Here is a 144,179-nt window from a genome sequence, read left to right on the forward strand (position 1 = left end):
AAATGTGAAAAGATCAAAGAAGGTGATGACAGCGAATAAAATTGAGTTATTAGGCAATTTCTAATGGTGAAAGTGTGGCAAAACAAAATCGATGAGTCAACGGTCAAAAAATCGGAAGAAAAAGTCCGCCGTAGTGAAAACGCGCTAATTGCTTCAAAAATTTGCTCGGTAACTCATGATGTTAAGTTAGGGAAAATGGAAAAGGCTTTTTTAAGTTCACCCATTCGTGAAAAGGCGAAACTCCTTTATCAACACTAGCGAAACTGGTGATAGCACTGGCGGGATAAGTTTTTTAGCTAACAAAGGTGCTGGTTAAACATTTGTTTGAAATTTCTAATAAATATTACGTTTAATATTAAATTGTTTCTTATTTTCATTTCGATGCCATATGCTTGCATTTCATTATGTACATAGTCATATTATGAAGGTACATATAATACATACATAGACAAAATTTTAGACTAGTTTTTCTTATATATTTCATACTTTTGAACGGAACCCCTTTATTACTATGGGAGCTATAACTCAGTATTCGCGGCATTTCTCAGGAGTAGTTATTTCCATTATACATGGGCACACCTTTTAAACTAGTCTTAGAAAAGTAAGGCGCCTCCGTAGCCAGGTGGGAAGGAGCAGCAGTGCGTGGCACACGCTTCTTGATTAGACCGGGGTTCGAGCCCGTCACCACCAAATACGGAGGATGCGGAAAGGTCATTCAGGGAATAACCACCGCATATCCCGCAGCAATATGGCCTTAGTTGCTAATGCTCCTAAAAACCAAATAACAACAACAACATTAGAAAAGTATAAATAGGCCCATTCACTAGGAACTTATTACTAGGGAACTAAAACACTTATTAAACCAGCGATATCGCTGCTGCAATGTACAAGAGGACCTGAAAAATACTGTATAAACTCCCTTTCATGATTCTCTGTACTAGGAAAATGATATACTTGGAGCATGTAAGTTATTTGCTTGAACTCTGGATCCCAGAATTTCAGCAGCATATTTTGGAAGACCTAAGTTCCTTACTAAACGTTCAGTTCGAATTGTGTGAATTGCTGTGGCGTTAAATTATTTTCTGATGGAGGTTTTACAGGCAGATCAGGTCCATGTGGAACCGGTCTTATGACTGAAAGATCTGGTTATTTCATGTCTTTATTTTTTGAATTGTAACCTTTAACGCCACACACAAAAGTAACATCTGGCATGGCTTACTGGCTCGTGCCACACCATAGGAATAGCAAATTGCAAGCACATCTTTTTTCCTTGACTGCATTTTCTAAGATGTTCGACACATTTATGGCATACTTTATGCTTAATACGACTGTTTTTTACAAAATCGGTAATATTTTGCCTCTGCTTTACAGGGACAAAACATGTCGGGACTTTATACTTTCTGGTTGCCGTACTAAAGAAAACAGTGTGAGCTCACGGCGGTTTTTACAGGGGTATTGTGACTGCATAAGGGTTGTGCCACTTATATAGGCTCTGTGGTTGAGTGGACTGTTCAAACAAGTGCATGCTCAGACAAGTTTAACCCGGAACTACACACAGGAGCCTCCCAGACTCCACTCAGAAAATAAAATTCTGGGAATCAGATGGGGTGGGGGCCGTCTGTCTTCCTGGTCAAGGTTGGCTACCTTGCAATGTGTGTAGTTACAGGTTAAACATGCACAATCTGTTTACGAATATGGTATAAAACTTGTAAACCATTGCAAAATATATAGAAACTAAACTGACTTCAGTTTAGTAATCAGTAAAAAACAGTAAACATGCGTAAATAACAGCTACATACTTTTACTCAAACCCCAGATACACTAAACCAGTGTTATCAGTAATTTTTTATGCATTAAGAATCTGCTGATAAAGGAACCACTAGGTGGCAGTCAGGAAATTCCACACCATGCAGGTGTGAAGTTCCTCTTTCTCCTCATAAATCCCATTTTTACTGTGTCAGGTCTCCAAAATAAGTCCCTGGGATTTTAATTTCACCACGAAATTAGCCTTTTGACCAATAGAAGCATTGGAAACTCTAAAAGGGGAATATGTACATGCAGGTCAGAGAACGGACGGACGGTGAGAATTGACAGAACGAAAAGGAGGACAGGGAAGGGAGAAAGATGAAGAGTCTTGTCCTGAGTGAAGCACTTTTTCTTAAGGCTATATCATAAAAAAACGTCTTGAGAATCTTATTGCTGGCTCCTGTTCCTAGAAGTCTATTCCTGAATATTGCAAAGTTTATTCTGGTAAGTCTCACCATATACAGTGAAACTTCTCCTAACGGACATTTTCAAATTCCCCAACTCACCTCCATTGGTTTTAACGTGTTTGCAGCTTCTGTCTAGCGGATATTCTCTGTAACGGACGCGGACAGGCAATCTGCACTGTTTCGTTTAGATTAGCACTTAATTTGATCTCCCCATAACGGACTGCGGGAGAGCTCACGGTCCTTTTCTAGGAACTTTTCTTCCATGTATTGCCTCAATCGTGTGCTTATTTTTTATTTCCGATTCTCTGAATTTTATCAAGGTTTACGTCGCTGTTCTAAACCCTTTTTCAAGAATTTTAAGGCACGTGTAAAACTTCTGATGAATTCAGTGTGTGCAGATGGGGGGGGGGGCGGGGGGGGATTTTGTCGGCCTTTCGTCTTTTCAGTTTCATTTTTCAGTGTCGTGTGAAGTGCACAATGTCTTCTCGTAAACATTTAACTTTAAAAGATAAAGTCCAACTCATTAATGCGTATGATCGGCACAAAAATTGTGTTAGCAATCTCGCTGCAAAATTCAAAATCAGGAAGACGCAGGTAAGCGACATCCTAAAGAAAAAAAATGAACTGCTCAAACAATTTTGGCAACACAGAAATGATCAGGTTCAAAAACCATTTCCGAAAACTGTTGGACTTCAAATTGACAATGTTATTTGAACAGTGGTTTTGTCGCGAACGTGCTAAAAAATTCCCATTAATGGGCTTATTATTAGGGAAAAGGCTTTGGAGGTTGCGAAATCTATGGGAGTAAATGAGTTCAAAGCTTCTGTGGGATGGCTAGCAAAACTCGGCATAAAATTTCTTGGAAAACCGTAAGTGGTGAAGGTGGATCTGTTGATACTGGGGGTTGTAACAGAGTGGACCGTCAAATTGGAAGATTTATGTCGTGATTTTGAAGCTAAGGATATTTACAACTGTGACGAAACGGTTGTTTTTTTAAAGCTCTTCCTGAAAAAACGAGTCTAAAAAACGAAAAGTGCCAGGGCGGAAAAATTTCTAAGGAACGCTTGACTGTACAATTGTGTACAAATATGCTGGGAGACTTTGAACAACCACTTGTTATGGGAAAACCACAAAAATCCTCGTTGTTTCAAGGGCATAAAGTTGAATCTTTTGAATGTTGACTGGAAGTCTAATAAAAAAGCGTGGATGATAGGAGATATCATGAGTGAATGGATAAGTCACTTTAACCAAAACATGATTCGTCAAAACAGAAAAATTATTCTTCTCATGGATAATGCTGCATCTCACCCGCACATTGAATTGTTCAACATTCAAATCGTTTTTCTGCCACCAAACACATCTGCAGAGCGTCAGCCCTTGGATCAAGGGATAATAAAAAATTTTAAACTTCACTACAGAAAACGTGTTTTAAGACATCTCATTGCAAACATGAACGATGTAAAATGTGCGAGTGACCTTGCAAAGAAAATCAGCATCCTAGATGCGATTCAATGGATTTCCTCTTCAGTAAACGTAATTAGAAAACAAACTGTCGTGAACTGTTTTGTAAAGTCTGGCTTCTCAAACGCAAAAATTGAAGTTGTGAACAGCAATGTGGAGCACCAAGAAGAACAAGAACTTCAACATCTATTGATAATGTACGATACTTCAGCTACAAGTGACCCTGGCTAAAATATCAACGACATTATCATCGATATTTTTCAAGAAGTTCCTCATGAGGATAAAGAAATGGAAGGAGGTCATTCTGTCGAAGAACAATAACGACGAACCACCGATGAAAATAGAAGAAGCGCTCATACGAATCAATCGTTTAAAAATGTTTTTCGCCGCTGAAGAAGATACTGAAGGACTTTCGATGGTTTCTTCACTCCAAACAAATGTTGAAAACAAAATTATCAGCCGGAAGACGGTGCAGAAGAAAATAAGTGATTACTGTATGTATTTTTCTTAAGATAAAGTCATAATATGCATAGCACAATTGTATGTATATTATTTACAAAAATATTGTGCAAAATCTGTATTTAATTTAATTTTACATTAAAAGTTTAACGATTTTTCTTTCTTTCTTTTTTTTTTTTTTTTCCTCTCAGACTTCTTGTTAGCGGGCACTTCTCTCTAACGGACACATTTTCGTTCCCCATGGCTGTCCATTAAAGGGACGTTTCACTGTATTTACAACACGATAGTTAATAGAATGAAATGTCAGATTTTAATACATAACTTTATTTAATAGACTCCACTGAGAAACAACTCTCCTCATAGGAACACTCACTAAGGTAGTGTCTATCTTACAACACTTAGAAATTAGAATTTAAGATTAGCAAGATCCATGTGTATTAATGGAATACCATAAGTTGACTGTTAAACCTGTATAGTATCACTTATACATACACCTAGATACTTGAACTGGAGGATGATTGTTGGCTTCAGAGAGTACGGGCAGCAGTACCAACTGAAGATCACATGAACACAGACAAGTTTGTACACATGTATCATTGCCTGGCAACCCAAAGGTCGCAGGTTCGATTCCCGCCTCGGGCTTGGATCAAAATACTGCAAAAACCTTGGGAGGTGCATTATGGCCACAGAAGCCTATGCGCCAATAACTACAAAAAAAAAAACACATGTATCATGCTTATATCGTTTTATCCTTTTGTTAAGAGATAGAGCTCTTATATAATTACACATTTACACATGCATGAGTTTTATAGTCAAAGAGCCATAGTTCCGTGGCATTCTGAGGTCTAACTTATGGGAGGATTTCAGAGTGAATAAACACAACGCCGACTTTGATGTTGGGAATCTATTCTCCATGTTTCAGAATAGATCTTGAGAACACGAGACTGTTGTCCTAATAAATAACCACTAGTCGATCATATATAAAACAGGCGTTTTCTGGAACATCAATATTAATGAATAAACTTGCCAGGAAACCTTATTGTACACATTGCATTTTGAATAATATTAAGAGTCGATTGTCTTAGTGTCCATTAAAGAATGATGTCCAGTAAGACTTTCCATACCAACTAAGAAATATTGTTCAAGGTTTAGCCCTAAATGGATGTCAGATGAACTAATTAGACATTTGACAGAGAAGAAAAATGTATGAGTTACATATAAAATACAGGGCACAGAATGTACAGGGGCTAAGAGGGAGGGGCAGAACAATTTCCATAAATATCTTATTACTGTAAATCGCATATTCTGAACAAGTGACAGCAAGCTGGAGAAATCAGTAGTAAAACTTTAGATATGGTCAAAGCAGGACTCCAGTTATCGTTCAGTATGTCCAAACAAATGACACCTTGACTGTTGATATTACAATGGTAAATACGAGTACGGAATGTCACCTTTGATTGCTTGAAAGGATATTCAGGAGAAAAATGTATATCCAAGAAGAACACTCCACCTTCATATACTGAACCTGGAGGTCCTAAGATTGTCGATACCCATTCATATAAATTATCGCGAAAGGAAAGAAGGATTCTTGGAGCAGGGTTTGCCTCACTTTGAAGGAACGAACACTATTAAATTACTATTAATCTCATCTTTTGGGGAAACACTTGTGCAAATGCTTTGAGGCATTACTGCTTTCTTCAAAGTTGTAAATGATCACTCAAATCCTCAGAATGCCGTCCAATATCATCCGTTGTTTTGCTGAATGGAAAAAAAAAAAAAGTTTCCTGGAGAAAAATACCGAGCTATCCTTGCCTGAGACCAACTAACTCAACCACTTTGTGAAAGGGTCCATAAAAATTATTCCCGTCATCGACGGGATTCGAACTCTGGTGTTTTCTAGCTGATTTTGGGGAGAACGGTTGTCATAGCAACTGTGCTGCCTACAAGGGCCTGATGTGTATTCTGGAGTATACAGAGTGTCTCAAAAATATTAGTACAAACATTCAGGAGAGGTAGGTAAGATCTAAAGGAATGTGAATCGCATAGGAACCCATAACCAGAAACGTCACCGTAAGTCGGTACACTGCGCTGTTCATCCGTTCGCGAGAGGGAAAATTTCTGGTTTACTCATTCAAGCAGTAGTCGCCGCATGAAGAGCATGCATCGATATACGAACTGTGAGCTGGCAGATATGCACCTAGCGTACACACTGTTTGTTTGTTATTTGGTTTTTAGGAGCATTAGCAACAAATTGCTCCGGGGATATGCGGTGATCATTCCCTGACCTTTCCGCACCCTCCGTATTTGGTTGGAATAGGCTCGAACTCCGGTCTAATCAAGAAGCGTTTGCTACGCACTGCTGCTCCTGCTCACCTGTCTACGGAGGCGCCGCACCTACTGTATGGATTAGCAGAGGACAATGGACGAGCTGCTCAAGGAATTTATGGAGAACGCTTCCCAGACAGACAGACATGTACCGGACCACCGTTTGTTTGCACGTGTGCATCAAAATTTGTGCGATTGAGTCATTTAGAGGTAACGGGTGTAGTGTGGGCAGACCACGTTCGACACAAACTCCCGCCATGGAAGAAAGTGTGTTCAATGCTGCCCAGAATAATCCTACTACCAGCACACGTGCCGTTGCCTCAGCCTTAGGAGTGTCTCGTTGCAGTGTACAGCGTATCTGGCATGACGATTCCTTACACCCCTTTCATCTCGAAAGGGTTCAGTTACTGCTCCCCAAGATCATCCTGCACGTCTGGTTTTTACGCAGTGGTTTCTCCAAGAAAGTTTTCAAGACTTGAATTTTCCAGCCTATGTTTTGCTCACGGACGATGCTTATTTCACTCGGGAAGGCTTATTCAATCAGCACAATGCTCATGTGTGGGCTCACGACAACCCACACGGTGTGCGCCCCCATGCGGCACAATATCTCTTCGCAATAAATGTGTGGGCAAGTATGGTCGGTGACTGCTTAATCAGCCCATACTTGTTACCATCCCGCATGAACTCCGCTAAATATCGGATCTTTCTTGAACAAGTTCTACCAGGGTTACTTGACGATGTTCCAGCAAATGTGAGACCCAACATTTGGTTTTAGCATGACGGAGTGCCTGCCCATTATGAAAGGTGTGTTCGTGAATATTTGAACAGGCGTTTTGGTTGCCTGGCCTCCATGCTCACCTGATTTATCGAGCCTTGATTTCTTTCTGTGGGGGGCCCTCAAATCTATCGTGTATGAATTGCTTGTGGAGACGGAAACAGATCTCGTGGCAAGACTCGTCTGCGCTGCTGATACTGTCAAAGAAACTCCAGATGTGTTCGACCGTGTCTGCCAATCCATGCTGCGTCGGTGTCACGCATGCATCGCATCTCATGGTGGAACCTTCGAGCATCTGTTGTAACATCATGAAATGCATCCATCTCATACTCCATTGTCAATAGTGTCAAATAAATGTTTGCCACTAATTACTGTCTTGTATCAATTCTGCTTCTTGTGCCTCTGCTACTACTTTCCCGTGACGTTTCCGGTTATGGGTTCCTATGCAATTCACATTCCTTTAGATTTTACCTACCTCCCCCTAAACATTTGTACCAATATTTTTGAGACACCCTGTATACATGAACATGTCCAGGAAGGAACACCGGGGGGGGGGGGAATCGCTGCAAAGTCATACTCTTTTCTGAAACTAAATAAATTAACCAGCGAACTTGCAAATGACTTATACATATTGTGCCACGATCAAGGTGTGAGATTGATGGGCCGTTGCGAAGAATTTAGGAGATATCAATAAATGTAAAAGCACTCATGGCTGTCAAAAAAAAAAAAAAAAAAAAAAAAAAGGCGCTTTATATTTCTGTAAAAATTTTAACCTTCCTAGCGACCCTGAGATAAATCTATAGTACCAGTGGTATATTCGGGCCGGAACGCACCGCAACAACATTCCCGTACTTTTTTCTAAATGTCATAATAGAAAATAATTAAATTTTATACACCTAATATTATGAAATAATGGCATAATCAAAGGGGAGGGAGAAATATCTATTTTATCCATTGCTACTAAAAATATATAATAAAAAAAGTTCAGACTACTTCATATCTGCCCGTATTGTAACTCCCACATCCTTTTCCTCCTGCACTGTTTTTAATTCAACCCCAGTGTATAATTTATTTTGGGGTTGATTTAACTCCAGGGGCTTACATCTGGTGAGTATGGGCTTGGCACACCCAGAATCCTGAGTGCAACATAAGCCTCAGGCTTCCTTGCACTATATGGCTAGTAATAATAATAATAAGTAAGTGTAAGTGTAAATGTGTTTAGGGTCAAGCGGCACCAGGGGTTTCCCCCATCTCCGCGTAGTTTACATTGTGGTGTGTTACAGTACGCTGTAAATGCCAGAGATTTAAAAGTGTGTGGATCTTGGATCGTTTAGTGTCATGTACCGTTGATGTTACCGTCCTGAATAAGGTAAATGTTGGAAGTGATCACAGAATGGTAAGATGTACACTTGATATAGATGTAGGAAAGGAAAGGAAAAAACTGACTCGAGTAAATAATACAAAGGTCTTTGAGATAACAGAGGAGGAGAAAAGGCAGTATGTACTGGAACTTAAGAACAAGTTTGAGCTTCTGCAGACTGCTCAGGACCAAGATATCGACGAGGAATATTACAACTTTCTGAAAGTGATAAAGCCCAAGAAACCTATAGGGAAGAAGAAATCCAAAGAAGAAAAAATTAGTCAAGAAACACTTGTTATGATGAACCAAAGACGAAAAATGAAGAGCAAGATAAACACTGACAAGGAAAAAATTGAGTATACTGAGTTATGCAAAGCCATTAGAAAAAGACTCAGAGAGGACATAAGAAGATTTAACACAAGAAAAGTAGAACAAGCATTAAGGGAAAACAAAGGATTTAAATCAGCAGCCATGAGCAGTAATACAGAAAGACAAATGATACTGAAACTGAAGAATAGCGATGGTGTACTTATAAGCAGCAGAGAAGGCATAATTCAAAAAGCAGAAGACTACTATAGAGAATTATACAAGGAGCAGGGGAATGATGCCAGCAGTGGGGAAGATGGATTGCAAAGTAGCAACACATACGACATACCCGATATTCTTCCTGATGAGGTAGAACATGCATTGAAGAAAATGAAGAATCGGAAAGCCCCGGGGGAAGATGAAGTTACTGCAGAGTTGCTAAAATTGGGAGGAAGAGACATAACACAAAAACTGGCAAGGCTCTTCACAAAGTGCATTAGAAAAGGTGTGACGCCTAAACAGTGGAATAATGCAATCATAGTTTTGCTGCATAAGAAAGGAGATAAATCAGAAATTGGAAATTATAGACCAATTAGCTTGTTATCCCACATCTACAAGTTGTTCACAAGGGGCATTACTAACAGATTAGAAAGAATACTTGATGAGAATCAACCGAAAGAGAAAGCTGGCTTTAGGCCAGGATTCTCAACTATGGATCACCTTCACGTAATATCACAGCTAATGGAGAAAGCAAATGAATATAAAACACCATTATGCCTGGCATTTGTGGATTATGAAAAGGCATTTGATTCCATACAGCATAAGGCAATGTTTCGGGCACTGGAAAGACAAGGCATAGATACTCCATATATTATGATTTTGAAGAAAATATATGAGAGTGCTACCTCCTTTATTAGACTAGACAAAGACAGTAGCAAATTTAAAATCGAGAAAGGAGTTCGACAAGGAGACACAATATCTCCGAAGCTGTTTACTGCTGCCCTTGAGGAAGCTTTCAGAAGATTAGTCTGGTCTCAGAAAGGAGTCAATGTGAACGGAGAGTACCTAAACCATTTACGATTTGCAGGTGACATTGTGGTTATAAGCCACGATCCGAAAGAATTAGAGGAAATTCTTAATCAGTTATGCACAGTTAGTAAGGATTTTGGACTAAAAATGAATATGGCTAAAATAAAAGTAATGATGAACAAGTATGCCGCAGAAAGGGACATAATGATTGAAGCAGCAGTAATTGAAAAGGTGGAGTCATATACTTATCTGGGACAGGTTATTAGCTGTAATAATGATAAATGGCTGGAAGTCAAGAGAAGAATAAATTTTGGATGGATAGCATTCAGGAAATATAGTCACATACTGAAGAGCAATATCCCAGTTTGTCTGAAACGTAAAATAATGAATCATTGTATACTCCCCACCATGACTTATGGAAGTGAAACTTGGGCACTCACCAAAAGAATGGAAGAGAAGCTGAGAACTACACAGCGAAGAATGGAACGAATTATACTGGGAATCAGACTGTTAGATAAGAAGAGAAACACATGGATTAGGCAGCAAACTCAAGTAAAGGACATTCTTATCAAAACTAAAGAACTAAAATGGTCTTGGGCAGGACACATAGCTCGAAGACATGATGACAGATGGACTAAGAAAATAACAGAATGGTACCCAAGAGGCTCTAGAAGAAAACCTGGAAGACAAAGGCGGAGATGGATAGATGAAATTCATGAGTTTTTGGGTAGTAAATGGATGGCCAGTACTCAAAACAGAAGGAACTGGAAAGTTGCTGGAGAGACCTTCATCCTGCAGTGGATTGAAAATGGCTGATGATGATGACCGTTGTTCTTCTGGTCGTTTAGCCGCTAAACCCCAATTGGGGCCCAACGTTGCCCCACTTACGCCCCGTGGAGGCAGACCAGGAACCCAGTAGCTTATATGCACTGTGACAGGTCCTGCCACCTAATTTCCTGAGATTTCGGTGGCTAGGACCTTAAAAAAAAAAAAAAAAAACGGGGGCACTTAAGTTTAGAAAAGCCAGGAGAGGTTAATATGGCTCAGTTTTCAGTTTAGAAGTCGTTAATTTTGATTAGTTATGTGGGGTTTACCTGGCGTATTAGTCAGAGTAGGGGGAAGAGACTGAAGACTGGGAGGAAAGACAGAAGTATGAGGTCGATAGGGAAGGCAACCCCAGATGGTCAGTAAGGCATGCCCATGCCTCACCAGGCGAAATATAGGGGTGGTAGGGGAGGGAGGAAACAGGAAGACCATCTCCTCCTCCCCCCCTTCCAGGGATTTGAAAAAAGGTACCAGGCAAGGGAGTTGGTGGAGATCGCCATTTGGCTACATGGCAGTGAGGCTGCATCAGTCGTAAGTCCGGTAGTAGAGTCACTCGTGGGATAGTGTCCCGTCCAAGTTGAATGTCTTTGTTTTTGGTTCTCTATCTTCATTCAGTATATTTGTCAGTTTCACTTAGGTCTCATATTTGTTGGTACATAGGCAGGGTTTCTTGGTAGACAGCTAGTAGCTTCCACATAATTTTCATTCCGGGGGATGTCCTAAAGGATGTTTTGATTTGTTATCTGGCTGGTCGTCTTTCACTCCTGGTGTATTGCATATAGTGTTCTCCTTCTTGAGAAGAGTTCTTGAGCGAAGTTGGTCAGGGCTCTGTATTCCTCCTCTGAATCCAGTAGGTGAAACTCTTGCCGTTCGGGGAGGTATCTTATACTCGTGATTAGAATGCACCTGAGATCCTCGTATTGCGGACAGTCGTACATGAGGTGTTCCCAGGTTTCGATCTCTCCACATGGGTCCTCTACAAGGGCGAAGTCCATTAACTTTGCGTTAAAGGGGCCGTGTCCAGTTAGCAAGTTTGCAAACCCGGAAAGAACCAAGTAGGCGATTTTGGATAGATATTTTCAAGTTGCGGTAAGAACTTGTGGGTGATTGCTCCGTTGGTTGTTTCTGCCCCTGTCCTGCCACACCTGCAGCAGGTGAGACTGAAGCCGGATCTTTTCTGCCTTATGGTTGTTTGTTGGGTCTATTGTAAATTCCAAGAAAGTGGTGGTTATTCCCTTAGATAAGTAGTAGAGGAGTCCTGTTCTTGCGATTTCAATAATAATAAGTATAAGACCTTGCATTTACAGCATTGAAACATAGCTGCCAATTCTCTGACCATCTCTGAAGTCTGTTCAAGTTATCCTGAAGAAGCGCTACTTGAAGAAACTCTTCCAATCTCTACGTGTTCTGCAAATTTTGACAACAAGCCTTCTATCCCATATCCGATGTTGTGTAAGAAAATCAGAAAAAGCAGTAGTCCAGGAACTGATCCTTGAAGACTCCACTTCTGACGTTACGCCAATCTGAACAATAGTCATTAATCACAGCCTTCTGCTCTGCAGCCAATCCATCTTAGAATCTTGCCAGTAACCCCAACCTGTTCAAGCTTATACAGAAACCTCTCATAAGGAACCGAGTCAAATGCTTTGCTAAAGGTCTCACAATGTACACAACGGAAAATTCATTTCAAAATATCCTACTGAAAAGAGATCATAAATATATTAAAAATATTATTAAATAATATTTTCATAAAATCAACAGAGGTAATATTACTTCCAGCCGATAGGTGTCAGAACGAAACCTAAAGAAATTTTCAATAATTGAGAATACCAGGCAGACGGTATGTAATTCCCAAATAAACGTACGTATTTAATTAATTATTTATTTTTATTTTACTGAAACGAAATTTTATAAAGAAAATCGAGTATTTTATTATTAAGATTCGATATTAGCGGACATATTTTCCTTCTAGTGAACCATTTAATAATGCAAAAAAGCCTGAGATATTTTTGCGATAAAAGTGTGAACATTTTTATGACTGTACATTATAGTTCATTTACTTTTAAATTAGCTTACTCATGCTCCATGCAGACAACGCATGATCATATTTTGGTGATGTGATAATATGCGTTTCCATTTTACTTCTGCCTTCGTTATTTTATCATTCCTCAACTACCCATCGTGGTATTTTTCCAGTTTTCACAATAGATCAAAGGATTAATATTTACAACTTTGTTTAGCCGGCTTGCTGCTTATATATGGCAGCTTTCAGACATTGAAGATTATGCACGTCACTAGATTTTACTATTTATTTGTATCCATTACAAAGGCCAGGTACTTTCGAGAAGATGGACAAGGATGTACAGGAACATATTCAAGAGGAGAAGGCTGTTTTTATGGGTAAATGTTTAGAACCGTTTTAATGAAGCAGATTTTACCACTTTTTTTTTAGCCCATTCCGGTGTAGTTTATATTATTTAAAGAATGCATTTGCATAACCCTTCTAATGTTTTATTAGTCCTGAAGATCAAGTATAATAATTCAGGGGGGGGGGGGTAAAAAAGCAGGGATCGTAAAAGAATTTAGAATAACTTTCACGCTTTTCCATGATTTGACTGAGCAAATCAATGATATAATTTGCAACGCGCATGCGCGAATATGTTATAATCTTGTAATGTGCAAAGTTGCCTGTCAATATGGACGTAAACACAATACAACTGGAAAGGCTCATGAGTTGTCAAGTGCCGTTCAAAGACCTTTCGAAGGTGAGTGTTCGAGTGTAATGGAGGACTAGGACAAAAATCAATTAATTTTTATTGTTGTAAGAGAGTTTTAGGAGCATCAGCGACTAAAGCCATATTGCTCCTGCATACTATCTGTAAATTGCAAGTGTTCTGTGGTCGATTTTCTGTTTATTGGACGCAAAAACCATGCTACCCTCGCCTGAGGCTGATTAACTCAGCCACTTGTGAAAAGGTCTTTTCCACCCGGTGTGGGGAAGAAGGTGATACTACTAAATGTGCTACTACGACAACTGGCAATAGAGGAAAATATGAAGACTGACGAATAACTGCACAGTAAATTTAAGCAGTTTCAGGTCCCCTGAGTTAGTTAAAAATTTGTGGCCCTAGATTGGAATTATTTACATTTTGGGATTAAACTGTGCTGCTATTTTATTAGGTACACTACTGCTATGCACACAAAAGGTTTGTCCCACAACGTTCCAAGTCACATGACCAGAGTTGTGGGTATAAAAGCAGCAGAACAACCTTTCTAGCATCAGTTAAGCGTACAAACCGTAGCAAGAATGGGGAACAGGAGTGATCTAACGGACTTTGAACGTGGCATGGTAGTAGGTGCAAGACGTGATGGACAAAACATCTATGAAACGGCAGTTCTCCTGAACTGTTCACGTACCATAGTTTCAAGGATGTACCGAGAATGGGGCAACGAACAAAAAATATCCTCTCAACGGCACTCGTGAAGAAAATCGCTTGTTGATGAGAGAGGTCAGAAAAGGATGGCTAGAATTGTGCAAGCAAACAGACGGGCCACAATGTCGTACATCACGTCAGAATACAACCTTGGTGTGCAGAACAAAATATCGCAACGGACCACTAGTCGCACTTTGTGACGAATAGGCTACAACAGCCGACGGCCACAACACGTACTTTTGTTATCAATGAAGAACAAGAGTTCTTCATTGTGGGCACAGCAACATCAGCACTGGACTATCAAGGATTGGAAAACAGTTGCTTGGTCTCACGAGTCGAAGTTCCTGGTGCATCATGTTGATGGAAGGCTCAGAATTTTGCGAAAACAACATGAATCCATGGACCCGTCATGTCTGACGTCTACTGTGCAAGGTGGTGGGGGCAGTGTTATGGTGTGAGGAATGTTTTCTTGGCACACGTTGGGTCTATTGATACCCATGGATTCACCCCTCAATGCCAAATCGTTGCTGACCAAGTGCATCCGTTCATGTTGACAGTTTATCCTCAGCCAGATGGTTACTTCCAGCAGGATAATGCGCCAGTGCACAAAGCCCGAATCGCTATGGAATGGTTGCAGGAACATGACAATGACTTTTCTTTGCTGCAGTGGCCCGCTCAATCCACGCATCTCAATCCTATTGAACATCTTTGTAATGAGCTGGAAAGGGCTGTTCACTGCAGGCCTACACCTCCGTCGAATCTCGAGGAACTGCGTGACACACTCATGTCTGCCTGGTACTCCATTCCTGCACAACATTTTCAACATCTTGTTCAATCCATGCCTAGACGAATTCAGGCTGTTTTGAAGGCTAAAGGAGGCTCAATACGCTACTAGGTAAGTGTACCTAATAAAGTGGCAGCACAGTGTATACGAACATCTTTTACTGTATATTGTTTTGTTTTATATTTAAGAGAAAAAAAATTCTCTTTATTAATTTTGGTTATTTTTTGCAACACAAATAATTTTTGTTTGAATATATAAGTAAATTTTAGGGCCTTTATCGAAAATGGTGGGCAAGACTGCAGCTCCGCTTTAAAGCGGTTCTGTATGATAATTTTATGAGCAGTATGGTCTTTTTTAATTTTGTTAAATTCTTAAATAATTGGCAGAATGTGGTGGAAATATCGGTAGGTAGCACGCATGATATTTTTAAAGAATATCTGTACCTTGAATCTACAGTATATATGCTGGATTAGGCATCTTCACAGCAGAACAGGAAGCAGTGAATGTAGGCGTCTTCTAGGAATGAAAAACTTTTGTAAAAGAACAGATGGAAGTTCGTGAGTTCGGAGGGTCTTGACAATTGATAAAATTTGTTTATGTCATTACTAGGATTCGATCGCCAATATGAATTCCATGAATTGATCGCTAATATAAATTCCTTCAGTGTCCATCCACTGGCATGATACTGAATTATGTTAGCCTTCCATGGATAGATTCATTAAAAACGTTGGGTGAAACTCAAGCAGTTGATCATGACATTTCCAAGAGTCACGGTATATGGCTTTTTGTCAACTAACCTTTCAACTGATTCTTAGCCTTTTCCACTTGTATACTAACCACCTTCCATTGGAAGTGCTGTCCATTATTTTTCTGATGATGATAACACATTGCATTCCATGTTCCAGTTTGACAAACCTTGCCCTGCACAAACAGCTTCAACTTCTCGAATATCCAACACTAATTCCTTAACTGCTGACCTACAGGTAATTTCCGATGGCAAAGATAACGTTGTTAATTTCAGTACTTCTAAAACTCGGTCCTGTCTCATATCTCTCAAAAAAGAATCTGTTCCTCCTATGCTTATCTTCGATGACACAGATTTCTAGACAAGGTCATATCTCTATTAGGGATTACACTGACTTCCATCCTCCCTTGGTATAAGCAAATCAGAAATATTACTTCCTCTGCATCTAAAAAGAGGACTCAGGTTAATTAATGACATCTCTTAAAAATAATTAATTTCACTCTCTGGCTTAGACGTTCAGTATCGGATGGCCCCCCCTTTCTATAGATACAAGGAAGGGGAGGCGTACTTGCTTAGGCACTGTTCTTTAGAATTGTCAACTGTATTTCCATCCACGCCTTCCAAACCAGTCCGAACCCGAGCTGCAGCCAGCCAACATCTATTCACTGTCCGACTCCAAACGCACAGAATGGCTCTTTCTCTTCTCATTATCCCTTTAACTTCTGAAACAACCTACATCTACAGAAAAAGAGAAATGCATATCTAATATCAACAAGAATCTTCTGTTTTCCCAACCGTCAACCCATGCATGGTAATAAGTTCTATAAGAAAACTTGAATATCCAGTTGCTCAAGCGTGAGATTTCTACCCAAGGATCCTTCGACAATATATCGTCATCTCTTCAAACGATGGAACGACAACTGTGTAGAAAACTTTTACCATGTGAAATAATGACCAGAATAACTTCTTTTTGCAATTGGTGACTATGGATGAAACCTGGGTTTGCTGAGTCTTTTATTAAATTATCTTACTAAGAAAGAAGAAGATAAGGGTGCAAGCATATACTGTTTGTTTTCCGTATTATCTCCACCTGTTATCTTGAAATGTATACCATCATCACCAGGAAATATTACTTCAGTCTTCTGTCTTTTTTTCAAAAAAGAAAAACTGAAAGGAATTCTAACCAAAGGTGCATTGTTCACGAATTCTTACGCCGTCGTGGGTAGCACAGTTAGTAGAATCGCTGCCCTCCCCACCACCAGGTGGAAAAGACCTGAGTTCGAGTCCCATTGATGAAGTGAGGAATTTGTATGGCCCTTTTTCACCTCGTGGATTAGTTAGTGGTTTCAGGTGAGAGTAGCATGGTTTTTTGCTCCTGAAAACTCTGGTTTTTCGTCAGAAAAACAGAAAAACAGATGGTTCTAAATCCCTACTACAACAATTACAGCTGTAGATGATATCAATTGTAAATGCTTAAACCGAAAACAGTGATTTGCATAATGAAAACAACACCTATATCTCTTGAAATTTCTTTCTTCCAGGATGGTTCCCAGCTCGCTACGTGCTCACATTACTGAGTTTTTGGGTTATGTTTACAGTATATGCTCATCGAGGGGTGATGAGTGTGGCCATGGTAGCTATGGTCAATCACACCGCCATAGAAAGGATACAAGAAGTCAATTATACACCAGAGGCCTCTTGTCCCGACCACACTCTTGAAAGAAACATTACCTATAGCTACAGAGATGTAAGTTTCTTAGATTAAAATAAAAATTAAGAATTTAAAGATATGGATATTCTCTGTTTCAGAAAAGCTTTATTACCCATCTTTCTCATTTTAGAATAAGTAATTTACCTTAAGAGCCCTCGTGTGTAGCACCATCCTCCCCAAACCGGGGTGGAAAAGACGAGTAATTAATTTTTTGAGTTTTAATATTTTCAGCCTTACTCTTCAAGATAACAGAAATTCTTGATATTGTGTTGTGTTAGCCTGTGGTACCCCACTGCTGGGAAAAAGCCAGCCCCGACTTTCTCCATTCTTTTCGGTTCAATGCCAATGTTGTTCAATGCCAATGTTGTCAATGCCAATGTTGTTCAATGCCAATGTTGCCCATGAGGGATGTTAATTCATCTCTCCATCTGGTTTTCTGTCTTCCTCTATATCTTATTTCTCTTGGTAGCCAAACAGTTGTGAGCTCATCCCACGAGTCCACTTGTGTTCTGGTGAGATGTCCTGCCCACTTCCATTTTAAGAACTGGGATGTCTTGAGGCATCATTGATTTTAGTTTTTTTGTCTAATAGAGGTAGATTTTATCCTGTCTTTTTGGTTATACCCAGCATGCTCTTTCCATTGTTTGTTGGCATGTCCTAAGTTTATTTACTTGTTTTGATGTCAAAGACCATGTTTAGGCTGCGTCTTAGAGGGTAGTATGATTATGATTATAACTTTCTTTTTAGGTTGAAGGCAAATCTCCTTTCATCCATTCTTTCATACTTCAGCAACTTCTCCAAGAGTTGTTGATTATGGATTCTGTTTCTTTGTACATTCTGTTGGTGAAGGATATTATTTAGTCTAGATATGTGAACTGCTCTCGTAGTTTAGTGTTTTTAATCCGATGTTGATGTGTGAGGCTACATGGTTGGTCATTATATTTGTTTTGTCATAGTTAATCTTTAGGCCAATTTCTTTGCTTTTGAGTTTTAGATCCTTGATCATTCGTTCCAGTTGTGAACTGCTTTCAGAGAAGAGAGCTATGTCATCTGCGAAACGGAGGTTGTTTAGTTGCCTGCCTAAGATGTTTACGCCGGTATCACTCTAGTCGAGTTTTCTGAATACCATCTGTAGTACTAAAGGATTGGGTCACCTTGCTTTACTCACCTTTCTATTTTTAATTTAGGTCCTGTTCGCTCTATCTTGATGGTTGCATTGCTGTTGCTGTAGATATTTTGGAGTATTCTGATGTACTTGTATTCTATTCCTTGTTTTTGCAAGGCTATCATAAGAAATTGGTGTTCAATTGTGTCAAATGCCTTTTGATACTCTTTGATAACCTGATTAATGGTTTGGATGTGGTCGATGATTGTGAAGTTTTCCTGAACCCTGCTTGACCATACGGTTAGTTCTCGTCAAGTTGATTGGAGATTCTGTTTTGGATGATTCTAATGAATATTTTGAAATTATGTAATATCACACTTATTGGTCTGCAATTATTTATATCTCTTTCCTCTTTTTTTGTGAATTAAAATTATTTCTGATGTTAAACCATTGCTTTAGTATTATCTCTGTTGACAGTAAACTGTTATATAATTTTAAAGTTCAGGTAAGAGTACTTCGAATCCAATTTTAAACAGAACGACTGGTAGCTGATCTCCTCTAGGCACCTTACCATTTTTCATCGGTCTTATTGCCTGTTCTATTTAACTGTTTGTAATTTCTGGAATATTACACTCTTCAGGATTGTGTAATTGGATATCTTCCCTTAAGTTTACATTTAGGTTGCTGGTATAAAGTTCTGTATAGGATTCTGTTGCTATTCTAAGGATTGCAGCTCTGTTTGTTGTTGTTTGCCCCGATTTATTTTTAAGGAATGGGATCCGGGATTTGCCATTGTTGATTCCATTTCTTGAAATCTTCAGAGAAATGTTATTTACTAAGTCTCTTTTGATTTGTTTACTATTTGCGATTCTTGGATTTTTTTTATTTCTCATTTAACAAATTTCTCTTTTATTGAGTTCAGTGAATTCTATTTTGTGTTTCGGTGACATGAATCTATGTTTCTTTTGAGACTCTCTTTGCTGTATCACATTTTTAGTGTAGCCTGATATCTTTGATTGTTTACTGTTGTTTCTTTTTTGAAATGGTTTGGATGCTGTATTTATTGCAGATTCCAGCTGGTTTCAGAATCTTTGAGTTTCGATTTCTCTAAGTGGTTCTTGTTGTAACAAGGTAACAGGAAATCGATCACAGAACACATGCAATTTGCAGTCCTATTATAACTGGCTCACTATGGCCTAAGTTACTGATGCGCCTAAAACTACACACATATATGTTTGTATCCTACATACACTGTGCTGCCACTTTATTAGGTATACCTACCTAGTAACATGTTGAGCCTCCTTTCACCTTCAAAACAGCCTGAATTCGTCTAGGCATGGATTGAACAAGATGCTGAAAACGTGCAGGAATGGAGTGCCATGCAGATATGAGTGTGGCATGCAGTTCCTTGAGGTTCGACGGAGGTGTAGCAGCCCTTTCCAGCTCATCACAAAGATGTTCAATGGGATTGAGATCCAGGTACTAAGCGGGCCACTGCAGCAAAGAAGGGTCACTGTCATTTTCCTGGAACCATTCCATAGCGATTCGGGTTTTGTGCACCGGCGCATTATCCCGATGGAAGTAACCATCTGACTGAGGATAAACTGTCAACATGAACGGATGCACTTGGTCAGCAACGATTTGGCATTCAGGGGTGAATCCATGGGTATCAATAGACCCAACGTGTGCCAAGAAAACATTCCTCACACCATAAACACTGCCCCCACCACCTTGCACAGTAGTCTTCAGACATGACGGGTGCATGGATCCATGTTGTTTTCGCAAAGTTCTGAGCCTTCCATCAGCATGATGCACCAGGAATTTCGACTCGTCAGACCAAGCAACTGTTTTCCAATCCTCGATAGTCCAGTGCTGATGTTGCTGTGCTCACAGGAGGCGTGCTCTCTTGTTCTTCAGTGATAACAAAGGTACGCGATGTGGCCGTCGGCTGTTATAGCCCATTCGCAATAAAGTGCAACTAGTGGTCCGTTTCGATATTTTGTTCTGCACACCAAGGTTGTATTCTGACGTGATGTGCGACATTGTGGCCCGTCTGTTTGCTTGCACAATTCTAGCCATCCTCCTCTGACCTCTCTCATCAAGAAGTGATTTTCTTCCACAGGAGTGCCGTTGAGAGGATGTTTTCTGTTCGTTGCACCATTCTCGATACACCCTTGTAACTGTAGTGCGTGAAAAGTTCAGGAGAACTGCAGTTTCAGAGATGCTTTGTTCAGCACGTCTTGCACCTGCTACCATGCCACGTTCAAAGTCCGTTAGATCACTCCTCTTCCCCATTCTTGCTACGGTTTGTACGCTTAACGGATACTAGAAATATTGCTGCATTTATATCCACAACTGTGGTCATGTGACTTACAACGTTGTGGGACAAATCATTTGTGTGCACAGCAGAGGTGTACCTAATAAAGTGGCAGCACAGTGTATGTCCACACATATTTTTTTCTAATGAAAAATACTTGTTTACCTGTGTTATCTGGTACTGTGTTGCTAAGCGAAAGCTAGGTCAGCCTCCTCATTATATTGTGAATTAATATTACTGTATTATTAATTAAAATGTTTTAACTGGTGGTAGGTACCATCAGACTGGCAAAGTTACGTCACTGGATCTTATATGCCGATGAAAAGTTTAAATGGGCGCTGTTCATTATATCAGAGGTCCATTAAATCGAGAATTTCTTGTTTTTATTATTTAATCTATACAGATTTCCCCAATTATCTTATTTTTATTGTTTCGAAAATAATACTTAGGAATATTAAATACTAATATTTTCAAAAATTTCTTTAAATTTAAACCATGCTTTGAAAACAGTGATTAAACCATTCCATCAGATCCACCACTGCAGCAGAGCATGGACGTCCAGACAGTTGGTTTTAACTGGTTGTTAAAGAGCGAGGGAACTTAGTTATGAATTAATGCTAAAATAGTTCTCATTTTAAGAACCTTTGCTACCGAACGCACTTGCAGAGAAAAATAAACAAAATATATCTCATTCTATGACGCCATCTTACTAAATCATGTCGCTCCAAAGTGTATTAAAGGAAATCCTAATGAATTTGTAATCTCCAAGCATGACAGCTTTATCATGCTGATTATCGAGTCTTAACACATAATAAATAAATACCACAGTTGGTTAAGAAATCTTTTTACATTATCTAGTACGAAACTCCTGGATATTTTTTAGGATGAAGAAATCTTATAGTGGTTACTTTACAGTCCCAGGTTCGAAACATTGACCCATTCATAAAGGAGAGAACCGTGAGTTCTGCTTTTCTTTCTTTATTACTAAAAATAGACATATATAACTTCCGTTATAATATGGTGTTTTTAAATTAAAATCTCACAACTCGTGCAATTGCGTATATTTTTGGTTATACTTGCGGGAACAACATATAGTTTGATTGAGTAGACTTGTTATGGAGACTCACAATTCGAGATATTAGAAATGTTCGCCATATGTTTTTTTCTGATGGTAAATACCATCAGATAAAGCGAGTGGCGTTAATGAGGATGTGACTTTGCAAGAGCATGACGTGTGTCGCCATCTATCGTTAAGTTTACAAACTACGAGTCAAACAAATTATATGCTGTTCCCGCAAGTATAACCAGAGATTGCAGCTGTATGGGTTCGTATATATTGAGGATAATTTTCTGAATTTGTAAAATACTGATTTATTTATTTATTTCAGGGAATTTACAAATGGAGCGCATCAACTCAAGGTTCAATTCTCGGAGCGATTTTCTATGGTTACAGTATAACTCAGATATTAGGAGGATGGTTATCGCAAACAGTTGGAGCTAAACGATTGTGTGGAGGGTGTTTGCTGGCTTGTTCTATCCTTACTTTGATCACTCCATTAGTTGCTTCACTAGGGGTGATGCCAATGATTTTGGTCAGAGTGTTTCTTGGCATGCTACAAGTAAGTGAACATTTTAAAAGGTACTTTAATCACGCAGGAATAAGCGCTCCCTTTTTTTTTTTTCACGAATATATAAATATCAGATTTTTTTTTAAATTCGTGTATTTCTACGTCATAATATTTAATAACTGTTTATTTATATTTTTATTTTATTATAAATAATTATTAATAATTGAATATATCCGATTTTGTTATGTTAAAAAGGTTCCTCAAGTAAATGCAGAGAGCAAGGGGCCTAGGGAAGATACTCGTGGGACTCCAGTGTTCATCATAAAATTGTAAGACATTCGTCAGGGCATTTTAAAAATTAGAGATTCCACTCAAAAACATGTAAAGCTCTGAGGAGGAAATTTCTTTCTCATTTCACTAAAATGAGAATGGACTGTTTCTTGAGTCAACAAGATTAGAAAGAAAAACATACAGTAATACAGTGCTGTAAGACTGAGATTTCTTTATTTCTTATCTCATCAATGCAAGGATCGCAATTTTTACTGCAATTTCTTTAGAAACTGCCTGAATCGAACAAAATTTCAATTAAAGAGTTTCTTATTGTTGTTAAAACCTAAATTGTTAAGCATTCGTTTCATTTTTACAGGGTACGTTTTACCCAAGCATTTATACTCTCTTTGGTCGCTGGGTTACAGTGAAAGAAAGAGGGACCCTTTTATCCCTGTGTACCACAGGAGCTCATTGTGGGTCAGTGATTACGATGCTCCTTACTGGATACTTGTGTGAGCACGGATTTGCTGGAGGTTGGCCTTCTTCATTTTATGTTTTTGGTAAGTTTATAGTGTATTTATGATGGATTTATACTTTTGAAAGTATAATGTATATGAAATTATTTCAGCTTGCATCAGCTGAAATTATTTAAATCAATCGAAATTTAAAATCAATTATTGTTATTAATGATATTACATAATTTATTTTCTGCTTGCTAATTATAGAACTCAGAAATTAATTTAATTGACAGGTATTGTGGGTTGTGTGGTGTGCACCCTTTGGTTGTTGCTTGTTCATACAACCCCCGATGAACATCCTCGAATTACAAAGAAAGAGCTTGCCTTCATCAAGAATAATCTTCCACCTCTCTCCGACAAAAAGGTGAATATATAAATGCTGACTTCTGTATAAATCGACTTAATCCCAGACTTTAATTATATAATATTTAAGTATTTTTTCTGACCATCTTATGTATTTTAAAATTCATAATTTATATATTCACAGAAACCGGCTGCGCCATATTGTAAAATCTTCACTTCGATTTCGGTTTGGGCTGTAATCATAGCGAGATTTTCTTGTTCCTGGGGTTTTTACAGCATGCTTATGAAGTTGCCCATGTATTTAGAAGTGGTGCTGCATTTTTCTATAGAAAAGGTAAGGCAAAAGGAACTTTTCTAATTTTAAAAATTAGCTGCATGTTGATGGAGTTGTAGTAGGGTTTTAGGAGAATTAGCAACTAAGATCATATTGCTCCATGTATATTGTCTGTAAATTGGTGTTCTGTGGTCTACTTTCTGTTTGCTGGACGAAAAATCCGAGTTTCCGGGAGAAAAGCTAACCTCTCCTGAGATCGACTAACTCAGCCACGTTGTGAAAAAGACACAAAAATTCCTCATACCATCCACAGGATTCGAACTCAGGTCTTTTCCACGTGTGTTGTAAGGATCAACTGTTTGGAAAATTTATTAATTCCCTTTTATTTTCATGGGTCTGGTGGAAGCCCTTTTAGAAAGGAATTGATGTTACTGGAACAGATGTAAAGTTTTTTGATTTTTTTGGTATAGATTTTAACGCTCTTTTATTCGCCTTCAATTTTATGCACCTGTAAATTGTCTATCTCTTTTTAAAAAGATTTTTTTTACATACAGGGTGTCTCAAAAAGACACGGCATAACTTCAGGAATGAGTTCCCCATATGTAGACAATAAAAATATTTTATATCAACATAGTTCCGGAAATGCTTGGTAAATAACTTATCACAAAAAACATCCGCCCAGATGTTGAGGCTGAACCGCTGTTGGTGATATGATGGAAGAATTGCATGTCGGTTTTCCTCAGCCCATACATGCTGATTGTGAAAGTTTTGGATTCCATCTCGTGTGAACTGTGCTTTATCTGTGAATATCACTAAGGCAGGAAAGTGAGGAGTTGTACCACACTGCTGCAAGAACTCTGGCAGAACATTATTAGGTAATCTGCTGTTGAAAATGCCTGTACCTGTTGCAGATGATAAGGATGCAGTTGGTGTTCTAGCAACACTCTCCAAAAATAGTCGAATGTTGAACAGCCAGTTGCATTGCTATTCTGCGTGTGCTGATTCCAGGAGTGGCATGCACAACATCCAAAATCTCCTCCTCTACTTCAGGAGTCGGAGATCTTGGTTGTTGGCAGCACGAGGTGTAACGGTCCCACGTTCACAAAGGCGGCGAGCGATACCTTCAAACGTTTTCCTGTCTGGACATCTTCGTTCTGGGAACCTTTTGTGGTACAAACGACGAGCCTCCAGAGCATTGCCTTCCTCCAAACCGTCCATAAAGTGCATATCCACTTGCTCCTGATTTGAGTACATGGTCGGAATGGAAAACCACAAGATTCTGTCAATACCTTGTGATGAAGGAAATCATCTGCGAGAGATAAGACATTCCGGTTAATAACTCGGGAACCAAGCATTTCCGGAACTATGTTGTTATAAAATATTTTTATTGTCTACATATGAGGAACTCATTCTTGAAGTTATGCCGTGTATTTTTGAGACACCCTGTATATGTGGTGCCCTCGTGGGTAGCATAGTTGGTAGAATCGCCGTCCTTTTCACACCGGGTGGAAAAGACCTTGGGTCCGAGTCCCGTCGATGACAAGAATTTTTATGGGTCTTTTTCATAACATAGCCCAGTTAGTCGGTCTCTGGCGAAGGTAGCATGTTTTTCCTTCTGGAAACTCGAGTTTTTCGTCCAGCAAACAGAGAATTGACCACAGAACAGAACACACGCAATTTGCATACAGTATAGCCTCCTAAGACCTAACAACAATAGCTACATATATTGTCTGTAAATTGCGTGCGTTCTTTGGTCGGTTTGCCACAGAACACACGCAATTACCTGTATTACTTGTTTCTTTGCGCGGTAGCGCAGTGGTATCGTTGCCGTTTTCTACACACCGGGTGGAAAAATGCCTGGGTTTAAATCCCGTTAATGACGCGAGGAACTTTAATGGCCTTTTTTTTTTTTTTTCACTCCGTGGCAAATCTGGTTCAGCAAAACAAGCAAATCGACCAGAGAACACACGCAATTTACAGACACAATACATATAAGTAGATGAAATAACTTTCTGGGTGACCCTAATGAAATTGTTTTTTGTATTACTTCTTTTGCTGACGTAAATCCTGAAGTTTTGGGAGAAAAAAAACAAAAATTCAGCCACGTTGTGAAAAAGGCCTATTAAAATTCCTCGCCTCATTGATGGGATTCGAATTCAAGTCTTTTCCATCCGGTGTGGGTAGTACGATAATTATTCTTTGGTAGGTGTGGGCGTAAGTGTTTTTGGATTGGGGACAGTGCTTCCATGCTGCTGGAGACGAGGATTGCTTTGTTTTATCTTTATTGCCTTCTTTCAGTTTATTTCGTTTTATTTCTAAGCTGGCTTGGTACAAGGAGCGAAATCTCACATTACCAAATTTAGTCTTAAAAAGTCAGCAGGAATTTTTTTGTTTTAACAGTTCCTTGTTTCATAAATCTTGAAAGTATTATTATTATTTATTCGGTTTTTTTCCAATCACCCCCTGAATAGCATGCAAGATAGAAGGGTGCAAAATTAGTACTTACAAAATATAGTTACCATAATATATACGACAACAGGATTCATGTACAAAAATGTTTACCATTATTTAATATTTACATAAATATACTGGTGTGCAAAACTTAAGGACCAACACTATTTCTAAAGGTTACATCCACAAAATCTTTACTTAAGGTGCTCTTTACTAATGAGAATAGATTCAGTCTCAGCAGCGATTCTGGACGTCGGCTAATCTGACGAGAGGTTGGCACACGATATCACCCCGCAAACCTCACTGAAAGGGATCGATATGGCGATTGAGGTCTTCTTGTCTGGGAAGGCATTATCTTGGATGGACGTACACAACTCCAGATATTGGAAGCCGGTACTGTAACCGGTGCACGCTACTGTACTGTGGTAATCCTTCCCCATATGCGTCAGTTGCGAGGTGCCATTGGCCCCGAGTTCGTGTTTATGGATGATAACGCCACACCCCATCGCACTGTAGCTGTCGATATGCTTTTGGAAAGTGAGGACATTGTTCGTATGGATTGGCCTGCTTGTTCCCTCCGATCTAAATCCCATCGAATACATATGGGATGCTCTGGGGAGAAGCGTAACAGCACGACCACACCCACCAGAAAATATTCACCAGCTGAAGATGGCGCTAACGGAGGAATGATGTTACTGCAAGAACTTATCAACATTGTCCTAAGTATAGAGAGGCAGTTCAAAGCCTGCATTGACATTAGGGGTGGCCATATCTCCCACTGAGGACCACCTCTTCCCTCTGTTCCATGTTTGGCAGTGATGCATATGTATCATGGCAACCAGTGCTATGTTGCCATTTTGAATAAAGTCCCTTTCCACCGTTTTGTTTCCGTTGTTGTGTCGGTGTTGTTTCCTTCATCATTTCTGCACCTCACGAGGTTCCTTTGGTATGCTTTTCCCATATCCAGACCACTCCTATGAGAAGGTGCAGGTGAAAACCTGATTGGTCCTTAAATTTTGCACACCAGTCTACTGGATCATTTGGACTTTATATAGGAGAGTTCTAGAAATGCAAAGTGAATGTCACTGGTTCCTCGGATAAAGTGAGAATACACAGTTAGTTCTTCCTTGATAGACATCCCCATAAAGGTATAGGCGTAGCTCACTCGAGGCCGCGATAAAGGTTCTCCTGGATTGCTTTCTTGCATATCTTATTTTCGGTTACTTTGTACGGGTCTGTGTTAAGGTCTTTAAATTATTTCAAGGTATTAGCTTCAAACGTATTGTTCAGGCAGGCAAGGTTGTAAACTTTCATCCTCAAAGGAAACCGAGAATTCTATCTGCTTCTGTGATGGGATCTGGGACCTGTAAAAATTTCATATATATTGGGAACATCAACTCTTCTGCTCAGTAATTTTGGTAGACAGACGATATATTTTTCCCAGGATGAGGAGCTGCCAAGGTGTCATGTAACGGTTGGCGTGTACTGTCGATTGGGATATAGTGAACAACATCCCTCGTATGCGGGTTAGCTATCTTAAAATCCAACATTCCATGCCAAATATCTTTTCTTTGTGGCATTCCGGTGCAGAGAACCAGTTTGTGTCACTATAGTAAACTATAGTGACACAAACTTCCCTTGAATTCTGTTTTCACTTCGATGTATCGTTGCATCTAGGAAGCGTGGCTTAATGGGTTACAAATTTGCATACAGCTATTACAGTGGATAACAAATTTTAAGATTTTTTCCTCCCAAAATATTGGGGCATCTCTCTGATGAACTGAATGTGCCAACTTGAAGTCAGATATTGTCTAGCGCCAAGGGATTTAGAAAGAAATGCAGATTACGAATACTGAAAAATTGAATGAAATTTTAAACAAATATTACAATTAAATGGCGTAAAAATAAATTATTCCCTCCCCTTCTGCTTTTTCTTTTGTAATGGTTAGAAGATGGCCTCATCTGTATCCAGAAATAGTCTCCCAGCATACTGGACTTTTAAATGTTTTTAAAAATTTTTGTTAAATGTTTCATTCTCCTGTAATTCCTCAGTCGCAGTGAGAGAGAGAGATTTTAACGAAAAACAAGATCACAACATTGGAGCACCCGCCTTGTTCACCAGATCTGGCACCGTGCGACTTTTTTTTTTTCTGTTCCCGAAAATTAAAATCCACCTCAAAGGAAAACGATTTGAGGATTTAGCAGACATTCAGAAGAACACAACTCATCAATTAAAGGTGGCATCTTCCGAGGACTTCCGCTGCTGTTTTACATCCTGGAAATCGCGAAGGGAGCACTGCATAGGGGTGGCTGGAGAGTACTTTGAAGGGGATAAACGTTGAAATCGTTGTATTTAAAATAAATGATTTAAAGAATATTTCTCGTTTCTTTTTAACTCCACCTTGTATATATGTGCATGTTCACGTTTAAAGTTTTAAGCAATTAAACACGCTTTTCTTTAAATATTTAAATGTTTGGTAAACGGTGGCGCTAAACCTTTCAGGTATAGCGCCACCGCTCATAATAATTTTTGGTTTAATTTATTTAATTTAATTTATGGCATCTTTGTGAGCGTGTCGGAAAAAATATTACAAAACACTCAATTAAATCAAGTATTTCATTAAAATTTTATGAATATTTTCTTTCTAGAACGGATTGGTAAATTCTTTGGTGTACGTAGTACACAGTGCGTGTACATTAATGGCAGGTTGGTTCTCTGATGTTGTCATCAACCGGAAGTACTTCTCTCGTACTACTACCAGGAAGCTATTTGAAGTGGTTGGTGAGTAAAAATTGCATTTACAGAAACTGTAAATGCAATTACCAGCTTTGTAAATCATTTGAATAAAGCTATTTTAAATAAAGAACCAGATGGTACATACGCAATCACCATCCTCTCACCCTGGGTAAAGGCCTGAGTTCGAATGGTTTTTACCTCTCGGCTTTTTCGTTCAGAAAACTGACTGAAGAATAGAGCACAATATATTGACGCCTCGAATCCTTGATTGCTTTTGCTTTTTAATGCACACCGAACTGCTAATATGATACACGTTTTGAAAGACCAACTTTTGAAGTCATGTGATCAAGGTGTTTATTTCATTGCAGAAAGCTTTAAACAAATTGATTGTCTATGAGTATCTAATTCACCATTCTCCATCCTAGTGATTTTTTAACATAGCAGCAAGGAACCTAAAAGCGTGGACCAAATAATGGAAACCCCTGTGATAAGAGTTACAGATATGTACTAATGTGGTATTGGGTTACCCTTTGCTTTTAAAACAATTTGTATTCTGCGTGGAATAGATTCAAATCAATATTCAGCTGTCTTAAGAGGAACATTGGACTATTCTTCATGAAGCAGACTTTTTACAGTTCCTTGAGTGATGAAGGTGGAAGAAATTTGCTTCTCATTCTCCTCTCCAAATATGCCCACAGTGGCTCAATAACATTTAAGTCTAGTTATTGTGCAGGCTATGGGAGACGTTTAGCTTCAGTTGCATGTTCCTCAAACCAAGATTGCACACATTTGGCTGTCTGTATTGGAGTATTATCGATCGTGGGAAACAATGCTTGCACCATAGGATGAAATTGGTCATTCAGAATAACAAGGTAATCAGTGGCAGTCATTCGTTCGTTCAGAGTTATGATAGGACCTAAAGAATACCAAGACATGACTGCCAAACCACTGTTGATCCTCCTCCATGATTGACTATTGGCACAAGACAGTCAGATTGATGAGCTTCTTTTGACTTTCGCCAAACGTACACTCGCTCCGATGTTGAATGTTGAAGTTAATGATGAATGATGATTCGTCTGAAAATATGAAATGTTTTCAATAATCAGGTGGCCAGATTTTGTGTTCCCAGCACCATTGCATCTTCTATCTAGCTTTACTATCAGTAACGAGTGGCTTGGAAATAGCGAGTCTGCCATAAATTACAGATTTATGAAGTTCTCTCCGAACTATTTTTGTAGGAATTGGATTGGTGAGACTCACTTTGTTTTTAAGGCAGTAGTTTTATGTTTTCAGGCTGCAATCCCTTTCGGTGTCCGGCGATCTCTTTCAGTCAGCTTCAATTTTCTACCATAAGTCGTCCTGTCAGATTTTGTTTTTCCATACTTGGTGAATGAATGCATCACTTTCGATACAGTTAGTCTGCGTGGATAGCACAGTGGTATCGTCACCGTCCTCCCCACGCTGGATGGAAAAGGCCCAGGTTCGAATCCCGTCGATGACGCGAGGAACTTTAATGTGCTTTTTTCACTCGGTGGCTTAACATTTGAACTAACATTCTTGATGACCCCGAATAAATGGTTTTAATAGTTTTTCGATATAGTTACCCTGTATATATTAAACAACAGTTTTAGTCACCGATGCCCCTGATAAACGTGCACCAACAATTTGATCTTTGGAAATCCAAATGATCTCTTTGGAAATCCACCTCTTTAGCGATATAAAAAGGTACATGAAGAAAATGACCCACAGGTCGGTCATTTTCTTCATGTATCCATATCACCTTTAAATAAACATCAGCTTTTATCTTCTTCTTTCCTTCACAGTAATACAAATTTGTACCTGTAAAAAAAAAAGCATTGCATGTTCATAAATACGTCATACAGCCATTACAAAAACTACTCCTTTCATGTCAAATGTTTTCATTATTTTGTGCACCTCCTGTATATACTTACATTTAAAATTTATAAAAGAGGTTTGTTTGGCTGGTTCTGCTGACATTTTTCGCAATGTCCAATGAATTTTAAACGTTCCGTATAAAATTTATTCATCGATGAAGAAAAACCTATCAGCACGATTAATTTACAGTCTTCTCAGAAGTATTTGACCAAAATACGAGGTACGATCACTGGGTATATTTAAAAAATAAAATAATGTCAGTACCAGCTGTTCTATGCTACAACCTTCAAAGTAGTCTCCATGAGACTCGATACAGCGAGCCCAGCAATCCTTTCATCGTTGAAGCACTTCTAGCGCCCCTGTTTTGTCATCTTCAGTGCTCCATAACTGAAATATTCGCTCTTTGAGTGCAAATTCCAATTTTGGGAAGAAGAAAGAATTAGAGGAATTAGATATGAGCAATACGCAGCCAAAGAGTTAAGCAATCTTGTTATTTGCAGTAATTGTCGTATATTTAGACCCGCGTAAGAGCAGTCATCGATCTTCACCGTTTTTTCATTGCATATCTTCCATTATACTTTGTAGTATTTGTAGAAATGCCCATTGACAGTTTGGCCCGAAAAGGTTCACTGTGTCGAAAGATTTAGACTTAATCTTTCGATATCGTGGAATCTTTTTGGGCTGTTTCGACTATTCCATATTGTCCAAAGATTTAGAATTAATCCTTGGACCTCTTGAAATAGTCGGTAACAAATTTTACTTTTTTAATGCAGTCTGTAAATTTTTGGTCTTACCAAATAATATATATTTTTTATTTACTTTACAGGCCTGCTGGGTCCAGCAATATGTTTTGTAGCTGTTCCATTTGCTGGGTGTAACAGCACATTCGTTATAATTCTGCTGGTTTTGGCTATGGCTTTATTTGGTATAGTTGCAGGAGGTGACTTGCCTATTGTTATAGACATGGCTCCGGAGTTTCCAGGTTCGTTTTTCTTCGAGTTTTAGACACGTCAATTGTTTTTATTTAAATTCCTTAAATATTGAGAGTTTATTTTTAAACGTAATACGCGACTGAAATGTAAAATGTTAAGTTCTGTTTGGAAATAGGTGAGAAATCAAATGATGTTTAAGAATTCTAATATTGCTATATGAACTTAGAGCTAACTTCACCCATTGGTCTCTATCGGGAATGACAAAACAGTATTTTCACAGTATCAAACATTGTTTTTTTTTTTGCTTCATTTATAATTTATACTTTTCAGGAGTGATGTTTGGAGTTATCAACGGTATGGGAGGACCAGCTTCATTTCTTGCTCCTCTCGTTGCAGGAATAATTTTAGATCACGGGGTAAGTACATGATTTAAAGAACAATGCTTCAACGACAGAGAAAAATGATTAAGCATACCTTAATGTTAACAGGATTTTTGAATTTTTTCTTTCTAGCCTTCAAGCATGTTCCTCTGGAGTTTTGTCTTTTATGTGGCCAGTGGAATGTTCACGGTGGCAGCTATAGTGTTCTTGTTATTTGCATCGGCAGAAATCCAGCCTTGGGCTATCGTCAAAGATGATCCTAAGGATAACACCGTGGAGAGGTCTCAGCTTTGATCTCGTCCTTAGAAGTTTTCATGAACAGCTTTCTCCTACTTGAATAGCTTTTTTCCTGACATCTCAGGCTCGCCATCTTCTGTTGCCAAGGGGACCCAATGGTACTCAACCTCAACACAAAAAACGTTTGATCTATCAGTGATATCTAGAGATGCCCATGATCAAGGATACTTATCCTTCTACAAGGTTTTCTTCGTCATGAATGCCTTGTTTAGGTGTTTATCTGTATGAATACGGACATTGAAAGTTCCAGCATTTTTTGTGTAAATGTATACATTAATAAATTACGTTGTATATACCAGAGCGGTTACTTCCAAGTTAATACTGTGATTTTTTTTTTTTTTTTTTTTTACATGGGCCAAAGAAAACAGATATCATTGACTAGCTGTTTCCTTCTGTTTGATATGTTTTGCACAAGTAGCTATCAGATAAAAATTTGCGCTATTATTTTGTACCAAAAACATAATTCTTTTTTTGGAATAGATTTGAATTTATCCTGTTTTTTTTTTTTTTTTTCTTTCTAATTTTGACAAAATTGATGAGATTCATAAGGAAAATCTAACTCTGTCTGAGAGGGGTTAACTATAGTCCCGATTTAAGAGGTAATTAAGGATTCCCCCCCTCCCCCTGTCTTCCATAACATTCGGAATTCCGGCCTCCACTTTTTCGAACACTCATGAACATTACAATTGCACTATTATGTAATGTATTATCCTCCGGATAATACATTACAATTGTATTATCCTCCGATAACTTGAGAGGAAAACTTCATTCCTTAAAAAATACAAACTGGCCATAGACAACAAACGATTTAGAGTACGCGTGTCATCTTTCACAGGTTAACAGGGTTATGTGAAACCTATTTGAAAATAATGATACTGGTGATGCTTAATGGAGATGCATTAATATAAGATTTAACAAAATTGAACACTGATACGAACCATCATAAATATGATTAGATCACGTATTATTGCACAAGGAGAAATCAGTGAAAATATTTAATAAATTTCACTTAGTAAAGTCGCTAATCTGTGGGGTACACGCTAATGCGGTACACTAGCCCTTCAGAATTGTTCGTGCATCCCGCAAAAAATAAGTAATTATCTCTGCCCACGTTAATCATTTCACTACGCCCTATGTTAGTTGGTTGTATACGATCTATGTAGGCTCTTCTGGCCTGAACTATACAGAGTAGATTTTCAGATTCAGATTCATTTATATTAAAAAAAAAATATGAGAAGAATAAATACTTGGCCCTAAGAAGTAATGACCATATAAAATGCTTAAAAAACCGATAAGAAAAATTTTAAAGGGATTTTTCATTTCTGTATAAGATTCATTGTCCCCCCCCAAATTCTAATTTTAAACTTTCAAAACACCCGTAAAGACGCTACTCTGTCTGAATTTTATATCAGGTCGAAACTATTTCTAAATCCAACCCTGCTGTTGAAGCAAAAGTATATCACAGATTCCCAACATTCTGCCAAGGTGTTGTTTTGTTTTTGTGCCAAAGTAACTAAGACGACGAGGCGTCTGTGTATTCCATTTTAAATTGTGTATATACTATGGTCGGTTTACTGGATGAAAAACCCGAGTTTTCGGGTGATGGAGCTAAACAACCCATGTGCAAGACCCACTAACTAGGCTACGGTGTGAAAAGGCCCATAAAAATTCCTCTGACCTTGACGGGTATGCGAACACAGACCTGCTCTACTTGGTGTTGAAATACAGCAATCGTAACCACTTTATTATCTGCAGTGATTTCAACCAGACAGATGGGTTAATAGTATAAGCAATAATTTCAATGAATTAAATAATAATTATTAAATTAAATTATTAATTATTAAACAAATTATTAATTTGAATAAATTATTTATATCGTTATTTGTTAAAAAGTTACATTTTGATGATCAGCAAATAATTTATTCAATCCATAAATTTATTAATTTTTAATAAAGTGGCGAAAATACTCAGTGGAATTTACTGCCACGCCATAATATTCAAGCGGTCGACTAGCGAAACTCATTCAAGTTAGCCGGCAGCAGTCCTACATACATTCAATTACTTAATATCGTAATATCGTAATATCGTAATATCCTAATTAATAATTAAATAAATTAATTATGGTTAATACCATAAACTATTTCTCGTCAAGACCTTTCGAATGACTTATGATATGTCTGTATATATGCTAAGCTTGAGTGGAGATTGTGGGCAAATATATATTAATGGCTTTGGTCAGAGTACACTGATAAAATGGAAAGCAGGTATTATAAATGAATTGTAATTTAATAATTTCAAATAAAATAAATAACAGAGAAATAAATAAATAAATAATAAGTAAAAAATAAAATAAATGAACTGATAAATATATATCCAAACTTGCCATACGAGAGCAGTCACGTGAGCAATTAGCTAATGCCACTGAACACGTGACGCTGACGTAAACAACATTTCTCTTTTGTCGGCTGTTCGTTAATTATAATTTAGGAGATCATGATGTGTGCAGGTTGGATGCAAAGTATGTAATAATTTGTAACCATTAGTTCCTTACATCTATTTTATTTAGTAAATTTAATTATTATTTCGTGATCGGGAGAGGAATGATTTTGTAATCTGATTATTCGACTAATCATAATTACAATAAAAAGTTATTTATTACACGGCAGTGCAAGATAGTTTAATAATAAAGAGAAAACATGCCCCTGCACACCGCTGGGCTCATGAGGGCAGCCAACTCGCGAGTAATACCAAAACAACCATGAACACGTATTTGACCAATAGTAAGCAATATACGCGGACCAAAAAATTAAAAATTACTGACGGTTAGTTAAATAGGAATTTCAAAAGAATTAGGTAAAAAAAAATAGTTTCATATTAGTAGTGTTTTGTAGCTTTATTACTACTTAATACTGGATTTGCAAAGGTTTCGAAAAAAATCAAAAAAGCGCAGAGGTTACCAACCAAACGACAGTTCCTGTAGTATTATCGTCTGCCTTCCAAAATGTCTCGACGTTAGCATAATACAATTTGCAAGTACCGTTGCCAAGGTAACTTTTTTTTTCTTTCCAAACATTTAAGACTTATTAATTCGGTTTATGTTAATCGACATTGTACAGCAGATATCATCTTTTAAGGGCACAAAAGGTGATATTGTTGTACGCATGGGCATTAACGATATCAAGGGTAGGAGATCAATGAACTTACTTAACATGTAGAGTTCAATGTTGGGAAAAAGTCACGTGAGGATTAAATTTGAAAGTGTCTGCAATCCCACCCAGACACAATAGGAGGGAGTACGAGTCGAGAGTCTTACCCATAAAGACTTTGAAAGACTTTGCAAGGTTCATGGAATTTTTCTCAAAATGTCTGTGCTTGTGAATAGAATAGTATTTTACAGAGATGAGGCACATTTTTCGTGTATACTGTCTGTAAAATTGTATGTGTTCTGTGATCGATTTTCTGTTTTGGGACCATTGTTGTTTTCAATAATTATTCATGATATTAATTGAAGAAGGCTTATCAGGCTTAACATTTAAGTACAAGATTAGACCATAAAAGGTCTGGAAGCCTTTTATGGTCTAATCACATATCCCTGGCCCTATTCCACCTCTCCTTTTTACAAATTATATTTTCCATTTTACTTACAATAGAGTCACCGACTACAGCTATTTCTTGTGGAATTAGTGCAGTCTGTCCTGGAGGATCTCGTATTGTATGTTGCACGAGTATAGTCCTCAGTGCTGGGTGGCTGAGTGCTCGAAGGATCCCTCTTTTTAATTTTTTTTCCAGGGTAAATTTTGCCTAAAGCACACCCTAATGTGATAAACGAGATCAAACAAGCACTAATGAAGCCATCGCAAAAGACTTAAACAGATTGCAATTCCACCATCATTTGGCAGGTTCAGGCCAGCATTCACTGATAATTCTAAATATGTGTTCGTTATCACTCTGACTCAAATAGCAAGTTTTTAAAAATGCTAATTCAAAAATTGTAATATTTGAAAAAGCTACAAACAGCTTATTTCCGTGTGGAATGTTTCCATTAATCCAAATAAATTTGTAGATGATAAATTCAATCCAGCAGATGTTACTGACAGTCCTGGTCATATCCCAAGTCGACGAAATCAAGAGTAATGAAGTTGGAAATTTGCTCTAATATTGAAAATAATCATGCTAATCAAAAATTCCTCAGCCATGGAAATGATCGTAAATGATACACCATCAGAAAAGAGAAAAAAAAAAAAAAAAAAAAAACTGTCCCTTCTAATCGGTTCATCCGATGCATTCTACATCTTCAAATTTCGTCACTTCTCCAACCTTAGAATTAACATCATCCAGTCAGGAATTTTATGTTTCACTATCAAAACTTACAAACATTAGCCATACAATCCCAAAAAAAAAAAAAAAAAAACAGAACAAATTCTAAGAAATCAGAATTAATGTTAAAGTAGTTTTAGAGTGACGATGGTCACTCTAAAACTACTTTAGTTTTAGAGTGACCATCAGAAAGTTTTCTCATTTTGTCATTTAATGAATCCTATCATAATCTCACAACTTACTCATTTACACCTTCAACAGTGATTGAATATTGTACCAACAGTTTTTTTTTTTTTTTTTGGTAGTTGTTGGCGCATTGGCTTCTGTGGCCATAATGCACCTCCCAAGGTTTTTGCAGTACTTTGATCCAAGCCCGAGGCGGAATCGAACCCGCGGCCTTTGGGTTGCCAGGCAAGCACTTTACCCATCCGGCTAGTCCGGTCGGCTGTACCAACAGTGAGTGGCCACTTATTAATTACAACTAACTGATAGAGAGTAGACTTTCTTTAAACCTCAGAACAGCCTGATTTCGCTGTACTATGGCTGCAATCACGAATTGAACGTGTCCCACTGGGACGCTAGTCAATGTTCATTCCACTGCACCCCACAGTTGTTGCAGATCGCGACTAGAAAGAGCTCTTTCCATCCTGCCCCACAGGTGTTCATTTGGACTAAGATATGGTGAGTGGAGAGGCCAACGCAGTAGGCTGATCCACTGTTATGTTCCGAACCTGTTTTGTACAATTGGCCCTCGTGGGTAGCGCAGTTGGTAGAATCGCTGTCCTCCCCACACCGGGTGGAAAAGACCTGAGTTCGAATCCTGTTAATGAGGCGAGGAATCTTTATGGGTCTTTATCACAACTTGACCGAGTTAGTCGGTCTCAAGAGAGGGTAGCATGGTTTATTCTCCCGGAAACTTGGGTTTTTCATCCAGCAAACAGAAAAGCGATCACAGAACACTTGCGATTTACAGATAGTATATACGAAGAAATATGGCCTTTGATGCTCCTAAAACAGTAATGCAGAAACAATATCCTGTTGATGAACCCATTCTCGTACTGATACACTACAGTCATGAAACAATGTTGCTGATTGGAAGCAATTTACAGATAATTTCTGCAATCGAAATGTTGCTCCTCTTATCAAGGGGCGCGATTTATACTATAAAAAACACTCCTCTCACCGTTACGCCGCCACCACCAACTTGTATTGTTGACATGTGGTAGAATGTGTCTATGGATTTGGCAGTGGCAAATAATGCAAGAAAGCAAGCTTATACAGCATCAGCCAAAAAAAAAAAAAAAAAGAAAGAAAATCCACATTACCCCCATTTCACCTATTTATTCCCTCCAATGGTTCGTCTAGTTCTTCCTCGAATTTATTTCAACTATCAACTTCCTCAACGACAGATGGAAGTCTGTTTCGGCAATCAACCACCCGCTGGCTAAAGGAAATCTTCCTCACATCTATTCGGCAACCATCCTTCCTCACTTTGAATTTGTGGCCCCTCATGTGTGTAGTCTGAGCAAGAGGCAGAATCTCATCAGCATTGAGCTTACTCAATCCATTCAAAGCCTTGAACACCTCAATCAGATCACCTCACAAATGTCTAGTCTCCAGACGCTGCAGTTTCCAGAACTGAAGATTTTCTTCATAAGAGCACTCTTTCATTCCCCTCACCAATCTCATTGCCCTTCTCTGTACTCGTTCCAACAGCTTTACATCCTTTTTAAAATGAAGGCTCCAGACCTGTATTCAAGATGTGGCCCGACTATTACTTTATACATTGGGACAATCATCGCCTTATCTCTGCTAGCAAAGTTTCTGTATATCATTTACAAAACTCCATGAGCTGTTCTGGCTGCCTGTCTGCATTGCTCAGAGACCTTCATATCCGACTGCACAATTACTCTGTATCTGTATCTTCCTTGCTGTTCCAACCTAGATTTGGGTCAGGTGAATCAAAGCCTTTCATCTTTTTCTATCTTCCCAAATCTTATCTTCTGTCATTCTCTCCTATTCAATTCCCTCCGTTTCCACATCTTCCCTAAACTGACCTCTCCATCTTTTCCGGGTTCTTCCTTTCGGCCTCTCCTTGTGCATTTTCACCTCAAACATTCTTATTGGTATTCTATTCGAGTTCATTCTCTTCATGTATCCAAATCATCGCAAACTTGACACAGTCATCTTCTCCCTCAAACTTTCTATTCCTAAGTTCATTCTAATTTCATTATTCTGGTCCTCTCATCAGCGTGAAACAGCAGAAACCGGAATTCATCAGCCACTGAGTGTAACGTCATAAAAATGTGCATATACGAGGTTTGACAATAAAGTTCTCGGACTGCTGCTGTTGCGGTCATGTTTGATGAGTTTGAAAATAAACGGAAGTGGTATGTTGTAGTTTGAACTTTCTCCATGGTACAGCGATTGTTCAGTAGGTTGATAGGTTGCAAGTAAGAGCCAGTTTCATTTTTAGCGTTAACGTTTTTGTAAGAAGTGAGCATCCGTCAACCTCTCGAAATGAGAACAGAGTTGCAAATGTTCGGAAATTTTACCAAGAGATCGTCGTTTGATCCTTAGTATGATGTCTGATGTGTCGAAAATGGATAAGGAGAGATTCGTCAAATTCTACTTGAAGATTTAGGGAAAAGGAAAGTCTGTGTAAAAATTTCTCTGCGCAGCCTCATGGCTGAGCAGGAACAACGAAGATTATCGTGGTGTGAAGACTTCATCTAGACTTGTCAAGACGATCCTAATTTCCTCGACTGTATTGTCACTTGAGATGAGTGTTCAGTTTTTCAGTACGACCAGAGATGAAAAGTCAGAACATGCAGTGGACTTCAAAATCGCCACCAGGCTCAAAACATTTCGTTTACAGATGTCCAGGCTCAAGGCGATGCTGATCATGGTTTTCGACAAACAGGGTGTGATTCACAAGGAATTTATACCTGAAGAGGAGGCAGTCGCTACTTACAGGTACTTCAATGACTACTGAAGTGGCGAGTCCAAGCAAGTCCGCAATTTTGAGAAAAAGACTGCTGGTTCTTGTTGCGCGACAATGCCCCACACCCATCCCGCACTTGTGAAGATATATAACATGACACGGTACAGATTCATCAACCAACCTACTCTCCCAGTCTAGCACCAGCGGACTTCTTCCTCCTTCCCAAAGTGAAAACTATCATCAAAGGAAAGACATTTCAGGATGTTGAGGACATATAGAAAAACGTAACCGCGGAATTGAACATTATCTCTTTGTTCGCATTCGCTAACTCTTTTCAGAAACTTTCAGAATGGTGTAATAAGTGCATTCATTTAGGTGATAATTACTTTGAATAAAAATAAAACCATTTTTGAGCACCTTCACTTTGTGTACTTTTTATAGCACTAATCCGGGAACTTTATTTCCACACCTCGTATACTAAATTAGTAAACTAAAAGAGAACTCTTTCTTTGTAAGATTAAATGATTAACTTCTACACTTTTATATTTAATTAATAATCGTAGTCACAAAGAGTAATCATTGTGTTGGATGTCTTAATGGGCCTGTCAGGACTTAATGGGACTGAGGCTTTAAAATGGCTTTGTTTTTTTTTTTTTTTTAATTTTTCAATTACTGAGCTCGCTTTCACTAAGTCATAGACAAAACAACCATATGCACTTAATTTTCTTTTCTATTAGAACTACACAGGACTGTTATGCCTTTCTATAATCACGTGTGAATGACGTCACTCTCTACTCATCTGTGTCACTATCGGGAGGACTGTATCATTTGCTGAAATGAATGACACGAGTGCAGACCCACCTGTAGCAAAATTTGGAACTAGCAATAAAGTTTATTTAGGTAAGTTTCTTTACTCCTCCCAATGATATTTTTGACTTAAAATACCTACAGGAATAATTTTCTAATTTCGAAATCAGCTTTTGCTTCATATACATCTAGAAGAAGAAACAAAATCGATTAGCAGAATTGTTACTATATACAGATTGCTTTTGTTGTGGCGTTACCGTGGAGTCGACCTTCATTATGGACTGTGTTACATGACCTTCCTCTTTCATTGCATAATACTTTCCTTTTATTAGATTGTAGCCAAATGTTAAATATTGCTTCCTTTGCAGTCTTCCGGTTAGTAGTTCTTAGTCTTAACAGATATTCAACCTCTAACTAGATTGATTCAATGTTAAATGCGCAAAGTGAGTACCAATTTGAATCTCTTAGCGCATGTCATTTTCATCAAATATATTGAAATCTTAATAGCAGACGAGTTTAACAGTACAGAATATATCGCAGATTCGAGCCTGCCTTCACCATAAATACTGAAATGAGGATTGTACTTCTTTGTTATGAATTTCACGCCCATTATGGATTTAATGAAATGAAAGTTTATAATAAATGAGTTATAAGGTATAAGGTTCATTATAATGGTGATATTTTTAAGTTTTATTTCGTTTTTTTTTTTTTTTTTAATTTCAGAATGGCTTCCTGCTCGATATGTGCTTGCCTTTCTCAGTTTTTGTGCCATGTGCATGGTGTACACCCACCGGGTGGTTCTAAGCGTTGCAATTGTTGCCATGGTAAACCACACGGCCCTAACACAGGAGGTCAGAGACAACTCTACCTTTGAGCCAGAATGTCCAGACTATACAACGAAGCAGAACATCTCCTACAGGTACAGAGAAGTGAGTTTTACTTCTAGTCTTTGCTCGAATAATTCTTTGGGATGATTGTAGGGATCATCCCAAAAGGTTCTGAGAAAGGGTATAGAAAATGTATTAATAGATTACAGAGTAGGTTATTTTGATAGCTCAATGTATGTCAATGTCCTTTTCAGTTTCTAAAATTACATCTTTTTATGTTGGTAGATTGGAAGAAGAATGAATTTCCAGCGAGTTGAGCATTGCTCAGTAATCAAATTTTTGAACAAAGAGGGCAGAAATGCTAAAGTAATCCATGAAATGATTAGAGTGTTGGGGAAGAATCATCAAGATATGCTACTGTTGCAAGGTGGTCAGCAGAATTAAAGGGAGGACGGGGTTTGTGAAAGACGAGTTCCCAGAAACCTTTCCATTATGACAAACGTCAGAGCTTGGAGTCATCAAAAAAGAATTTATAATGAATTCTCGCTAACCCATTTAGATTTTTATCCCGTTTGGTGACTGGTGATTAAGCTTGGTTACATTTTTATAATCCTAAATCCAAATTAGAAAGCATACAGTGGAAGTACAAGGGATCTTCAACGTCCCCCGAAAACGTTTTGAACCCAGCGATTAGCTGGAAAAGTGTTGGCCTGTTTTCGAGGACTGAAAAGGATTGTTGTTAATTGATTACGTTGCATCAAAAACCAGGGGAATGTTAAGCCAGAGTTAAAAGTATAAATTAGAAAAGAGAGAGAGAAAAAAAGAGGAAATTTAGGTTTATCGGTTTTTACTTTTCCATGACAATGCACCCGGATACAAATCCATGGTTGCACCAGACTAAAATTCATGAATGTGGATTTGAACAATTAAATCATCCCCCTTATAGCCCAGATATATCCCAAACTGTTATTTGTTCAGAAACGTCGAGTTCCATCTTCATAGAACTCATTTTAAAGATGCTGAAGAGCCAAAAGCAGCTGTAAGAGTCTGTTTTGATGTCCAACGCGAAGAATTTTTTGAACGATTAAATTCTTTGAAGATTAAGTACAATAAAGGGTATTGAACTTCAGAGTGAATTCATTGATTGAAAAATAAAATCAACATATCGTTTTGTACCAATATCGTTTATACTCGATTCTGAGAACTTTTTGACCACTCCTCGTGTCATAAACTTCATTCCTCGTCAAGATATTCTAACTGTTTGTAGATGCAAAACTCAAGGACAATGTCGAGAACTACAGAATGGTATTCATAATGTATGAGACAAGATTAGTATATTCTTCACTGATCCCTCTTTCAGTTACATGGACGTTAAAACATGAAGCGCTTATTAGATAATTGCTGTATCACGCACGAGTGGGTATAAATCTTGTTTAATCCCCTTCAAGCAGCTGTTGTGTCTGTTGAGAGAGGAGCCGAGTACAAAATAAACTCAGGGAGATGTTGACCTTCGACGCGAAATCACTCAACCAAAATTTATTACAGCAATTTTATTAAACCTCTACATCTTCCAGAATTGTTCAAAGGACGTTCTGTAACAAATAGAGTTAATTAGTGATGGAATTTAGTGTAAATGACTTTTGGACAGAGTGTGTTTCATTTAAAAGGTAGCGGATGGATTCTATCTTGCGTGTTTTTAGATTCAGGCCATTATGTTGGAAGTTTTATTTAAACTGAAATATTTTTGAATTTCATGTTAAATTTGAACTAATTATTACCGTTTACATTTTAGATTTCTAAATTTAAATTTGCTTAATCAACTTTTTGACTCGATGGAAAAGTTGTTGCCCGTCCTCGGTTTAATCGAAAAATGTTTTCGATGTATGTACTTCTCAAAAAAAAAAAAATAAATAAAAATAAATAAATAAAATAAAATAAAAATTACGCGTGTGCCGAGCACGTGCGGTAGATTATCTTTAAATAAAATCAGTTTATGTTGATTTCAGAATTACACAAATACGTTTTTCGATTAAACCGAGGACGGGGAACAACTTTTCCACTGAAGAAGAAAGCAGTGATTAGACAACTGCTTTATTCTCAGTGAAAATTCATGTTAAAATTGAACTGAATATTACAGTTTAGATTTCAGGATTTCTAAATTTAAAATTTGCCCAATCAGCTGCTTTCACTCCCCCCCCCCTTAATGGGATAGTTATTAACCAAAGTGATGTTAAAATTAAATTAACTATTAGTACAATTTTAACATCACATTAAAAAACTTCAGCCTAAATATGGCAAAAGTGGTCCAAACTACAAATAGAGAAAACCTAAAAATAACCGCGAGATGACCCCGGTACCTTTTATTTGACACAATCCCCCCCTGAACAGTTGGGTGACAACAAAATGTATACAGCATACTGGGACCTTCTCACATAATAAGAAGGGGACTACATTTTCTGTTTTACATCGAGGCGCTCAAAAGTCTTGACATATCCTTTATATTCTTAGCAAGTTTATCCGTCTATGGGATGAAAAATCAGAGGAAATCAAATGCGAGAGACCAACTAATTAGTCCACTTATAAAAGCCTCATTACATCCTGGCTTTTAGCCCATATTATTTCTCTGGCAAGGAGTGACAAATACAGTTCCTACTACCAAAGAATTGGTTAATGTATGACTATGTTCATTAAAATCACACTACTAGTGAGTTCTCGGCAGAGACTAGTGGTGGGAGCGTGGGAGGCACTTTGCAAAGTATAATTAATAATAACTGTCTGGACACTTTAATAGGACTATGGAGGTTTGAACTATATGCAATAATGCGATGTACAATAATATGTAAATCGAAGAAGATACTTGATGTGTGATGTGTACCGGAAAGTGATCCAATAAAATGAGACTGAAATCCAGAAACGGATCTCAGTCCCATTAATTATTGATGTTAAAAAAAAATCATAATCTATGGAATGAACTGGAAAGACGTGTCCGTTGGCACAATCCTCTGTCCACATCACTCCAGCAATTGAGGAAAGTTTTGTTATATGAATGGTCTATCCCTAGTGTTAATTCCATGCAATCTTTTCGGAGCAGGGACTCGAGCCAACAGCAATCCAACGCCCTATTACCTCCTGATCCTAATGAAGTTTCCAGTCAGTGTATTTTTTCCCCTAATAAGTAGAAAATTTTTTAAAATTGAAATGATAGTAATTATGATAAAATGAAGTTAATAGTCCTTTTTTCAATAGGGAAAGTACCAATGGAGTGCCTCAACCCAGGGGTGGATTTTGGGAGCACTGTTTTATGGTTACATTTGTACTCAGTTGCTAGGAGGATGGTTAGCCATGAGAGTCGGACCTAAGAAGTTATGTGCAACGTGCATTTTGGTATCGTCTGCTCTGACAATAGTGACACCTTTGGCTACACAGATAGGAGTTGCTGCGACCATTCTTGTGAGAGTGGCCCTGGGTACAATGCAGGTAAGCCCCCAAAAGGGATACTAAACTGTACTGTACTGTACTGTTATTTTTACATAATTTGTAAAACAATTCGAGATTTTTATAATAAGACCATTTTATTTAGGAAAAAATTATTATTTTTTTACAATTATAAACTGAAAATCGAAGTGCCCCCGAAAAAACTAATCAGTATGAGGGGATCTCTCCACAAAATATGTCGTGACAACCCATATAAACAATAAGCTTATTCTTTGCTTTAAATGTAACTTATTGTGTCTTCTATTTCAATTTATGACTTTTTAAAGGTTTTTTATCAGCTGGAATGTTTATGTAACTACTCTTCAAATATGGCTACTATTTCCACCCCCCCGGACGAAAATCAGGGTTTGCAGGATCTTCTACTACGTTACTGGACGTAAAATCAACTCTTCTTGCTGAGAAGGAAACTTTAGGAGCTGAAGCAACGAGATTTGGAAAGCGTTCTGTGGCTGGCTAGCATTTTACCTGCCTAGAGCATCCTAGGCATGCTCTACTGGACTGTGAATGTCGCATTTTAGATTTCCTGTTTTCTTTTAATATTCACGTAGCGTACTCTGGTTAGCATTCATTAAATTATCTTCAATGATTTTACGAAGAACTCTTTCTAGCCATTAGAATTAAAACTTTACCAGTAGACAAATGTAATTATTTCTCTGTTGATTGACGCTCGTCTTACCACCAACAGGGTCTCTTTTATCCTTGCATCTACACTCTATTTGTGCACTGGGTTCCAGTCCAAGAAAGAGGAAGCATTTTGTCTTTCTGTACCATTGGTACACATTGTGGAACGTTCATTGCGATGCCTCTCACAGGGTTTCTGTGTGAATACGGATTTGCTGGTGGTTGGCCTTCTTCCTTTTATGTCTTTGGTAAGTATGATATTGAAATAAAAAGTATAGATGAAATAATTTTACAAATTGATAAATCTTGCATTGCTAAATCTGCCAATATCAAATTGATGGGTGACCCCGTGGCAGGGCCCTTAATTTGATGGAACATACGACCCACGAATACTCAGCGTTATCGGCTAGATAAAGTTACTCTCTCTCTCTCTTGACTCGCGTTCCCTGAATAGAAAGGGTGCTACAGGATTTGCCCCTTCTATTCAGACTTTTTCTGTATTATTGCACAGATCCTAAGAGTGGAAGGTGTCAATCCAACTTCAAACCCCAATATCTTTTTAGTGATCTTGCAGGTAAAACCACTGCAAAAGCGTGAAGTTGTTATTTAGCAATGAATGCTACATGGGTCAGACCAGGAGTCAGAGCCCTTGTGGGCAGGACAGTTGGTAGAATCGCTGTCCTCCCAACACCGGGTGGAAAAGACTTGAGTTCGAATTCCGTCGATGGCTTGAGGAGTTTTTATGGGTCTTTTTTCACAATGTGGCCGAGTTAGTCGGTCTCAGGCGAGGATATCAAGGTTTTTCATCCCGGAAACTCGGGTTTTTTATCCATCCAGCAAACAGAAAATAACCACAGGACATACGCAATTTACAGACAATATGTACAGGGAGCAATATGGCCTTAGTCGCTGATGCTCCTAAAACTCTACAACTATATAAAACCAAGAGTCGGGATATGTAGGAATTTTCGATCAGGTAATAAGCAAAAGTGAGAGCGAATGGCGTCATAGGACATTGAGCCACATGATCCTTCCATCCTTCTTTGGTAACGATCCATCGGTCTATTTATTATAATTTTATTCTAAGCAACTTTATAAGTGACAAAGACATCCTGGAATATCGACATATATCAACATTTATTATATTATATTTTATTTTACTTAATTGGTTGAAGTCATTAAAGAATATTTTGATATATTTAATAATAATCTTTAAAATCACCGGGAAATGGTTGTAAAAATCAATCCATTTTGTTGGTAAAAGTAAAGTTGGTATCGTTCCCAAAAATAAAACCATCGACATTCTCCTAGGTATCGAAGGATGTATCCTGTTTATTTTATGGACATTGTTGGTGTACAGAACCCCGGATGAACATCCCCGAATCACAAAGCGAGAACTGCATTACATCAAACAGAATCTTCCTCTTCTATCGACGAAAAAGGCAAGTATAAAGACTCAATTGTCCACTTCAAAATAATTCATATCAAATGAAGTTAACTATTAATAATTTACATTGGACTATAATATTATTTATATTATATTCTAATGTAGCTGTAGCCATTTAATATGAAAAATAACACGAGCCCTTAAGGGTAACACAGTGGATATAATCAACTTCCTCCTACACTTGGTGGAAAAAAGGGCCAAGTTTGAATCCTGTCAATAACGCGTGGAAATTTTATGGGCTTTCTGCACAAAGTTCATGGGTCTTTGAACTTTTTGCACAAAGTTCAAAGTCACAATCAACTGATGATACCTCGTGGCCTTTAGCTTCTTTGGCGCTTAACGCACACACACACACGCGTACGTACAACAAGATGGAGATATTTTAGCTGGAATTTTTCGAAACAGTCACCAGATTTCCAAGTATTCCGGCAATCATTAGGAACACTTTTAAAATAGTGAGTCAGTAATTGTAGACTATAGAACTACTTATTTTCCAATTACGCCAGTGTTTCAAGTTGGCTGATCCAAGTGAGTTGGAAAGGGACAGTGTGGGAAGATCGTTAGAGGGTAGTGACGTCTATTGAAAGAATGATAGTTGGTAGAGGTTGGCATCATTATGCTAATCCCGGCGATAATTATTTGATCAAATAAATTGAGTTCTAAGCGTTGTATTCATGCGCTGGTTGAGTTTGGGACCCATTTTTGAACTCTACTAAGAGGTCTCTTTTTATGACAGTACTTAAAAATTATTGGCGTTTGTTTTCTTTTTGCTTCAATTCACTTATTATTTACGTTTATCCGAAAAAGTAGGTGAAACTGTCTTTTACTTTGATCTAATTGCTCAACAAACGGGAGTCAAAGTACAAGAGAATTTTGGCACCATTGTGTTCCATCGTATCCATATAAGAACGATAAAACAACAGAGCTTTGTTGTTTATTCTCTGGGTCGAAATGATGAAGCCATGTCTAACCCGCTATCACCTTGTGCAGAACCCCACCATCTTCAGCAATCATCCATTGCACTCCTGAAAAACCTCCATGCGAACTTGCTGTTGCTCACGTGAAAGTAGTCCTGGAACACGTATCATATGCAAATGGCCATGGGGAATGCATTTGTGCTTCTTACTGATATTCTTAACAACTCTGCCAGTTGCCTTACTGTTATACGATGACCTTCTCTCACGATTATAAAGTGTTTATGGTTTCTGTGGTGGTAACAGCAGTTGGAGCTCCAGAACCATGGATTTTTGTGATTGAGGCTGTGCTATATGGAAGCGTGGATTCACCATAAGCATCTTAAAAGGACTCTTTAAAAATATAGAATAATATCTAATCAGTTTATAATAATGAGCTTTAAAATTGTTCTATTAGTATTGGTTAAAGCATATTTAATTAGAAAGTATTTTTATGCAGGAGGTCCCTATTCCATACTGCAAAATAATGACGTCCGGTCCTGTGTGGGCAGCCATTATAGCGAAGTTTTCTTGGTCCTGGGGGACTGTCACTCTTCTTACTGAACTGCCAACGTATTTGGAAGTGATGCTGCATTTCCCGATAGCCAAGGTAAGGTACTCCAGCAATTGGAAACAGCCGCTGGACTTTCCAATATTGATCTCTGATTTAGCAATTAAAAGAAAATTCTTCCGGTTGATTTTATATGTCAGTAAAGTACAGAGGTTTATTAGAAGTGAAAGTATGGTATCATTACGAATTTGTGTTTTCTGTTTACAGAATGGATTGGTGAATTCTCTGGTGTATGTGGTAAACAGCGTTTGCATGGTTATTGCAGGCATCTTATCTGATTTCATATTAAACAAGAAATACTTCTCGCCAACAGTCACCAGAAAGCTCTTTGAATCTGCAGGTGAGGTTTTTTTTTTTTAAAGATGCATTATTAACTTTAGTTTTTACTTTGTCTGTTGATGCATCCGGATGACCAAACTATTGTCACCCGGATGCAGCGTGATCGAAAAACATCCTTTGTGAAAAGCTGGTTGAATCAACCAATGTACAGTTACGTCTACTCCACACAAAACTGCTTGCTAAGATTTTATGAACGTTCTGAAGACCAACTATTATAAACTCAAATCAGGAAGTTGACATTGGATAAGCAGTTCAAATGTAACGATCAACCAAGATGAAACAGAAGCGTGGATTAGCTTGTACTATTTTTAACCATTTCGTATTTTGATAACTACAATTAGCTGCGAAGAAAAGAAAAGGAGTTAATCTTGAAGATTGGAAGGCACTTGAATGAGGCTGAATTGAGTTTCGTTTTTAAGGGTTGGATCTTGTTAATGTAATTTTGGATTTCCAGAGACGGAGTGCTCTTTTGTATTGGAAATCAGAGCTGTGGGAGTTTCTGTTGTCATATCGCTGTGGGACAAGAGCTGGATAAAATGTCCATCCTGTAAGATGGTAGATCGATTTCTATTGGATACTCGGAAATTGGAAGCCCTGGACGCCTGTTATATCAAATATTCGCCTTCCGCGACACTATTCATAATAAAATATTTTGTTCTCTTAATTTTGTCGAGCAGTGTATTACTATAATCTGTTATTTTCTCTTTACAGGTCTGCTGGGCCCTGCTGTTTGTTTTTTGGCTATTCCATTTGCCGCTTGCAATGGTACTTTAGTTGTAGTATTGGCTACCATGTCCATGGGTCTTTATGCTCTTGTGGGAGGAGGTGATATACCCATTGTGGTGGAAATCGCTCCTGAGTTTTCAGGTGAATGAATTCTCTTGAAATGTTCGAAATTTCGTGTCTGTATATTAAAATACGACAGAGATATAGAGCATTAAAATAAAATAAAAACTATACATAATTATGATCAGAAAAGTACACTGAGTGCACAGAAATCATGGGATACCTACCTAGTAAGGGGTAGGCCCACCTTTCGCCCAGTTAAGGGCAGTCACACGGGGAGGCATTCAGTCCATTAGTTCACGAAGCGTTCCAGAGGTATTTCCATCCACGCTTGCTGCACCGCTGTCCATAATTCCGTCGTATTCTTGGGTGGATGATCCAAAGCTCGAACGGACCTTTCCACAACATCCCAAAGATGCACCACAGGGGTTCATGTCCGGTGAATGGGGAGGCTATTCCATGCTCTTCGAACCATGTTCTAGTCACTACGGCTCTGTGTGGCACGTTGTTCTGCTGGAAGAGTCCATTGCCCTGTGGGTGCACGATGACCACGAAGGGATGCAGATGGTTTGCAAGGATGGACACGTAACCTGGACCGTTCAGAGATGCGTCTACACGTACCAGAGGTCCCAACGTGTGCCAGTTGAACACGCTCAAGACCATTACCGACCGTCCACCTGCCTGAACAGTTCCTTGTTGACAAAACGGGTGCATAGCTTCGTGCGGTTTCCGACAGATACGCACCCTACCGTCCGCTCGAAATAACTGGAAACGGGACTCATTGGACCAGGAGATCCGTCTGCAATCATCCAAGGTCCAGTGTCGACGTTCTTTCATCCAGTTGAGGCGTAGAGTCCTGTGTTGTAGTGTTAGCAATGAGACTCTGGTGGGTCGGCTGCTCCCATAATCTATTGCAGCTAATGATCGCCTGATGATCTTGGTGGAGACGTTTCTGGCATCTCCCTCGTTGAAGTCGAGGGTGATTTGTGCCACTCTCGTCTCTGGTTGGCTGAAACGATGCTAGACAGACACCGACGGTCATGTTCATTCACCACCTTTCTCCGCCCGCCGACAGCGCTGTCCACGATGAGATGTTGTTCCGGAAATGGTGTATTCCCGATACACTCTTAATACTGTCGAATGGGGATAGTGTAATTTCTGTACCACCTCCGCGATAGAGTAACCCATTCGTCGGGCACCCACTATCATCCCTCTTTCAAAGTCAGTTAACTCAACGCTTATCCATACTGACATCGAATTACCGTCTACGTGAATGCAGTGATGCAGCGTACCTATGTACCTGCCAAGCGATGGGTTCGTCCACTAGCGAGAGGGGTGAAGGCGTCGCGTTGCCCAGGAACCAGGTGTCCCATGACTTCTGTCCTTTCAGTGTATATTTAAATAAATGATTTCTGCTTATAATAACTTTGCTATAAACATTTTTCTCGATTTGAATTTTTAATATAATTAATTTCATTATACTTAAAACCATCTGATTAAAAAATTTAAATGTTTGGTCTCAGCGCGAATTTTAGTAAAGTGATCATTGTTAATATTTATTTAGTGTTGTCACTGAGCGACATCTAGTGGCCTCTCTTTCAGGAACAATATTTGGCATTACCAATGGCTTGGGTGGAATCACAGGGTTTCTAGCTCCACTTACGGCAGGGATTTTACTAGATGGTGGAGTGAGTATTGATCTCTCGCCTATAAATTATTTAATAATTTATATCTGTCTTTAATATCTGTATTAGTAACAAAATCTTCTATTCTAGGAAACCAGCATGGCCCACTGGAATGTGGTATTTTACCTCTGCAGCGGTATCTATGTCAGCGGTGCCTTTCTGTTCTGGCTGTTGGCTTCTGCAGAAATCCAACCTTGGGCTATCGTGGACAACCCTGCTGGTGGAAATTCAAAAGACAGTCAGCCGACAACAAAACTGTGATATGAAATTTAAGAGTGAATTCGCGAGGACAAAACGGGTCTTTTTAAGACACGTGGGATTAGTATTTTCTCAGGATTTATCTGTGTTCCATGAACTACATCTCAAGACGGTCCCGCGTATATATTCAAAGTTTGACATTATCCCTTAATATGCATCACATATATGTAAAGTAGAGGAATTTAAAGGAATTTTTATAAATAAAAACTTTGGAGATATGCAGAAATAAAAAATGCAACTTTTTGTGAGAAATAGAAATTCATTGCTGTTTTATTTTTTAATGCAAGTATGATTTTGAAAATATATTAAATTGCCAAAAGTAACTGGACATTTGCATGTTTCAAAGAACCTCTTATTGATACAATATTTAATAATGTGTCGACCACCTTGTGTTATTTGGTTTTTAGGAGCATTAGCAACTAAGGCCATATTGCTCCGGGATATGCGGTGGTCATTCCCTGACCTTTCCGCATTCTCCGTATTTGGTGGTGACGGGCTCGAACCCCGGTCTAATCAAGAAGCATGTGCTGTGCACTGCTGCTCCTTCCCACCTGGCTACGGAGGCGCTTGTCGACCACCTTTGTCTTTGTCATACACCGTATCTTCATCAGTAGACTCCGAATCAATTTTCGATTGATTCGGCTCTTGCATGCCCATTTCTCCAACCTCACCACAGGCTATGCAGTACGACATGGTGCATTGCAATGGAACTGAAAACGGGTCCTCCCTGCTGCAACAGCGTTGGAAGAGCAAAATTATCCAGAATGTCAATGTACTGTTTGACATTCATTGTTCCAGGAAGGATGACCAATGGTCTAGATCCAAACCACGAGAAGCAACTCCCAGTCAGTGACAGCAACAGACAAATTTCACTTAATATCATTGATCTTTTACTTTTAATGCAATGGCACTCTGGTAAATAACGATCTCTGGGCATCCACCAGACTCAAGCACAACCAGCTGATAGGGAAAACAGAGTACCATGATCATTACTCTACAACAGCTTTCAAACGTTCCAGTGACTACTGCTGCAACAGTGTAGGAAGAACGAAATTATACAGACTGCAATGTGCTGTTTGACATTAATTGTTACAGGAAGGATGGCCAATGGTCCACATTCAAACCACGAGAAACAACTTCCAGTCAGTTATTCAGCAATTTAGCCAAACTTCACATATGAGATGACACACTGTGGTAAATAATGTTCTCCGAGCATTCACCCCACTCAAGCATCAGATCGGAAAAACAATGTATCATGATTCCTCACTCTAAAACAGCTTTCAAACTTTCCAGTGCCTAATTACAATGCGTTGTGCACCAGGAAAGTCGACGCAGTGCCTTGAGTGCTGTAATTTGGTTTTTGTGCTGCAGAAATCCGATGCAATGAAGCTCTCTACGTAATGTTCTTGTACTAATAGCAATGTATATGTCCTCCATAAATTCTTGGCTCACAATATTCAATGACTACTGATGGGATCCATGTTCCACTCCTTTTTCTGAGAATGGTAGCTGACGTGATTACATCTGCGACCGTTGATGTTGAGTGTTGCAGTTTTGACACGAACAGAGAGATTACTAATATGGCTTCCTACGATGATTCCCCATTGGAAATTGCTATGCCCAACGCATCGATCCATCTACTGTATATCATTGATCTTTTACTTCTAATGGAAATGCAGTTACTTTTATAATTCTACTCGATACATAGGCATCGGGAATTGTTCATTTTTGCCAAATTCTAGCAATATAGCGTTTATAAGAGTGATTGCAAACTAATCACTCTTATACAGATTTTTAATCAATATTTATGGTGGATAAAGTAGATATTAATATGTGTTAACAGAGCTATGAACTGCACACACTGAAAAAAAAAATACGAACCTTTATTCAGTATCGAATCGAGCTGGCTTTGTTTCGAATACCTTATAGAATCCATATAGAATTATTCCTTATAGAATCATACCGCGCTGCATAACAAGTGTGCGGCGCGGTATGGATTCTATATGGTGTTTTTGTGCAATTTGGTCTAACTTTAGTCGTTCTTCCAGTAAAATATCGTGTATTAGCGACAAAGTTGTAGAAAGAGGACTTCATTGCCAAACAGCTCTCTCCAGCATATCCCACATATTCTCAATAGGATTGAGATGAGGTGAATGTGGAGACCAGGGAAGATGGCAGAAATCCGTATCACGTTCTCCGAACCATTCTGGCACAATGCACTGTGCCAGAATGCAACAGTAGCCATTACCTTCGGGATAAACGTGCAACATTGCAGGGTGCAGTACATCTGATACAAATTTCAGGTACTCCCTAGTTGATATTCGACCTTCCACCGGTATCAACGGACCACGTCCGTGCCAACTAAACATTTTCCATATCATGATACCACCTCCAGATGCTTTGGATTGTCTTAACAAGGGAAGCAGGGTCCATCGCTTCATGAGGATCTCGCCACACGTCCTGCCTTCCGTCAGTGCAAAACAAAGTGTATCGATTCGTCTGACCACATGACTTTCTTTTATTATTCTACAGCCCAATCACAACTGGCACCATCGCAAGCGGATTTTTCTGTTTTTCTCTGAAACAAGTGGCTTCCAAATAGGCAGGCGACTGCCAGTACCCAATTTCTTCAATTTCCTGCGCATGGCACGCGTTGAAATTGGGCAGTTCTGGAGTTCTGGCCTTGGTTGAATTCAGACGTCATTTGCTTCATTTTATTTTTTCGTCCATTCCTCCTAAAACATATTTGTTTTTGAAAAGTCGACTGCATTCAGAGATATTTGAGAATGAGTATCGTAAATTAAGAGATAGTACCATGATTGTGCAATTTGGTATACTTCTACACCACTTATGGAAAGAATTCATTTTACTTTACCAGGAGGTATGCCGTATTCTTGATCGACTTGTTTGTGATCCAGAATACTGCGGAGATTGGTTATAAAAGTCAAAAATAAGGTTCCAGTTCAGCGTTAAGTGGTTATTTTATTTAATCAATAAATTCTGTTTGGTGACAGAGAATTTTTTAATTTATACCTTTAGTTTATATACTTCGTTCAATATTAGCAATATCGGTTGATCATTTGCATAAATGCATTGTCTGTCGTTTTACATCTTTGCAATAGTTGCATGATTATTATTCTTTAAAGACCCACTATCAACCTGGTCCTAATACAATGGCCAACCAGTGTATAAAATTATACGTACGTGCGTAGTTTTTTTAGCTATTTTTTTCTACTAATGAAGGATTCCTTTAGAATCTCCTTGTGTCATGCTGGAACCAACCTTGGTAATCGATTTTACTGTTTTGTTTATTATCCCCTCTTTTTTTAAGCGTTTATATCCACAACTTTCTAGGGCTTCCACAAAGGAAGACCATATAAACTGTATTAATTTTTCAACTGGACCTTACGGGCCAGTCCGGCCCTACTAGCTTCATTATATTTCTCTCGAGTATACTCACACTCGAGTAAATTCAAACACCACTTTGTATTTTACTCTCTCCTAGCAGCAGTTTTTCGAAACTTGTTTATCAAATGCAACACATGGGGGGATTCATCGGCATCGCAGGTTGAATTTGTTCCGGTGTGTTGTGGGTAATTGACTGCCAACGATGTATGAGCCTTTACTGTAACTAGAAAACTTCTTAACTGGGCTCGAGCACCCAACAAGCTATGGTGGAGGCTAATTTTCCATTACGTTTCAGTCAAACTGCGAGCTATGTGGAAGGGCGGTTGTGTGTAGACAGGAAGTTTTCTTGTCTTCAGAAGCACTTAATAATAAATTAGATTTCCTGGGTGTATTGGGGAATAAAATGCTTCCCTAAGCGTTGTTGCATGCATTTATTTCAGGAAAACAACTCTTCGCTTGAAGGACTCTTAGATATTTTTAATAGTCCGTTACTGAAGTGTCTTCCTGGGAAAAATTAGTTTTTGAATGCGGTTTCTTATGCACGAAATCCAGCCCAGAGAACTCTGAACAATAAATTAATAAACAGAACAGTTGGAAGATGGAAATACACAAAGAATCGCCATCTTCTCCCACACCGAGTGGAAAAGACCTCAGTTCGAGTACCAGCGATGACAGGAGAAATTTTATGGGACTTTTTCACAACGTGGCTGAGTTAGTCGCTCTCAGGTAAGGGTATCACGGTTTTCCTCCCAGAAACTCACGTTTTTCGTCCAGCAAACAGAAAATCGACCACAAAACACACGCTATTGTTGTTGTTGTCAGGTTTTAGGAGCATCAGCGACTAAGGGCATATCGTTTCCTGTATATTGTCTGTAAATTGTGTTTCCGGGAGAAAAAACGATGTTACCCTCGCCGAAAACCACTAACTCAGCAATGTTGTGAAAAATGCCTAAACACCAACACCACCTTTAAATCAGACTGTTTATTTCGGATATTAATGATGGCGCGATTTTTTTTTTACGTGGAGTTTCTATAAATAATGGAACCAACCGCTTTTTGTTTTTATGGATACATAGACTATCCATATTCCACGAAATATTGTAGCTGAAGCACTAGATATTATGTTTGTTGCAGTGCACTGATTGGAAGATTAAATTGGCAATATGGAGGATGCGCAGAAACGAAATGTTTTCGGTTTGCGCATAGAACTGGTTGTTTTCTGATTGTATTGTATTTTGTTATCAGTTTACTAAATATATAGGCCATGAATTATTATTATTCGCAATAATAATATATTAATCGCAATAGCAACTTGAAATACATGCTATATTTCAATTATTATTAAAATCCAGACAGAAATAAGTAAAATACATAAAAAAAAAAGTTGAGTGAATATTATGTTAATGAAGTGAAAACAATTACTTTTATGTGTATATTAGTAGTTATTAAGTAATTAAGCGCCAACAAGTTAATTAGTTATTTACTTTACACATTTGTTTATCAGAAAAAATGAAAAATTCGATTTAAAAAAAATTGAACGCGCTTGAAATGTAAGGCGGTTCGAACTTGGTTTTTTTTTTTTTTGTGGTCTCCTGTTTTTTAAAATAATTTCACCTATATTAACTCACAAAAATGTATCGATCTAATCACAATAAAATATTAACTTTCATAATTAATTAATCTTAAAAGCTGAAATAGAATTCTTTTCTTCATTGCCTTCCATACAACAACAAAAAAAAAAAAAAAATGACGTGAAGTCACGTGTGAAATCTCGTTTTAAAATGAACGTCACAATATGACGTCACATTTCAACGTGAACAATTTTTGATCACTTGCCAATTTTCTTTTCTTTTAGAGTAGTATTCTTTTTATAGTTTATGTGAAAAAATAATTCCTTTGTACAGTTTATTTCCCCCCTTATCTTTTTAAATAAATAAAGACAATTATATTCTATTAGTAAATAGTTTACTCCTTATCCAATACACAAATTTATCTCATAGTGTAAATAAATTATCTCTTTCTTTTTTTTTCCAAATTTACAAAACAAAACTTGCGCTTACCTTCAGGATTTTTATAGAGATTAGAAACACAATAACGTTTATTGTTCAATAATTACAAATTAAACTTCGAAGTGTGGGATCGAAAGAAATAATTACACACAACGGTAAACGTTCTCACTACAAAGTAAAAATTTAAATATTAAAAAAAAGTCAGTATGTATCCACATGGATTATTAACTCTTTATGAACAGGGTAAGAAACAGAAGACCAGCCTTCTATAAACATACTCTTTTTGTAATTATTTATCGTTTTTATAAAACTAATACTTTTACTTTTTTTTTTTCCCCCTATATTACATCTTATCATAATTGTGGTTTCAATTAACCTCAGTAGATGGCGCTACAGAACTCGTAGTAGTGAAAGCTACATGATCTATACGGAACAAGATAAATTAGTTTCGCATTCGTCTGCTTCATTATTATTTCCGTTTGGAAACTTCGTAGCATCCTTCGGCTCGGATTCCGTTGATAAGTTCTGCTGAGGCGGAAGCACATCGTGCGTAGGCGATCCTTCGCGATCCGAATCCGGTACGTTTGAGGGATGCTGTGGAATGTGGCTATCGTCTGCTACGTAAGTCACCGTAGCAAGATCCTTCGTACATCTCAACAGTTGGATCTTCTGGATCATCTCACGTATTTCGTATCTGAGGATAGCCAGGAAGCACATCTTGAGGAACGATATCACGCAAAATCCTAGCACGGCCAACATGTCGGCACTCCTCCGTAACCACTTATGCATCACATCGCAGCATCCCACTTGAAAGACCATTCCTTCTAAAAAGCCATCATCGCACGTACTGTTAGTGTCCCCGTTGGGACAGCAGCTTTGTGGAGTTGCCTGTTGGTGGTACTCTACAGTCTTATTGGCGTCGTACCAGACGGTGAAGTTAAAGTCGTATGGTCCGTCGACCCCACAACAGCGATATTCACTTTGCAGACGATCCCAAAGGATCCGAAACTCCTTGTCCTTCTCGTAGTCTTCCAACTTCAATTTCAGATCGTTGCACAAACCGTGAACGATTGCACTGTACCGAAAAATCCAAACGATTCCTGTGATGACGTCACCACAGAGAAGAACCAATAGCATGACCCAATAGATGTTTAAAAGACGTTCCTTCATCCTCACTGCCCCGAAACATCCTATGAATTGTAGAACACCACTCTGGAAGGCTATAGCAAAGTAGGCATAGATGAACGTTGGTAGATGAGGACCAAGAGATGGAACCAGGGCGAGCCTGTAATCGGAAATTACTGAAGCGGCTAAAACTACAAAGAGCAGGACGCCCAGCAATAGGGCGAGGTTACAGGAATAAATCCAGAACCTGTAGTATCTCATAGCTCTTTTCAGGAACATGGAGACAGCTTTTTTAGATTCACACTAACCGGATACAGATATTGATGTCACTTCCGGAAGCACTTTTTATTATTTATCACAATTGATTGATGGTCATTTTTAATCTCAGAGGTAGAGTTGATCTTAAGAGAAATATTTCTGGAAGCACATGATGAGAGGTGAAAAAATATTTCCTTATACTACTGTTAATGATTGGTACATTATGGTAAAAAAAAAGAAGTAAATATCCAGTGATAGTCACATGATTCCTCGCTGTTGTACCACACTTAAGGGCCACGTGAAAACGAACACGTGTTCTCATGCGATTACGTCATAACACGTCGTAGGAAGCCTTCTTCCATCGGACTCATTATTGCTGAATTTTCTTGACACAGCTTCTCTAAGACTGTTTTCTCTGGCAATCATCCGGTGATGGACCCTGGGTTGTTGGGCGTTCCAATGTCCACAAACAAATCGGCAATGTTGGTTGCTCCTCTCCACCGAAAATGGCGCTGTCTACCAAAAATCTGTGGATAAGAAAATAAAACAAAATAAGGCTTGCTGGCAAAGTTTCAAAGAGTATTTTAGACATGGGCTAAAATTAGCGTTCACTTAAGGTGTCTACACACAACTTGGTACTTTATTTAGCTTTACAGGAAACTATAGCATTCTCTAAACATGCAACATTGGTCACATGTGTTTTACAATATACAATAATCAGTAATACTATTGCTAACTCTTTAATTTGCATATATAAAAGTACGAAAATAACTCGATAAATAAGACAATCTCATCTTTAATGGACATAAGTGTCCCATTGCGTGTTTTAACATGCATTTCAAGTTATGATGGCAATCCTGGCGCTAATAGTCGCTTTTCAAAATGGCAGACGACCGGAAATGCATAAAAACTGAATTGTTGTAATTCGACTTTTATCGTTTGGAGAAGTCTAAAAGTGAAATTTTATCTTAGAATGCATTTCCGGAATAAACCATTTTGAAGCAGTTCTCAAATTCATTCTATCGATCGTTTAAGTCTAGTAGAGGAACGGCTGTACTGTCGAGTGTTCTAAGTCCAGTGTCAGCTGCGTCTTTAACAAATGGAAAAATGTGCAGAAAACATCCACGAATAGACAGAAGTGCAGGTGAAAATGTAAAGTTAATAAATTGTATAATAATACAATTTTAATTCTTAAATGGTGATAAATGCATAATGATTATACAATTATGGAGCCTAAATCTTTTTTTAGGTGCATTAGCTTATTATGCATAATGCGCGTATTGTCTTCATCATGTTCGTTTGTCTGTCCGCATGTAATAAGTCGACTCCCAGTGCATACATTTTCATGAAATTTTATATTTGGGTATTTTTAAAAAATTAGTTGCGCCTTTACAGATTTTACAGAATAACTCGACTCCAAGTGAATGGAGATTTATCGATTTGTACCAAATTTCATTTAAATCGAATCAATAAGCATTTGGTAATTATTATTTCTTTGTTTATCCGTCTGCACGTAATAAGTCGATTCTCAGTAAATGGATTTTCATAAAATTTTATATTTGGTTCTTTTAGAACGATGTGTCGACATTTCTCAAATGTCATTAAAATGAGACTAAAAGAAATTAGGAATTATTCTTTCTTTCTTTCTTTTTTTTTTTTTTGTACTTATCACACATGCTGTCCATGAAGTGTCTTCTCTGCCCATCTTTCTAGCTTCGTTTGTGCTTCCTGGTTGAGTGGAGTATATACCTCTTGTCTATCTTCCTTTATGGCCTGGTGGAGTGCTGCTGTGTGTTTCTGGAAGTAATCCTTCAGGTCAGCAATCGTTGTTTTCTCTTGCTCGATGAGGCCTATCATCGAGCAACAGAAAACCCCTTCCTCCTTCTTTCCGAGCAATTGTCAGTCTCTCAACAGCTGACCGGGCGATGCTGGCGGCTCTTGGTCATCATTTTCCTTGTCTTTCTCGTGATATCCTCCAACTCGGTATTAGTCCAATATATGACCCCAAAGGTGTATGTTAGCACTGGGACTGCATAGGTGTTTATAATTTTAACTGTGTTCCCTCCGTTCAGCAGGCTTCTGAGTCTCTGATGGTATTTTTCGGTCAGGCAGGCCTTAATTTTCTTGTGCTGTAACTGCTGAGCCAGCATCATCCCCAAGTATTTGAAGGCGTCTCTCTCTGTCATGGCTTCGATCTCTTTACCAGTCTGCATCTGGTAGCTTCGGTTGACTAATTTTCCCAGGTGCTATCCGTGGGTCTTGCATTTCTCTAGACCAAATTCCATCCTAATATCATTGCTGAATTCTTCGGTGATCTGGAGTAGTTTCTGGAGTTGCTTCTCGGTTCTCGCGTAGAGCTTGATGTCATCCATGTACATCAGGTGGGTGAGGGTGTACAGATTCTTCCTTTCTTCTTTGAGGTTATATTCGTATTTGCTGCTGTTGAGCATGGTGGATAGCGGGTTAAGTGCTAGACAGAACAACAGTGGACTCAGGGAATCTCCCTGAAATATTCCTCTCCTGATGGGGATTGGTCTAGTTGTGACGTTCTCGACCTTAATGGTGGTACTCCATTTTGTCATCGTTTCGCCTAGGAAGTTTGTCACTACCGGATTGACTTTGTAGATGTTCAGCGCCTCTATTAGTCAGCTATGAGGCACGGAGTCGAAGGCCTTGCGGTAATCGATGTAGGCTGTGTATATGTTGCGACGCTTCTTGTAGGCTTGCTCTATAACCGCAGCATCTATGGTTAATTGCTCCTTGCATCCTTTGCTAGGCCGTTTACATCCTTTCTGCTGTTCGGCCATTATGTTTTGGCTCTCCAAGTGGTCTGATATCTTCCTGGTTATGCAGCTGGTCAGAAACTTGTACATTGTTGGGAGGCAGGTGATTGGCCTGTATTTCGCCTGGTTTCTTGTATCTTCGTCTTTAGGCTTCAGATATGTGATTCCTTGAGTGAGGAACTTCGGGATTGTCTCTGGGTGCCTTATCATTCGTTATAATAATAATAATAATAATAAACGCAAGTATATATATATATATATATATATATAACCTCAAAGAAGGGAGGTAAAACCTGTGCACTCTCACCCACCTGATGTACATGGATGACATCAAGCTCTACGCAGCAACCGAGAAGCAACTCCAGATCACAGAAAAATTCAGCAATGATATTAGGATGGAATTTGGTCTAGAAAAATGCAAGACCCACGGATTGCATCAAGGGAAATTAGTCGGCCGAAACTACTAGCTACAAATTGGCAAAGAGATCGAAGGCGTGACATAGGGAGAGACCTACAAATACCTGGGGATGATGCAGCTAAGCAGTTACAGCACAAGGAAATCAAGACCTGCCTGACCGAAAAATACCATCAGAGACTCAGAAGCCTGCTGAAAGCAAAGCTGAACGGAGGGAACACAGTTAAAGCCATAAACACCTATGCAGTCCCAGTGCTAACATACTCCTTCGGGGTCATAAATTGGACTAATACCGAGCTAGAGGATATCATGAGAAAGATAAGGACAATGATGACCAAGAGCCGCCAACATCACCCGAAGTCAGCTGTTGAGAGACTGACAATTGCTCGGAAAGGAGGAAGGGGTTTCCTGTTGCTCGACGATAGGCCTCATCGAGCAAGAGAAAACAACGATTGCTGACCTGAAGGATTACTTCCAGAAACACACGGCAGCACTCCACCAAGCCATAAGGAAGATAGACAAGCGGTATACCCCACTCAACCTAAGCGAGGAATACCCTCCCGCCCAGACGGCACAAATGAAGCTAGAAAGATGGGCAAAGAAGATACTTCATGGCAGACACTACAATGAACTGTGTCAAGATCGCATAGATAAAATGGCTTGCAATGAATGCCTCACGAGCGGGACACTCTTTCCCGAGACTGAAAGATTCATGCTCGCCATCTAAGACCAGGTAATCAACATCAGAAATTATAGAAAATACATCGCCAAGGAGCCCGGAGTGTCCGATGATACATGTCGACGATGCCACATGGCCTCAAAAACGATCCAACACATCGCCGCGAGATGCAAGGTGATCATCCAGACTGAGTACACTCATAGACACGACCAGGTCAGGATAATACATCAGAAGCTAGCAAGGAAATACCAGTTGATCAAAGAAAGTGTACCGTACTACAAATTCAAACCCCAGGCAGTACTAGAGACTCCAACCCACAAGCTGTACTGGGACCGCGCCATAACGGATAGGACAATCCCGCACAACAGACTGGACATAACCCTTGTGGACAAGGCTACCTATCTGATTGACATAGCGGTACCCAACACTGGCAACCTGCAAAAAACCTATGGGGAAAAATTAGGAAATACAAGAACTAAGACAAGAGATCAAAGAGATTTGGCATATGCAACAACTAACGACCATCCCGATTATCGTATTAACCACCGGTATGGTGACAAAGACGCTACATAAGTCTATCAGCAACACGTCTCCCAGAGGAGAACACCTATAAAGAACTCCAGAAAGTCGCAATACTCAACACCTGTAGGATGTTAGAGAGTTCCTCGACCAACAGTAACACCAGACATAACGACAACCACCCTGTGTACTTGGTAGCAGTACCCGTCACAGGATGGAACCCCAAATCAGGGAGAAATAATAATAATAAAGAAGAATGTCTGTTTCTATGAGTCGTTCATTGCCTAGCAACCGACAGGCGTACCTCTATCAGTAAATGGTGGAATGATATTCCTAACACAATTTGAAGTATGATATTGCAGTGCGAAAAGAAAAATCATGTGACCACCCACCTGCTGACAATAGTAGAGTGTCTCCTGCATCTCTGTCAACTTCCTGCGTCTCTGTCAACTTCCTTTTAAATCTGCCCTCTTCCTTAAATCTCCCAGACGTATAGACATTAGATAAAATCCCATCATGCGCAAAAAAGGGCGTGTTATAATGGCTGTAGCAATTAATCGATTGCTGAAGTCCCCATCTGGGAAGCACGACTTGTTTAAGTGCCCATTTCCTCATCTGCTCCTCATCTGCAGGAAGTTCAGACGCAATCGGTTCAGGCGCAATCGGATTTTCGGGCGAAGCTTTAACAAACGTCTCGGAAGGTCTTAACACTTCTTTGAAGTGCTCATGCTTCAACTGTACCCTCCTAAGACATCTCTAGACATGTATTCATATGGAAGGAAAATTTAACTCCAAGTTATTTTAGAGAAAATTGTTGTAAGTCTTTCTTAGCAGCCGACAGATCCGCCAGGTAACGCTTTTCTTCAGCGGACTTTTGCTATTTTAAGCCATCGAATTATACGTGAGATACTTGCCTTTACCAAACATTCCTAACCATCAATTATTCTGTTTTACTGTCCCTGGGATATCTCTAAAACTGGTACGTGCCAATGAAGTTGGAGAAAATCTGAGTTACACCAGACTTCTCAAGGGTTACAAAACAACTTACAAACTGCTATTTTCTGCTTAAGCCCAGAAAGGTTTAAATAGTACTTTAGAATGCTGTCTATGTTTGGAATCGAAAATACTTCTTTCTCTCTCTCTCTCTCCACTTCTAAGACAACCGTTGTCTTAAAATTACCTCTAACTCTGACGATTTTCTGTTCCCTAATTGGGTATTCGCAACCCTTTATCTCAAAATTATTTACGTCCTATTAAATAATATTATTTTCTATTAAAGATATGTCTGTGGTGACGTCACAACTCGATTTTCTTATTGCAGTTTTTATTTTGACAAGAAAAACTCGTAGGCATTTCCTTTTCGCTTTCATTTTATACTAATTTTTAAAACAAAACTTGGAACTCTGATGCTTTGGAAAAAAAAACTCTGAACGTTGAAAAAAGATTTAGAAAAGCAAAACAAAAAAAAAAAAAAAAAATAGAAAAAACGAAGAATAACTAAAAAAGCTGTGAATTTTGAACAAAATTCTGATGCTTTTCTCTTCCCTAATTAGGTATTCACAACATTTTATCTCAAAGTTACTCACATCCTATTGAATAACATGCCTGAGATGACGTCACAAGTCGATTTTCTCATTTTTGTTATTTTTATTGTAACAAGTAAAACTCATAGGCATTTCCTTTTCACTTTCATTCTCTGATAATTTTATAACAAAACTTTGAAAATTAAATTTAGGCTATATTTCTTTAATTTAAATGCAATTTTCTTAAATTTTTTAATATTAATTGGAAATATATTTACACACCTTTTCTCTTCTTTTATAAACACACTGAGCGCTGAATATTTAGTGTTCACGTGATGCTGCTAATGATCACATGATAGTGACGTCGCACAAAATGGAGGAACACGTTCTCGTATCAACACTCAGAATAATTTGCATTAACTCTCACAAAAAAACATTAAAAAAATATATTTTTAAATATTTTTTTTTTACGCTTCATCTGTAATTTTGATATACGGTGTGTCATGAATTCGTTTGATTTTAAAATTACTGCAAATCTTAGGTGCAAATTTTAGGTGCGTTAGCATAATGTCCCTGTTGTCTTCATCATGTCCGTCCGTCCGTCCTTCCGCATGTAATAAATTGCCTCAAAGTGTATGGATTTTCATGATATTTTATATTTGGGCCTTTCAGAAAGATTTATAACCTCAATAATTTTTCCTTCTGCCCATATGTCATAACTCGACTCTCAGTTGATGGATTTTCATGAAATTTTAAATATGGCTCTTTTTAATGTTTTTTTTTTTTTTTTTTTTGAGGTGATCTGATTGAGGTGTATAAGGTCTTGAATGGTTTAAGCTAGCTCAATGCTGATGGGATTCTCCCTCTTGCCCAGATTAATCGCCTGAGGGGACATAAATTCAAATTGAGGAAAGACAATTGTAGGATAGATGTGCGGAATTTGCCTTTATCCAGTGGGTGGTTGGTTGCTGGAACAAACTTCCATCTGTTGTGGAAGTTGACAGCTTAAATAAATTCGAGGCAGAACTAGACAAACTTGATCTGATAGTCATTAATTTGAAAATCACTTAAATTAGTTAAAATAATCTGATAAAAGCATTAATTAGACATTTAAATTGAATGGCTGCTACATTTGCCCCGGCTAATTGACAAAGTTCAAAAAAAAGTTTGCGAAATTTGTTGAAATTTCATCTAAGGAAGAAATTCTTCTTTCTCTCTTTTTCTCTCTTTATGCGTTATTATTCATCGCGTGATTAATAGAAATATTCCGTGCTAAGGTTAACTCCTAAAATAACCAAGAACTGCAATCTTTTTCAAGATCATTAATGTAATAATGATATCCAGAACAATACAAAGTTACAGAATCAATTAATTTAAAGAGAAAAATCCAAGAAAGGAAATGACGTAAGCTTTGAAATCTACAATTTTTAATGAGCACAAATCAGCTCGCGATATCGCTTATGGTGACGTTTATACAGTAAATGAAAAAAAAAAAAAATTCAACAAATGGTCAGAACTGTCACTACGTGGCGCAGTGGCTAACTTCGCATCCTTCCATTAGTTCTATGTATAGATATCTAACAAGTTATCAAAGCTATTTTAATTAACATAGAACGTTCGGTGGATTAATAAATGCTGATAGGTTAATGACTAATCGATACGTTCGAACAACTGAATGGTGAAGTGAAGGTGAAATTCATTTAGGAAGAACTCGTTAATCATTTAAGAGTCGATAAATAAGACATTGTACTTGATGATGAAGAGAATTTCTCTAAGAAAACGTGAGAAAATTTGTTAGCTGTTCATAAGTAATAATCCTTTGTCCTTTGTCAGTCGTGTTACCGCAGTTTGACATTGAAGACCTAATCGTAATGTTCGGAGAGCTGTTAAGGGAAAAGGGCAGATGCTCGTGACGTTCTTGTCTATAATGTGAGGACTTGTTAAACGTCTTCTATTTTAAAATCCACGAGCATCGTTTGAGTCAAAATTTAGCTTATGTGGCTTGAAATATTGCTGCTGTGTGTTCTTAAAGACTAAGGAAAGAAAACTTGTCTGAATGTGATTTGCTTTTTAGTGTATCTTTATTGGTTTATTTATAATAAATGAGGGAAAGTAGAGCTCTTGCAGGATGGGCTTCGAGGAGGGTTAGAAAAGTGGATAGCAAAATGCAAGGATTTGCAATTGGGGAATAGCAACTCCAAAAAAACTTTTGCATTTGGTGTGATTGAATTAAAATCAGTGGAGGAAGGGACAGATTTGGGGGAGGCGTTACAATGCCTGAAGATAAGAAGTCCTCTGGCATCGTAACCCCCCACACCGGACAGTTTAGACAGGTAGCAAGGAAGGCCCATGGTGATTTATCAAATATTTGCTTGCAGAGTGGCTATAATCATACTTCTTCCAACACTGAGTGGAAAAGGACGGGTCCCAATTCTGTTCATGACGCGAGGAACTATTATGGGCTTTTTTCACTCAGTGGCATAGTTTGCTGGTCTCAGGTGCGGACAGCAAGGTTTTCTTCCCAGAAACTTGAGTTTTTCATCTAGAAGAACAGGCAGATCGACAAGAGAACGCGCGCAATTTATCGATATAATACAACGGGCAGATAATATAGCTCTTCAGTGTCCCTAATATGAAAGTTTTTTCCACGCCTCACAACCAGTTGCTCTGGTACTGCATTGATTTTAAAGATTTGTTTCAAAGTAAGACAGTTATCCTTGGGTGTCACCTATAATTAGTTTCATTCCAGTGTGTGTTAACCTGCAAGAAAGTTCTGGATATCACATTAAAGTGTATATTTAAAAGAATTATATAAACTGAATGGTCAATAAATTATGATCACCTACCAAATACCGTGTTGTACCACCGTTCGAACGGAAAACAGACACTATTCGCCTAGGCATTGCCTCAAATAGATGCCTGAAGACGTCCGTAGGGATCTGCAGTTATGCTGCCTGCAAGGCTTTCCACAATGTCGGAATAGATGACTGTTGTGTGTCCATACGCCTCACTTCCCGTTCCAAAACGTCCCAGGTGTTCACTTGGATTGAGGTCAGGCGAATTCGGAGGCCAACCAAGATTGGTGATACTTGTATTCACTGTTTTCCTCGAAGCACTTGTGCATAATACGGGAGCCCTCGTGGGTAGCACAGTTGGTAGAATCGCACCGGGTGAAAAAGACCTGAGTTCGAGTCCCATCGATGATGTGAGGAATTTTTATTGGCCTTTTTCAAAACGGTCTCATCTCATGTGAGGGTAGTATGTTTTTTCTCCGGGAAACTCGGGTTTTTCGTCCAGAAAACAGAAAATCTACCACAAAACACAAGTAATTTACAGACAGTATACGGAGGCATATGACCTTAGTCGCTGATGCCCCTAAACCCTACAACAACAACAACAACAACAACAGCATAGTGTAGGCCCAATGACACGGCACATTATCGTCTTGGAAGATCCTATTTCTATCCGGCAAAAATTGCAACTTGAGAGGATGTACACGGTCTCCTAACAGCTGCTGCAGACCCCACCAGAGAACAGTTGGCCCACATGTACCACTGGACATAATTCTTGCCAGAAAAAACGTGCTCCACACTAAGTAACAACCGCCATCTACCTGATAGTGGGCACCATGCACGATGTGTTCAGGGACTCGTGTTGCTAGCGCCACCACGAAGGCGTTCATCGGCGTGTTTCACCAGTTATTTAAACTCATCCGAACAGCACACTCATTTCTACTCCTTCAATGCCCAACCAGCGTGTTGTTAACACCACAGCATTCGCTGTCAATGATGATCAGCGATGAAGAGAAGGTATTTCTTGGGTTGTCTGCTGTAGGACCCCCATACGAATGAGTGTCCAGCGCATTGTCATTTGGGATATTGTTCTTTCATTCCCCATATTGTATTGCGATATAAAATGTTGCACAGTGACCTGTCGTTGAGCCCGTACAACGCGCTACATCCTTCACCTTTACAGTTCTTGCGGCTGGAGGTTGTTTTACCCATTTGACACCATTCATTGTGCACCTTAACCACAGTGGACCGTGAGCAGCAGCCGTCAAGACATTCCATTTCCAATATGGAATTCTCAACGTACAAGCTCCCACAATCATGTCCTTTTGAAAATCCGTAATATCTTTTACTATGTCCCATAACTGCTACTTTATCACTTTGAGTTTCACGTCCAGATGCCAATTACCACTTCTGTGGTGTAGAAACTGTTCTGCTCTTTATACCGCGAGCTATGCGGCATAGTCCATTATGGATGGGGTGGTCATAATTCAGTGATCACTGAGCGTATATATGATTAATATGCCATTTATTTAAAAAGATGAAGTAATTGCTAAATGGTAATTAATCTTTTGTAGATGTAATGACATTGCCAAAAGAGAAAAAAATATATCATTGGTCAACATTTTGGAGTTTCAATACATCGAACCAAGAAAGAGTTCAACAAAGTATTTATTACAATAAACGTTTCTTAAGAAATTTAGTTTGGTTAAAATAACTTCCAAGGTCAAAGTCGCATTGCGATATATCCAGGCCAGAAGAACACTTACTCAGCAAAGAGATGTCTTAATTAGAATTCCTGATTAACAATAATAATCTTCCTAAGTGTAAATGCTTCTAAAAGCATGCGAAGATTTTTGCCACCAGGATGTTCTGCATGTTTGGTGTATCGATTTGGAAGTTCTTATTTTAAATGAACGAAATTGGAAAGGCTAAAATTTCTTCACAATGATGCGTGAAAGAGTGATAAACTTAGTCAGAGTATATTTTAGTACATACTGGGCTTGCTGTTAGGGTATTCGCTCAAAGGGGATTGCACAAATAGAAGCGTCCTTTCTCCGTCTGTGTACTTTGGCAGGAATGCCATCCATGCACACTTTTTGAACTTTGGAAGGTGAATGATTCACGTTACGACCCACAATTGAGGACAAGTTTATTAAAAACAAACATTCACAAAAACTATTATTCTTTGGATTTTTTTTTTTTCGATGTAGATCGGGTTAGATCGGGTTGTAAACTTAACGCTGTAGAGAGGTCACCGTACTAATTTCAACGACCTCTTTCTAGAGGTCGTTGACGGGTGAATATTTCTTCTTGGCATAAATACCCAAATAATTACATTTTGGAAAGGAAGAAAGGGCAAGAGTTTGACGATTTATTTAAGCTAATTAATAAAATTGAAAGTTATCTTATTAAAATCTGAAGACTTGTCCACAGACATTTCGATGACACTGTTCTTCCGAATATCGAAATTTATAATCGGATAAACTCAGACTGCTATTAACAAGCTTCTAGATTCCACCATTCATGTAGTAAGGAACTAGTGGTTCCAATCATGAATATGAAGATAGCAGAATCGGCGTCCTCCCCATCATTCAACTCTGATCTTTTCCACCGTGTGCAAAAAACCAGAGTTGAATCCTGTGGATGACGTGAGTAATTTTTATGGGCTTTTCACTAACTGGCTAACTTATTTCATGGATGGCTTCATATGAAGATACTGGAGGTATATACGTATAACAATTACGTCTATGAGGACTTTATATGCGTCATCCTCCTCACACAGGTAACTATCCAGTTGACCTTTGAATTATTCAAACTGTTAGCCTCAACTACCTGCGAGGGTAACTTGTTCCAGCTATCAACGACTCGCTGGCAAAAAAGAAAACTTCCTACAATATAATCTAAACCTCAACCTCTGTAATTTGAATTTATGACCCTTAGTTCTGGAATTAGAACAGTGAGGATTCCACCTTCATCCATTTTAATAATTCCTCTCAGAGCCTTATAAATCTCAGTCAGGTCACTTCTGAGGTGCTTGGGTGCCAAGCTATGTAGCCTACATAATCAGTCTTTCCTCATAGTCGTCCTTCTGCAAGTCTTTCAAGAAGCTCAATGTCTTTTTTTCAGATGGTCTCCATACTTGAACACAGTGTTCCAAAGTGGTCTTACAATTGCCTTATACAGTGGAATTATGACCTCCCTATCCTGTTTATACTGTTCAGAAAGCTTTATATCTTCCCGTTTTATAACTCCCAGATCTCTTTCCTCCTCCACTGTTTTTAATTCAACCCCTTGCGTTTAGCAGCATTAAAATATAGCTGCCACTTCTCTGGCCATCTTTGTAGTCTGTTCAAGTCTTCTTGAAGGAGCACTGCTTGGTACTAATCATTAACAACCCTTATGATCTTTATGTCATCTGCAAACTTTGACAAAAATGAGAAACAACAGTGGTCCAAGAATCGAGAATCAGCAAACAGAAAATCGAACACAGAACAAACGTAATTTTCAGACAATATGGCGCAATATGGCCTTAGACCCTAAATCAAACAAAAACATGAATCTATGGACCCCAATAAAAAAAATTATGTTAACCTCTGCCCGAGACCGACTAACTCGGCCACGTTATGGAAAATGCCCATAAAAATTCCTCTCTTCATCGATGAGATTCAAACTGAGGTCTTTTCCACACAGAATGGGGAGGACAACAATCCTACCAACTGTTCCACCCACGATGGCGATTTTAACCGTATATATAAAAAAAATTAAAGAAATCGTGATTCTGTTTCCTGTTTATGTGTACCATACAATGTGATCATAAAGTAATTTAATATTTTGATGTAAATATCTCAATTTCTTTATAAGGAAACATAACAATTAAATTTTGCTGTGGTGCTTCAGAGGAAAAAGAAAACATGTAAATAAAAACACGTCGATCAATATTATGCAAATCAATTATTACTAAAAATACTTCGTTAAAGTTTAGCATCGTATGCTGTGATTTGCATATAAGGAAAAGGAGATAAAGCAGTGGATCTAGCAAAAGTGGTACTCTCTTAGAGATAACACTTTCCTCTTGGCATAAAAACCCTAATTACGCTACAGCTGCCACTCCAACCTGTACAAGAAAATGAAGAAAAGTAACGGTCCTTGTTTTTTGTTGTAAGGTTTTAGGCGCATCAACGAATTAGGTCATATTCCACCGTTAATTTGTTCACAAAAACTTGCATACAAAACAAATCCGTATATGGACGTAAACGATTAGAACGTGAAGATGATTGGCGCTGCAGAATGTCCATTAGCTCTCTGTTACCGTCCTGATGTAAGAATCTGACGGTTCTATAAAAACATCTGTGAAAGTCATTAGATCCTGCACGCAATAAAGTAGGATCCAATGTAGAAGAAGACTGTGTGCTTCGTGATGCTATCATTGTCATATATTTTACTGACATTCATCTCGATGCACAAGAATGCTTTCTTAAGAACACTGAACATACATAAAATAATATCTTTAAGTTACAGAATAGTAAAGATGCTGATAGGTTGGACAGCATGTTAATAACTTTAAGTTGATCTTCCAAAATCTGGACATGTTGATAGGTTTTAACCGCAATGACACTGTGAAACCAGAGAAAATTAATCAAGTGATGCGCTACTCATTTAAAAATACGCCTTTCTCTTGTCTTCTGTATTCTTTCATGAAAAAATTTAAGACAATTTCTTTTGACCATTGCAATTAATTCTTCCTTTGAGCATAAACTGCACACCCTGGGGGTAAATTCAACCCACAAATACTGTGGGATAGTGTGCGTGGGTTGAACGTATCACCTGCTTTCCTTCGAATACCCTTAGACTACTATTCCACCAAAATGTCTTCATGGGCAGTACAGTGGTTATAACCATTGCCCTCTCTACACCGGGTGGAAAAGGGCCGGATTCGAATCCGATCAATGTCTCATCCAGAAACACACGCAATTTACAGAGGTAATACACGTGGGCATAAAAGTTAGTTCTTGGGTGGCTCTATTATGATAGTTTTTTGTTCCAACAAAGTTTGTCCAATGACACACTTTTGAATACTTCTCTAGCAAATACGGTTATGTAGCCATCTGGCCTACATACCTGTATTTGATTACAACCACTGCGCTAGCAGCGAGGAGCAGATTTCTTGTAAATTGTCGAATGAATAAACGAGGAAGGTGAAAAGTTGGTTCTGTGAGTTTGAAGTTGGACAGTAAATGGATGTTGGCTGGTGGAGGCAAGTGTTCGGACTGCTTTGATAGAGAGAGCGGGAGTTATAGAAGCCAATTCAGGACAGTGACCATGGAAGTATCTGTAGAAAAGGCATGCAGCAGAAACAGTACGTCTATGAGACAGCGAGTGGAGAGACTCTGTTAGAGAGGAGTCATTAATTAACCTAACTGCCCTCTTCTGAATAGAATCAAGAAGCCTGAGAGAGGTTTTGAGGGCATTGCCCGAGATGTGAGAGACTCTGTTAGAGAGGCGTCATTAATTAACCTAACTGCCCTCTTCCGATTGGAATCTAGAAGCCTGAGAGAGGTTTTAGGGGCACTGCCCCAGATGTGGGAACAATATTCCATGGAGGACGGATTTGTGATTTGTACAGAGTGAACAGCTGTTTGGAAGAAAAGTAACGACGAGAGCGAAAGAGAAAACCAAGTTTTTTAGTTGCAGAGGAAGCAATATTTGTAATGTGCTTGTGCCAAGAGAGATTAGAAGTCAGGGTAATCCCCAAAAGAGATATATCATTTTGCCTAGAAATCGGAGTGTCACCAAAGATAAGCATAGGAGCAGAAGAATTCTTTTTGCGAGATATAAGACAGTATAAACTTTGGTTAAGGTTTTTCAAACTGGAAGGTGGAATGCAATGTGCTATTAGCAAAACTATGGATAGGATTTCCGATCAACCGAAGACGGTCATTATTATACAAGGGGAAGAGAGTGGGAGGAGAAGGAACTTAACCGTGGGGAACACCAACATTAGTGGAGAAGTAAGAAGACGGAGAGCCATCTATCATCACCCGCAGTGAGCTGTCAGAGAGAAAGCTGGATACCCAATTATGAAAAAACCATAAGATGGTAGCTTATTTAGAAGACCTTTATGCCAAAAACGATCAAAAGCCTTTGAAATGTGAAGAGCAACTGCTTGAGTTTCATTAAAACGTGGTTATCAATCTTGAGAGTTATTCAAAATTCCATGGTTCATTATAAGAACCTTAAACTTGTCTACATTTTCCTTAAAACCTCCAGAAATTTGTCGATTTCTAAACATGTCAGGACGTGCATGCTATTTCCAGATACGCTCATCGAACATGATGTGGCATGTTTTGCTTTCTTATCCCGGTAGATTTATTATGATATTCATGGAAACTCCTTAAATGCCTAGTAAATAAACTACTATAGGTTGTTAAACTTAGGAAAAACATAGCTCAAAAACTAAAAAGTGACTTGAAATATTCCACTGCATAAAAAAGTAGATCCTTTCTGTTTTGGAGACAAACTTGCTTCTTTCCTAGAAACTTGCTTAGCATATTTAAATATTTCGATCATCTGATTTTTAAATATGTTGAAAGATTTCAAAATCAGACGATGTCGAAATCATATGAAATAGATATTTCAAAATCAGACGAACATTTTAAAATCAAACGAAGTAGTAATCAGACGAACAAAATATTTAAAACCCTCTATCGTTGCAATTATGGAGCAGGCCAATTTGCCAGTTTTTTTTTTTTTTCCTACCAATGACACTGAAATTAGTTAGCCTAACGTAGTTCATTTGGCAGCCTATGCCAATCGAAGAACAAACGAGTATGGCTGATTGCAGATTTTGAAAATACACAACTTTTTGACTTTTATATATACACTGTGCTGCCACTTTATTAGGTACACCCCTGCTGTGCACAGAAATGGTTTCTCCCACAACGTTACAAGTCACATGACCACAGTTGTGGATATAAATGCAGCAGAACAACCTTTCTAGTATCAGTTAAGCGTACAAACCGTAGCAAGAATGGGGGGAAAAGAGTGATCTAACGGACTTCGAACGTGGCATGGTAGTAGGTGCAAGACGTGCTGGATAAAGCATCTCTGAAACTGTAGTTCTCCTGAAATTTTCGCTCACCAATTTTAAAGGATGTATCGAGAATGGTGCAACGAACAGAAAACATCCTCTCAACGGCACTCCTGTTGAAGAAAATCGCTTGTTGATGAGAGAGGTCAGAAGAGGATGGCTAGAATTGTGCAAGCAAACGGGCGGGCCACAATGTCGACATCACGTCAGAATACAACCTTAGTGCGCAGAACAAAACATCGCAAAGGACCACTAGTCGCACTTTGTCGCGAATGGGCTACAACAGCCGACGGACACATCGTGTACTTTGTTATCAATGAAGAACAAGAGAACACGCCTCCTGTGGGCACAGCAACACCAGCACTGGACTATCGAAGATTGGAAAACAGTTGCTTGGTCTGACGAGTCGAAGTTTCTGGTGCATCATGTTGATGGACTGCTCAGAATTTGGCGCAAACAACATGAATCCATGGACCTGTCACGTCTGACGACTACTGTGCAAGGTGGTGGGGGCAGTGTTATGGTGTGGGGAATGTTTTCTTGGCACACTTCGGGTCCATTGATACCCATAGATTCACATCTGAATGCCACATCGTACCTAAACATCGTTGCTGACCAAGTGCATCCGTTCATGTTAACAGATTATCCTCAGTCAGATGGTTACTTCCAGCAGGATAATGCGCCGGTGCACAAAGCCCGAATCAATATGGAATGGTTCCAGGAACATGACAATGACTTTTCTTTGCTGCAGTGGCCCGCTCAGTCCTTAGGTCTCAATCCTATTGAACATCTTTAGGATGAGCTGGAAAGGGCTATTCGCTGCAGGCCTACACCTCCTTCGAATCTCAAGGAACTGCGTGACACACTCATGTCTGCATGGTACTCCATTCCTGCACAACGTTTTCTGCATCTTGTTCAATCCATGCCTAGAAGAATTCAGGCTGTTTTGAAGGATAAAGGAAGCTCAACACGTCTCTAGGTAGGTGTACCTAATAAAGTGGTAGCACAGTGTATATTTTTCAAATGAATTCTAATGAGACATGTACAGTATGATCCAAAATAAAATATCTTCGAATTAGCATTACACTATTTAGCTGGATATTATGATTATAGTAGAGAAATATGCCTTACATTTTGTCATACAATATGTTCAAAGCAAGAACCTCCAAGTTGTAGGCATTGCGAAGGGCTATTTTTTTTTGGCGGTAGTGTACCACACTGACATATCATTAATATCCGAACACCTCTCCATTGATAGTTGGTCACGTCCTACCGAAGCGCCATCTGTCACACACAACCATAAATATGCTTGTAGGTTTTCAGTAGTGCAATTATGAATGCAAGATCCAAGATCAACATAGTTAACAGACTTCCAGCACGGAATGATAAAAGGGTGCTACTTAACCAATAGTACTGTACGTGGTATTTCAATGTCCAAGATCCCCAAGTCGACAAATGATCATGTGATCTGCAAATGGAAGCGGACTGGTGCTGAAACTGTCAGAAAACAACCTGGAAAGATCTCCGACGCTGACAGAACGAGACATCAGAGCCCTGCAGAGAATTGTCCGATCAGAAAGCAAGTCGATGTCGTCGCAGCACTCACTGACCTAAGTGAAGCAATTATATTGATATTAATGCGTATAAGAGATGCGCAATAATTCTTCGGTTTATGAACCACACACAACTCCTGTCAATGACCCGAAAGAATTAATTAATGTTAAATAAGAAAAGGCGAGGAAGAAAATTCTGAATATTATTTATTAAGTAGAAAGCAAAAAATGTAATAATAATAAAAAAAAAATCAGTGAGGCGAACTGAACACTTAATATTAACTTGAGTTAGGGATTAGTCAAGGCAGACATAATCCCTTGCTGCCACTCTGATGGTACAAAAGGATAAAAATGTACTTCTGGAAACCCATTTAAATGTCAATGCCTCTTTTGTTATTATGAAGAAAGTACATCAGAGAGACTCGCGTTTAAGCCCTCTGAATGTAACAGTGCTCCGACCTTTACAACTGAACTCATAACTTATTAGAACGCATCCTGGCTCCTTGACGTGGAAAATTAATTTGCAAATGTTTGTTGTCTCTGTATTACCTCATCAACCTGTTCCAGGGACTACATTTCTCAATCAGTATAAACCGCGAAAACTTGGCTATTTAAAGAAGGAAGGGAAATGAATATTTTAGTGGAAAAAGAAAGGAAATAAATCAACCTGAAATATGATAGGGGAATAGAATTAAAGAGAGTCAACTTCGGATGGCTTGCAAAATGTTCTAAGCGCAGAAAAATAATAGTTCATACCAGGGGGAGATAAATAAATTATCATTTCTTTCTGGAAAGATGGTAAAGACCATCGCGGCTTTCTTATTAAGGTATTGAGTCCTCACTTTATCCTCGTACTGGAGCCTCATTATTCATGAACCACACTTGAAGGTATTTTTCCAGTGGAACTTTTTTCCAGCAATGCAGGTTCCTCCTTCTCCATGAAATGCCGATAATTTTGGACAGTGGACTTAGGTGGAAAGAAAATTGAACCAATCAGCTAGGTCAAATTTTGTCCAATTGGTCCAATTTTTTCAATTGGACCATTCACTACCTGATTGATCCAACTGAATCACAGTTTTTCAGTGATTGGTCCAACAAATGATACTAGCCCAAAATGTTTCAATGATACCGCAGCCGAGAATGGGTATAACCTGAGGATTTTTTCATGTCCATTGATAATTGTTCTAAAAATTCTTAGCGGCATCTCTTTTAAATTGTGATTCATCCCTGAAAAGTAGACAATGGAGAAAAGATTAAATACACTGCTGCAGAAACCATTAACAAAATACAACTAGTGGATGAAAAGCAGGTTTTCTGACAGGTCTGGTTCTTTCCCAATCAGTGGTAACAGACAAAAGAGGATCCTGTTTCTCGAAGACGCTGCTGAATGACTGCAACAGTGTCCTTAACTGGACATCATGGTTGCTGAAAGGTTCCAGGTAGAGATGTTCAGTTTCGCCTGGCGTTACTTTCACTTTTTCATAAATGAAATGAATGTCTGCCATTTCAACATTATAGTACAATTGATAGTCGAAGTTAAAACTCACACGATGATTGAAAATAAGAATAGGAACATTGATTCACTTACAGTTAACTTCAGGACAACTGATAAACAGAGCAACCAACGACCCACTCTAGGAACAGTTGCCTTACCCAAGTAGATGGATTAGTTCCAAATTTGCATGCATGTACGATGGAGTCAGAAATTATTTACATTTACTTATCATCTTACTTATTGACAGACTTCCTTACATTTACTCTATGAAAACAAGAAAAAAACAAGAAAACGAGTTATAACTCAGAAGAGAAGTTTCTGGATTTAAGAAAATATGAACTTTTTACAGTAGAACACGCTATTAAAGTTTGACGTGACCTTTCAGAAAGACCCTTTGTTTAATGGCCTTGGCTTTGGTATAGGCAAATGATGCAAGAAAGCAGATTTATAAAGCACCAGTCCTCATCCCCACCAAAAAAACTTCCCACATCTCCTGTCCATCTCCTCCAATAGTTTGTCTAGTTCTTCCTCGAATTTATTCAAACTACCCACTTCCACCACAACAGATGGAAGTTTGTTCCAAAGAATCAACCATCCTCTGGCTGAAGGCAAACTACCACACGTCTATTCTGCAACCGTCCTTCCTCAATTTAAATTTATGCCCCTCAAGTGCGTAATCTGAGCAAGAGGAAGAATCCCATCAGCACTGAGCTTGTTCAATTCATTGTCATGGGTAATATCATTGGATGAAAATTTAACTGTATTATTCGAACTGATTAGGAGATGTTCTCTTCCTTTAAGGAAGTTCAAATACACACACCAGTTGTTTCATCGAGAATTAATTCTGTACTGAAATGTGTAGTCAGTGCCCACTGTATTTGGCTCGGTACTCCATCATCCTCTTAAATGAGTTGTAAGGTCACTAGAGACAGATCTGACAAGGCTTCAGTTCCCTATTGTATAAATTACAACAGTCTTTTTAAAAAGCTGTCAACAAAATCTTTGTTGTCACCTTTTCATACTTACCATTGAGACAGTTATTTTATTCTTTTAAAAACTTATTGATTTATTTTGTATGGCCATCAACGTGTCATTCGCACATTTTGTGCAACGATGATAGTTCCCCTTTTTACTAATAGGTGGCGTATGAAAGTTAAAAAAGAAAACAATGGATTTTAAAAAAAGCAAGTAGTGTTAGTATCCTTGTTCTACCTTCAGGGCACTGTACATGTTTTAATCAACGTATTGCTATTAATTAATAGCAGTATGTTATCAGACACGAGGGTGCATGAGTAGATGTTCTTTGAGTGACTGTGGGATTCAAAGCCCGAGACTGCTAAACACGGTGCTGTTTCTTGTACCCTATCAATTTTGTGAACTCTGACCGTTTGGTTGTCCCGGAGTACAAAGAAAAAATTTATTTATTATACTCGCTGGCCAAAATATTTAGAAACCTTTGTTCAATTATCTAGCAGGGCCTGAATTATAGGGCCAATAATTCGTGGCTTGGATTCTGCTAAGTGTTTGAGGTAGTCCAGCTCCAGATTTGACCATTCTTTCGTCAGTTGTTGTACTGTAGAAAACTGCGAAGCTGAATTGCCCATTCGCATATATTCCAGACATTCTCAATTGGATTCAGATCTGGAGATTAGACGGCCAGAGAACATGTTGAAAATCTTGGGAATGTTCCTCAGATAATTCAGATATAATATTTGCTCGGTGGACAGTTGCGTTGTCGTTTTGAAAGAATCCATCGGAATTCGAGTAAAAATTTGCAGGGTGAAGTTAGGCCAATATGATAAGATATTCATTGGAGGTAACGCGACCGTCTAACGGTATGAGTGGACCAAGTCTGTAACAACAGAATACAATCCATGCCATGATACCACCCCCGGCCGCTGGAGTGACAGACACAAGACAGTATACATCGTTTCATTAGGTTAGCGCCACACTTTCATCCTACCATTGATGCAAAGAAATGTAAATCGAGAGTGGTCACACAACATGATCTTTATCCATTTGTTCTACAGTCTAACCTTAGTTGGCGGCACCACTGCAGTCGAATATTTAAATTTTTTACAGAAAAAAAACTGGCTTTCGTGTACGTACACGACTACTAAATCCCAGCTTCTTCAACTCCCCCACAGAGTTCGATTGGAAAGGGGTCTTTCTTTTCCTAAATTGATTCATTCAGTGATTGGACCTTCCATTCTGACACACATCAAATGCCCGAGGTTTTTTTGAAGTACCGAATCCCTGATGCATTTTTTATTTGAGGGCTGGATTCCTCTTCTTCCACTCAGTGTATACTTTTGAGATGGTTGCTTTCGATACACCAGTGATTTCCTTTGTTTTCCCAATTGTGGCCCCTACTGAATGTGATCTAACTATAATACCCTTCCGAAAATCGGAAAGATCATGTCTTCCCCATGGCCATATCAATTAAGAAACCCTAGGAAAGCATGCAGTTTTTATCTGACATCAAGGATCATGTGATCATCTTCTACCACAAATGATATTTGCAAGTATAAATAAAACGTTTAATTGTCAGTTGACGCCAACTACAAAAACCTTTTAATTTTTTGCCCAGTGAGTCTAATATCCGATGAGGGACCACTAAGACATTAAACAGGATATCAATCCCTCGTGCGTAGCACACTTGGTATAATCACCGTCCTCCCCACACCCTGGTCCTCTGCATTTAACCCTCTACCATCCCTGTCTCTCTTACCCATCTCCCATCCCATCCTTTTCGCCTGGTGGCCTCTACCACCACAAATTTTTCCCTGCTTTTAATAGTCTCCCATTCCCCTGTGGAGGATGGGCTCCATTCAGAGGGGTGTACCTCTATCCCTTCAACTTCCTATTTCCAGGTGGAAAATCTTCCTATCATCTACCTTCTTTATCCTCATCTGTCTCCCCCGCTTCCTTTTTAACTTTACAGAATTATTATTTTTATTTAGTGGGGCCCTTCCTGGCAAGCTCAGGCGTCGTCCAGGGTTTTCCCCCTCTAGAGACCTTTCTATTCCCTACTACTTTCGGCCTGCATTCCCGGAACAGACGGGCAATGTGGGGTTCCACTAGGAGCACTGTGGCTAAATGGCCAGAGGCCAACACAACCCAATCCAATATTGAATCATTGCCAACAAGAAGTGTGGTGTAAAATTTCCCTCTTACATTACTATCTTAAAGTTTCCAAAGGTTGCTGCAGTTCCAATCTTCGCAATGCTCTTCTTCTTTTTGGTAATGGTAGCGTATCCCGTTGATGAGAGGAATTTTTAGGACTTACGACAAAAAGGGACCATGAACGTTTTATTTTTTAATGGACATTGCTGATCTGTAGATTATTTGACAGAACCTTGGAAAATACTCCGAAATATTAATCAGTACAAACGACTTGTACTTAACAGATATCCAAATATACAATTTGTTTTAATTTTAGAAAGAACCACGCGTTCTCTTTCTCTGTAAATTGAAACAAATTAACTTTTAAAACTTTTTGAGAATGTTTGTTCAAGTTTGTTGTCAAAGCAATCTTTTAGTGCTTTTACGCCGATCTATAAATCTTAATTTCTTGGAGAGACATTGCAAACCAGATGATAAATATAGTAAGGCCATCTGTAATAAGCAAGTTACTTTTATCTTTGAGCAACACTGAGAGAAAAATAAATTCTAAGAATTGTTTTACGAGGAACTTGGAACTTAATTTTAAATGGATTACATCACTTGTAGTTACAAATAAACATGGCACGTCCTTGCAGACCAAAATAAATTCCTGGTAGGAAAGGGGATAGGCAAAATAATGGAAACACCCGCTATAAAATTAGTAGTTTTTGTAATGGCTGTATGACGTATCTATGAACACGCAGTGGTGATTTTGTTTTGTTTCGTCAATGACTCAAGCAATTTTTATGGACGTGTTTTTTCCAAAAAGCGATGAGTTAGTCGGTCTCAGGAGAGGGTTCCATCCATCCAGTAATTCAGTCTTGTGACTGGTCAGTTCCTCTCATCAGCTGTTTCTGCCTTTGTCTTCTCCAGTTCTTTTTGTCCTCTCTTGCCTGCTCATCACTGGATTTCTTAAGATATGTTTCCTTCACAGGGTAGTTTCCCGTTGCTTTCCCTGTTGGCATGTCCTCTAACTGAAGTTGCATTTGTTGCCGTTGACCTGTTTAGCTTCCTCTGACACCAAGACTCGGATTACCAACCTACTTACTGGTAACCACGTTTGTAGACCCTGCACCTGACTTAGATTCACGCTTGGGTTGAAACCCAACATTCCAATAAGTTGCTCAAGTCCCGGGGGCCACTGATGACGGTGAGAGTGGAAATGGGATGGAGAGGCTCGGTGAATCAGTTGGTGGGTTCATGTCCACTTGCACATCCCCTTGGCCCCTGGGAGAGGGGTTACATTGGTTTCTGGAAACGTGGGTTTTTCGTCCAGCAAACAGGCAAATCGACCACAGAATACACATGCAATTTACAGATGCAATATGGTGACTTCTCATAGCCTTAGTTGCTTTGCCTTCATATGATGCCTTATGTTTTAATTACTATATTTTAGTTTCAGAAAATTAAAATGTAAATATAAATATTGATAATAAAAATTACGTTTTATGTATTGAAAAATGTGAAATTATTGGCAAGACTGCTGATGCAGCCTTTAGCACGTTAGCTATTTTGGCTCCTAGCCAAAAAAGGTTTGACTCCCCTGAGTTAGCCGAGATCTCAGTTGGTGGAATTAGGAGTTTTCCTGCGAATTATTCTGTTATCCTCTTCAGTACAAAAACGTACACTGCCCAGATGGTCAGATGTCAATAGTGGTGAGGCAAGTGGGGCACGTGCCTTGGACGCAAAATTTGGGGACACCTTTTTATGGTTAAAAAATGCAAAAATTCCAAAAGAACAGTTTTCAAGGGGCACCAATTTTTTTATTTTCCCTCGGCGCCATCAACCCTAGTTACTCCACTACATATCAGCATCGTCAACAATCAAAAATTGGAGTAAGATGGATAAAACTATCCGTTCTAAAGAGGACTACAAAGCTTGCTCATAAACAGAAATTGTGAATTTAATCTCTGAAAATGTGCTAGTTCTAAGACACTTGGTACACAATGGAAAATCTTGGTACCCAATGGAACTGGTATGAACTGGAGATGATGGAAAAAGTACAAACCCCAAATAAAAATATTTTAGATTTTAGTTTCCCTCTTACTTCTTCGTGGCGTTGAACTAATCTTCTGCAGTTGACTTGAAAATCTGGACGATTTCTCAGACTCCTTGAAGATCGTCCAGATTTTCAAGTCAAGAAGGTGACAGATGACACCTTTTCTAATTTCCCCGAATATTTCAAACAATTCGAAAGGTCCTCGTGCATAGAAATTTGTGAATTAACTTTGATGATAAATTTATTTTTAATACTCACGTACAAAAACTTAAAACCTCCTCTCTAAAAATAACTTGGCTGTTAAGGCAAAATGTGGTACATATTAACAATTCCGCTGTTATCCAAAAATATGTCATGGAATTTGTTTCCTCATCTGTTCTGTATGATTCTTGGTTCATTCCAAGATGAAAAACATACTTCGAATCGGGTTCAGCTCCCCAAATGGGCTAATCATAAATCGGTTTTTATACACTGTTCCTAGAACCCAGTTGGTCCAAAACTAGGGATTTCCTGACTTTAAGGGTCTTATCAGCCATAGAGCTTTCTCACATTGTGTATGGAATAGAATTGGCTGGTGTATTTCCCATCGAAATACTCGGTTCAAACCATCTCTGCTTTACTGGACAATAAACCACTTGATAATCTTTTCCAGGACCATCAGTAGTCCTTATTAACTCACTCTCTTAATATTGATCTTTTTCTGTTCATAAGTTTAAATCCACCAAAGAATCCTTACATTTGACCTAAGTCTAATTTTTTAATATTATTATTCTTATTACTGTATTCATCATCAGCCATTTTCAATCCATTGCAAGATGTCTCCAGCAACTTTCCAGTTCCTTCTGTTTTGTGCAATGGCCATCCATTTACTACCCACGAACTTGCGAATTTCATCTGTCCATCTCCGTTGTTGTCTTCCAGTTTTCTTCTAGCTCCTCTTGGGTACCATTCTGTTATTTTCTTAGTCCATCTGTCATCATGTCTTTGAGCTATGTGTCCTGCCCAAGACCGTTTTAGTTCTTTAGTTTTGATAAGAATGTCCTTTACTTGAGTTTGCTGCCTAATCCACGTGTTTCTCTTCTTATCTGACAGACTGATTCCTGGTATAATCAGAATTTTATACTGTATTACTGTGTACTGTATTAGGAGGATGGTGATAACATTTATCACCATCCTCCTCGCACCGGGTTGAAAGGACCTGAGTTCGGATCCCGTTAATGATTCGAGGAATTTTTATGGGCAGTTTCCACAAGGTGGTGTCTTCCGTAAACTTGGGTTTTCCATCCAACAAACAACAATTCGACAACACAACTAAGGTAATTTACACGCATATAAAAAAAATTCTAATTGCTAATATTAAATTAATTGTATTAATTATAAATAATGACGTTTGAAGTTCATTTAATATGCTAAAAAAATTTTAAAATTTTCTTATTATTTAATATTCCAATAAAATATTTAACGGCCTTAGCCGAGTGGTCTAGCACGAGGACAAATAAGTATATGTGCGTTGGATGAACTCGGATCACCCCTCTTGCTAAGGGAATTCACGTAGACGGTAATTCGATGTCAGTATGGATAAACATCGTGAGTTAATCGACTTTGAAAGAGGGATGATAGTGGGTGCCCGACGCATGGGTCACTCTATCGTGGAGGTGGTACAGAAATTGCGCTTCCCCGTTCGACAATATCAAGAGTGTATCGGGAATGCGCCACTTCCGAAATAACATCTAATCGTGGACAGCGCTGTGAGTGGGCGGAAAAAAGGTGGTGGATGAACGTCGACGTCTGTCTCGCATTGTTTCGGCCAACCGGAGAGCGACAGTGGCGCAAATCACCGCCAACTTCAACAAAGGAGGTGACAGAAACGTCTCCACCAAGACCAGACGATCATTAGCTGCAACAGGTTATGGGAGTCGCCGACCCACCAGAGTCCCATTGCTAACACCACAACACATGACTTTGTGCCTCAACAGGGTGAAAGAACATCGGCATTGGACTTTGGATGATGGGAGATGGGTCTCCTGGTCCGATGAGTCCCATTTCCAGTTATTTCGAGCGGAAGGGTGCGTATCTAGCAGAAACCGCATAAACCTATGCACTCGTCATGTCAACAAAGAACTGTTCAGGCAGGAGGACGGTCTATAATGGTCTGTGGTGTGTTCAATTGGCACACATTAGGAGCTCTGGTACGTGTAGACGCTCTCTGAACGGTACAGGTTACGTGTCCATCCTTGTAGACCATCTGTATCCCTTCATGGTCATCGTGCACCCATAGGACAATGGACTCTTCCAGCAGGACAATGCGCCTCCCCACAGAGCAGTGGTGATTAGAACATGGTTCGAAGAGCATTCCGCAGATTTTACCACCATAGAATGGCCTCCCCGTTCACCGGACATAAATCCATGTGGAGAGGTCCGTTAGAGCTTTAGATCCTCCACCCAGGAATACAACAACGGAAATATGGACACCGGTGCAGCAATCATGGACCTGTGGAACGCTTTCGTGAACCAGTGGACTCAATGACTCGCCGTGTGACTGCCCTTATCCGGGCGAAAGGTGGACCTACCCTTTGCGATGTGACATGCCATGATTTCACTCCACTCAGTGTACATAACTAAATTTAGGACAGGAGTAGAAAATAATCTACTCAAAACACTAAATGGTTATTGTTGTTGTAATAGAGTTTTAGGAGCATCAGTGACTAAGGCCATATTGTTCTGTGTATATTGTCTGAAAAATTTCCGGGAGTAAAAACCATGCTACACTCCTCTGAGACCGATTAACTCAGCCACGTGGTGAAAAAGTCTCATAAAAATTCCTCACGTCACGACGGGACTCGAACTCATGTCTTTTCGACCAGGTGCAGGGGAGGACGGCAGTTCTACCAACCGCAGATTACTCTCTGATGAGGGACCAGTTGGTTATGAAATGAGTTGTCATGGCAGTTTCATCTTTTAAGGTTTAACAGCCTCCTCCATAAGTACAAAAATAAATAAATAATCATACACTATCCTTGTAAAAAATGGCTGAATAAACGAATATTTGAAACTATTAAAATTTGAATAAAACTGAAAACAAATAGCAGAAAACAAACTTGAAACTTTTTAATAGTTTATATTACAAATATTAAAAAAAGAATCATCTGAATTTAAGTCACGGTGACTTAATGAGAAATAAATCGATTACAAAGTAGTTCCATCGGAATATTTTAGTTTAAGCAGTGATTTTGGTTCTTTTTATCGTATGAAGATCCAGGAAGAGAAGATCGATAAATGTTCGTTTAATTATTACTATATTATTTATATAGAATTTATACGCGTAATAAAAATTTTAAAACAATTAAATTATCATAATATTTTTAAGTGTTCTTTAAATGTTTTCATAATGAAAAAAGATAATCTCCTTTTTATTTTTTGAAATAAAAATGCGACCATTATTCCATTATTAAGGAATGAATAAAAAAAAAATCATAAAAAGGGAAAGTTTGCTTCTTGCAAGATAATTTTAAACGTCTTCAATTACGATGTAACGCAGAGAGATCACGTGGTTAAGTTAGAGAAAAGTAACAACCTCTATTAGTTTCTCCTCAGCGTTTAATCATTCATTTCAGCCTGCAAAGGAGGGGAAGGAGAATCTTTGTTGGAGTAATTAAGATCTGTAAATTCCTTCGCTACTTTTTTTCTTTCCTGCTGAAGTCGTTCTCGGTGAACATCAAGCCACAAAAGAAAGCAATTAAGTAACAACCCTTCAATGGAAGTGCTGAGCATTATGGGAAAGGAGGAGGAGGAAGTGGAATTCTATGCGTTTCATGGAGGGTATTGTTAGTAATAAATAAGGAAACATTTAAAAAAAGAAAATAAAAAACTATGTAATTAAATACAACCGAAAAACTGTGTAATTAAATATTTTAAATATCAGCTTGAAGGATAGAGTACATAGAAGAAGAAAAGGAAAGAAAGAAGTTATTATTTTTATTTTTTGTTTGGCCAGTTTTGTTCCGGGGATTAAAATGTCCTCAATTTAAAGAATTAAAAAATATATACTATTCTGTATTAACTGAGACAGAATTAAATAAAAATAATATAAATGATTGGTTTGATACTAAAGTGTACTGATCTCATATTGTGGAGGCACCTTCACTAAGAGTTTCATTGGTATTGCACTAGTCTAGCAGTAAAGTATATTGCTAATTTTTTTGCTACATTATATTGCTAATTTTTTGTGAAGGGATGGCGAGTCATTGTTTATGGTCTGCCAGTGTACCGGTCGTTCTCAGAGAAAGCTACCTGCTGGACTGTATCGTTCTGACAATGCTAGTGTACTTCTCAAATGACGTCACTATTACGTAGCAGTTACGTCACTACTACGTCTATAGACCGTTTTAAACTTATAAGACAATAAAAGGTGTTCATATAAATTTTAATTTACTAATTAAAAGTTAAGAAATTAGGAAAGAGAGGCTATAAAACTAAATTAATATTTCTTTTGTCAAAATGTTATATAATTTATTTTCCTTTTATTTTATAAATGTTTAGAGTAAATTTAATGAATTACGTGAACAGTAATGTTAGATATACAACCCTTAATTAGATATACAACCCTTAAATGTTTATTTTCTTTTGTGTATTGAAAATAAACATTTATAGGGTTTGGAGAGTTAAAAGGGATCATTTTCATCATATTCTCAAGAATCTAATTTTCTTTTTAACTGTATTGATTGAGAAGTATGATAGAGATATTGCTCCATCCATGTTTACTCAATAAAATGCTGTTTACTCACGTAATTAATGACTTATTGGGAAACTCAAAATGGTATTTTACTTGATTAAAGTAAACACAAACTGCATCGAAGAAATGATTGTTTTTGAAGACCTTATTGGTATGTTATAATAGCTTTAAGAACTTTGCGATTAGATTTATTGATTCAACGAGTTTTAAAGCCATTTGTGGTGACTCTGGGTCACTTGTCTCAAACGCATTTATATTACAGTGTAAAATAAACAGATATTGATACATATCTGGGACTTTTGATAGACAAACCAACCACAGAACACACGCAATTTATGGATATAATACGCATGGGTGGATGTGGTGCAATTCATGTTTTTGGATAACCATAAACTGCTTATCCCCTTAATTACTTTATTTCTTTTTATTTAATAATAATAATTATTATTATTAAATAAAAGAGGACCAGATATGTGAGTAGAGTGCATTGTGTTCTGTTCTGGCTACCCAGAAGCATCAGTCACCTGGAGAGATGATTCCAGGTACTCATCCACACCATGGTAAGGTGGGCCAGTCCCAATGGAGGACGTACTGTCTCAATACCAGACTCTGGCCACCTGATGTTACCAAAAGGTGGACCAGATTCCTCTAGGGGCCCACTCCAGAGGAGAAAAAAAATTACCGTGGTGTAATGGAGACTGCTGCACCCATACAACTTGCTCTTCTTCCTATGGGTGCTGGTAATAATACATTTAGTTTAGTACGTGTATTGTTGTGACCCGTCTCCTCGTGGCGTGGATGGGTAATGGGAAGCAGTCTTCCTAGTAGCTAAGTGGCCAGAAACAACTAAAAAACACACATACTGCGAAAACATAGCACTAAACCCATCTAGCTACTGTACAGAGTTTTGTATATCATCACACGGAACCATGATGGAGTTGAACTAACGTTTAGAGGCCACCTTACATAAAACACATGTCCACAACCATCAATTGCTAATTTAGACTGACTACAGATAAACGGATGAATCATGCTTTACTATATTTAGATGGATCATCACCGAACATGTTGCGACAAATCACAACTCTCTACAACACCTAAAATTCAAGATACAAATTCAGTCTCCGAACTTACTGATCACACCTCATTATATTTAATAAATGTGTTTTATATAGATTTTTACTAATAACGTTATATATAAACTGTATTATCGATTACTATTAGAACAGATATTAAATTGTTTCTTTAAATAACACATATTTATAGCTCTAATAACAATTTAATTAAAATAAAACGGTCAGAAACTAATTAACGATATATAGAAATATAAAAATAGCATACTAAATTAAAACGCCACTAATGCAAAAAATATATTGCTCATATTACGTCACACGCAAAATGCATGGTGGGAGCATCACACTCTCCTAGCTGTAAAGGGGGTGAACCTTGAATGAATAAACTAATAATAATAATAAAAAAAACATAGGAGAAAATAGCAATATCATCTAGTGTTCACGCGTATCATTTTATTTAAAAAAACGTCCTTAATAATTTTGTTTTTGATTATTACCTATGTATATTTTTAATGCGTATTCTTGGCGTACCCCTTGGAGGGGAGGGGAGGGGGGAGGGAATGTTCGCACCAAATTTGTGGACCGCTGCTCTAGAGAACACTTTCTATTAATAGCTCCTAGTTTCTGATAACATCCTTGCCACCTTGCTCTAACTGACAGCGCGGTACTTCAAACAAGTGTAGGATACCAGCCGGTATTGGTATCAAGGTCCTTATCCACATTAAGTGGATTCTTGCATTAGCTACAGGTCGTTCACTTCGACATTGGTTTGCCACGTGGAGGCGTTTGTATTCAAGCAGTACTTGAGAAGATGGAATTTGGAATTTATGACGGATTCATTCCCTTTTTTCTCCATTACTCCTAACAAAAAATGAGAGCATTTTGTTCGTTTTTGTGGTAGGGTGGTGAGGAGAATTTACATGGAATACTAGTAGCTACAAATAGTAGAGTTAATAATTAATATGATATATTCGAATGATTTGTCATAATCGATTGATTTTCCATAATCGAATTCCTAACCGGATACACTATTCGCATCCTTTGATCACCTAAGTCGAAATATTATTGGTACGAGTTGCCTCGGTACTGCATTGTGAATAAACGGTACTAGAACTTAGATTGTCTTATTCATAATAAAGTATGACTACATTTACAACTCTTTTCCATCTGGTCAGATAATATTAACTTTTTGAGCATTATATACATTTTTTTGTAAATTAATACGTAATTGAAAACGTTAATCAGCTTTCGAATTAATTAAGAAAGTAATAAGAAACATTTTATGTCGTTGAGGGAACAAATGCCATGATTATTAATGTATATCAATTAAAGGGAAATGTAATAAATGATTCATGCCTGCCCTTGATTTCTTCAGTTCGGCTGTACAGATGAAAATGTACACTTCTATTCTTTTGTACAGTTGAAAATGCAGATTTCCTCTATTTGATTGTACAGAAGAAAATGTAGTTTTCTTCTGTTCTTTTGTACAAATGAAAATGTCGATTTCGTTTGTTTGTTGTACAGATGAAAATGTAGACTTCTATTCTTTTGTACAAATGAAAATGTAGATTCCTCTATTTGGTTGTACAGAACAAAATGTAGATTTCTTCAGTTCTTTTGTACAGATGTAAATGTCGATTTCTTCTGCTTAGTTGTATAGATGTAAATGCTTCTTAATTCATTTCACAAATGTACGTGGTCTCAATTCTAATCTCAACGATTTCCATTTCCACTTGCAGTCTGCCAAACCCCATGTACTTTTTCTCACAGAATCTCAGTTATCGGTTGATTCAACTACTGCTCATCTCAGTTCCTCGAATTATTCGCTGTATGATTCCTTTCGCCTAATAGGTGGTACTTGTGCATATGTCCGTTCAGATATTCCCTGTCAGAGATTTGGTAATTTGGAATCTCCTCTTTTCGATCTTCTCTGGCTTAAAATCTCTCTACCTCATTGTGTCAAATTCATCTGTTGTCTCTACCGTTCTCCCAACTCCATTAATCACTTGGAACTCTTTAACTTCCTCTCTTTGCAACTTGACTTTCTCCAGTCCAACTTTCCTAACAGTGAGGTAATATTCCTTGGTGATTTCAATGTTCACAATTCCAGCTGGCTCCCGTTTTCTAGTCACACACCAACCCAGCTGGTCGAAATGCTGAGGCTTTTGCAATTACTAATGACCTTGCACAGATTGTTCATTTACCTACAAGAATACTGGACAATCCTAACCATACAGCCAACACGTTGATTTTTTTCCTCACAAACAACCCTTCTAAGTACACAGTCGAAGTGAGAGGTCCCTTAGGCACCTCAGATCACAACTTGGTGATTGTCTCTTCTCCAATGGAGCCTTTATCTCATGGCTATTCCCAACCTCGCATTGTTTGGCATTACAAGAATGTAAAATGGGATCACCTGCGAGACTTCTTTTCTTCTTTTCCTTGGTCGGATTACTGTTTCAAAAGTTCTGATATCAACGTTTGCTCAGATCGTGTCAGTGAAATTATTCTTGCAGGAATGGAATCCTTTATCCCACACTCCACTTTAAAATTATTTAAACCTTGGTTTTCCAATAAATGTGCTAAGGCTGTTCAAGGGAAGAACGTTACAAATATCGTAACGGACCATTAGTCGCACTTTGTCGCAATTGGACTACAACAGCCGAAGGCCACATCACGTACCTTTGTTATGAATGAAGAACAAGAGTGCCCGCCTCCTGTGGGCACAGCAACATCAGCACTAGACTATCGACATATCGTAATTGGCTTGTTTCTAATTCTTCAGATTCATTTTATGCCTACGCCAAAGCTCGCAACAATTGTAAAGCAGTTATTAATCAGTCCAAACTAGAGTTTGAACAGGCTAAGAGTAGAAATTCTGGTCTCTTGCCAAAGCTATTGGCCGCAACTTTTACCCATCTCTGCTCCCACCTCTGTCCAAATCAGATGGTTCTGTTGTCACTTCAGCCAAGGATAAAGCTGACCTGCTAGCATCCCATTTTTCTTCCAGCTCATGTATTAATGATCTTGGTAAAACACCTCCCACCATTCCCAACACGCTCCATTCAATGCCTCCTGTGGTCTTCTGTCAAAAGGATCTCGGAAGGATTTTAACGAATCTTGATGCTAAGCTCCAGGTCCCGATGGTAATTCTCCACTTGTTATCAAAACCTGTGCTCCTGAACTTACTCCTGTTCTTTGCCGTCTTTTTTCACTTTCTTGTTCCAAAGATGTTTTTCCTTCTACTTGGAAATTTGCTCATATCCAGCTAGTTCCTAAAAAGATGAAAAATCCCTCCCATCCAATTATCGTCCCATTCTAAAGTAATGGAGAAATCAATTAACCGCCAACTCTTAAACTACCTAGAAACCATCCATCTGATCAACGATCGCCAGTATGGATTCCGTCAGTGTCGATCCACTGGTGATATTCTGGCTTATGTTACCCATTTATGGACTAATTCAATGGAAAAGTTCAGTGAAAAACAAGCAGTTGCTCTCGACATTTCAAAGGCTTTCGATTGTGTTTAACATAAAGGTCTTCTAAACAAGCTTCCATCTTATGGTTTGCCAACTGTTTTTAGTAATTGGTTATCCAGTTTTCTCTCTGATCGCTCACTGAGGGTGATGGTAGATGGCTCTCTGTCTTCTAACTTCTCCACTAATGCCGGGTGTCCTCCAAGGTTCAGTTCTTTCCCCCACTCTTTTCCTCTTGTATATTAATGACCTTCTTCCATTGACTGGAAATCCTATCCATAGTTTTGCCGATGATAGCACATTGCATTCCACTTTCCATTTTCAAAAATCTTGCCCTGCTCAATCAGCTTCAACTTCTCGAATATCTGCTACCAATTCCTTAAATGCTTACTCCTTGTAATTCTCCAGTGGGGCAAAGACAACTTAGTTGATTTCAATCCTTCTAAAACTCAGTCTTGTCTTATATCATGCAAAAAGGATTCTTCTGATCTTATGCTTATCTTTGGTGACACTCCGATTTCTTGGCAAAATGATATATCTCTTTTGGGGGTTACCCTGACTTTTAACCTCTCTTGGCACAAGCACATTACAAATATTGCTTCCTCTGCATCTAAAAAACAACTGGGTTTTCTCTTTCGCTCTCGACGTTACTTTTCTTCCAAACAGCTGCTCACTCTGTATAAATCGCAAATCCGCCCTGCCATGGAATATTGTTCCCACATCTGGGGATGGCGCTCCCAAAACCTCTCTCAGGCTTCTTGATTCCGTTCAGAAGAGGGCAGTTAGGTTAATTAATGATTCATCTCTAACAGAGTCTCTCCACTCGCTTTCTCATAGACGTACTGTTTCTGTTGCATGCTTCTTCTACAGATACTTCCATGGGCACTGTTCTTCTGAATTGGCTTCTATAATTCCCACTCTCTCTTTCAAAACAGTCCGAACACGTGCCGCCACCAGCCAACATCCATTTACTGTCCAACTTCAAACCCACAGAACCAACTTTCATCTTCCTCGTTTATTCATTCAACTGCCGTTTTCTGGAACAACCTTCCTTCATACGTATTTCCTGAAAATTACAGTCTACAGAAGTTCAAGTGTAATGTCAACAAATATCTTCTTTCGTCTTCTCAACCTCCAACCCAAGCACGGTACTAAGTACTATAGGTTCTAATACCTCTCGTGTTTGGGGCTTACATAAAAAAAAAAAAAAAAAAAAAAAAAATGCAGCTTTCTCTTCTTTAATGCAGATGAAAATACAAATTTCCTCTATTTGGTTGTACAGATGAAAATGTAGTTTTCTTCTGTTCTTTTGTACAAATGAAAATGTCGATTTCGTTCGTTTGTTGTACAGATGAAAAAGTAGACTTCTATTCTTTTGTACAAATGAAATTCTCTATTTGGTTGTAAAGAATAAAATGTAGATTTCTTCAGTTCTTTTGTACAGATGAAAATGTCGATTTCTTCTGTTCGGTTGTACAGATGAAAATGTAGACCTCTATTCTTTTGTACAGATAAAAATGAAGATTTCTTCTATTTGGTTGTACAGAATAAAATGTAGATTTCTTCAGTTCTTTTGTACAAAGGAAAATGTCGATTTCTTTTACTCAATTGTACAGATGAAAATGCAGACTTCTATTCTTTTGTGCACATCAAAATGTCCATTTCTTCTGTTCAGTTGTACAGATGAAAATATAGATGACTCCTCTTCATTTGTACAGATGAAAGTGCAAATTTCAGATCACTCATATAAAGACGTGTTATTCCATATTCATTGAACAAACTTGAATTTGTGAACAGAAGTGGGCGAATAAACGAGCACGTGTTATTTCGAAGGGGATTTTATATTTTTCTCACCATAATCTCACACTCCTTTTTTTTTTTTTTAATTTTTCGCTCGAGACACCATTTGCATGGCATAGTTTTCAGCGACTCAATAAGTTTTTAGACATGCAACTTGTTTATCTTGGTCTGTATTTTCTTCACTTTCTCAGAATGCTCGCTATGTGAAAGTTTCTCGCTAACATCCCCCACTTGAACTGAAGCCACGGATGCCAGATGTTTGTCACTTTCCTTCCGCCTCAAGCTGTGTCCTTGACATCTTCACTTAGAAGATTCCTAACTAAGTAGGTGAAGTCTCCTGGCAGAACATCCTTTCTTAGAATGTCAGAAATCTTTACCACTATTTCGTAGGCGTACATTTTGTAGTAATCCGAAATCAGGCATTTTAATGTTGTACTCTTACCCTAAACAAATTATTTCATCCAGTGGACACGAGAAAAATAAAATAGAGCAGAAGGATAGCGAGAGTATATCAGCCATTTTAGGTAATGGAAAACACTAATTCACTTTTAAGAAAATAGTGTACAAATAGTAAGGAAGACCGGCACCAGTTGTAACACTTAATTTTTAGTAATTTAAATTGGTTTAAATTTTTGTGTAATTTAAATTGGTTGACGTCTTTCATTGATAATGACATCGTGGGGTCAGTGGTAACATAAAGACGCTTGTAGTACGTTACAGTTGCCTCCAGCAGAGTTTGTTTCGTATAGACAGGGACGTTTATGGATCTTTATGTTCATTTGAGAGAAAACTTGTTGCTTTTTGGCCAAAGAGAGAATCGAGAAAAGAGGTCCTGTGCTGTCAGACAATGACTTATTAACTTTTGTAAAGCTTTAACGTGTTCCAGTATTCCACTCGACGTTGGAATACTGGAACACGAAATCTTTTAGATAAAGTATAAACAAATCAGAGCCTAAAGGAGAACCTTTAGGGTACATCGTGTGATACGCTAAAAGGATATGAAGGGTCACCTTCGACAACAGAGATAAATTATGGTTATTGAGCAGCTGTTCAAAACAGATTTAAACAAAAAGAAACATTTAACAAAGGTTGAAAGTTTAAATAACGGAATATTGAGATGAATGAAATCAAATGTATGAAATATATCGAGGAATCTGGTATTCTTGTTCCATACACCGGTTAGTTTAACTTAGATAAACTATATTAATAACAGTTCGAAATGCGTTTCATGTTAGATGTTCAGAAACTCCGGTAGTATGCTTTGAATCAAAGTTGGTCTCTTCGAATTTTAATATTTGAAGTTTTTATTTTTTTTATTATTATTTTTTCGTCGCAAAATAGAAACAGATGTCGAGGAACTTCAAGATGACAGTATTGCTATCGGAAAGCACGACAGTCTAAACTTCCTGTTGATTTGAGGGGATCTTTTTTTCTTTGTTTCATTATGGCTATCTTTTATGTGTGAGAAAGGACCGTCCAGTTTCATTTAAAACTTGATTATCCTCTGATAGAGAGCATTGAATCACTTTATTCGTTTTGTTTATGGCCGCGAGTGTATGCATATTTTTGTATTCTTATATGTTATTGTTATGTTAATACAATTATCTTATTATACACTGTCCTAATATAAATATCCGAATACCTGCGTATCTAAAAATGACCTTCATTTACAGGGAAACTAGTTATGTGGGGTTTTAACTCTATGACAACGTCTAGCCTCCGTGGAACACTCTCCACCAGGTTTTGTAAAATGTCCTCCGATATTTTCCTTCATTTGGCCTTCAAAACGGCGACTAGTTCAGCTCGGTTTTTCGTGACCTCTCCTCACAAGCACCTGACAATCCAATTCATCCCACAGTTTCTCTATGTGATTGAAGTCAAGGCTCTGGGTTAGCCAGTCCAACTTTTCGGCGTTCATGTCTTCAAACCAGTCCGTCACAAAGCGAGCATTATAAAATGGAGCATTGTTGATATAAGTGTGGGCATTCCCGAAGGTGCTACCACAACGTAGAAAACGCATTATGGTCCGGGACGTTTAGATTGACCTCAGCATTCCTGGTTTTATCTAAAACAACCAACGGTTCCAGAACAAATCATTAAAAACTGCCACACCCAAATGCTGCTGTGAGACTGGTATGTATCGTAACACATCACTCCAAAGCACAGCCTACCATCGGTATGCGGTCCAAGACCGACAGGTCTTACACCAAGTTAGACGGTATCTGGCATAGTCACATTTTGACCCCAGTTGCCCTTGTGCCCAAAAACATCCATACCAATACCAATACGGTATCTGGCATTAGTCTGGGTGATTATGGCTTGTGGACGGTTTCCTGATCGTGGTGATCGATATCACATAGCGCCTTGCGCACTGTAGTGTTGCAGACATGTACACCAATCGTCTTACTGAAGGCCTGGGTGTGCTGGGAAAATGTGGAGTATTCTTTGTAAGACTCTTCTGTTTGCGCTCGTAGCACAGTGGTATCGTCACCGTCCTACCCACACCGGTTGGAAAAGGCCCGGGTTCGAATTCCATCGATGACGCGAAGAACTTTTATGGGCTTTTTTCACTGCGTGGCTAGAGTTAGTCGGTCTCAGGCGTAGACAGAAAAGTTTTTTCCCCCCAGAAACTGGTTTTTCGTCCAGCCAAACAGGCAAATCGACCAGAGAACACATATCGAGGTTAATTTACAGACACAATACATGGGCATATGTAATAAGTTACCGGACAACCATAATATAATAGTTTTTTTTGGTTTTTTTTTTTTTTTTTTTTTGTAGGATTCTCCTGTTACATTTCGTCAGCTTCGGTAGTAATTTTACAATAAATCTTTTAATAAAAGAAAGATATGTGTGCAAAAGAAAAAAACATCTTTTACAACAACAAATTTTCATTTACAACAGTTTCTTAAGAAATAAAAAATTAAAAATAAATGATTAATTCTTCAAATTATTTACAATAATAAAATTGTTGTTGATAATTAACAATAACAAACAAATTCTATGTATATTCTCTATATAAACGTATTTGTGTAAGGGGGCGCTATCATCGATTTACTACGTCACGAAATAAAATGAAACATATTGTGTAATTATTGATATTTGTAACTTTACAAATGAAAGCAATATTTAGAATTTACATAATTCATCACGCCAATATTAATTGGCCGAATTAATATTGGCGTGATGAATTACAACAACAAATTTTCATTTACAACAGTTTCTTAAGAAAAAAAATTTAAAAATAAATGATTAATTCTTCAAATTATTTAAAAAATAAAATAAAATAACAAACAAATTCTATGTACATTCTCTATATAAACGTATTTGTGTAAGGGGGCGCTATCATCGATTGAATACGTCACGAAGTAAAATTAAACATATTGTGTAATTATCGATATTTGTAACTTTACAAATGAAAGCAATATTTACAATTTAAGTAATTCAACACGCCAATATTAATTCGCCGAATTATTTACAATAATAAAATTGTTGTAAATAATTACAGTAATAACAAATTCAATGTTTTTCTCTATATAAACGTATTTGTGTAAGGGGGCGCTATCATCGAATGACAGACGTCACGAAGTAAAATGAAACTGTAATTATTTATCAATATTTGTAACTTGACAAATGAAAGCAATATTTACAATTTTAGAAATAGTAAGAAACGAGAAAGCAATTTTCTATTAACGAATGCGTCATAAGTCTGACGTCATAACCTATAAACTTCACACAGCGCCATCTAAATATTTAAATGGTGTATGAATGAATTTGCTTATTAATTAACTAAAACTTATAAAAAATATTTTAATTATACAGTAGCATGGAGCATCTTCAGAAAGGGCTACTGCCTTTCTGAAGATGTTTATTTATATTTATTTGCATTGTACTATGAATAAACAAAACATTCCTATCAAGAACTTCAGTAATAGGGAAAATCATGGAGGCAATGATGAAGGGTGGAATTCAGGATTATTTAGATAGAAATGGAATTCTGAAAGATATTCAGCATGGCTTTGTAAAGGGAAAATCATGTTTAACAAATCTGGTTAGCTATTTTGACAGGGTCACTCATGAGCTGGATTTAGGGAGTGACCCTGTCAAAATAGCTAACCAGATTTGTTAAACACCCTGGACCTTCCTGGACCTTGCAAGGAAGGTCCAGGGTGTCCTATCGATGATTTATCGAACATTTGCTAGTAGAGATAAGGAAGTCCCATTATATAAGGCTATTGTTAGACCACACTTGGAGTACTGTGTTCAGGTGTGGAGACCGCACCTAAAAAAAGACATCGAGCTTTTGAAAGGATCCAAAGAGGCTAACTCGCCTGACGAGATCGGCAAAAGGGCGTCCATATGAGGAAAGACTTCGAATATGTGGGTTGCACATATTCGAAGTCTTTCCTCGTATGGAAACTAGACACCTTAGAGGAGTCTTCGCGGGGTAGCACAGTGGTATCGTCACCGTCCTCCCCACACCGGGTGGAAAAGACCCGGGTTCGAATCCCGTCGATGACGCGAGGAACTTTAATGGGATTTTTTTCACTTCGTGGTTGAGTTAATGGGTCTCAGGTGTAGATAGCAAGGTTTCTCCTCAGAAACTGGGGGTTTTCGTCCATCAAACAGAGAAATTGGCCATAGAACACACGCAATTAACAGACATAAGACACAGCACGGCAGATGAATTTAATTATTAGGGTGGCCTAAATATATAATAGTTTGGCTTTCTTTTTTTAGACACCTCAGAGGAGACTTGATTGAGGTGTTTACTGCTCTGAGTGGCAAAAGTAAAATGAATGAGACGAACTTTTCACGATTATAAATGATTCTAGAACAAGGGGCCATAATTTCAAGTTATGGAAGGTAGATTTTTTGACTGAATTGCAGGAAGTTTTATTTTAGCCAGCGAGTTATAAATTACTGGAATATGTTACCTATATGGGTGGTAGAGGCTGACAGTTTGGGGAAATTCAAAGGTCAGCTGGAAACAAAGGTGAATCTACTGGAGGAGGGAAATGCATAGGTTGTCTATTTCCTTTTATTTTATTATTTATATATTTTTATTATAAATATATATTTTGTAATAAACTTTTTAAAGCCCAGCTCAGCAACATACTAGCTTGTAAATGATTATATCTATCAATTATTTAATATCAAATTCTTTTTGCGAATCTGAATGCTCCACATACAACTATTTAGAAATATTGCGCAAGACTTTACATATATATTTACTCTCAATGTCATCTTAAGGAAAAGTGGAATTTTGGAAAACATCTCGGTTATGGTTTTTCTCAGGATCTGAATCATCTCATGGATGCACTAAATATTTTTAGTTTGGTTTGAGGGTTGGCTAAACATCAAAAGCGTTATATAAATATCATAGCGAGAAAACATTTGGTATATCCATAACTTGCTTTTCACACACACGCGTTTTAAAAGACAGATCGCCTAATTTGAAGACCGAGTTTTAGGATCTACAAGAGATTTGCCAAAAACTCTTGTAGATCCTAATGGCTGATATATTTTCTTCAACATTTTTAAAACAAAAAGTTAAACGCTTCTATAGTTCATTAAAGAAATATATTTTGATATTTATGATTATCGAATTTCAACTATATACAGTCGAATCTCGATAATCCGAATCTCCTTAATCCGATTTCTGTTTAATGGGAGGAAAAACAAAAAATACAAATTTTCAAGTGAAATTTTCACTTGAAAAAGTGCATGAATTTTCAAGTGAAATACAATAGTAGACTTACATTACACGTTCAAGCTTTTACTTGTTTTGTTGCTGATTTTAGGAATGATCGATATAATGTCCTTCAGATATAACGACCGTTTTTCTCATTTCTCTGGGGAGTCGTTATATGGAGCTTCGACTGTATAAATAGTGAGAATACAATTTTGTGGGCAAACTTAGAATGGCAAGTTAAAGTTAAGATTTTATCTTTCCAACTGACGTTTTGAACACTTTGGGTATTTTTAAATAAAAATTTCATATTCCTAACTTATTTTCTGTGCGCTTACTTTAAAGGCGATAACTCGATAGTGGATACAACTTTTTATTGATAATATTTTCCAAACATTACTATTTATGGGCTTTCTTTCCAAAGAGCACTGAGAATTCCTACCATTTGGCAAAGAAGTTTTCCATACATCACAAGTTTGTCCTTGTTTATGTTTCAGTGACGTAGAGACGAATAGTCACAGCTGTGAAGGTGACAAAATATCAGAAACCTTGGTGTTGATTAGAACGTTAAGCAAATACAAACACGTTTTCTTCATTCTTTCCTCTCCCTGGAATTCTGAAGCGAGACGAGGAGGTAGTTCCGATATCCTTAGATTCCCTTCGTTCTATTTGACGTCTATCGCTTCTTGGGAGGTTTGGGAACATGTGGAGGTCAACCTTCGGAGATAGAACGTGCACCGTTCTGTCACCGTACTACGGGAAGAATGCCAAGGAGAGATAAGTCTACCAATAGTGGAGACACTTTTGCCTGACCTTTATGGACTGTAAGATGTGGAAGGGTCAGACTAAAACACGGATCTTTTGAAAGAAATTTGCTTTCAGAAAGAAATATTTCTTGTCTATCTGTGGGGTCTTTGGAAGAAACGTGATCCAGTTTCTAAAAGTCATCTTTCATAAATATTTTACAGTATTAAGCCTTAAAAAGTTCTGTAAGGCGCGTATTGAGTTACATGCAAGGCTCATTCGATTTTTATTTCAACCGATATTTTTTCTGCGATTAATAAAAGTGAAAGCAATTAACCAACTATCTTGCTACTAATTAATTAACGAATGCTATATAAAAGTATTATTTTTATCGCTGCACATATTTCACAATGAAACATTTGTCTATCCCCGGCAAGAGTTTGTCTAATTCTTTCTTAAATTTATTCAAACTATACGCTTCCTCAACAGATGGAAGTTTGTTTCTATTATTACTCTCTGGTTGAAAGCAAATCTTCGGACATCTTTTCTGCAACCATCGGAGCAATATAGCCTTAATCGCTGATGCTCCTAAAACCCTACAACAACAACCTGCAACCATCTTTTTTCAGTTTCAATTTATATCTCCTTATGTGCGTCTTCCAACAAAAAATGTGGATGCCATCAGCATTTACATTGCCCAATCCATTTAAATCATTAACGACTTCAAAGGGATCTCCTCGTTAGTTTCCGGGCGCTGCAATTTGGAAAACTGAAGCCTTTCTTGGAATGAATACCCGTTTGTGTCCTTTATTTGACTAATCTTGTTGATCTTCTCTGCACCCTTTCAAACAGATCCAGACCGATGGCCTCGTGGTAGCACAATTGGTAGAATCGCCGTCCTTCCCACACCTGGTTGAAAAGAGTTGAGTTCGAGTCCGGTCGATGATTTTGGGAATTTTTATGGGTCTTTTTCACAATGTGGTTGAGTTAGTCAGTCTCAAGCGAGGGTAGCATGGTTTTTTCTCCAGGAAACTCGGGGTTTTCGTCCAGCAAACAGAAAATCGACTACAGAACACAAACAATTTACAGGTAGCGTACACAGAGCAATATGGCCTTAGTTGCCGATGCTCCCAAAACCTTACTACAACAACATACCATCTCAGTCGAATCCTATGCTTCTCCAGGAGCATTAATTACTTGAGGATTGGAAATCTAGAAAATTACAGGCGCAGATTAAATGAACAGAAATGAAGGTTATTAATGTGAAAGTTGCTAAAACCACACGCTGTTTTAGTAACATGGACTGGTTGAAGGTTGTGAAACCAGAAGAAAATGTATAATGCACACTGCCCCATAGAAAGGAACTCCTGGAAATGTTTTTCTTGATATAAAATCACCCTTTATACTCGTATGATTCAAGATAATATAATACTAATGAAATTGCCGGCCTTTTTTTTGAAAGGCCTGTTTTTAATTTTATGATCTCGGCAACATGAAGGAAGCCGAATAAGTCAATCAATAATTGCAACCAAGTATACGATTTCCCAATGAATTCTCCATCTCTTCCCTGTCTACTAACAACACTTTAATTTGGTGTAAGTTTTATTTTCCTATATTGAAGCACATGAACGAGACCAATATTGCTCCAGCCTATTCCTGAGAACGTATCCAGGAGCAAAGCATTTTTGCAATTTTTGGGTACAATTACCTGCCTATTAGCATCGTGAACAAAACTTAATGACACGTTGAGTATGGAAAATGACGTGTGGGAGGGCACTTGTAAAATAAATGCGCAGCAAATGATTGCACGTCGGGGGCATCGTCATAAATCTTGAAAATTGTGAAGTGTGATGGAGAAATTGTGTGTTCTTGCTGAGCATCCTGTGATTTATGGATGTATGCCCAAGTAGTTCGATCAGTAGAAGCAGCGTTTAAGCGCTAATGTTTTCGTCACGAAATCGGTCTCCTATACACGTGATCCTTGGTTCTGCTAATATCTGTACAGTATAGCCAATAGCATTAGTCCCTTTTTGTTGATATTGTGCTATATATCGACTAAAAGCAAGATTTAATGTGATTAATTATTTTATTAGAGTGGATCACGAGCCATGAGAACTGAGTGAATATTTTGAAATAAAATCCACGAAAATTCGAATAACTTCGAGTAAAAGAGTGCTAGGGACACGAAATTTACAAGTAACATTCTTTATTATGTGCATGGTATCGCCATCTGCCGACATCAGGCGAAACTATAATTAATTTTTGATGCAAATATCTAAGAAAATAATAAGGAGAAGAGAAACCACGTTGTGTGTAATAAATATAGCAAGGAATTTAATGTACGCATGCGTTAAGTTTCTGGTCCGTTTCACTTTCCCCCCTTAAATTAATTGATATTATCGTTATTCAATTTTTTTTAAATTTTAATAGAAATTAAAAACAGATAATTGCCGAATCTTTTGGGATTTAATAAAATAAAGGTAATAGGGCGCTTATAATTTTTATAAATAATTTTATATTCTTAAAAATAAAATTATTTGTAAATAATAATAATAATAAATAATAAAAATTGAGTAGGATGACTGAACCGAGAATCTTTAATTTCTGAGCATCCGCCATATTGTTTCTTCATTCCTCCAATCAGCTCACAGTACAATGTTTGGGTCTTCAATTATATTATTGTGACCACTGATGCAAATAGTGGCGCCATTGGTGTCGCTCCCAAGAACTAACACTACAATTGGACATAAGCTGAAGCTAAACAGGCTCCATAGATGGATGATGATGTTGAAAAGAAATAATAATCGCACTGCATTGAGTATGGCACAGGATAAAGTCACTCATGTTCAGGCCTTAGGTAGAGGGGTCGGTTCGAAAAGTCGGAGACAGTCTGGAGGAAGGCAGTGGAGCAAGTGGTGCTGTCCCTGGTATGACTACTGGGAACAGCACCACTTGCAAGGGAAGGGCAAGAAACAATCCAGCACATCACCGCAGGATGCAGGATGATCACCCAGATGGGTTGCACTCACAGACACGACCAGGTGACTAGGGTAATAAGGAGGCAGAGGATTCACAGAACTCATTGAACAAGAGAAACTCATTGAACAGAAGAAAGCCAAAAACTCTAGCTGATCAAAGAAAGTTTATCGTATTATCAGAACTAGCCTCAGGCCGTACTAGAGGCCTCTACTGACAGACTATACTGGAACCGTGCAATAATGAGGGACAAGACGATCCCACACAACAGACCAGACATAACCCTCATTGACAAGAAGGAGATGGCTACCTGTCTGATCAACATCGCGGTGCCCAACACTGCAACCTCAAGAAAACATACAAGGAAAAGATCAGGAAGTACTCAGACCTAAGACAGGAAGTCAAAGAAATGTGGCATATGGAACAAGTAATGACCGTCCCGATCTTCGTGTCAACCACCGGCATGGTGCCAAAGAGCCTCCATAAGACGTTTATGCATTTATGTTCAGCGAAAGCTGAACATAAAAAAGACATCACAAACAATCTACAAGAAGAACAAGTCTACCACGAGAGGAAATTACGCTTTCCATTGTGAGCATTCTCTGGTTGCAATTTTAAAAATATATACACTTATTTATCCAAACTATAAGAAAGTTTAATGTCTTTTTAGCTCCCGTATGTTTTTGTTCTAAATATATTCAACTACTGAATTCAACTTTTTGTATTTAAATATACAGTGGAACGTTCGATTATCCGAAACGTCTATTACTCGAAGCAGTAAAAGAATTAGAGGTAGTTGCATCACGAGTTGTATTTATCAGTTTATTTTCATCAGTTAAAATTTAATCTAATTAATTTAATCTAATGAGAAGGTTGTAACTGCTTTCGCTAATCAATATCTAAACGTAAAGTTTTGAATCCTCTTTTAAAGCAGTTCTGCACTTGTTTTTGAAATAACAATAAACGAGTTATGTCAGCAGTTTCTATACTATCGTTGTTGCTCTAAAATGTATTTATAGCCTATGGAGAGAAGGGAGGTTGTTGATGTTCGGAATACTGTTTGCAAGAAACTCATGCGGTAGAAGAGAATTCTGATCTCATGTAAAATTGGATTACAGTAATTCATAAGACGGATGTATTAGAGACTGGATTATTGTACTAGTATAAGAGATAAATATTGGCCAAATAGTGCAAGGAAGCCACAAGCTTTTGACTCACCGGCCAAAAGTAAAAAAACAAAAAGGTATTTGAAGTTATGGCCCCTAGTTCTAGAATTCTCTATAACAGTGAAAATTCTGCCTTCATTCATTTTACCAACCCTTCTCAGCGCCTTGTAAACCTCAATCAGTTTCCCCTCTATGGTGCCTGGTTGCCAAGCTCTGCAGCCCACATAATCGGAGTCCCAGATCCCTTTCTTCCTCTACTGTTTTTAATTGAACCCCATCAAGTGAATTTATTTTAGGGTTGCCCTTTCTCAAGTGTAAGACCTTGAATTTTGCTGCATTGAAACTTAGCTGCACTTTTCAAACCATTACTGAAGCCTGTTCAAGTCATGAAGAGCGCTGCCTGGCACCAATCATTAACGACTACCAATCCTTACTTCGTCCACAAATTTTGACATCACGCCTTCTATATCTTCGTGGATACGTTTATGAAAACCAGAAACAAGAGTGGTCCAAGAACCGCTCCTTGGGGGAATCTACTTCGGACATTACACCAATCTGAAGAATCTCCATTAATCACAACCCTTTGCCTTCTGGCCTGTAGCCACTCTGCAATCCATGTTAGAATTTTTCCAGTAATTCCAATATACACGTATTATAACTTATACAGATAAGGGACCGAGTGACATGTCTTGCTAAAATTAAAATAAACTGTGTCGAAGTTATTCCCTACATCTAACTCATGAGTAAAAGTGTCAAAATAGCTTACCAGGTTAGTTAAACATGATTTTCCTTTAACAAAACCATGTTGTGCGTTCCTCAGAATGCCATTTCTATTTTAAATGTCCTTAAATTGCACTCTTAATCAATGCCTCTAAGATTTTCCCTACCATTGAAGTCAGATTAATCGGCCTGTAGTTACAACTTCACTCTTAGAATCGCCTTATGTACTGGCAATACGTTGGCACTTCTCCAGCCAAAGGAATCTCTCCTGAGTCCAAAGATGCCTAATTAATCTTAATGGTTCAATACACTCTCTGGCAGCCTTCCTCAAAATTACTAGGTATTTCCTATCAATTCTAAGAGTCTTAACTTTATGCTGAAAGTTTGAACTCGTGAAATTAATATCAAGATGTTTTCAATTGCTTCTAAATTATTTTTTCCTGATAGTAGACATTGTTGCTCTCGATTTATTCATAGAAAGGTTAAGTCGAGAGTTCTTTTTACAAGTCTTCCGTTTATGACAGAGATCCTTACTTATTGAAGAAACGAAACTGAAATGAGTATCGGAAAATCCACTTTGGTTGATGGATTTCACGAGTCCACGCAGATCCCTCGTAAAAGCGAAAATTCTTTAACAGGTGACAACGTTCAAGTGACTCCAGACATCTGCACAAGACGTATCGATTAGCTCAAAGTAATTCGCGAAGTCTCAAGATCACCAGGAAACACCAACATGCTTTAATGCGAATCTTTCAAACCTCACAAATTCACCAGAGCTACTCGGAAGCCGTATGATGTGAAAATTATATTAACTTTAATTCTCTCTCTCTCTCTCTCTTTCTCTCTCTCTCTCTCTCTCTCTCTCTCTCTCTCTTTTACTCTACTTTCCTTTTGATTGCATCTCTCCTAACCACTAAAAAGTTAATGCACACAACTAATTAGCAACTTCTCCTGAATTATTTTTAATTCAGGGGAAGTTGTTAAATATGTTGATGATTTAAAGTTGAGTTGGGTGGTTAACGATCAGAACCAGGCCATTCTGCTTCAGAATAACTTAGATCGATTGCACAAATAGTCTGATAAATGGAAATTGCAGTTTAAAGCTTCTGAATGCAAGATCGCCTGGGGAAAAGAAATCCGGGAGTTGGATATAAACTAAGGGAAGTGGAGTTAAAAGTGGTCCAGGACGAAACTTAGGTTTAGATTTAGTCGCAAAGGACCATGGTGTCTTGTCTATAACATGCAGGACCTTCGCAAATAAGGAAAAGTATGTCTTGACATCCTTTATACGATGTGTGTGTCATTAAAGTTCGCAGAGAAGTGCTGTTGTGGTAATATTCGATGAGTTTGAAAAACGGAGGAGACATGTTTCAGTTCAAACTTCCTCTAATTAATGGTGGTACACAAATTGTCCAATAGGCTGTATGATGCAAGTAACAGCCAGTTTAGTTATTAGTGTTAACAGTATCAAGATTTTGAAATGGAGGAACGAACGAATACAAACTTTCGCTTTAAACTGAGGAAGTCTGCAGTAGAAATGTTAAAAACTGTTTATGGTGATAAAACGTTAAGTTCAACCAGTGTGTTTAAATGGTATAAAGCATTTTAAAGACGGATGTGAGGATGTTCGTGATGGCCCAAGAAGTGGGCCATCACGAACCTCTGGAAATGAGGAAACAGTTGCAAAAGTCCGGAAAATTGTGGCAAGAGATCGTTGTTTGACCCTCAGAATGATGGCTGATGAGTGGGATATGAATAAAGAGACAATTCGTCAAATTCTGCATGAAGATTTAGGGAAAAGGAAGGTATGTGCAAAATTCGTCCCGCACAGCCTTATGGATGAGCAGAAGCAACGAAGAGTGTAATCATGCGAAGACTTTATCCAGACTCAATGCAAACCTAATTTCCTCGACTGTATTGTCACTGGGGATGAGTGTTGGGTGTTTCAGTACGACCGAGAGACGAAGTGAACTTCAAAATCATCACCAATGCCCAAAAACTTTCGTTTACATCGTCTTGACAAGATCAAGACGATGCTGATCATGTTTTTCGACAAACAGGATGTGATCCACAAGGAATTTGTACCTAAAGGGGAGAGGGTCAATGTTGCGTTCTACGTACAGCTGCTTCAAAGACTATTGAAGGATATTTTCAGGCAGAGGCCCCAATTTCGAAAGAAAGGCAAACTGGTTCTTGATGACGACAATGCTCCAGCCCATTCCAGACTTGTTGCGAAGACATTTTTGATGAAACACGATAATATAAGATCACCTTTCACCCTACTCTCTGATCTATCACCAGCGGACTTCCTCCTCTTTCACAAGGTGAAACTGCCCTCAAAGGAAAGAGATTTCGGGACGTTGAGGACATAAAGAAAAACGTAACCTCCGAACTGAACATCATCTCTTTGGACGCCTTAGTTGACTCTTCAAAAGCTTTTAGAACAGTGTAAAAAAGTGCATTCCTTCAAATTTTATCTTCTTTTTATTGAACCAGTCCGGAACTTTATTGCCACACCTCATATAAGATGAGGCAAGACCGCATTTAGAATATTGTGTTGAGCAGGATTTGAAAAAAGTCAGAGCTACCAGATAGGATAAAAAGATTGGGCAACCATATTGGTGAAGAGCGCTAATCGATGTCCATATGTAGAACTTCTTCGAAGGTTCTGAGAACCTTCGAAGAAGTATACTAAGTGGAGTTGGGCCCCCTCCCCGGTGCAGCTCGACAATAAACACTATAGACTATACACTTAGCCAATTAAAATCAGTACTCTTATGGAATCCAAGTCGGTAATTGTAGTATTGATAACCTTTTTCCAGTAAGTCGAGTTCGAGCCTTTGTTGGAACAGGTTCCTGGAAGAAGCTGTTCTACTCATATAGAACAGGTTCTTGGGGCTCGTCATTTACTCAAATATGACAAGATCATTAATATACAAGAGGAAAAGGGGGGGGGAGAAGTGAACCTTAGGGAACACCAGCATTCATGGAGGAGTTAGAAAGCAGGAAGCCATCTACCATCTCTTGCAGGGAGCGTTCAGTGAACAAACTGGATACCCAATTGCAAAAACAGAGGACACTCCGATGGGAACTTGTTTAGAAAACATTTGTCTTTTAAATGTCAAGAGCAACAGCTTGATTTTCACCAAACCCTTCCATCGAATTTGTCCAAAAAAAAAAAAGGATTTTGTCCAAACTGAGGATAGTCAAAGCAAACCATTGCTCTATATTGTAAGAAAATAGCGTATCAGATGATTCAGTTTCCATAGTTTCGCAAAGATGGAGCACGGGTGGAAACACAGAAAAGCTGAGCGAACGAAGATAAACAGAGAGAAGAATACTTCGAGAAGAGAACCAGAGGAAGAATGGGGAAAAAAATTAATCGGGAATTCTTGTGTAGGTAGACAAGTGGTTCCTTCCCCTAGAACAGTAAACACTCCATCAAACAAGCCCCAAACAAAAATACCCGCAGGGGGGGAACTTCAGATCGGCGATCGTTTCGAAACGGAAGCCATCCCACTTGCAATCCTGCCACTAAATGCGTCTTGCCAGAGAAATTCGTAAAATTCTGTCGGTTACTATGGTAACAGTACCGCTACGGTAAGCTCTTCCCTCTTAGACACGCGCCGGGGGTTGTAGGGAAAGAACAACAGGTTGTGTATACCAATTATTTTCAACCGTCTGGAACAAATGAATCACAGCAAACTAGCATCTGGGGCATGTGCAATTGGAGGGATTTGTTCCCCTCCACCCCCTCACTAAGACTAGAGGGGGAGCCATCATAAGCAGAATTGTTTTTAACGCTCAGTACCAATGTATTAATATACACGCACTGACCAAAAAAATTGCCATCTTTATTCAATATCTAGTAGGATCACCTTTTTGACCGAATTATAGCCCATACAAGTCGTGGCACAGATTCCAGTAGGTGTCTGATGGATCTAGCTCAAGATCTGACTCCTCATCCATCGGGATATTTCTGTATTGTAGTCGGTAAAGAACTGAGAAGCCAAACTGCCCTTTCCAACATATCCCGGACATTCTCATATGGATTCAGATCTGGAGGCAGCAAGGGTTGAAGTTGGAAATTTTGGTGTTCCTCGAATCATTGAGAAACAGTTTTTGGAAGTGACACGATCTTCTAACGGTATGAGCGGTCCCTGAAATAACACCAGTAATTTCAGGCGCACTATAGCCACAGCAGCTTGTGCGCCATTCAACTCCCATACCACACACACCAGTAATTTCCTTTGTTTTTCCAATTGTGACTGGTAACATCTTCTGGGAAAGGTGACCTGTCTTCCTGATGATCGAATCGACTAAGAAGCCTGAGGAAAGCTTACAGTATTTATCTGTTACCAAGGAAGCTGTTGGGACAACCTCATCCCTCTCTCTTTATTCACAACCTAATTTTTTTTTGCTTGATTTTAAAAAGATGTTGCATTGAATGCATGATGTTGATAATTTGGACTATAAGAAACTAAACCACATAAAAATCATCAGCAATTTAACCTCAATTGCTTTCCTACTATATTCAACCACAATAAAACAAGTCTCATCAACATATTTTTTTACCAGGGAATCTAATGATTTTAGACTTAAAATAAAAGCTGATTACATTGATAAAGTAGAGAGAAAAACAACAGGCGGCTCAAGGTTTCCTGACTTGGCTTCCTACTCTGTAGGCAGCTTGGATGGAGTGAGTAACAGATTGCAATAGTTCATCGGTTCTATTCATACTATATACGAGGGCTGTTTGTAAAGTAAGGCTATGAAACGGAGCAAAAATGCAGACACATTAATCACTACTTTTCGAAACAACATCCACAATTAGGGGTTAATAAATAAGGTCCCTTGATTGTCATAGCGACCAAGTAATCCGACTTAGCGACTAGTATTTTAAAAGTCAGTTTAACGGGTGTGAGGTTGAATGCCATCTCTTTGTTTAATAATCCATGTGGGCTAATCTTGCAAGTTTCGACAAAGATATAGTACGATGGACCCTTATCGGATGCTAAACTAGTGACTGTTTTTACCACACGTGACTAAATATGAAATTTATATAAAAGGCATATTTTATTTATTTATTTAATTTCAAAAAGAGTTCGATTCTGAACTTACAAGGGGAAATGTTTAGAGTTTTGTTTTAGTCAGCGAGTTATAAATTACTGGAATAAGATGGGTGGTAGAGGCTGACAGTCTGGGGAAATTCAAAGTTCAGCTGCATAGTTATCTACTGGAGGAAGGAAACGCATACATTTCTTTTACCTTTTCTTTTATTAATTATTATTATTTTTAAATTTTCTTCTTATTATTTTCTTATTTATTTCTTATTATTTTTGTCTTTCAGTAAAATTAAAAATAAAAATAAATTAAAAGAGAGCCTATTATCTTCTAAACAACATGGCTGACCACCAGAATAAAATCGAACAACAGATGACGTCATTTTTTAGATTGCGCTTGGCACAGAAGAAATAAAACCGACTATTTCTGTTCGTTACTATGGCTACACTATGGCACCGTACACACAAAAAAAGTAGGAATTTCTTTCTTTCGTCGATGTTTAAATTCCATGCTTTGGATCATCACCACACTATGTATGATTCGCCCATTTTTTACCAGCCTCCAATTACCTCCCTCATTGAGGCGTTTCGGATGTATCTGGATGGATGACAGCTTAATTTGTCCATGTCATACACGCAGAATTTTAGACGTGGAACAGTTTTTAAATTAATCTCGAAAGAAGGGATGCTTCATCTTCGTCGCAGTAAAAGACTGTCGTTGTGAGCTTTTTTTTTTCTTACTGAGATCATTAGCGAGTGCATTTGTTATATCTCTTGGAGGAGGTAGTCAATTAAGTGTGCGGATGCCGAGATGAATGATGTATCGAGTTTTTGTCGGGACTGTCCCATTTTGTGCCCTCTCAGCTACAATGTTAAAAAGTATTCCTATCGAGAAATGGTTGTAACAATAAAAAATGAAATTCTCAGCTGAATTCTGCTCATATTGTCACTTCTTCCCCAAAGATGGTAGCTGAGGCAGCATTTACATTTTTGACATGACAGTTGGTTCGATCGGTGTCCTCCCCACACTAGATGGAAAAAGACCTGAGTTTGAGTCCCGTCGACGATGGAGGAATTTTCATGGATCTTTTTCACAACGTGGCTGTTCACTGTAATTTGTAAGGGCGCCAACTGCTCTTGCAAATTACAGCTATGTGGCTATTCATACAGCGCTTGAGTGAGCCAGTTTGACATCACTTTAGAACAGGTGAGCAAAAATAGAGAGAAAATGCTCAGTGTGGATACAATTGGAAAAATGTATGCTTTTATAAACAGATATTTACTATTTTGATATTCATTGAAATGTTATCTCTCTATACATTAAAAAGGTTTTCCTCCTAGTGATATTTATTCGAGCCAATGGGAGAAGAGGGTGGGGCAATTACGTCACTACAAATGCCCAGGTACATAATTACATTGTTGTCTTCTATTGAAAGACGACTGCCTGCATAACATTCACCAACCTCGTGCATGTGCTTCACTCTGTAATACATGACCATGCGGTATCATTTAATGTTCCATTATAATGTTAGCTGATGAAGGGACCGGATATAGGTTGTATATTTGTAAATATTTGTATAGTTTGTAAATATTTTAGTCCTGCTCTTTGGGATGCAACAATGTTCCTCATGTATTATGGAACCCGAAGCAAAAGGCCTTTTCCTCAGTGACCTATGTAAATTAGTAAATAATTACATAGTGATATTTATTCCACCTTGAGAATGCCGCATGGTGGGGGTGAGGTAGCTAATGGGAGAAGAGGGATGGGTATCACATGGTACAATTGGGTGGGGCAACTACGTCACTAGAAATGTACAGGTAAATAATTACATAGGTCATTTCCTGATTAGATATCGATCATACTGGCATAGTGTTTGGGTAAGGTACCACCTGTGGTTTCCAACGTCTGCGCCATCAGTACTCTTGTGATGAATACAAAACTTCTGTAAAAGCCAGAAAAGTGTTTTGTGTTACATGTGTAGTTTAGTGTTTGGTTCTGTTGTTTGTGCTGGCTTCTTGGTCGCAGGGCCCCTAGTGGGACCCCACGTTGCCCACCACCACCACCACTGGGAGGTGAGCCAGGCTGTCCAGATAGCTGAAAGAGTAAAAAAGGGGAAGGAAGAACATCAGTGCGTTTCAATAGGTGTCTTTTACGTAAAAAAGATTTGACTTACTCTGTCATACCTCTACATTTTACGTAGGAAAGCGTGCGCGAGGATTGGCGAGCAGGAGACGAAGTCCCCTAGTTAATATTAATATACTAAAAAGGTATTGATATAGTTTAAAGTAACTGAAACCAATTCGCGAAACCAGAAGTTGCAGATATGCGAAAACAGCCACCAGTTTTAAACTTGAATTTCATCCTCCACAGAAAAAATACATGCATAGGATCCAATAAGTCAAATTAACGTGGTCTAACTTTATTAATATCTTTATTGAAATCAGCGAAAAGTTTTACAATGCCTGATGCAATACCCATAGAGATTCCTGCCCCAACTGTCCAAGTTATATTAAGATTTGGTGGACAAAGACTAAGATGGGCCTTTGAGTACTCCGATGTTATCATAACTTCAATGCTTCTCTCGTGGATACATCCAAGAATGTGCCGATTCGTAGATCGCAAACTAGATGGCAGCACCATGACCTGTTCTCTGACAGTCAAGGCTAGCTAAAACTTGACCCTGGTTGTTTTCCATTGCTTAAACCAAGTCTTCACTTGATTTTGCAGTTTTCACGGTAGTCTATTTGTAGACAACTACGTTACAACTTGGTCTATTCTTATAAACGCGAAGTCCTGTACTTTGTTTAGCCACCCAAGGTTGCTATAAAGATGTGAGTGAGTCATTCACATATTTATAACGGTTTCTTGCTCAAACTGGGGCAGTAAATATCGAAAAGAAATTTACGCACTTCTTTTTGAAGCAAATTGCATTCAAACAGCATTTGAAGTGTCTATATAGTTCAATTGGATAACATTATTGTATTGATATGTGAAAACTTAAATCCCCCTGGCCCTGACTCAGCTTTTTGGAGACGAGTAACTCATCTTAAGAGTGACTACAATTATTAATTTTCATCGAACTTCCTGTTCACCAATAAAAAAAGGCAACTGGAATCGCTTAAATTTCTCTGGACCCTGTTACATTAAAAGAGGTCTTCACACGACACTTCCTATATTTAAACTGTAAAATCAATGGATTTTATTGGTTCTTTCGATCCTTCCGGAAACTTTACCGTTACCAGAAATGTCTCCAGCGGAAAGTGTGTCTATTCTTTTCCTACTGGTTGATAATCCACAAGAAAATCGATGGTCGTATTCACCAGTCAGTCTTTAAAGAATTGCGTATTCTTTGATGGGTTTTTCTAATGGTCCTTTCCTGCAAATATGTTTGTAATGGCCACATCTGTCAATTGCAGTCGCTGTTTCTCTTCGCTTTCATTAAAGAAAACGAATCGTTTTTCTTGAAAACAATCTTATAATAAAGAGTGTTGATATTTTACAAGACAAATTTAGCAGGTCCAACCCGTGATGTAGATGTGGCTCATTTAATTGCATAAAAATATTATTCAGCAACGAAATGAGTAGAAGAGACCTCTACCTGGTCAAAGGACTGATGCACTGCTTTGGTTTTACCACTTGGCCGAAGATAGATGAGTCAGCAAAATCCAAATCATCCCATCTTTCATTGCGACAGAGCGAAGTATTAAAAGCAAGAGAAAGGTGTTAGAGCCAGCGAGGGCCTGTGATCTACATAGTACGCCTTCATCTACTTTGAGGTACCGAAGCGGAACACCTTTACTCTCCAACCCTGACTTTCTTCTTTACTTTTCTGTCGTATAAAGAGAAATGCAGCCTCCAGCAAGGGTTCAATTTCCAAAGATGTAAGGAATTAAGCGAGGTGGAAAGGTTCCGAAAGGATTTTGACATGTTTAAGAAGGAAAACGTGAAAGGTGTCGAAGTAGTGGATGAAAGGCAATTTTATAGGGAGCGCTGAATGTCCTTTAGGCTGCTTTTCTTTCTTTAATAATTACCTATTTTTCAGAAATTTATCAGAGCATTTCTAGATTTGTTTCAATTCGAAGAATCCCTCCTATATTCATAATTTTAATATTATAATATAATATTAAAAAAAGAAAGCTTAAAAATTATTTCAGCAGATACTGAAATAATTATTTCAGTGCCCTCAAAACTTGAGAGAGGTTTTGAGGGCACCATCCCAGATGTGGGAACAATATTTCATGGTAGGGCAGATTTGAGATTTGTAGAGAGTGAGCAATTGTTTAGAAGAAAACTACCTCGAGAACTTTTAAAGAAAACCCATTTTTTCTTTCTTTTTTTTGTGTGATGTTGCTCATGCCAAAGAGAGATTAGAACTCGGCGTAATTTCAAACTTCTAATTCCCTAACTCAGATTTCTGGACAAGATTACAAGATATGTAATCGTGTCTAGAAATTTAAGTGTCATCGAAAATGAGCATAGGCGGAGTACTCTTTTTTGAGAAAGAAGACAGGTCTGAGTTTTAGAAGAATTGAAATGAACTTATTTATCTTCGCTCCGTTTCAGAATTAACTGGAGTTAATCCATTGGAAGATGATTCCTAACGTACAAGAGAAAAAAATAATGTGAAATAAAAATTGAACCTTGGAGCACATCAGCACTAGTGGAAAAATTAGGAAACAGGGAACACTCTACAATCAACCGCAGTGAGGGGTTGGAGAGAAAACTGAATACCCAATTACAGTTAGCGATCCATAAGATGGGGGATTGTTTAGTAGTCCTAGTTTGGTGAAATTGTTTTCACCAGACTTTTCCATTGAATTTGACCAAAGATGAGTAACACGCCAAATATATAACTAGTGAATCGACACCGACGGAATTGATATTGGCGATCAATCAGATGGAAGGTTTCGATAAATTTGGCAGCTGATGGATTTCTCCAGTGTCGGATCCAGAAAAAAAAATTACAGGAGGGGCACCATTTGTGACAGGGGGGCACCATTTTGTGCACTAGAATGGCGATTACATTAGCATCAGTGTTGCCAACTGTAGTCAGTTTAAAATAGCTGAGCCACAATGCAAAAAAAAAAGATAAAATCCTATGTTAACAATGAAAAAATAAACTTTTTTGTAGCTAAAGGGAATTTAAACGATTGGTGTATATTTTTTGAAAAACGACAGGGGAGGCACGTGCCCCGGTACTACCCTGAATCCGCCACTGGATTTCTCCATTACTTTGGAATGAGTATAGGAAGAATTTCTCAAGTCTGAAGAAAGAGTTTATTGCTTTAATTGGGACTGTAAAATTGAGAAATGCACTGCACTGTATTGGAGTTGGCTTTGGTCTCATTTGTTTTGGATTATTGAGGCTCTTTTATCTTGTTTCCTTCTAGGGAACGAATGGATGCATTGTAATCTGTTCAGTGGTGGGCGAATAGATGCATTGTAATCTGTTAGTTTTATGATGGGATAGGTTCTTAATCGGTTACAGTTTTCTCTTTTTTTTTTTTTTTTTCTTTTTTTCTCGGGAGGGGCGCTTGCTCTGGCTGGGGCTCCGTGGGCGTTTTTGGGCGAATTCAGTTTTGGTATCTCAAATGAACAACCGAGGAAAACTATAATGATTTGTGGGCAAACTCCCACACAGACTTAGGCAATTTATGAAAATATATACATTGTTTATGAAATTAAAATAAATGTGTATTATTAACTTTATAAAAACGTAGACGTCGATTATGAATGAAAAACTACCAACTTTTAACTTTATGCGAATAAATTATATCTGAAAAAATTTATTTTAATACAAATATCAGGAACTGATTAAAATCACTCAAGTTTTACAACAAAAAAAACCATGATTTTTTTTTCTTGATAAAACTATTCGAAAATGACTCCTGACTTTTGCACGAAAATGTAACCATGACAACCAGATTATTACTGCAATCAAGTACACTATCGGGCGATTGAACCAAGATAACGCAATATTGATATTCTTCGAAAAGAACCCTGCAAATGGTCTCCATGAAATTGATGATCGTTTTCGCCCTAATTCTTAAAGTTCGAACTCACTATCAATCACTAGTTCGCTTACTCCATTTAAAGAACAAACGAGCGTTGCCAAAAATTCCCACTTAATTAATAACAATGCTTATATTTAATGACTTTCTAAACCCCATCGACATAATTATGATCAAGGCCTTTCTGGTACTTCATAATGTCCTTTGTAAAGCAGTGGTTATAAACTTATAATCCCAATATGCGGTGGAGTTTGAATCCCACCATTACGAAATCCCACAATAACATGAAGAATTTTTATGGGCTTTTAAATTAATTGGAATTTAAAGGCCATTTTAAATTAATGGATTTTAAAAGAAATAGAATTCATTTTTATATCATAATTATTGGTATTGAATATATTTAAAATGGTTATAATATCGATTAATTTAATACTAACAGGAAATATAGATATTAAAGATACGTGGACTAATCGAAAGAGTTAAATATGGAATCAGCGAATAGTTAAAAACAAATATAAAAATGAATGTTTGGGAGTTATTATTACCAAGATGTTATAAGACAGCAGAAACAAAAATAGCGTAGAAGTAAGAGAAATATTAAAAGATAGAGAAACTACTTTTCGAATACAGCCCATCAGGCTATAATAATGAATTTTAAATAATATTAGATTTATTTGAAGCTAGTATGGCAAAAGCGACATCTAGTGATCTGAGCAATAATGTTGCTCATCGTTTGCCATTTTAGATATTATACATTATAAATATATAATAAATATATATAAATACTGTATATACTGTCTATACATTGTAATAATGTTTAAAAATATCCAGTCATAGAAACTATAGATATTTGCTGAATGCAGCCAGTCAAGCTATAATAAAATATTAAACTAAATATTACACTTTTTTTTGTGGCTAGTAAGGCGTAAGCGACATCTAGTGATCTGATCAATAATGTTATTTATCGCTTGCCATCTTAGATATTATAAATTATAAATATACTGTATAAACTGTATGTAATTACATTTTAATACTGTTGTTAAAAAATAGTCATAGAAACTATAGATATTTTTAACAGTAGCCCCAAGCTATAATAAAATATTAAACTAAATATTACACCTATTTGTACAAGGCGGAAGTGCTATCTAACAATCTGCGCAGTGCTATTGCGCATTGAACTGTTAGATTTCACTGTATTAATAGCATATTTAAAAAATCTATAATTTATATAATTTTAATTATAAGATTAAAATTAACAAGAAAATATTTATATATTTATAATTAATAGTTATTTATAAATACGCCACATATGAGTATAGATACATAATATAAATTAAAATGATAATAGCAAAAGGTATTGTGTCTATAATGGTTAGTTTCGTATTTTTGTTGTTTGTTTAGGATTTGATGTCAATAAGAATTTATGCTTTCAAATTCGATTTTATCTCGTTAAATTATCATCCTTAGATACCTTCAGTGCCTTTTATGTTTATGATCTACCTCCGGGTGGTGGTGGTGGGGGGGGAGGTCTGGTGTATTTTGCTCAGTAACTTTTTAAATAATCGATCCAGGAAGGTAAGAGTATGCATTACCTTAGCAAATGCTGCTCTTCGAAGCAGGGAAATTAATGTAAGTCGTGTGCACTCTCCCGATAATTCACCGCACTCTTCTAAAAGGTATCCTATTAAAAGGCAGACTTTGTATAACACAACATCTGCACACGACAACATCAGCGAACGCTGGTGGCACCATTACCCTCAGGCTTGTCTGCCATCGTTTCAATGCACCTTGAGGAGATTTTCGTTGCACGATAAGGGACTAGACGACCACGACATTATCCGTCTCTGTTCGTGCACAAAGGCAATTTTTCATAGAACGCTAAAAGTTTTAGCGTTCTACGAAAGAGAGAAATTTCAAAGTCAGGAAGCATTTTATTCAAAAATAAGTGCCTAATATTTTGTATATCCTCAGCAAAGATGGTATTTATTATTATCTTTCTTCCCTCCTTTTTTTATTTATTTATCTTTTACCTCCCCTCCTCATGCTTCCCTTGTTTTATTACACCCATTTATATTGTAGGAAAAGATAAATGATTGACTTTTACAATAGCTTCTAATGACTTCCAGCACGATACGTGGGAACGCCTGAAAGTTGCATTTCTTATAGAGATTTCTCACGTATTCTCACTCCATTCAATCAGCAACACGAATGACTTTAAATATATAATATTCAAAGCACTGAATAAGAGATATAAAGAAGGAAATCAGAAACTATGGGAGGGTGATAACCCTCCCTTAATTAACCAAGCCAATGTTCAATTCTGTGGCTTGATTAACAAAATATCAACAGAGCCACTGGAACTTTTGCAAAAAGCTAATGAAGAATATGTTGCATCCAGACACTAAATTTAGATGGCATAAGCTATTGAAAAATGGAGGAACCAGCCCAGAAATGCCTGAATCATAAAACTTCCATCGACATCAATAACTGATGACAATCGATGTCCTTGAAGAAATTGGAATTAGTCACAAAACTTGCAGAGGCTTTGGTATTATTTATGAGAGCGTACAAAGAATTTTGAAAGAACATTTAGGAATAACAAGTGATTTTTCAAGTTGGATCCGTTGGATCCCTCGACTCCTGAACAAAATAGGTCAGAGTTGACATATGTGTTCGCCTCAAAAAAACATCTAACAACGTCAGTAAACCACTAGAGATAAATCACTTTCGGATCCATGACTATGATTGTGGAAACAAAAAAGTTACCAGTGGAAGCATAGCATATCTCCACCTCCAAAGAAGCCACGGTCCATGAGGCTTTCTGGAGTGCGTATGATCATCATTTTTTTCTATGAGAAAGGTATTATTTAGGCTCTGGAACTGTGAAATTCTGAAGACACAATCAAAAAGTGGTCAGGAACAGACGAGTGATCAATGCGCGGGTACAGTAGTATACACGAGTTCATTTGGCAGGGGTTCTAGCCTACGTGACTGCTATGTACGATCCCGTTCTTGTATTCTCTCTCTTAATTTGTAAGCGTCTCTGACCTTCTGTGGCCGTCCCCAAATATAAACAGAAATTTATTTATCCAAAAACTTCCAGATGGATACTGCACCACAACAGTAAGGGTGCATAGGCCTCTTAGAGCGACCACTACATGAATGAAGCATCAAAAGAGTTTCCCATTGTATAGTACAGATCTTTCCCTTGGAGACTTTTCAATTATCTAAGCTGAAGATGACCTGAAAGGTCGCTAATTTCCATCAGACACCAGAAAGCTCACTAAAAGAACTTCTTATGTAGTATTTTTAAATTTAATTTTATTCAAAATTAAATTTGAAAATTTTTTGATTACTGCAAGTATATTTTTGAAAATTATCTGAAATAACTTTGGTTTCTATTGATATGGAATTAAATTTTGGTTTATACTGAAGCCCTCGGTCACCCTGTATATATATCTTATCTTCCTCTCTCTCTCCACGTACAGTTGAAATAATAGACTCTCCCATGTTTTTCTACCATCCAGCTTATTATTTCAATTCTTCTGTTTGTCTACCATCTTCTCTTCCTATTTATCTAACTCTTCTCTGATGGCCTGTTTGTCTAATGGATTCTTTTGATCAAAGAATCGTTATAGCTAGCTACTTAACAGTAATTGCTTCTTCATAAGTCACCGCCTCCCCCCCAAAGTTGTTTGTTCTGAGTAACGCCTCATTCACTTCTCGGGGAGACGCTTAATGGTAAGAGATTAGTCAACATTAGACCTAAAAGACACACTTAAGTCTAAAGAGAAAGGATAAGTCCCTTTCTCTTCAGCCCACCTAAAGATTATTTATCATCAGACAGAAACTATCCATTGGATAATCCAAATCTCAACTCACTCGCGTCCCATTCTGGGTTCGAACCACTCTCCCATTTGGATTCAGTGAGAAAGAAACATATGACCACTGAAAGAACAAAAGCAGCTTCTGTTGATAGAATGCAGATGGACGAATATGATAATTGCTTTAGAAAGACAGGTGACACACATAGCTTCCTGTCCTTGTCTACAGTCCGCACTAAATTTAAAACCTGTCATCTGTCTTCATGTGTTCTAATTATAAGAAATGGCCTACTAACTCTTTGTTCCCTTAGCTTCTAGGTAAGTGATTGCCATAGAAACAGCTGTGTGGTTATTTTTGCAGGGTTCGTGATGTTACAGCAGAAGGTCAGGTTAATAATATCCCACTACAAGTAATAAATAAACTGTCCAAAGGTCGTGTTAGAGTACGTTTCCCCTTCTGGAATATCGACTGGTTTTTATAAATCAGGTATTTGCGTGAGCGCGCTGTCTTAATTGGAACTATATACTTTTGAATATGTATATATATAAAACAGTGGAAGTATTAAAGGAACAATATGTACGAAAAACAAGCGAAGAAAACATTTATTTTTTTATTATTTGGTTATCGGAAGTCCGTTTTTAATTAGACTGGCGATTGCAATCTCTGGCAGTGAACGCTGTGGATAATTCGGTGCAATTATTTTGGCATGGAGTTGCCACACGCACTCACATGACTATGTGTATGTGTCACAAACAATAGCAACTCCTTTTCAAGGTCTTGCCAGTTTAATGAATTGGTTTTTCTAAATAGAGGCTTCAGTATCTTGCTCTCTTACTTCATTCATTATTTTTAACCTATCCGAAAGTAAAGGATAAAAGAATATTTCCTTTAAAAAAAATAAAAAAATAGAAAGATATTTACAATAAATATAAGATAAAAGAATACCGTATTATTCAAACTACGCGTTTTTAGAGTAGATGAAATGTACGAATAATTTGACACAGACGCTGTTCATTTCAGAAAATTCTGATTTTGATTTAGCCAAACGACATAAAAAGCACCAAACGACATAAAAAAAAGAAGAGTCACGTGTATCGAAATTTTTAACTCTCTAATTTCTTGTATGTTTCATTTTTTTTTTTATTTATTTACAGACGATAATGTCCACGTGACTTGCATTGTTGACATTCGTTTCTTTTTTTTCGTTTTTTTTTTTTTTTTTCTAAAACGCATTCTCATCACGCGCTTGTCAGTTTCTTATTTTATTGCACGTGCATGCGAGATTATTCTCGTGCACTGAATCACCAATGTCTGTCTGTCTGCTGCTAAATGCAATGAAAAATCGAAAAAGGGCCGAGGTATTTGGAAAATTTTGGCAAAAAGTCAACTGCTTCTTCTACGAATAAAATGAACTCTACGCAGAAAGATTGTTAAAACTTTGTTCTAATTTCTCGACAAACGCAAAAAACGAACTTACCTGATAAAACGCTTACGGATTCCGGTTCATCTAACCACCCCCCCAAAAGTAATGAGGCAATATCAAGTGTAGCACCTGTCATCAAAGTCCGCTCCTTGCTGCCCCCACTGTGTCATCACTGTGATACTTAACTCTGCCTCACTTCCACCCGCTCTCTCACTTTGCCGTGTGATCACGTGAGCGAAAAACTCCGTCTCACAAACCCTGGGAACACGAGCGCGTTTCTGTACGCTGCGCAAGAGACGCAGACGCGCCTGTGACGTCACCAACAGAAACACTGTGACTGAGTAGCCGAGGGTGGAAAGTTACAAACTGTTAAGAAGGGACGTTTAAGGAAGATTAATGACAACAATGAAAAGGTAGGAAAAGACACGGTTTCTATGGCAACGTAAACAGAAATCGTCCGCGAAGAACGTCTGCTTTTGTAACTATTGGCAAAAGATATTACCGATTAATACCAAAAGAAAGAAATATATGCCCATCATACATATTGCGTGTGCGCGTACTCGCCAAAATATTAGGAACCTTGCCAGGGTAATCAATATAGAGGGTTGTCTGGTAGCAAGAACATTGTCGTGTTCGTGATTTTATTTAAGGAAATGGAAGAACTGATATTATTTTAACTTTTTAGTGTTATCTACAGTGGTGAAGCTACCATACCAACAGGTCCGCTATCGTTGGGGTCAGAATGATGGGCTTGGCACACCCAGGGTCCTGAGCTGGATATCATCATTCTTCTCTTTCTTGGTGATTTCTTTCTACGTTTCTTGGCCTACTTCAGCTGCACTGACAAACTGACAAGATTTATATTGGTATATATGAGTTGATGCGCATGCGCGAGGACTTGGGCACAGTGCGCAGTATCGTGGTGGAGGTGTCCCAATGCTTTTGATCATATAATGTATTCGTATTGTAGTAATTGATGCCTTTTGTTTACAAGGTTGATGATTAAAAGGACTATCTACTGTGCAGACCTAAAGCGAATTCTTGGATCGAGTCTAGGACAACAAGCAAGAGCCAGTTCTGATGAAGACAAGCGTGGTTAAAAAAAGAATTAAAATCAACGTCTTAGATAGCAACTAGACTCGGCTATATAATGAAAGACAACTAAACAGCAGACACCCTACCTCGTAGAGTGGCTGGGGGAAATTTGCAGACGTCATATAGAGCGGCCACATGGCCTTACTTGCCTTCGCCTAAAAGCCAAAACAGATATATCACTCGTATTATAAATTTCTGATTGTTTATTGTTATTAGGCTACTGAGTTTCTATTAACATGAGCAAACCTATACACTAAGTTAGCTTTGCATTAACAAAACTCTCTTGTGTAGAAATGGACTGGTTTGTAAAGCTGGTGAAGGCTCGAAGTCGGGAACGGCTGATGTACGAGTAAAGATTTTAGGATTAGTCTTATAAGATTCAGTGGTTTTATTTTCAAGGAAGAATGGGTCAGCTTCGAAATCTTTCGGACTTCGAACGTGGAAGGATTTTGGAGACAGGACATGCAGATGCCAGTATCAGTATCTTGGCAATAGCCATTGTTAAGTGCCCTCGTTCTGTGGTGTCACGAGTCTACCGTAACAGGCTCAACAGCGGTTGAACAACCAGCCAAAGAGACCCGTGGGGTTTAGGGATTGTTTTTTCTTTGCTTAAATTGAAATTTAGGCAAAGAAAGATCCATTTCCAATCGAATTGTGTGGTGGGAGTTGAAGAATCTGGAAATATTTGTTTATGGTTTCAAGAGGTATTTGATTTGTGGATGATGTAGACACTGCAACTGTTCGTCAATCAAAAAATGGTCCACACTCGTAAACAAAAGTAGGGCCTAAGATGGTAGTGTGTCTAAAGGCAGGCGTTTAAATCTAGGAATAGGACATTGGCTTGTTCTTTTTTGTTAATTGCTAGCTCAATCCTTAGGAGTGTGTACAATATATTCGTTAGAGATTAGTTCTATTAAGAGTTCTTGAATGTAAGTATTCACGTTGAAGCATTGAGAGCAGGAAGTAAAAGCTTCTCAAACAATTTGAGCAGATTTCATCCAATCGAGGTGAGTCGATAATCTTTGGATGCCTTTGGGCGTTTAGCTTTGGGTATTGGTTTAACCATGCATGAGCACCAAGGGTTGAGAACAGTTCGAGTGTATAAAGTATCATTGAAGATACTTTATCTGAATCGAATTGAGAATGTCTGGGATATGTTGGAAAGGTAAGTGAAGGTTGAAATTTGTAGCTAGACTCCCTCAGACACCTGGTGGAATCTACCTTATAATATACACGGGGTTTAACCAATTTAATCAATCAATTTATATATTAAAAACCATCGATATTTAAATTGTTGTCTTTATGGAGCATGCGCAGCTAGTCTGTCAGAGTTGGCCATCCTGTGAAGAAGATTTTTGTTTTTAAACGTACTCTGCGAAAGATATTTCATCTCCTCGATGGCATTTCTCTCGGTACAAGATTTTCTTCGCGTTTCGTGTGCCTTGAAGCATAATCGTAAATGGAGTATCCCGGAAGGTTGTGGTTCCATTTTTCTTTAGGATCAAATGTCATCTTCTCCTTGAAGATGACGAATGCTGCGAGGAAAATATTTAAAGTACATCGTCTTTCAACAACGGCTACTGTCGTCCACACTTGACGCTTGAGGGCGTTAACATTGCACTTAGCTGTCAACTTCTATTTTAAGAGTTCACTAGTACACACGCACACACGCAAGTGGCAACCCTCGCTGTGTACATCGATAGCGGCATCTCGTAACACCAAACGAAATTTCTCTATCGTGTCTTCTGCACGTTCGCTGCTTTTTGGAGTCTCGTGTGTATTCAATTCCACCACTAAATCTTTATGGGATTCATACTGAGGGAGTAAACTTTGAAAGTTTTAAGAGATATTTTTCTATTGATCTGCCAAAGATTCACGAAGCATTCAGCAAAGCTTTTGGTTGAGTAAACTGTATGCGCGAGCATTGAACACTAGGTGAGGAAAAAAGCGCGTCCAGCGAGGCCTACTTGTTCCCTTAATCCCGGAAACTCGGTTTTTCATCCATCAAATAGACAAGTGAATATAATGCGTAGTCACCAAATAGGTAGTCCTAGGAGGAATCTGCCAAACTTCAAGGGTTGATTCTTTGAATGATTTTAACCAACGTAATCACCATGAATCCGATTTCAAGCAGGTGTGGAGATGATGGTAGAAATTGTGAGAGAAAACTTGCAATTGCAGTCTTTAAGAAAGTTTTAAATGTTTATTTTAGAATTAGAAGTTACCAAATGTTTATATTGAGTAACAGAAAAGATTCAAACTCACCAATTCTCTCATTCTGTATTTTTTTATGATCATTTAACCTGACTGATAGTAAGATGAGTTACTAACTGTTAGAATCTTAATCGACTATTTCGATAATCGATTATGGAAATCATTCGATTATCAAAATAACCGGCTATGACTCAATCGATGATACCCATCAGTAGAATCTTCAGAGAAAACCATGAAAGTGTACAACTGTTCTGATCGTTGGAACAAATACAGAAATGAACTGAATCTCGAACCAGATTTAAGGATAAAATAGTCTTCTTTTGCTCCAGATGTTAAAAAGCTTAACCATGTTTACGCAATATTCATCTCGTGGGTAGCCCAGTTGGTAGAATCGCCGTCCTCCCCAAACCGGGTGGAAAAGACCTGAGTGCGAGTCCCGTGAGGGAGGAATTTGTATTGGCCTTTTTCATAACGTGGCTGAGTTAGTCGGTATTGTCGGGATGACACAGCCCACTAACCCATATCAGGCAGCATTCCACGCATGTTGGTGCTGATAGATGTCCCAACCATGTCACTGAGGATTTGTGTGTGCTGCGACAACGTCACCTATCTTCCGAGCGGACGATTCTTTGCAGATTTTCCGGGTGATTTCTTCACAGTTTTATCACCATTCTGTTTGCTTTTGTTTATAATATTACCAATCGTTGACCTAGAGATCTTCAGTGCCACAGCTTAGTGGCACCCTATTGTCAATCCGCAATTGTAAATCCAAAAGTTAAAAATCTATTAACTTTCTTCACTCCGTGGCTGAGTTAGTCGGTCTGAGGCATAGATAGCAATGCTTCCTCCTCCCCTAAAAACTGTGGGTTTTCGTCCAGCAAAACAGGCAAATCGACCAGAGAACACACGCAATTTACAGATACAACAAACATTCATGGGTAGTTGAAAGTTACATGGCAGGGGACCCTAATATAATAGTTCAGTTTTTTTTTAGATCTCACCAGTGAATCTACCGCACGTACTAAGGGTCCTAGTTCTTGTCTGCAAAACAAGCCCATTATTAAGCAGCCACCGCCAACTCCCTGGACAGTGGACATTATGCACGATAGGTCCATCGACTGGTGTTGCTCGTGCCATACACGAAGGTATCCATCGGTGTGTTGCATTAGGTAATGGAACTCATTCGATCAGCACACTCGTTTCCAGTCTTCCAGTGTCCAGCCAGCTTGGGAGTACAGAAGGACACAAAGAGTACAACTACTTTTTTAAGAGATGGTTATTGATTAACCTGATTGTACCCTTTTGGATGGAGTCAAGACACTTAAGAGAGGGATTGGGGAACCACCCCGCATTTTTGGAGCAATATTTAATGGTATGGAGGATTTGAGATGACTTGTACAAAGGAAAAGTTGTTTGGAAGAAATGTAATGTCGAGAGCGAAAAAGAAAACCCAGTTTTTTTGATGGAGTGGAAGCAATATTAGTGACATGCTCATGCAAAGAGAGATTAGAAGTCAGAGTATCCCCTAACAGGGACAAGAAATCTTGTCTAGCAATCTGAATGTAACAGAAGATGACCGAATAGGCTGTTTTTACAAGAAAAAAGGCAGATTAGGATTGAAATTAACTAAGTTATCTTTGCCCCATTGCAGAATTACCTGGAGATCAGCAATTAAGGAATTTGCTTCAGATATTCGAAATGAAGCTGCTTGTGTTTCACCAAAAGATGGGTAACATAAGCCAGAAGATCACCAGTGGATCGACACTGACTGAATCCATATTGCAATCATCGATCGAATAGAAAGTTTCGAGATAGTTTAGGAGTTTGACAGTAATGGCTTTCTCCATTACTTTGGAAAGAGTAAAGATAAGTGCAATGGGACGATAATTGGATGCGAGGAACTTGTTATCTTCTAGGAATTGGCTGGATATGAGCAAATTTCCAAGGAGAAAGGAAAACACCAGAGGAATAGAAAAGCGTAAAAAGGCGAGGCTGAAAAGGAGTAAGCTCAGGAGAAATATCATCAGCAATATGACGATCAGGATTCTACTCTTTCTATCACAAGACAAAGGAAGCATTGAGTAGAGAATACCTGGTATGGTGAGATATAGTTTTCTAAGGTCATCAATACAGGAATTAAAAGAAAAGTAGGATGTTAATAAGTTTGGCTTTATCTCTAGCTGAGGATGCAATAGAACCATCAGGTTTTAACAGAAATGGGAGTATAGACGGACAAAAGTTGACCAATAACTTTGGCAAGAGAACAAAATGATTGGCTGCCATTTGGACAAGATTCAAGTTTTCACATGAACAATGGACACAGTATACCGCAGGGGTCGTCTATGGACACTTCTTTCCGCTGCTATTACATTGCTCTATCCAAAGATTGGTTGCTTGTTGTTGACTTTTAGGGGCATCAGAAACTAAGGCCATGTTGCTCCATATATATTGTCTGTAAATTGCGTCTGTTGTAAGGTCGATTTTCTCTTTGCTGGATGAAAAACCAGAGTTTCCGGGAAGGGAAACCATCTAACCCAGCCACGTTGTGAAAAAGACCCATAAAAATTCCTCACGTCATCGATGGGACTCGAACTCAGGTCTTTTCCACCCGGTGTGGGGAGGATCGTGGGGGGGTTCTAATATTAATAATACAGAAAATAATATCTAACATCTTCTTTATTTAATTAAACAATATATTTACTTGAAGTGCGTAATACAAACAAGACCACTCTGGTGGTGAATCTTTTATTGTTACAGAAATGGTGGCGCTGCACCTGACAGGTATTAACTTTTTTTTTTTCAAAGTATTAAAACATCAGAGAAGGTACCGGATACAATAAATACAATCACGTCGTGGCTAATAAACCAGCCAGCAGTCGAGATTCTTCACAATACTTAAAAACTCAACAATTCCTCGTTGGACAGTTAAGTTAATGGTTGTTGTCATAGCTATCAAGGGAAGTCTCCTGCTTCTAATTATGTTCAACCGATATCTTTCTCTACGTTTCAAGGCAATTTCCTTCGTGCGCTGTCTACCTGCAGCGTCTTGCTTCTTCATCATCCGGTGTTTGCTCCGATGCGCCTCAGGCTCTTTCATATTCCATCGCTTCTTGGCTTATCTTCAAACTTCAGGTCCTCCTGTCTGATTATCATACAGCTCAGCTAACCGATAACTATCTGAGCAGAGCACTCGATCTCTAAACGCACGTGGATGGCAAATATTATTAAACTTTTCTTCATTTATGATGGCGCGCCTGTTGATATCCATCCACACTTTATTCGGTTTGTTGACTTTGGAGTGTCTTTAGTAGCAAAAGGGGAGCTCATTTTCTTTCGCAACGTATTGCTCAACTTTCCTAAGTTTATTTTGTTGCGCTGGCCTACCGACTAATGATGTTTCGTAGACTGGACGTTTGCCAGTCGGTTGAAAGAGTTGCCAGACTCCTCCATTTATCACCCAGAGTAATGTCCAATCAGCTCTTTGCTTCCATCAACCTGTTTTCGTGTCCAATTCTAGGATATAAAGAAAAAAACCATCTCAAACATCCAAATTACAATCAAAGTATGGCAATGTCGTTTTACTCTCCTTAAATGTTTATGAGCCCGGTGGTGGTGTCACCCAGAAAGTAGCAAAACGATGGTGTGTCACCGGACAGATAGCCAACTTTCTTTTTAATTTTTGGAAAATATTTGGTATTTCTTTTGCATTCTGCTTAAAGAATACCATTATCTTATCTTTCCTTAATGGATTGAAATACTTATTTTATCATTGAAAAATAAAATTAATTATTGAGAAACAATCACGTAATTCGAAACTTTATGGGCGTCATCTGACAGGTTTTTACACTCTAAGAAATCTTTTTAAAAAAATCACTTCAGAGATGTCTGCAGCCTTTGTCTATATTTCGAAAGGGTCTGCCCGCAGAGGGTGATCACTGTCCTCCTCACACCAGATGGGGAAAAAAAGGCTGGGGTTCGAATTCTGTCAATATCGTTAGGAACTCTTATGGACATTTTTTTCATTCAGTGGCTGAGTTAGTTGGTCTCAAGCGTGGAAGGCAAGCTCCATCCAAACCCCAGAAATTTCGGATTTTCATCCAGCAAACAGAAACTCGACCCTCAGAACACAAGCAATTTACAGACCTTATACACGGAACAACGTGTCCTTAGTTGCCGATAACACTTTATAAAGGTGGCGTGTTCGAGTCTTTTACATTTATAGACTCTGACAGGTGTCATCTGATCTTTTCCAAAAAGATAAATCTGTGGGCAATTGTCCGTAAAGGCACTACTCCGGGTCAATGAAGATGAACTTTTTAATAATAAGAAGTTGCGCTCAATTACTTCATTAGCAATAACGAAAGGTTAAAATTGAAACGAGCCAAAGTAATGTTGCCAATTGAGGCAACTTTGTAATTTGTATTCACATCGTGTTCTTTACCCCCCAAAGCAGGTAATCGGTTTTATCTGCGTAGTCCAGCAACTTGTTCTTCTGTATCCCTTTTCTCTTTATTAATACCTTCCATCACGCAAACGTGGTAAATCATTTATTTCTTGAACACGAGCATTTCGTACGATATAAGATTTTAATCTGACCACTTTCTCTAATACTCCTCTCGTTCGATGCTAATCTCAAATAAAATCACGTCTTCCAGCGTGTCAGCCTTGACCCAAATTCCAACTTTTTCCATAATCTGAAATTAGTTTTCGTAGTGAACAGTCACGCTAAGCAGCACGCGATTGGAGAGGGTCCATTTGAGGGACTCACTGTGAGGTGTTTTAGTACGTGTCATGGGATCTTTAGAAAAATTTCTACCTTTTGATTTTCATTTTTTATCATATTACCTCAGCCATCATCCGTGTTGGACACTTGACTTGTTTCATGTCTAGACAACTTATGGAACCATTCAGATGTGTATGAAGGTGAAAAATGGGCGTTCTTATTATCTGCCATTAGCAGATACATATTTGAATAACCCTCGTGGGTAGCACAGTTGGTTAATCGCTGTCCTAACCACACCCGGTTGAAAAGCCTTGACTTCGAATCCCACTTCGAATGCCAGGAATTTTTATGGGTCTTTTTCACAACATGGCTGAGTTAGTCGGTCTCAATCGAGGGTACCATGGTTTTTATTCCCAGAAAATAGGGTTTTTCGTCCAGCAAACTGACCACGGAACATACGCAATTTACAGACCTACTGCGCAATATGGCCTAAGTTGCTGATGGATCTAAAACCCTACAACAACCAACTTCTCTGGAAGTTTTAATGTCTTTTTTTAGACGCAACCTCCAGACCTGGACACAATGTTCCACGAGTGGTCTCACTACTGTCTTAGACAAAGATAATCACTTCTTCTACTCTTCAAGGTAGTACTAAATTTTAGTCACCATTTTTCAGCCCACTCAGCCAAAATCCTTTCGAAGAGTCATAGCTTGGTTCCAATTAACCACGCTCTCAATCTTTAAGTTGTCAACAAAAACTTTGAGATACAAGAGAGGTCCGAGCAATGCTCCTTGAGGGGACCCACTTGCTACTCCAGATCACCGTGAGGAACAATCCATCCATGACTATCTTCTATCTCTTGTCCTTCAGTCAACAAGTAATCCACCGACAGGTGTGTCCTGACCTCTAGTGAGGATCCGTATTAAAAGCCTTACCAACATCCAGATTCATGATGTCAAAAAGGTTTCTTGCATCCAACTGTTATATAATCCCATCATAGTAATTTAAAATGTATGCTATTACCCAGACAGCGGTTTCGGTGCTTCTTGGTGCCTCATCGGTAGGGAAGTGAGCACAGTAACCTTATGGTAATTCAAGGTTTAAAATTGAACAGATCTATAAGTGTTTTTAAAGTACTTTTCAGTCACTGGGCGAAACTATCATACCGGTATATTTTTATATATAACGATGATTATAAAATAACTTGTACAATGCGAGGCTTTATTTTAAATTTTAAAACACTTTCGTGATAGGTGTGCTTTTCGCTGTTAGATTTTCATGACTGCATACTTCGAGATTGTGCCACTAGGTGTAGAACTATTTATTAATTCGAATAAAACACGCAATGATTTATCTATTTACACATTAAAATCCCAATTGACAAAATTGCAACGTTAGCACATGCAGGGGTGTAATGCTGAAGTTTCGCTAAGGGAATATCGACATAATCTCTGCCATGGCCCATGCTTCCATAAACCTGTGGACTATTTAATACAGCAATTTTGGGCCACAGATTCCAATTAATCTGAAGATCTGTGTCTTCAGATTAATTTACCATCATTTTTCGTGCACGTATATAAAATTTAATGAAAATCCATTCACTGGGAGTTGAGTCACATGCAGACGGATGCACGGACGAAGAAATGATAATTCTCGGATTTATACCGTTCCGATTTTAATCAAATTTGGAACAGCTCTATATTTTTTTCGATTTGTTTCAATTGTTTCGATTTTAATGAAATTTAGAATTGCTATACAAACATTTATAATAGGTTCAAATATAAAATTTCATATAAAATCTGTCCACTGGGAGTCGCTATGTTACATGCAGACGGACGGACATGGCGCACTAATAAAGACAATAAACGCATTTTGCCTACATAATAACGTGCCAAAAGTGGAGTGAAGTGAAATGAAATGAATTGACTTTGAATTATGAATTAATTTTTTTATGAAATCCTTGAAATCTTATGAAAGATTTATGAAAAATTGTTAATGAAATCCTTGAAATCTTATGGAAGTTTCTAATGAAATCCTTGAAATTTTGTGAAATCTTATGAAAGATTTATGAAATATATTTTTATAAAATCTTTGAAATTTTGTGGAAGATTTATGAAATTTTTTATGAAATCCTTGAAATCTTATGAAAGAGTTACAAAATCTTTTTTTTTTATTAAATCCTTGAAATCTTATGAAAGATTTATGAAATATATTTTTATGAAATATGAAAGATTTATGAAATATATTTTTATAAAATCTTATGCAAGATTTATTAAATTTTTAAATGAAATCCTTGAATTTTATGAAACATGAGAGATATATGAAATTTTTAAATGAAATCCTTGAATTGTATGAAATACGAAAGATTTATGAAATATATTTTTATGAAATATGAAAGATCAATGAAATATGAAAGATTTATTTTTTATGAAATCCTTGAAATCTTATGAAAGATTTATGAAAATTTGTTAATGAAATCCTTGAAATCTTATGGAAGTTTCTAATGAAATCCTTGAAATTTTGTGAAATCTTATGAAAGATTTATGAAATTTTTTAAATGAAATCCTTGAAATTTTATGAGAGTTACAAAATCTTTTTTTTTTTTATTAAATCCTTGAAATCTTATGGAAGATTTATGAAATATATTTTTATGAAATATGAAAGATTTAGGAAATATATTTTTATGAAATCTTATGCAAGATTTATGAAAGTTTTTAATGAAATCCTTGAAATTTTATGAAATATGAAATATTTATGAAATATATTTTTATAAAGAGCAATGAAAGATTTATGAAATATATTTTTATAAAATCTTATGCAAGATTTATGAAATATATTTTTATGATATATAAAAGATTTCTGAAATATGAAAGAGATGAAATATGAAAGATTTATGAAATATATTTTTGGTAACGAATGGGCCTGGAGTACTGGGGTCCATAGTTCAAATACACATGTAGTTATGGTTATTACCCAGTTTATTAACAAAACAAATTATAAAATATAATAAGATAAAACCAGTAGCTTTCGGGACGCGTGTCCCTTTGTCAACTGACAAGTTAATACAAATTTTGAATACAATACAACGAGCAAAGTGGCACGTTAATCATGCGTCATTGTTGTTGCACGGACGTGTGCTGCTTCTACGCCACTGATCATCCAGCAATAAAACGGTAGTTTCCAGGATGGGGTGTAGACGCATGCCTTTCTGGCGATTTAATGCCTTAGAATTGTTTATTATGTTGAGTGACTCTAGCCATAGGCGGTGGCGAAAGTTTCGTGAGTGGTCCACTATCTCAAAGTCGCGTTTGGGGTCAAGATCGTGGTTGGTGGCCCAAAAATGTTCCGCGACCGCGGACTGGTCAGTTTCGGCAAGCCGGATTGCTCTGTCGTGTTCCGTGAGGCGATCTTGGAGACGTCTTGATGTCTCCCCTATGTAGCAACTGTTACAGTCTCTGCAGGTGATACGATACACCACATTGCTGCGTAAGACAGGTGTGACAGCGGTCTTCACGTTGGAGACAAGTGACCGTAGGTTCCTGCAGGGTAATTGCACACATTTGATGTTGTAGCTTCTAAGGACCTTCGAGATGCGTCCTGACACTCCTGGGTAATACGGAATGTAGGCGGACGATATACCGACTTGCTTCGGAGGTCTTGGGTTGGATGTGAGTTCTTCTGCCTGTAACAGGCATCTGTTTAGTACATGGGGTGGATAACCGCATCTGGTTAAGTCCATCTTCACGCGGGAGATCTCGTTACGCCTAATTGTGTCGGTGCTAGAATGGCTCCAAGCCCTGGAGAATAGGGTGCGGGCAGTGCTATTGAGATGGCTTGGTGCGTGGCCGGACCCGTAGTTGGTGAATTGACCGCACCACATGGGTTTGCGGTATACTGAGGTCTCTAGACGTGGGCCTACGCGATGTACCAGGACGTCTAGAAACGGGAGCGAACCGTTCACCTCTGATTCTATGGTAAACTTGATGAAATTAGATAGGGAGTTGAGATATTCCAGCAGTGTAGTTTCAGAACCCCGTGGTATTACGGTAAAGATATCGTCAACGTATCTACACCATGTTGTAATAGGTGTAGGTGGGTTCTGGTGTATCTGCTCCTCCAGGTCTTCCATGGCGATGTTAGCTACTACGGAACTGACAGGGGCACCCATAGCAGTGCCATGTACTTGTTTGTTGAGTGAGTCTTCAAAGGTGAAGATGCTGCTTGATAAGCATAGGTTGAGGGCGGTACAGATGTCATCAGTGGATAGTGATGTCCTGGATTGGAGGCTTAAGTCGTTCTCGAGGAGCCTTCTGGCGCAGTGCACGGCCTGTTGGACGGGAATTGAAGTGAATAGAGAAACCACGTCGAATGATGCCATGACCGAGTTGTCAGGGATAGAAATGTCCTTAATGAGGTGGATGAACTCACTGCTGTTTTTAACGGTGTGCGATGTATTACCTATAAGAGGTGAGAGGAGGCGCGCGATATGTTTGGACAGTTCATACGTTGGGGTACTGCAGCAAGACACTATAGGTCTGAGGGGAATATCCGGTTTGTGGATCTTTGGTAATCCGTAGAATTGCGGTAGTTGGCAGCCAGTAGCACGTAGAAGATGCTGAGTTGTGGTCGTGATCTTCTTATCTTTAAGCCATGTGTGCACTAGTTTGTTGACATGTGTCTCTAGACGTTTCAAGACTTTAATGGGTGGATCAGGTAGAGGTTCATATACGTTTGGGTCTAGTAGTAGGGTCAAGGCTTTCTCTCGGTAGGTTGAACGGTCTAACACAACGGTCCGGCGCCCTTTATCCGCAGGAAGTACGACGATGGAGTTGTCTTTTCTTATAGATGATAGGGCGGCACGCTGACGATGGTTGAGGTTTGAGTAAGTTTTTCGAGTGCTGCGGAGGATTGCGGCAGTCTTGAAGTCTTGAAAATATAAATATATTTTTATAAAATCTTATGCAAGATTTATGAAATATATTTTTATGATATATAAAAGATTTGTGAAATATGAAAGAGATGAAATATGAAAGATTTATGAAATATATTTTTATAAAATCTTATGCAAGATTTATGAAATTTTTAAATGAAATCCTTGAATTTTATGAAATATGAAAGATTTAGGAAATATATTTTTATGAAATATGAAAGAGCAATGAAATATGAAAGATTTATTTTTTATGAAATCCTTGAAATCTTATGAAAGATTTATGATTTTTTTTTTTATGAAAACCTTGGTTTCATTATTGAAACTAATAACGGACGTGGATTGGAGAAGATTGACTTCGTTATATTCGACAATGCCTTTTTCAAAAAAATCAGAAAGAAAAATAAATTATCACATATATCTAAACCTGATAAAAGTCTGGAGCATGAATACACTATATAACCCGCTTCATTGTTTTTTCTTCTTCTATTTAATAAAAATCATTCCTTTTTATTTTAAAATATCTGTAGAGATACAATAAAGAAAGATGCTAGATAATCTGAGATCGGTGATCCGAGGAAGTTCATGAAACGAAAAACAAATACCACACCTCCAAAGTGTCCACTTCATGTTTAGGTTGTAACTACGCTTGCACGAGACTGTCATCTCCCCAACGTTCTTATACTTTTTTGTGTGTTAAGAGGACTAACAAGGAAGTCAACTGAAGAACTTCCACGAAAACTGTACACAAATATGCACTTAAGCATAAACCGGAAGATGCTTTAAGAAAACCGGAAATTATCCTATTTCACGTTCAAAACAGTCACCTACCCATCTAAGCCACTGGGATGCAAATCTCCAGCTGCATTTAGCTTCGAATTTTTTCGCTTTCATCTTCGATGCCGGAAGTGACATCTTCAAAACACCGGAAATTGAGAATTATAAATATTACCATCTTTGTATATTTTCGAAATAGTTTAGTTATATGCGTTCGAAACTGTTCTTAAGAAATTAAATATATATATATATATATATATATATATATAGGTATGTATATTGAGTTGACTTGCATTAGCAACAGTCCCTTGTGTAGGAATGGACTTGTTTATGACGCTGATGAAGGCACAAATTCGGGAACGACTGATATAAGATTGTAGTTTGCATCATGTGGTGATCAGTTTTGAGTATCTGAGAGAAAGAATAAGTCGGTCGGCTTCGCGATCTTTCTGACTTCGAATGTGGGGGAATAACATGCAGGTGCCAGTATCTCGACAACAGCCAAAATGGTTACTTGCTTCCGTTCTGGATTGTCACGAGTCTACCATGATCGACTCAACAGCGGTAGAAAAATTCTAATACCACAGCAGCGCAGTGGTTCAGCTAAACGTCCAACGTAAGAATTGCAAAACAATAACCACATGGACTATGCACCGGACGTCAGGAGTACTGAATCTCTAACTCTATCGTGCTAATGGACGTATCCTCATTTGGAGAAACATGAGGTCATGGCACCTGGATGCACTGTTGGTGTTCGGCTGGCTTGGAGACAATTTTCATGGCATGCCCTTAGTCCTCTGATCACACCGGCTAGCACACTGGTAATAATCAGTATCCTCCCCACACTGGGTGGAAAATTCCGGGATCGAATTCCGTCAATGACGAGAGGAACTTTTATGGACTTTTTTTAACCACGTAGTTGGTCTTAGGCGTGTATAACAAGTTTTTTTTTATCCGATAAACTCGGGTTTTTCGTTCAGCTGTTGTTATTTGTTATTTGGAGCATTAGCAATTAAGGCCATATTGCTCCGGGATATGCGGTGGTCATTCCCTGACCTTTCCGCATCCTCCGTATTTGGTGGTGACGGGCTCGAACCCCGGTCTAATCAAGAAGCGTGTGCTATGCACTGCTGCTCCTTCCCACCTGGCTACGGAGGCGCCTCTTTTTCGTTCAGCAAAACATTGCCCTGCAGGTTGCTAAGTGGTGCAGGAATTCTTCCTTAAAACAACTAAAGAACTTAATGTGACTCAGTAATCCAGTTTCTAGGAAAGAAAAAAAAAAAAACAGTTCGGTGAGAACTTTATAAAACTGAAATTTATAGCAGAGTCTCTATTGCCAAGTCATTCGTTACTGATGGTAGTGATAGAAAGGGGATGTAATTGTGTAAGGAATCCAAAAACTGGACACTTGATCTAAAACATGTCATATTTTCAGACGAATCATTATTCACATTTTCTTTCCTACATCACGAAGAGTTTACGTTTGACTAACGTCGAAGGAAGGGCATCATCCTGACTGTATTGTGCTAACCGTCAACATGGAGGAGGATCAATTTCCAATCAGAAGAGGGCAGTTGGGTTAATTAATGACTCCTCTCTAACAGAGTCTCTCGCATCTGGGGCAGTGTCCCCAAAACCTCTCTCAGGCTTCTAGATTCCATTCAGAAGAAGGCAATTAGGTTAATTAATGATTCATCTCTAACAGAGTCTCTCTCTCTCTACTCTCTGTCTCACAGACGTACTGTTTCTGCTGCATGCCTCTTCTACAGATACTTCCATGGGCACTGTTCTTCTGAATTGGTTCTATAATTCCCGCTCTCTCTTTCAAAACAGTCCGAACACGTGCCGCCGCCAGCCAACATCCATTACTATCCAACTTCAAACTCACAGAACCAACTTTTCACCTTCCTCGTTTATTCATACAACTGCAAGTTTCTGGAACAAACTTCCTTCATGCGTATTTCCTGAAAATTACAGTCTACAGAAGTTCAAGTCCAATGTCAACATATCTTCTTTCGTCTTCTCAACCTCCAACCCAAGCACGGTACAAAGTACTATAGGTTCTAATACCTCTCGTATTTCAGGTTTTCATTAAAAAAAAAAAAAAAGAAAGATTGGCCCTTCCAGTGAAAGAGATCGAAAATCGATATCTGTCACTCGAAGGACTAATATCCCCAAATATTAGCAATTTAGGATAATGGTGTTGTCTCTAAGGCTAGCTTTAGTCTGAGCCTTAAGATCAAAAGTCAGTTTCTCTCCATGGAGGGGCTAAAGTGTCTCCAAGGCAAAGGTTGAATGAAAATACGTACATTTTATTAAATTATTTCAGTACACACATTGAAATATATGCAGCACCCAGTCCTACTTTTAACTCATAATTTGGTCTAAGGACTTCAACCTTAAGCAGGCAGTTTCGAAAGACATGGGACAGTAATTTGTAGCAAGAAAAGAGATAAATACCCATCTTTCTGTTGAGTTCAAGTTTCCATACAAAACATTTGTTTGCAGATTGCTTAAAAGATGCAAAAAAATGCAAAATTTATTTATGATGAACTGTCAGCTAATGTTCCCTTTATATACAAAATCACCTACTTTAAAAAGTTTCACGTGAATTACAATATTGGCCTCCCCTTTTCCATTATTAATGGTCCATTAGCGTCGTGTCTCCTTGCTAAAGTGTACACATATTTATTCAACGCATTAGAGCTAGAAGATAAGGTAATTAATCTTTCAACTGTTTAGCAATTCTTTTGCAAACTTGCGATTTCTGCTTTAAAAGATTGATAGAAAGTAATCTGCATTCCCCTTGGCCATACCTATTAAGCATACCCTGAGCAAATAAAGGAATGTCGCTGTATGTATTAATTTTAATTAACGGGTCTACGTTTTCTTGTTTGCCTTAATGAAGGCCCGTACCATACAATATGCAAAAGATATGAAATACCTCTGGGGAGGGGGTGAGCAATATATTACATGCCTTGAAAGTGACGCTCATGATTGTAGAATATTTCCTCCCCCCAGAAAGCATTTCATCTTTCTCCTCTTCTTTTAACATAAATTTATTCTACTTCAATTGGGACTGCATCTACTTTGAGTAGACATATGTACGATACTTTGTCCACATGAGTACTGTTGATTGTAAGAGGGCCTCTCTAATTGGAGCGAAAGAAATTTCTTTCGCTCCTATTAGAGAAGCCTTCTAATGCTTCCTGTTTTGAATACCCCAACACTTCGCTCCAAATTACTTTGACCATGCGAGTTAATTTTCTCCAGCGAAACGTTCGTGCAGTAATATGTTGCGTCTGTTATATTATCTCAATGATCTTTTCATACTTTTCAGATTAACACATAAAATAATGATCTGAGAGAAGCATTTTCTACAAAAGCTATTGAGATTAAAGGAGGTATATATTCAGTTGTAATTAAAAATGCTGCATATTAGCGTATCAAGCCATTGGAAATGCTAAGGAGAGCATCGATGGACTCTGGGAAAATCCCCTTGGATTAGAAAAGTGCTAATGTCTTCCTGATCCACGAAGGTGGTTCCTAAGATGAGGTAGGTAACTATAGGCCAGTGACTTTGTCTTCTGGCAGGGAATATCGTGGAGTCTATGATTAAGGATGCCATTACGAACCACCCAGACAAGAATGGAATCTTGAATAGATCCCGATCATGCTTTACCAATCTAATAAATCTAGACTTTAGTGAAGTTTTGATACGATTCCTCATGGAATATGGTTTGTAAACTGGAGTTACTGGTAGGATTATATGTTGGACTGCAAGCTGATTAAAAAATTGGAGACAGAAGATTGTCACGAATGATCAGTATTCAGGGTGGAGCAGCGTAACAAGTAGGATCCTCAAGGATCAGTAAAAATGATCAAAGTACGTCACTGACATAACAGAAGCAAGCAGGTTTAGATAATCTTTATACAGTTGTTAAAATAAAATAAAGTAAAATTTCCTTCTGTTTTTCTTAATTACTTTAGTCTAAAGTTTAAGAAATGTTCCCAAATTAATCATGAATCCTGTTAAAGGCCTTAAAGTCCAAGATAATCAAGGATATTTTAAACTTAAACTTTAGTTTGATTAGCTTAATTAGCTTAGTTATGACTTTATTAGTTTAAGCTATTTAAATATTCATTACTTTCCAGGAATACCTAACATAATTTTGTTAGCATTTACTAGACACTGAAATAAATGATATTTCCACGCATTCAATGAACACGAGGTGAAAACAATTAATTGGGCTAATTTGATAATAAACATGCCATTATTGGTATATGTTAATGAACTTTACTCCATCAAAGTAGCTTTTTTATGAAGCTATACAGTTTAATGAATGATGTTTCCACTGTTGGAAACATTTCTAAAACCATTTATTTGAAATATATTATGCGAATAATAGGGACCGTCAGCCCAGTCCTCTGCAAACACCCTTGGTTGAAGGCTGAACGGAGAAATTATAGCAAACACTGGCTTAACAAGATATTAGTTTCTACATCGTGTAATTTTATTTAAATCTTCAAACAAAATTAGTGCTGCTCCTTTATGCTACAACCTATTAGAATCTCTGTGTCAGCAAATTCATACTTCATATTTTTCGTATATCATTTTGAAAGCGTAATCTTTGAATTAAGGTACAAGAAATAGATCAAAGGAATCATATTTCTCTTCTATTTAATGTGCATATCTATCGACAAAATGAAAGAAGATTTTACTGATTTGTTCCATTGAAACGTCAGATGTATTTAAAAAGTGAATGTAACATGAATATTTGATCAATATCTTCCTATTCTTGCAAATCCCATCTCAGTTGTTTGGCCAGTTCAGTCTTCAGCAGATATGAAAGCAATATACTAGTTAGTAAATAATTTAGAGCCAATTTATATTCGTCGTTCCCTACTAAATAACTATTAGTAACCAGAGGGGTGTTGAGAGGAAAGAATCGAGCGGATATAACTCTCCAAATTTCAAAGTGGGACTGTGTTTCACAGTCCCACTTTGAAATTTAATCTCAAAATCTTAATCTATCAGTTATTCCTTCTCCAATGAAAAAAAGTGTCACATCTTTATTTAAACACCAGCATTAATAATCAAATTTACTTTTTAAACATAAAGTGGGTTAGTTTAAAATTAAGTAGGAACCTTTGACTTTCCATAAATACTTTATAAATTTTATATATCCTTTCCGTTTTCCTTCGTCTGCACTATGGTACTTCGAATGTAGGTTCTGGCAAAGAACCTACATTCTGTACTTTGATAACGTGCGTAAGTCTCGCTGCATGCGAACGCCAACAGTTCAGTGGCGTCACCACCACCACAAATCACAACTCTGACACCGGAATCATAGTTATACCTGTCATGCTTTCTATCAGTTGCATATGTGCTGCTACTGACCCTTCCAGAAATATCTCTAGCCAACCATAACTTGTTGACGGGATTGGAACTAGTCACGCGGTGTGTAACCATCACACCAATTACGTATATGTAACAGAGCATACCAGTGGCAGGCGTCCAGAGCACCAAAGAGAAGACGGATAGGCGAGAGAGAGAAGAGAAGAGAAGAGAATTTGGTTGCACGTTTTAACATATACATTACAAGTTTAGATGTGGCTTGAAATTCTAAATACGTACTCACCGCAATAAAATCCATTCCTGAAGTTTTAGAAGAAATCAAAAATTAAGGAAGTTTTAAGCAAACTTTGATTTAATTCATGTCAAGTCTGGAAAAGGAATGCAATTTGCATTTCTCTGTGTTGCATGCTAAAAGATTAAAAGGCTTAGGTATGCTAAGCTTTTTTCACATTTCAATCTAATTTTATAATGCATTTGACTTATATTTCGACATATATATATACTTCAACATTTAGAATTAAAATTTTCATATTATTAAAAATTACAAGATTATTAAAAAGTGAACATTCAATTTAATTCCAATTTATATAAGAACTAAACAATCACAGTGAATGCCAGTTTCATGACTTTCATCTAAATAGTACACGTGCGCCCCCTGAAATATCTTTCCAATTTAATAATTATATTTATTAATCTGAATGCTACACATGCGCCCTCTGAAATATCTGCGTAATATAATAATTATATTTAATCCATAAAAACATCATTACAACGTCTGTGTTTAACAAACGTGCGAAATATGGATTTTTTTTTAATCCTTCGAAATTAGCTGCAAATTATTTTTGCAGTTTGTTAAGCATCCTGTAAAGAGCGAACTGAAATATTTAGCTTTGAAAAACGATCAGAAATATTCTACTCAGTATCTTTTTTCTGATTTGATGAGTTGTTTTTGGAACTTTTTAACTTCCCAGGACTTTAATATCCCTGCTGTTTACTTCAGTAATTTACAGCCAGTGTTTATTAACATTTAAAGTAGGCTACTTCTTAAGGTCAGATTACCAGGATCGGCACTTGGAGATATTTTTGACTACTGATTCATTAAAAGAAGATGAGCATACAACTAGAACCGCTTCCCAGAAGATCAAGAACTTAAAGCAGCCTGCGATACGATCAGGCAATGTACGTCTAGGCACATTCTATTCGTGTCGCCAGGGGTGAGGAACACTGCCAACAGTCCATAAATAAGTGCTGTTGCAAGGCGAAATGCTACACTCTGACTTTCATCCCTCCCTGAAAACCGTTTGGGTCTTGTCCTTTCTTAGTGACGTGGTCGACCAATGCTGAGATAGTCAAACATCTGAGTCGGCTAATACATGCAGATCACTGGAGACTGAAAACATGTTGGAATGCTAAAATAAGTAATCTGGTTGTTTTAGAATTAGCTCCAAAGCGGCTAAGTCCTTCTTCCTTCTCGACGAGATCGAACCCGGCCGTTTTAAGGCCCGAGTTCCATCGTAACCACTGTGTTAAGTCCTGAGGATATACAGTACATAATTGTAATATACATAGTCAGAGATTTTTTTTAGCCGTAGTGGATGAGGATCAGCTTTCTTTGTTAAATTAATTTTATCATTGTATTTCTCTATGTGTAATTTTAGAGAAAAATTACATCTAGAGTTTGGTTTTCAGCTACGCATCTAAAACCCAGCACTGTGAACGCTGCTCAAAGAAAATCTTTACGTAACTTTTTTCTGAGGAATTTGGTCCGAAGAACCAAACAAGTGAATATTGTAAAAACAATAGATAAACTATTCTAGGGCCAACTGGAAGCAATTATACCACCGATGAAGATTTGACTTACCTCAGCTAAGTTTTTGTTGATGTACTTGAGTTCCTGTCAAGATTTTAAAAGCATTCTTTCAGAAAATGAATTATGCAATGGTATAATGTATTGACTAGTATACAAAACTAAATACTTTTAAGTATTCAGTTTAAATAAAAATAATAATAATAATCCTCTCGGTAGAGCCCTTAAAACGAAGAACCTCTTTGTTGCATCGTCAATTTTTGTTCCAGACAGGCATACCCCGGGTTCCAGTCCGTCTACTGCAAAATTGTTACTCGCTTCCATTGCAACAGAGTTGCTCTGTAAAACTACATCCATTTGTAACAAGAAGTCTGCACCTGATAATTTTCCCTGAAGCCTGAATTTAGAATGCCTCAGCTGGTCGAGGCCCTCGTGGGTAGCACAGTTGGTATAATCGCCATCCTCGCCACACCAAGTGGAAAAAGACCTGAGTTTGAATCCGGTCAATGACGCGAGGAATTTTTATGTTTTTTTTTTTCAGAAATTGGCTGAGTTAGTCGGTCTCAGGCACTGGTATTATAGGTTTTCGCCCAGCAAACAGCAAATCGACTACAGAATACACAAATCTACAATTATTATATACAACGCAATAAGGTTGAAGTTGCTGATGAGCATAAAGCTCTACAACGACCAACCGCTGCTGGTTATTTACTGTGGAGGCTCCATTTTTATTTGTTTCTAAGGCATTTACCCCTCTCTTTAGCAATCCGGTCTCATCTAGCACTGGAACAAGTTTTAGTTTCAGCTTTCCGCGCTTCATACATATGGGAAATAGAAAAGCATCATCAGCTACAAGAATGACTTGGGAATACAGTGCTCATTTATTGAAATTGCTCCTTCTAAAAGACAGTTCTAGCCGAGTGGTCAAGAACGAGAGTACAGGAGTACATGCTTCTTGAGTGGTCGTGGTTTACTAGCCTGTGTGACTACTGCATGCGGTAATATTTCTGTATTCTCTCTCTCTATCTTCTGAACTGCTCTGTCCTTATATAGTCGATTTGTCATATTCATCAACTAGTGTACCTACTGACAATCCAATGATCCGACTCATTTCAAAGTCCGTCAGGTAAATATAACGTTGTCTTGCGCATGTTAAAGACATTGCAAAACCTTAAACGATCATTCGCTCACTGTTTTCTTTTCATTCTGGCCTTGCACACATTTTAATGTTGTTTGTATATTCCTACAATAAGGGTGGCAAGAGATAATGGACGTGTCCTATTATTTCGTTCGCACCATATAAATGCAAAATAGGATATAATTTCTAATATTTTGGAAATGCATTGTATAAAGACATAAAACGTAAATATAAAATCTGTCAAGGCACATAAAGGATAACAAATTGTACGAAAAGCATTATTAACGAAGTATACACACCGAAATAAAAATGTTGAACAACTGGAAACTTGATGGGGATGATAACCGCCTTTGAGTCTGTAGTAAATTACCCACAACGAGGTTAAATTCGTCAATGGTAAGAAAAATGGCAATTCAATGAATATTAATGAGATAAACAAATGTAAAAAAGGGACTATTAAATTGACAAGAAACAACGGAATAGCAAATGAAGAGTGGCAGATAGCGTACAATTGCAAAATAACAGAAGTTGCAAGTAGACAATACATGATGAATTAACAACATTAAGAAGCAATTTATATACAAAAAATAATAAATAAATAAATATTGTGGTCTTTTATTTGTGCATAAATTTTGTTTGTAACTTCGAAGGACCGAGTCTTCTACAAGGAGAGGTAATGGACACGATAAAATAGGAGACTTATAATTGATCCACGCCAAACAATTGGTGATATTAATGGAAACCGGAAGAGAGATTTATGATAACCCAATGTGACTATTTATTGTTTAAAAAAAATATATTAGATAACTATGGACCCAGCGTGATGCTACAGTTAGGTTCATTTCTAACAAGAGTATCTGTGTCTTTTTGGCTAACCAACAAATCCTCTTCTTTATTTTAGACATCTTTGCTTTGCTTTATGGTACAGTTCACTTAATACGTCTAATTATCCAGTCTCCAGTGAAATCAGTCATTTTTAGGAGCCTTGACATATGTGTATCATCTTCATCATGTCCGTTTGTCCCTCCGCATGTAACAACTAGGCTCACAGTGGACGGATTTTCATGAATTTTATTTCATTAAAACTGTTGCGGTGTGTTC

The 144,179-nt window shown here is 38.0% G+C and overlaps 3 protein-coding genes across 3 annotated transcripts; 2 read left to right on the forward strand and 1 right to left on the reverse strand.

Annotated features, from left to right (window-relative positions):
• Positions 1 to 13,101: 13,101 nt before the first annotated feature.
• LOC150077861 (sialin-like) lies at positions 13,102 to 32,472 on the forward strand. The gene is made up of 10 exons (XM_090384383.1): positions 13,102 to 13,153; positions 17,258 to 17,463; positions 22,238 to 22,468; positions 23,064 to 23,247; positions 23,439 to 23,569; positions 23,693 to 23,842; positions 28,883 to 29,015; positions 31,693 to 31,848; positions 32,129 to 32,214; positions 32,311 to 32,472. Exons 1-10 carry the CDS (start codon positions 13,102 to 13,104, stop codon positions 32,470 to 32,472), a joined length of 1,491 nt encoding a protein of 496 aa, XP_090240509.1.
• An 8,100-nt stretch (positions 32,473 to 40,572) lies between these two features.
• LOC150077862 (sialin-like) lies at positions 40,573 to 49,671 on the forward strand. Its single transcript, XM_090384384.1, has 9 exons — positions 40,573 to 40,636; positions 41,267 to 41,462; positions 42,349 to 42,409; positions 44,617 to 44,847; positions 45,551 to 45,734; positions 46,798 to 46,928; positions 48,347 to 48,496; positions 48,665 to 48,797; positions 49,508 to 49,671. The coding sequence occupies exons 1-9, from the start codon at positions 40,573 to 40,575 to the stop codon at positions 49,669 to 49,671; spliced, it is 1,314 nt and encodes a 437-aa protein (XP_090240510.1).
• A 7,614-nt stretch (positions 49,672 to 57,285) lies between these two features.
• LOC150077863 (CD63 antigen-like) lies at positions 57,286 to 121,256 on the reverse strand. Its single transcript, XM_090384669.1, has 2 exons — positions 121,092 to 121,256; positions 57,286 to 58,852 (listed from the first exon to the last, which is right to left on the reverse strand). The coding sequence occupies exon 2, from the start codon at positions 58,344 to 58,346 to the stop codon at positions 57,366 to 57,368; it is 981 nt and encodes a 326-aa protein (XP_090240795.1). The 5' UTR covers positions 58,347 to 58,852; positions 121,092 to 121,256; the 3' UTR covers positions 57,286 to 57,365.
• Positions 121,257 to 144,179: the final 22,923 nt, after the last annotated feature.

This window comes from Mastigoproctus giganteus, chromosome 11 (genome assembly GCF_048544385.1).
Source record: "Mastigoproctus giganteus isolate SK-2022 chromosome 11, ASM4854438v1, whole genome shotgun sequence".
In the NCBI taxonomy this organism is placed as follows: Eukaryota; Metazoa; Arthropoda; class Arachnida; order Uropygi; family Thelyphonidae; genus Mastigoproctus; species Mastigoproctus giganteus.

Coding starts and splice junctions, on each gene's coding strand:
- LOC150077861 (XM_090384383.1), top strand. CDS start 13,102: ATGGACAAGGATGTACAGGAACATATTCAAGAGGAGAAGGCTGTTTTT. Junction 13,154..17,257: donor GGAGAAGGCTGTTTTTATGG/GTAAATGTTTAG, acceptor TCTTTCTTCCAG/GATGGTTCCCAGCTCGCTAC. Junction 29,016..31,692: donor GAAGCTATTTGAAGTGGTTG/GTGAGTAAAAAT, acceptor TTTACTTTACAG/GCCTGCTGGGTCCAGCAATA.
- LOC150077862 (XM_090384384.1), top strand. CDS start 40,573: ATGAATGACACGAGTGCAGACCCACCTGTAGCAAAATTTGGAACTAGC. Junction 42,410..44,616: donor CTGAAGAGCCAAAAGCAGCT/GTAAGAGTCTGT, acceptor TTTTTTCAATAG/GGAAAGTACCAATGGAGTGC. Junction 45,735..46,797: donor TTCTTCCTTTTATGTCTTTG/GTAAGTATGATA, acceptor ACATTCTCCTAG/GTATCGAAGGATGTATCCTG.
- LOC150077863 (XM_090384669.1), bottom strand. CDS start 58,346: ATGTTCCTGAAAAGAGCTATGAGATACTACAGGTTCTGGATTTATTCC.